The sequence below is a fragment of the Ascaphus truei genome, chromosome 2, assembly GCF_040206685.1.
Source record: "Ascaphus truei isolate aAscTru1 chromosome 2, aAscTru1.hap1, whole genome shotgun sequence".
In the NCBI taxonomy this organism is placed as follows: domain Eukaryota; kingdom Metazoa; phylum Chordata; class Amphibia; order Anura; family Ascaphidae; genus Ascaphus; species Ascaphus truei.
This window is the reverse complement of record NC_134484.1, coordinates 76,111,524-76,255,702: the sequence shown is the minus strand read 5'-3', so window position 1 is coordinate 76,255,702 and position 144,179 is coordinate 76,111,524. Positions and strand designations below refer to the sequence as shown.

The 144,179-nt window shown below is 41.6% G+C and overlaps 2 protein-coding genes across 7 annotated transcripts in view; both read left to right on the top strand.

The window, feature by feature from the left end:
• Positions 1-41,549, top strand: part of LRRC69 (leucine rich repeat containing 69) — a 50,115-nt gene extending 8,566 nt beyond the window's left edge. The window contains exons 3-9 of one of the 6 annotated variants that reach the window (XM_075582840.1): positions 2,875-2,947; positions 5,532-5,727; positions 5,950-6,021; positions 9,381-9,482; positions 18,994-19,173; positions 38,942-38,980; positions 40,859-41,549. In XM_075582840.1, the coding sequence (XP_075438955.1) occupies positions 2,875-2,947; positions 5,532-5,727; positions 5,950-6,021; positions 9,381-9,482; positions 18,994-19,173; positions 38,942-38,980; positions 40,859-40,969 (773 nt within the window). In that variant the 3' untranslated portion in view covers positions 40,970-41,549. Of the gene's footprint in view, positions 1-2,874; positions 2,948-5,531; positions 5,728-5,949; positions 6,022-9,380; positions 9,483-18,993; positions 19,174-27,821; positions 27,924-38,941; positions 38,981-40,858 lie in introns of those variants that run through there. The other 5 variants (XM_075582834.1, XM_075582831.1, XM_075582847.1 and 2 more) reach the window with 5 other exon arrangements.
• Positions 41,550-63,176: 21,627 nt separating this feature from the next.
• SLC26A7 (solute carrier family 26 member 7) lies at positions 63,177-133,953 on the top strand. The gene is made up of 18 exons (XM_075582822.1): positions 63,177-63,566; positions 70,561-70,671; positions 71,305-71,474; positions 81,578-81,742; positions 86,545-86,697; positions 90,828-90,910; positions 98,260-98,407; positions 99,194-99,307; positions 103,789-103,866; positions 108,792-108,887; positions 110,684-110,790; positions 114,474-114,540; positions 119,989-120,114; positions 122,704-122,752; positions 130,218-130,324; positions 131,562-131,616; positions 131,697-131,797; positions 133,874-133,953. Exons 1-18 carry the CDS (start codon positions 63,260-63,262, stop codon positions 133,916-133,918), a joined length of 2,082 nt encoding a protein of 693 aa, XP_075438937.1. The 5' UTR covers positions 63,177-63,259; the 3' UTR covers positions 133,919-133,953.
• The last annotated feature ends 10,226 nt before the right edge of the window (positions 133,954-144,179 follow it).

Sequence of the window (144,179 nt, the reverse complement as noted above, 5' to 3'; positions counted from 1 at the left end):
GACAGGGTGGAAATCCCCCGCTGTCATCTCCTGCCCCGCGCGAGCAGCCACAGCCACAGGGACAGGAGCGGAGATTGAGAGGATGAGGGGGGAAGCGCGAGCAGGAGACAGGGAACGAGCGCGTGAGGAGCAGCCATTACTTACCCCTGCAGAGAAGGGCTCCATTCCACGTCACGGCCAATTGGCCAATCAGCCAGGAGGATATTTTTTTGTTATTTATTTATTTTTACATTTGTGGGAGGGGGGGGAGCGGAAAGGGAGGGGGAAGCGGAGACAGCCACGGGGACCGAGGGGAACACCCCTGCTGGCATCGGGAGCAGCCACGGGCACTGGGGGAAAGCGGGGATCGTAGGGCAACCGGGATGGGAGGGGGGGGAGACATCGCCCGCTGTCATCTCCTGTCCCACGCATGCAGCCACAGGGACAGGAGCGGAACCAGAGGGCAAGCGGGACAGGGGAGGGGGGAGAAATCCCCTGCTGTCATCTCCTGCCCCGCGCATGCAGCCACAGGGACAGGAGCGGAACCGTGGGACAGGGGGGGAAATCCCTTGCTGTCATCTCCTGCCCGACAGGAGCGGAGACTGGAGGGGATGAGGGGGGAAGCGCGGGCAGGAGACAGGGAGCAGCCATTACTTACCCCTGCAGAGAAGGGCTCCATTCCGCGTCACGACCAATTGGCCAATCAGCCAGGAGGATATTTGTATTTATTTATTTATTTAAAAAAAAAAAAAAAAAATGCGCAGAGCAGGGGGAAAAAGTAGCTGGCCACCGGCCAATTTCCGTTCACGCCTGGCGAGTGGGCGACCAGGTTTGTCGAGCACTGCTTATAACTGTATAGCAATTGAGGGAATCCCTTTGATCCAGTGTATTTCGAGACTCTCCTGTCTCCCTTATATTCGTTGCCATCTATTCATTTCTCTATGTGCTTATTATCAGATTTACATCTCTCTATGGTATGCATGGTGTATATGTGTTAAGATATTGTTATTTGGATTTATATTCTCAGGTCTGTTGATTATACTGATGACCGGACAGTCTTGCATATTTGGGAAAATACTATTTTTTCCTTGGTTTGTATAATATATCGTATTGTATTGATGGTCTTTATATATCGCCAAAAGTGTACTCGACGCTTCACAAAGAATACAGTACAGGGAATTATAATAATACAATAAGTGCAGCAAGATCAGACAATAGGAAAGGAAATCCCTGCCCTGAAGAGCTTACAATCTAAGGTTTGATGGGGAACTTACAGAGACAGCAGGTGAGGGAATAAGTGCAGTAGATGGCAGTGCTTGGCCACAATGGGTGGTAGGAGTGACTGAGTGTGGGTGAATAGCCATGAGTGCAGGCTATTGGGATGCTTTGTGGGGTGAGTTTGAAGGTTAGTCAGTACTAAAATGAGAGGGTTAACACAATTTACAGGGGAAGAGATGGCAGGGAGGCATGGGTGAAATCAGGTGTGTATGTCTGGGTTCATGATTAGGGGAGATCCCCAGCAGCAGGAAGGAGAAGATAGAGGTTGTGAATAGAGGATTTTTGTGGGTGTTTTTATTGAGGGGTAAAGATGTTGATGGAAGAAAGGTGTATAAATAATGGTGCAGTGGCGAGTGGGGAAGTTGGAGAGAACAGAGCCATTCACAAAGGAGTGAGGAAACAGTAAACAGAAAAAGCAATAGGGAGGGCATAGTGAGATGCAGGAGGAGAGACTTCCCAGGTACTGGTGGATAGAAAGAGTACAAAGAATCACAGCGTATCAGAAGTAAAGTTCTCACAGTTGCAAAGTTGTTGTGCAGAGTCCCGATCTTCCTCCAATCTTCACCTCCAATTTCAACTCCAAAATTAACTCTGCCACACACTTTTGATGTTACACTTTAAGATGGGACACAACCATATGGCTTCACAGACAATATATTCTGTCTTAAGTACTCTGATCACATGCAATTGAATAGCAATTAAGGGAGGGGTCTGCCTATCAACTCACAGAAACATACCCCAATAGTTAATTAAATCGTAATTTCTCTTGATGGTAGAAATTCAGTTCAATGAAACATACTCCAATAGTTATTGCACCAACTTCTATTTAGGGTGATGATGCAGCAAATAAAAATATCCAATTTTGAGCACATTCACGTGTATCAGACAGGTCTGCAACCCTTGATTAGAAGTGTGTATATAGTGCAAACTGATTTAAAGTGAGTAACCACACAATGAATAAAGATAATATGGATACTAGCACTTATTCAAAGGTCACAGTGCTCCGTTGAACCAGACATCTTGCTTTAAATCTCCATTGTAGATATGTAGGGAAGAAACACAAATGCAGAATGGGTTGTGCATTAACGTATGTACTCCTTGCACAAACAAAGGGGAAATTTCAAACTCACAATAACCCAGATGTGGGTAAGCAGGGAGTGACTTGGGGTGCACTCCATCCATATCCCGGTATAAACAACTGCTCGTCTTACACGTCCTCCACGTGTGGTAGCCTGCGTCTGCTGCTCTCACCGGCAGATCGATCAGGGCTTCTGACGTCAGCAAGCTGGAACTCCGGTCAGTTGGTACGGTGGCCTCCAAGGTCCAAAAGGCCCAACGCGTTTCACCAGTCTGTCGGCTTCTTCTGGGGATATCTGCAACCCTGCTTTTCACTATTATCTGATAGCATTCAACACTTCCACTGCAGATAGACATGCAAATGAGCACACAGTGTCACCTTTTGCGTCAAATCAATTTTAACGTATTACACAACTTTTCAGCAAAGCCTGCGTTAAAGAAGTGCATAGCCAGTAAACTCACTCTCAGACAGTTTTGTTGTATTTGTACTTATACTTGTAAACACACCAAGCAATAAATGAAAATATTTCCTTTTTTCAGATGGGTTAGAAAATTTAATTTCTTTAAATCTGAACAACAACTTGCTCAAACAGCTTCCCTCTGAAATACGCAAGTAAGTTCACTTTGACTTTGAGAATTGTTTTCACAGTGGATATTGCATTTGAGCTACTGTATCTCCCTTCAAGAGGCGCAACTGCAAGTATTAATTAAGTTTTAGGAAGCAAGGAGTTTATAGAAAACAGGACCAGCCTTTTCAAAGGGTTTCAATAAAAAGTTAAACAATATGGACTTCTGCTATATAATGAAAAAAGATCCTTTTTCCAATATTGTTTATTGTTAGTTGAGTTAACTACTGTATGCAAACTCATGAAGCATAACGTTTATTTAGACCTCTGTTATATTCGGTACTTAGAGACCACTTCAAAAACATTATGGACAGAAAGGTAGGAACTTAGATATACTACACTGCTGGTCACCAAACGAACAATACTTTAAATAAATATTATCACACAATGCAGTAGCCTGTAGCCAACTTTTTTTATTGCCAAGAATATTTGTATGTTTTCCACGAGTCCCCAAAACCTGCTTTACCTCATTGTCAAATATTCTGAGAATCCAGGCTTGCGTTAATTACAGCAAATAAAATACGCACGTTCAAAATGGATAGGGTGTAAAAAGTACCCCCATTGTGCTCATTTGTATATCATTGCCCAAATACTTAACAAAAAGGAAGAGCTTCCTTCAGCCTGTGATAGAAAAATATATCTACCATCATGAAATTATGTATACTATACATTTATCTATTTATAAAATATTTTACCAGGAAGTAATACATTGAGTTACCTCTCGTTTTCAAGTATGTCCTGGGCATAGAGTTAAGACAAATAATACATGGTTACAAATACCGTTACATAAGTGAACAGGGTATACCTTATATACAAGACATTGCATGCACAATTAAAGAAAATATATATTATAGACGTATGTAACAGTTATAGACCAGATTAAAATGTGAGACAGCCTTAGTTTTGAAAGAACTTAAACTGGTGGTGGCTGTGAGAGTAAAAGTAAATACAGTACTTCCCTTTTTGGTTTTGAAAAGTCATATCAGGCTACCTGTGTAATATTTTATATGGCTCATTATAAAATTTCAGTTTTTAAAAACATATCTTGAAAATAATCTTAGTATTGATAACAGAAACATAACAATGAGTATCATAGGCTAAATTATTTGACATTTCAGGCATTCATTAAATCCCTGCTCTCTGATTTTGTCCAGGCATTAATTGGCACTAGTGGCTGGAATGTCTGGCAGCTTGCCAGATCAGAGAGCATGGATTTCAGTGCTCACTCTGTGCGGGAGAAAGCGGGAAGCAGGCCGATTATGCGGTATGGCTATATGGGCTAGCCAGTGAGTGAGCAGGTAGCAGGTCGGTGATTCTGTAAGGAGGGAGAGAGTTAGTGAGGAGGGAGGGGCAGACCTGACGGAGGAAATCTACCACGCTACACTTTGCAGCAGGTCAGAGGGGGCATTTAGCTTGTTTGCAAATATAAAAAGATAATTGAGTAATCTAAAAAAAATCACAATAGTCTAACGCTAATATCCTTAAACTTATGTAGCGGTGTTTCCCCCACCCTCTGGGAGATTCCCTGGCTACCAGGTGTGTAGTACTGTTTACCTGCTGGTTTACAGAAGTTCTGAGGTTCTGCCGTTGTTGTTGGGGAAGACAGGACAGGCTTTAGGTGTGATAGCTGGTTCTTTCTCACGTTGGTGTCAGCACCTCCATCTACTGCAAGCTCCAGGAGTTCTGGAAGCAGTCCCTGCAGAAGAACTCTCTCCTCCAGACAGGCTGCATGCATAGGCAGAAGTATATTTTCATAAACAGGAACACTTTATTCTCTGCAGCATACACTGGATATACCGCACACACTAGGCCTCCAGCCTCCGGGTGCTCCCTGGACTCACACCCCCAGCCATGTGCACCAAGAGCGGTCCGAACTCTTCCCTTACTCCCTGATAGAGTAAAGGGTACTGTACTCACTCCTACTCCCCAAGGCGAGAGGACAGAAGTGCCAGAGCCCTGCACACCTCTCTCATGAGACCAGTCTCTCTCAAAAGGGAGAAACAACACTGAAACAATTTGGGTGGGCAGCCCCTTAAGTACCCTGAGGGAGGGTTCAAGGTCTGATCCCCTTATTGGGTAAAACACAGATCTTAGCCCGCCTCCCCCCTTGTCACTCAAGGGAGCTGTTTGCAGGTGGGGAAAACCCTAGATTGGTCTTAACACTGCCTGCACTGTACCAGGATTTACATGTCAGGCAGGGTAGATTAGTAGCCAAGCCAGACATGGCTACACTTACAGCAGACAATTTTAATGTTAATAATTGTTTACAAAACCAGCACACTTAAACTTGCTCTATCTCTGTTCACCAATATTTTTATCTGTAAGTTTCAAATGTTAAGAAATACTGACCCTACACCTAAAATAGCTTTAAGTAGTTATGTAAGAGTTGCCATAATTGAATATTAAAAAGGCGTTGGTGACCATCACAGAAGTCTTAGATCACTGGTTATTGAGGGACCACAATTTGAGAACCACGGGTCTAAAGTTTTGAAACAGAGATACAAAATTAATTTAAACAGGAAGCAAAGACAAAACAGAATTAATTACATATTAACCTTTGTTGTTGTTTAGTTTACAACTTCTTGAAAACCTTAGTGTAAACCACAATCAACTGAAAGAAGTTCCAAAAGAACTGTGTACCCTACAACACCTTTGTGAACTGCATCTGACAAACAATCACCTGGAGACTTTACCTGAGGAGCTTGGCTACATGACTAATCTGAAGGAGCTCCTCGTTTCTAGAAACAAACTGATTGGCCTTCCAGAGGTAAGCAATACAAACTGCTACATTGGAGTATGTGAGCAACAATTATAGTTAGAGGAATATAGAAATCTAAATTAGAAGGTCAGTTCTGATGACTCCAGGACGGATTCAGTGGAACGTATTAATTTATTGCAGAGTTTAAATGTTTTAGAGAGGAATATAAAGGGATTTATGTACTTGGTCATTCAAAAACAACACGTGTTTAACCTATTTTATTTTACCTAGGGACTCGGCAAATTGAAAAAGTTAAAAATTCTCGATGTGGCAGGAAATGAAATCCGGACGTTTCCATCTACAGTGAGTATAGATCATTGAGTGTTTCTGAAACTTTGACACAAAAAATAAGCAAAAAGGTAACCTGATCCATTAGTTTGACCAGCGATACTGTAGGCGGTGTTCTGTTAATTAATATTGTAGGTTAATTTCCATTTTTTCCAGTATGCTTGAATGGTTTGCAATTAAGCATATGGTAAATCTGCTATGAATACCTCTTTTTCATTGAGTGAAAATAATAACTTAAAGTAAGGGGCATAATGATAAAAAAAACAACCTGTTTTTTCTACCGTAAGTAAGTGTGGGGGTGATTTCCTCAGGATTTTAGTATATGGCTGAAGCAGAAGCCTTTCCATTAAATGTGCAGCAACAATTAGCAACATACTCTATGTAGGGCTGCAATAAAGTCATCGAACGCAGAAATGCATCATCTGTGCCTCCTTTACAGCTGCCTTGATAATTAAATGTATTTTTTATTTATTTTTTTAAGTTTCAGTCTAATTTCAAACAGTACAGTATATACAGTGCTACTTTTGTTCTAGATAACGTGCCTTAATGAGGAAAGAATGTTACAGCTATTCCAATGTGTGAGTGATTCGCATTGCATTTTATAGGACAATTACCAAAACTTTGCTACAATTTTGGGTGGCATAACTTTAATAATTTAAGGCTTAGGAAATTTCAGCCATTCTGACATACTTCACAGAAAATACAACACATATAGTAATAATTCAATATTTTTAGGGAGTATGCAGGTAGGAAAATGATTGGTCTTATATTTATGGAAACAAATACACAATTCCTGTGCTCCTCCCAGATTAACTTGCAATTTATAGTGAAATTCTACATTTTGATCCTATGTCTAATAACAAATAAGTCATTTACGTTTCATCTTTTGATCAAAAAATGATTTAAAGTCTGCTAACCCCATCAAGGTAAAATCTATCTCAGCAGGTACCTACACTAAATACATATTATTTCTTATTGTCCTGAGGACTAAATGAGTGAAATGTGAAAGTTTCTAAAGTGTTAAATGAATGAAGCATAATGCTATCTGTGATTCAGTGCAATTAAAAACTGGAAAAGCTAGGAACAAGGTTCCCTTATCATTGTGTAGGAAAGTTGTGAGTGCACAAGTTCCTTAGTGAAAAGTAATGATATATGCGCATACACATGGTAACGTGACATCATGATGCTGGGATTCCAAAGGAGATGGAGGGCGGCTCCAAGGAGGTGGCAGGACACATGTAAGTGCATAAACATTAGGCCCGATAGGTCTGAGAGCACGGCAAATGCATATGGGGATAGACATTTTTGCCACGCCCAAATTTTGCCGCCCTAGGCCCGGGCCTAATGTTCCTAATGGGAAATCTGCTACTGAGTATTTTACTATGTATTTTCTGTCACATTCTGTCACTGTTCTACTGGATGTAGCATTGGATATTTTTGTCTTTTATTGTGTACATTTAGGTTAGAGCTTTCAGGGATTGTGCGTTCAATCCTTGGTAGAGAAGGATATAGGAGTGATTGTAGACAGCAGACTTGGCAATAGTGCGCAATGTCAGGCTGTCGCTGCAAAGGCAAATACGATCTTATCTTACAGGGTATGGATGGAAGGGAAGTAAGCATAATTATGCCACTGTATAAAGGATTAATAAGACCATACCGTGAATATTTATTACCGTTTTGTGCACCACTCCATAAAAAATACATTATAGAACTAGAAAAAGTGCAGAAAAGAGCCACCAAATTTATAAAGGGGATGGATAATCTGATTTATGAGGAGACTAGCTAAATTAGATCTGTTTACATTAGAAAAGAGGTGTCTAAGAGGGGATATGATAACAATATACAAGTATATTGAGGGTCAATACAAGAAGCTTATCTTCCCAAGGGATGTAGCATTGGATATTTTTGTCTTTTATTGTGTACATTTAGGTTAGAGCTTTCAGGGATTGTGTGTTCAATCCTTGATAGAGAAGGATATAGGAGTGATTGTAGACAGCAGACTTGGCAATAGTGCGCAATGTCAGGCTGTCGCTGCAAAGGCAAATACGATCTTATCTTACAGGGTATGGATGGAAGGGAAGTAAGCATAATTATGTCACTGTATAAAGGATTAATAAGACCATACCGTGAATATTTATTACCGTTTTGTGCACCACTCCATAAAAAATACATTATAGAACTAGAAAAAGTGCAGAAAAGAGCCACCAAATTAATAAAGGGGATGGATAATCTGATTTATGAGGAAACTAGCTAAATTAGATCTGTTTACATTAGAAAAGAGGTGTCTAAGAGGGGATATGATAACAATATACAAGTATATTGAGGGTCAATACAAGAAGCCTATCTTCCCAAGGGCAGTACAAACAACACAGGGTCAACCGTTATGGTTGGAGGAAAGGAGATTTCGCCAGCAACAAAGGAAATCGTTCACCAGTAAGACTCGCCAGAGGGTAAAGTGAGAGGGGTGAAATGGTGTGTGTGGGGGGGGGGGTGTTACAATAAGACCATTTTTATGGGGTGGGGGTGTGCCTTTTTATTTCTCAGACGAATGGCTTTTTTTCCTAATTTGTTGAGCCATGCCAATAAGTAAGCACGGAAAGGATGTTGATCCAGGGAGTAGCCTGATTTCCATTTTTAGAGTCAGGAAGGAATTTATTTTTTTCCCCTTACTGTAAATACAAATGTAGGATACTGTACGTATCTGTCATCTACATGTAACATAGGTTGAATCTGATGGCTATGTCCGTTTTTAACCACATTTATTATGTATTATGTATCTATGTACCATTCATAAAATATCCTAATATTTATAGAGTTGAAAACAATGTGACCATTAAAGTTTGTGTACAGGAAAATAAAAACAGTATCAGTGCACATTTTCAGTCAAAAGCAGCAAGCAAGCCTGCAATCTATGTATGACTCTCACTGCACATAATTCAGGGCCTTAGTAAACACGATTTAAAAAACTTGTCATGTCTCTAAGAAACGCTACCAGCCCATAGCAGATCTGTCTCCATTTTGGAGTAATTAACTGAATGAGCGTTTTCGGCAGATTATGGCTGGAACTCCTACTTCAGACTCTATAGAATAATCCCTTTAGTCTCACTGATGTGAGGTCAGTCTTTCTGCTTTGGCATTTGCTGTCTCATAGATTTCAATTGCATTTCACTCATTGAAGTATTTTTCCAATAAAATGCAACTTTTTCAGCCCTAAACCTTAAAATCCCACAGATTTGCACCCTGGGAGTTAATAACTGTGCCTTTATCAATCGATGTTTTTGTTTAGCCTGCTGACTACCCAAAAGTTCCAAGCCTAGATAACGTAAAGTGTTTTGGTTTAGCCTTTACTAAACACACCTTTTCTGTGTTCAAAGATACATGATGTCCCATTGCAAAAATTCTATTATGAAGAAAATCCATTGTTGCAGAAAAAACCTGTGTGTGCTGTTCAAGAAGAGGAAGTCTTGTCCTTAAAGGTAGGTAGCTACCAGAGGTGAAACAAAGGGGTTAACCGGCGCCAAAGAGGGTAAATACCAGTCCTGTTGTGACAGTCCAAATACAGTCCTTGGGATGATGAATGGTGATGATTCTCACCTCAGCAGTGCATATGTGAAAAAAGAGAAAGAGAAATAATAGTGCAGTAAATCAACACAGGGGGGGGGGGGGGTGATCACAGATATTGACAAAAAACAACAAACAAGACATACAAACATATAACACTAGCACGGCCTAAATATTAATAAAAAGCATATTTATTGATGTGGAAATGTGCATAAACCGCATCCGGAGGGGTAAAATTGCAACCCTACTCACAAAATGCTGGAAAGGTACAGGCAGATCTGCTGTATGCAGCTGGGCTCTCAAGATGGCGACCGGAGCACTTGTGCTGGCGTCCACACGTGACTAGGAAGCCAGGCAGATGACTCAGATGACGAGGCCTCTGGGCGGACGTGACGTCACCCCCGTTGTGTATTCTCCACCGGCTCACAGGACTCCAGTCCTCCAGTCCTCATCAGCAGCCGCATCCCTTGAAGAAGTACGCGCATGCGTACGAAACGCGTCGGGAAGTTTCAAGTTTTTAGAGTGTTCCAGTGTGGTGAAGTCTGCAGTTCCAAAGGAGAAACTCTGCAGTCTCCAACTAGTGTTTTGAACCGAGGTACGGCGATATTGCGGCTGCTGATGAGGACTGGAGGACTGGAGTCCTGTGAGCCGGTGGAGAATACACAACGGGGGTGACGTCACGTCCGCCCAGAGGCCTCGTCATCTGAGTCATCTGCCTGGCTTCCTAGTCACGTGTGGACGCCAGCACAAGTGCTCCGGTCGCCATCTTGAGAGCCCAGCTGCATACAGCAGATCTGCCTGTACCTTTCCAGCATTTTGTGAGTAGGGTTGCAATTTTACCCCTCCGGATGCGGTTTATGCACATTTCCACATCAATAAATATGCTTTTTATTAATATTTAGGCCGTGCTAGTGTTATATGTTTGTATGTCTTGTTTGTTGTTTTTTGTCAATATCTGTGATCACCCCCCCCCCCCTGTGTTGATTTACTGCACTATTATTTCTCTTTCTCTTTTTTCACATATGCACTGCTGAGGTGAGAATCATCACCATTCATCATCCCAAGGACTGTATTTGGACTGTCACAACAGGACTGGTATTTACCCTCTTTGGCGCCGGTTAACCCCTTTGTTTCATCTGTTTCCCTGACTGGTTGTACCACCAGTCATTCACCTGGCTGCCTGAACATTTATTCATCAGTATCCCTAGCGCTGTTTTGCACCTATTCCTTTTTTCAGCTACCAGAGGTGGGCGACATTTTAGACAAAATCCAAATCCAACGTGGATTGACCAGTTCCTTTCATCTGCGGAATTCTGCAGATCAGTCTTAAAAAAGGCAGATTTGTTTTTTTCCTGTTACTCAAAATCCATCTGATAGATTCTGAATCTGACTCCGTCAAACAGAATCTGACTCTGTCAAGCGGAATCTGACTCCACCCAATGGAATCTGACTCCGTCAAAGGGAATCTGACTCCGTCAAAGGGAATCTGGCTCCGTCATACGGAATCTGGCTCCGTCATACGGAATCTGGCTCCGTCAAACTGAATCGGACTCCGTCAAACGGAATCGGACTCTGTCAAACGGAATCGGTCTCCGTCAAACGGAATCGGACTCCGTCAAACGGAATCGAACTCCGTCAAACGGAATCGGACTCCGTCAAACGGAATCGGACTCCGTCAAACGGAATCGGACTCCGTCAAACGGAATCGGACTCCGTCAAACGGAATCCGAATCCAGCTTATTTTATTTTGCTAATCACTTTGCTCAGTGATTGGCTGTTTCTGTCCTTCTAGAAGGTACTGGAAAAATCAACCCTTTAGGGGAGGATTTAATTAAGTTAACCTTATCTTGTCTTGCCTAGCAACAGGTGTGGGGACAAAAGTTATCAGTGTTAGTGACCTAGATATTTTCCTCAGATCCCAGGAGGAACAAAAGGAGGGGGTCTACAGGGCACCCCTAGCCCTGTAGAAGGGTAAGCAATGATTCTTGTTTTCTGAGTTAGGGCAAGTCTCCCAGTATAGGGGCCCTAGAGAGACAGCACTAGAAAAGAATCCTGCCACAGTTGGGAGTAGGTTCCTCACCACAGGCCTTATGAAGGTGACCTGGTTGGGACTGCTAGCAATTGCAGGAAGAAGGTTCCAGTTCTGCCCCAGGCAGTAGAAAAGGGTTTTAGAGGAAGCTGATCAACCTACAAACCTCATGGTTAAGGAAACCTGAGTGTAAGTGTCATTTTTGTAACTCATGAAAACCTGTCCTGTTGCTGACCTGAAGTTACCTGTTAATAAAGTTTTAAGAAAAGTTCCTGGTGCCCTTTTGTCAATTCTGCTCACTATACGAATTTCCAGCAACCTGAGATTGAAGGTGATGCTGATAATCACTTACACACATATTTGGATAGTTTGGTGTGGCCCCTGTTATATTGGCTGGGGGTAGAGTTGTTACACTATAACGCGTAGCTCGCCACAAACGTAGCGTGAATGCGGTGCTGAGGTAGGAAATTGGTTAACGCCGACCCACAGCCACGCGGGCGCGCCTAGGATGTATAGTAGTCGTTCAAGCCTGGTCAGGATTACAGATTGGAGAATAATCAAAGTACTTGCCAGGTTCAGGAGTGGAGAGTTGCAGATCGTCAGTGTGCGTAGCCAAGTTCGGGATTGGAGAGTAGCGGATCTTCGGGGTACGGAGCCAGGTTTCAGGATAGGAGAGTATCGGATCATTGGAGTACTTAGCCAAGCTCAGGACTGGAGACAGGAGAATGGTCATTCGTAGCCGGATCAGGAGAGGAGAGGTGCGGAATCCAAGAGACATGCAAGGTCAGGCAACAAGAGGTTAATCGGCAAGGCAAGGTCACAGGAACTGGAATGCAGCAAGGCATGGCGTCTCACTAGACTATGCTCAGCAAAGAATGAGAGCAGAGGTATATAAAGGCAGATCCTCCAATAGCCAGCTGGGGCGGAACCAGGAAGTAAGCACCGATAGGCTGCTGGTGCACACAGGTGTGCCCTTTGATGCAACCTAATCGGGGATGGGGGCGGAACTGCTCGCGCGTCACGGAGCTCAGGGGGCGGAGCCTGGATCACGCGTCACTCCCACGCCGATTCTGAGTGACCTTAGGGCAAGAGGGGGCGGGATCAATCGCGCGCCGACCTGTCACAGAGGTCAGGGGGCGGAGCCAAGAGCGCGCGTCACTCCCACGCCGGTCCTGTCCATCACCAGAGCGGGGGCGGGGCTTGGGCCGCGCGTCATCAGGGAGGCTGACCGAACGCACCCGTCGTGTGTCAAAGCGGGGGGCGGAGTCCGAATCCGCGGACGGGGGATCAGGCCGCGCAAGGTCCGCGTGCGCGTGCTGGGGCCATGAGACCGCGCATCCTGAGTGTCTGATACGTAAGGCTTGTTGGGGTGAGGAGACGGTCTGCGACCATCAGATGGCGAATCCTCACATACACCTATTTAGAACTAATATACAGTAGCTACCAGAACTCTTGAATCATTTTGTATTTGACAACCTCCAATAATACATAGAATACACTGTTTAAGAATAGACTTTTTAAAATAACCCAATCCAATTCCACAACTCCGTTTTAATATTGTGGTTTAACAATAAAAAGCAAAGGGTAGCAGGTTTACAGGTATCTGATCCCTAAATATCTTGTTACCTACATACTTTAAGTAAATTTATATATTACCTGGGTTTTCATAACCTGATTGAGGGCAAACTTTAACATGATCATAGTTTATGCTCCGGATTAAAGCAGTCTATTGTTACTGTAGGTCAGACTATTGTGGCATATAAAAATATTATTTTTTTGCACAATAACTTACTGTTAATTCCCTGTTTTCACAACACATTAAAGATGTTGGTCCAAAATAGCCTAAAGACCATTTTGGTCGCAACCCTGCAAAGCGAGCCAGGCAGAATTATCTTCCTGGACTGCACAGTTTTTATATCTATATCACCCCATTTCCATTACTTTTCACTAAAATATTATGTTTTTGGTCCTGACAGCTCCTACCACATTAAATTACTTCTTGAGTTAGTGCTGGTGTTTTTCAAACAAATTAGGAATTTGAAAGCCGGAACTGTGTAAGGCTGCATCCATACAGACTTCGCCTGTGCAAATCCGTGATGTCACCCACGTGAAACGTGTGCGTTTTCTGGACATGGTAGACGCGCCGTCGAGGGGCGTTTCTGTGACGTCACGGAGCTGGTTCGCCCTCATTGGGCGAACCGCTCTCGTGACCTGCCATTGCGGCGAGAAATCAGTTTCAGCTGATTCCTCGTGCAACGTGTGCCCTCTCCTGCTGTCACGCGCGTGGACTATGGACACAATCAATGCCTTAGGGCAATGTGATCGCGCCACGCGTGGATGCCACCGCGTGGTCTTTGGCAGCATGGACGAGCCCTAAAGCTATTCCTTGAGCCTTCTCCATATTAAGGAACTGTTTCAGCCAGTTCAGTATAGGATCAAAGTGTTTGAGAGCCAGGTTGTACCTGTACTACTGTTCTGAGTCATGAGTTAAGGATAGATCATTCCTGAAATCCTGAAAGCAAAATGTGCTCCGTCTCCTGAAAAAAAGAAGTGGTTATTTATCTTCACTAAATTAGTAGGGTCCCTGGGAATTTGACAATCCAGCATTTCCACTGGTTGATTCCAGACATTGGTCCCTGTTGGTGCCACCATTTTAATTAGTTTGACACAGATCTATAAAAAGTACCATTGCTCATGATTAACATTAAAAAGTAGTATGAACCTTCATAAAATATGTGTCATATGTATGAAGGCTTCATACATGACACACAGTCAGTTGTTTAAAATTAATTGCATCATGTTGAATACCTGATTGATACAATTTAAGGCTGAACAGCCATAGGAGCAGCAGGATCCTGCGGCATGCTCACAAACAGGGTTGCAAGCGCAGCCACAGTACTTGGGCTACTTCTACACCTGGTACCAGCAGGAAAATCCACTGGTACACCTACTGCTGATGTTGCTATTCCTCACTGCCAACTGAGCCTGAGGTGGAAAAATGAGTCCTCCTCAGTCTCACAGAGGGGGCACTGGCAGAGCCATGAAGCAATCTGACGGCGTATTTCATTCCGTAGATCGGATTTGGCTGGGAAAATCAACGAAACGGATTCAGACAAGTCCGCCCATCTCTAGTAGCTACCCATTTTCTATTTTCTTCAAACAATAGTAGTTGCTATACTCCAAATGTATTGATTTCTTTTTAGTGCTAATTTTGTTTTTTGCCAGAAATATTTTTGAGGATACTGAATATTTTTTACACTTTGGTATGTAGCAATTAAGAACTGGCTTTAAATGGCAGTATGAAATGTCTTAGGCGACGCTGATAGTGCCGGCTACGGTTGCTGGAAAAATCAACTTGAGATGACTTCCAGCGATCGCGACCAAGCCGTCGTGTTACGCTTACTATAAGCGCACGCGACGGTGGCAATGCAATTGTTGTGATGTCACGTCGCCGGCGCCGGCACTATAAGCACAGCCTAACTAATTTCATCTATTCTTTGTGGTTGACATGGCAGATTTTAAATACAGTATTACTTAATTGATGTATTATGTTTACATGCATCATGTAGGAATATCTATTGTTTCTTTTTTTTATTACTAAAATACATTAAGCATATTTGGATGCTCGGCAATTTTGACTTTTAAAATGTAGCTGTTTTGCCAAAATGAATTAAATTAATTCTTTGCATTTTTTACAATTGGGATCCATTTTCTCTCAAAGCACATTGTAACTATTGTCAGATAACTATATCTCTGAAGATGTTACATCCTATATAAAACCTCTTTAGAACTAATATAGCTACTAGAACTCTGCAATAATTTTGTGCATGACACCTTCCAATAATAGAATACACTGCTTAAGAATCGACTTTTAAGATAACCCAATCCAAGTCCACAACACTAATTGTTACATAGTTACATAGTAGATGAGGTTGAAAAAAGACGTATGTCCATCAAGTTCAACCTATGCTAAATTTAGTCAACATATTCTTTATCCTATATCTATACTTATTTATTGATCCAGAGGAAGGCAACAACAAACCCCAGTGTTATTTCATCCAATGATATCTCATAAGGGGAAAAATAAATTCCTTCCTGACTCCAAGAATTGGCAATCTGATTAATCCCTGGATCAACATTCTTCCCATGTATACTTTTTTGGTATATCCCTGTACAGTATACCGTTCCTTTCTGAAATGATGTCCAACCTTTTTTTGAACAAATCTATTGTATCTGCCATCACAATCTCCATGGGTAATGAATTCCACATTTTAACTGCCCTTACTGTAAAGAACCCTTTCCTTTGTTGCTGGTGAAATCTCCTTTCCCCCAACCTAAAGGGATGCCCCCAGGTCCTTTGTACGGCCCTTGGGATGAATTGTTCATTTGAAAGCTCCTTGTACTGTCCCCGAATATATTGTTATATATATGTTATATTATTGTGGTTTGTATATATATTTACCTAGAAACACAAAAATATATATATCTATATCTATATATATGTAACGGGGATTCCCTCTAGTCTGACCCACCCAATCTCATATTGGCCCGTGTGGTCTAACCAGCCCCCATTACATGGTCGTGTCTGGTGGTGCACCTGTAGGCAACAGGACTCCTGAGTCTCCCTCATGATGGTATTCGGGGATTGTCAATCCAGACAGGCAGCTGAGGTAGTGTGTGCGAGTCCTACCTATATCACGTGCAGCGCCTCCACCTCATCAGGATCTATGCGTCCGCAGGGAGATGGTCCTGATGAGGAACTCCTTCTTGGTGGTGCCTTCCACTGGAGAGTAACTTCACACTCACACAGTGGGGGTATCTTTGAACAGGGCATCTTTATTGTTGATGTATGGGCAAGCTGCCCTTCACAGCCAGCTGTCTCAGCCGCACATATTTCTTTGCTGTCCCTTTGACAGGTATGCCCTCCCAATGGAGTGGGATCCCCTCTCCCCGTAGGGATATCACCCCTGTGCCAGGTTCCAGGACACAGTGTGGCTCTTATCAAGTTAGATGTAGAAATGGACCACTAGTTACTGCACTAGTGGATCCTTCATTCCCAACGCCCTCCAACAACTCAGCAACAACCTAACTTTGGGCAGTGCTGTGTCTTATATACTTCAGGAGCTGTCACAGCTCTGATGTCACTAACTGTGGACTCAGAGCATGTAGCCACTCCCACCCATACATAGGGCACCTCACCAGGGTGTGAGGGCAAACCTCCATGATTACTGCTGGCATCCCTGTAACTTACCAGGTTTACTGCCAGCAGGGGAGACAACTGCAGACCATTTTACATGCATGGCTACATATATATATATATATATATATATATATATATATATATATATTTAAACACGAAGTATCACGCTCAGTCCTCATTAAGGCTGGGTCCCTCGGCTCTTCAGGGCCCAACCATGGGACCCTAACAACATATACAAGAAAAAAAGAAGGAAGGAAGGCACAATTATGGTTTTAGTAAAAAAAATTATAAATATATTGTGGGCCACAAGCCCCAATTCGAACTTAGATATAAGATACGATTCAGCAACATCAGAGGGTGCAATGGGATTCTGGAAACAGCCTGTTGCGACTGTGGATATATCCTGGGGAGTCCCATTGGAGGGGCCCTGACGAAGCCTGGTTTGCTGGGCGAAACGCGTAGAGGGCAATGTTGCCTTTAGACGGAAAAGTAGCAAGGACTTTGGATGAGTGCCATTTTCTTTTGTATATGTCACAAGTGATGTTTGATGCAGTGAAGCGGCTGTGAAGGGAGAACCCGGAAGCGCGGAGGGGAGTAAGGAAGCCGAGAGCCCTGCTGGTTGCCGGCATCAACAGAGCAATACAGGCACCTTTTCCAATGGGACATCCCAGGATATATCCACAGTCTTGACTGGCTGCCTCCAGAATTCCATTGCACTCTCTAATGTTGATGAATCTCATCTTGTATGTAAGTTCGAATTCGGGCTTGTGGCCCACAATATATTTATACATTTTTTACTAAAACTGGAATTGTGCCTTTCTTCCTTCTTTTTGTTCTTGTGGATATATATTTACCTAGGTTTTTATAATCTGATTACAAGGTCATTATTTTTCCATGATCATAGTTTATGCTCAGGATAAAAACAGTCTATTGTTAAGGTAGCTCACACTATTGTGACATATCAAAATATTATTTTATGCAGAATAACTTACTGTTAGTCCAAAATAGCCTAAAGACAATTTTGGTCACAACTCTGGAAGTACAGTTTGTAGTTACAAGCCAGGCAGAATTATCTTCCTGTACTGCACAGCTTCAATATCTATATTACCCCATTTCCATTTGCTTTCACAAAATTATTATGTTTTTGTGTGTGACTGCTCCTACCACATTCTTATGACATTTCTTCTGAGCCCTAACTTTTTCTAATGTACTGCAGTAATGTTCCCATTACCCGTCTTAATTTCTTCTTACATCACAAAGAGAAAACTGGTGCTTTCAATGCAATTGTCACAAGGTTACCTATTATTTCAAAATTTTAAGGACTTCTTCAGTTAGTGCTGGTGTAAACACATGAGGAATTTGAAAGCTTGATCTGCCTAATGCTGTTCCTTGTGCCTTCTCCATATTAAGCAGCTGCCTCAGCTAGTTCAGTGTAGGGTCAAAGTGTTTGAAAGCCAGGTGGTACCTGTACTTCGGTTCAGAATCATGAGAAGAGGATGTGAGGATAGATCATTCCTGAAAGAAAAATGTGTTCCCTCTCCTGATAAAAATATATGGTTATTTATCTTCCTAAATGAATAAGGTCCCCAGGAGTTTGAAAATCCAACCATACCACTGGTAGATTCAAGATATTGGTCCCTATTGGTGCCACCATTTTAATTAATTTGACACATCTATAAAAAAATTACCATTTCTCATAATAAACATTGATAAGTAGTATGAACCTTCATAAAATGTGTGTCATATGTATAAGGCTTCATACATGAGACACAGTCCGTTGTTTGAAAAGAATTGTGTTATGTTGAATACCTGATTGATACAATTTAAATTAAAACAGAATTATGTGTATACTTTTAACTAGTGTAAGTAAATATGACATATTAGTGTTACATTGATAATAGCCACACTGCAATATTTATATATTTTATTAACCTACAGTATATATTGAAATGTACAGTGGCGAGAAAAAGTTTGTGAACCCCAATGATAATTACGAAAATGCCATAGTTTTTCCATGATATCCTTCTCGAATCAAAACCAGTCTTTTCTTAAATATCCAATAGGGTTTATAGTAACCAATTCCATGTCTTTTTAAACACAATTATGTATGAATTACACAAACAATCTGACTTCAGCAAACTGTGTATAATTTATCCTACAATGATATGAATTTTGTGTGATTTAAACTGTATTGTAGGAAATAACGGCAAGACTCATTTTAAGCCACCTAAAGAGCACAGATTCAGTTTTACGAGAAAAAATCAAAGAACATCCAAAAGTGAGAACAATCCTTTCAAATACTAATGTGTGTGCTCTGTGCGGACAAGAGTTTCTAGACATTTGGCTGGAATGTGTGAAGTTTGTGGACGTTAAAAAGGTAATAACTGTTTTGATTACATGTAATGCTCTTAACTATTGTACTAAATGTAATTATGTACATACCAGTTGACTTGTAAGATTTAGGTCATAACATATGTAAACCAAAGAGAGGAATGGTCAATCCCACAAGTAAATATTCACCCCCCTCCCTAAATTAGAGGGAAAAATAGATCACAGAAACTACCAAAGAAAGACTACCCAATGCGGTATTGCTGCACTCTTGTTGAAAACTTCATATAAACATACATCTATGAAAAGAAAACAAGTGAAAAAATATATCCACTCCTCCGTGCGTCAGAGAAAATCTTGGTAAGTATCCAGTGAATATTGAAAACCGGACAGAAAAAAGATCAAAGTAACTGCTGCTCCAAAACGGGAAAAATTGGGGAAACTCACCAGCAGAAGATGATTAAAAACAATTTATTAAACTCTATAAAAAAACATGTGCAAACAGTGAAAAACTCTCCTCCCATGCATTTCACGCCTCATGTGGCTCCTTGAAAAAGCACCACAGAGGGCGTGAAACGCATTGGAGGAGAGTTTTTCACTGTTTGCACATGTTTTTTATGTAGCTTAATAAATTGTTTTTAATCATCTTTTGCTGGTGAGTTTCCCCAATTTTTTTTTTTTCCGTTTTGGAGCAGCAGTTACTTTGATCTTTTTTCTGTCCTATTCATTGTCTGATTGAGGAAATGCTATCGGGGGTTAAACGGAGGACGCATGCAGCAAAGCAGCGTCCATGCAGCAGCACCCATTTCAAGGAGTGCAGGACAGTGATCAATTGTGAGTAGTGGCTATTCCATACCGGTTCAACCGGAGACTTATGGATTGTGCATTTGCCTATTATATTACCCTTACATGTCTCCTTCTGCCCTCATAAATATTTATATTTGATGTAGCTGCAGCAAATACCCTTTTAACCCGATCCTTATTGCTCCACTTATTATATTATTTATTTGTTTGATGAATATTGAAAACCAGACAGTAAAATTACCACCAACCAAAGTTCATATGATATAGAAATCAGTATTGACGTCTTAGCTTCCCTGTACTTTATTCTTTGTGAAGCGCTGAGTACACTTTTGGCGCTATATAAATAAAGACATACAATACAATACAACGTGGTGAGTTAGAGATTATCATAGCTTCCAATGCCCAATAATCAAGAAAATCTAACCACATGAAAGCCAATTGTACAGTTCTACTAAGGGTACAGGAACTTGACCTCCCCCACCCCTCGGCCAGCACCGAGAACTCGGTGTACCTGGGTACATATAAGTCCCCCCCCATCTCGGATAATAAGCGATAACAGAGTCAGCAAATAAGTGCAGGCAAGGGGCATAATTGCAAGGCGAATAATTGCAAGGCGAACAAACTACTCACGATTGGAAGAAAACAGGGAGCTCCATAGCATGCATCCGTGAACTGGAATCAAAAGGTGAAAATAATGTGGACCATAGCGCAAATAGACAAGGCAGCCAGACTAGACAAAAAAATAAAATGAATTCAATTTATTTAGACCAATGCCATGAGTAAAAAAAGACAATGAATCCTTGGATGCGTTTCACACCAAATACAGGCGTCCATGATAAGTGGAGAACTTAGTTTCTTTTTCCGCCTTTATGCTTTGGACGACTCTGTACCATCAGGGATCGTGGGGTTTCCTTCTTTATTTGAAACGTTAGTGATTTCACTGCATACACCATGCTTTTCTAGCAGTTGCATTAGCTGGCTGAAATATTCGGCATTCAGCTGGTCCTACTCTTGCTGCTGCCAATCATACAGCGAGAAAAAGAGATCCCTCTTGAAAGCACTCTGTGTGTCTAGTGTAAATGAGTGTATATTAAAATAATTTATTGAATCATAATTAAAAATATTGAAATTGGTAGGATAGCATCTATGGCCAATTGGTGAACAAAATACAAAAATACATAAAAAATATTATTAAATTAAGTCACACAAGGTTACCATTAATCACTTAATATTCCACATAACGGTCGCACATATAGAGCTGTGTAGTTTATTTAGCCCAACCATAGATTGTCTCCTATATTGTCAAAATGCAATGATTGTGGTACTAGGATAATCTGTGTTCATGATACCTGTGTATTGTGGAAAGCTTGTATTATCACATTTGTATACTAAAATAGTACATCACATGCTCCTATAGATAATACATACTATATATTTTGGTATTATCTCTTTATAATGTGTTCAAATGTGAGTAATGAACTACCAGCAAGGTCCTGTTGGAAATATCTCCCTAAAAAATAGGCACACAAAATGTGTATACACGCCTAGAGGCATGAATCGCGTTTGTATCCAGTTATAGCCTCCTACTAATAATTAATCTAAAGTATGATAACAAAGATACATCAAAAGTAGCTTGAATCAGTAATAACCCGTATAGGCATAGAAGTGAGCTCCATCCCATTATGTTTGTATGACAACTGAAGTGCAACGATATAGCTGAACATATATGCAAAAAAGAGAATGCTGTCTACCGTAGTACAACAGCAGCAAGGCAGCAATACAGCTTCAGATAGCAGGCATATCAGAGTGCAGCCATGTAGCTTAGCACAGCGGTGCGCAAACTTGGGGGTGCACCCCCCTGGGGGGGCGCAAGATTATTGAGGGGGGGTGCAGGCGCCGGGCAACATGGTGTGTGGGTGGCCATGCTGGTGTGCGGGCGGCCGTGCGGGTGTACGGGCGGGCAGACATGATGGCGCGGGTGAGTTTGGGCACGCGCGGACAACAAGGTCTGCGGGGGCTGCGGATGTACGGCGGCTGCTAATGGTTCCGAAGAGCCCAGGAGACGGAGCACGCCCCAGCGCTGTGTCATCACCTCCTGGTGTCTGCTAACTTGCTAAGCGCTCTGGACCTGCTCTCCTCTGCTAGCTACTACCCGATTCCTGGCACAGCTGACAGGTAGCAAACAAACAGTAAATGGCGCTCTAATACTTAAACTAATAAAGTGGATGTGTATAAAATATACAAAAGTGCAAAGTGATTAAGAATAAAAATCAACAAGTGCAAATACGGGTACAATAAATCACTCAAACCCTTAGATGGACTGTTTCAAGGTCCAGAAAACAGTATGCACAGGAGAACCAGGGGAGCGGTTGTACCTTAAAAATAAAAACAAAATCTACATAGTGTAAAAATGTTAGCACAATGAAGTGGTTTCTAAGAAACTTAGAAAACTTGGTGAGAAGGCTATATCACGTATAACCAAAAAACCGATGTGGTTAAACCACAGGAGGAGCTAAGATCTCAAGCAGAGACAAAGACAAGGATAAAATAAACACTTTTATCCACACACAGGTGAATTGGAGGCTTACAAGATCCAAAAGGATAATCAGCATAGTAGGTGTAGGTAATCTTCCGATCACTTCACATCACCGATCACTGCTGCTGCTGCACGCCACACAACTGTGTCTCGAACAGCCGTCACGTCACTTCCGGGATTCCGGCCGGTTGGAGATGACGTCACGGGCTCAATGTTCTCTCTCTCTCTCAGTCTCAGGGTCACACTCAACGCGTTTCGACGTTCTAAAATGACGTCTTCATCAGGAGTGTTTGTGACCTGCTCTAGGGGTCTTTTTATACCCACTTGAACTCATAGTAACCCCTCCTCCAAAAGGTTAACTATTAAAACACCCTAGCTTCTGGGCAGCTATAATATCTATCCCATATATCTAGGTGTGGTATTAAGAACAGAAAATTTTATACAATTCATAATAAAAAGATTCTCTCTTTAACTACATAAGAGAAGAATCATATTAGGATTATACATACAATTTTATTATTATACACAAAAATCAATAAAACGTTATAACATTAAAACTAATTCCTATCTTTAAGGAACGACGATGGATGTATCTTGAAAGACATGAAACAAAAAGTATTTAGGTGAAGAAAATTTTGGAAACAGGAATCTCATAACTCATATATCAAAATACCCAAAAAAACTGTACACATACTGTATACAGAGCAGATAATACGAAATATAAAAAATTATTTATAGAAAATATATCGATATTATCATATTTTAAAACATTTTTACAATTTATTAAAAAAGAGAGGCTTTAATTAAAAAAGAGTTATCTTATAAAAAGGCACCCAATTCAAAATCGACATTTAGGCCCTGAGGAACTAAAGTCTTCAATGAAAAAATCCAAAAGCTTTCTCTTTTTTTAAGTGCTGTGTTTCTATCACCACCTCTCCAGTGGGGTAGCACATGCTCAAGGACAGTAAACCTCAGGCCTGATGGGTCGCCATAATAAAGCAGGCTGATACAGGGGGAGGAGTTGCCATTATCAATAGAGAGGACTACATCATGGAATCTAACAGGATTTTGGGTGATGCGAATACATACACACCTCTAAAAAAAGATCCCACAGTGGAATTCCAAAAAGAAATAAAAGTGCTGTTGGATAAAGGTAAAGCTGAGGAAATAATCAATGATAGTGAATATAAGTTCCTATATAAAGAGCACCCCATCAGACCAATTTTCTACTACCTCCCCATACTTCATAAAAGCCTGATTAACCCCCCTGGGAGACCCATCATAGCTGGGATCGATTCTCTGACCTCTAATCTATCTGCTTACATAGATACTTACCTGCAGACATATGTAAAGAAACTTCCGTCGTATCTGAAAGATACAACGGATATCTTGCGTATTCTGGGAGGTCAAACATGGGAAGACGGGTGGTTTCTGACTACGTGTGATGTAACCTCTCTATACACGTGCATTAGCCACAGAGATGGGCATGAGGCTGTAGATAGAGCCCTGTCGAGAGATTCTACTATGCCCCATGAACAGGCCAATTTTATCCTGGATGGTATCAAGTTCATTCTTGAACACAACTATTTTTTATTTGAAGGAACCTACTATCTTCACAAATGTGGCACCGCCATGGGCACGAAATTTGCACCCAGCTACGCAAATCTTCTCATGGGTGCATGGGAGGAGGACTACATTTGGTCCATTGCAGAGCTGGGTGTTGACCTGTGCCTGTGGCGGCGCTACATTGACGATATTTTCTTCATATGGAGAGGAGATGAGGAAAGTCTGGTTAGATTTATCCACTATCTAAATGATAATACCCTGAACTTAAAATTCTCCTGCTAATATAGTCAGGAAAGGGTTAATTTCCTTCATATAACTGTCATCATTGATTGTGGATCGATCAGCACTCAGACTTTCTTCAAAGAGGTGGATATAAATAATTATATATCTCCCCTTAGCTGTCACCATCCCAAATGGTTAAAAAATGTGCCATATGGACAACTAAGGCGCATTAGAAGAAATTGTTCGGATGACAATACTTTCCATGAACAGTCTCTTTTCCTGCAGGATAGATTTAAAGAAAAAAACTATGAAAATAAGATCATAAAAGATGCAGTAGAAAAAGTGGAAGTTCTGGAAAGAAAAAATCTTCTGCTGGAAAATGTGAAAATGAAGCCCAAAAAGAACTTTGATTTTACGTTTATAACAAACTATAATAGACAGTCGGAGAGGATAACTAAAATAGTTTGTAAATATTGGCATATTATCAAAAATGATTCAATATTGGGTGACATAGTCCCAGACCAACCAATGGTAATTTTTAAGAAAGCCAATACCTTAAAAAATAGACTAGCACCGAGTGCATTACCTAAGATTAATAATAACAATAACAGGTGGTTGCCACAAATTAAGGGCTTCTTTGGATGCACAACATGCACTGCATGTAAATACAGAGCAGACGATAAATTTGGATTTATGTCAAATATTTCTAAGAAACAGTTTCAAATTAAGCAACATACCACATGTAAATCGGACCATGTTATTTATCTAATACAATGTCCTTGTGGGCTACAATATGTGGGTCAAACCACTCGGCCCATAAGGACACGTGTTTTAGAACATGTGGGTAACATTAGAAGGGAGGTAACGACCCATTTATTATCTCATCATTTCATTTTAAAACACAATGGCGACCCATCAGGCCTGAGGTTTACTGTCCTTGAGCATGTGCTACCCCATTGGAGAGGTGGTGATAGAAACACAGCACTTAAAAAAAGAGAAAGCTTTTGGATTTTTTCATTGAAGACTTTAGTTCCTCAGGGCCTAAATGTCGATTTTGAATTGGGTGCCTTTTTATAAGATAACTCTTTTTTAATTAAAGCCTCTCTTTTTTAATAAATTGTAAAAATGTTTTAAAATATGATAATATCGATATATTTTCTATAAATAATTTTTATATTTCGTATTATCTGCTCTGTATATGTGTACAGTTTTTTTGGGTATTTTGATATATGAGTTATGAGATTCCTGTTTCCAAAAGTTTCTTCACCTAAATACTTTTTGTTTCATGTCTTTCAAGATACATCCATCGTCGTTCCTTAAAGATAGGAATTAGTTTTAATGTTATAACGTTTTATTGATTTTTGTGTATAATAATAAAATTGTATGTATAATCCTAATATGATTCTTCTCTTATGTAGTTAAAGAGAGAATCTTTTTATTATGAATTGTATAAAATTTTCTGTTCTTAATACCACACCTAGATATATGGGATAGATATTATAGCTGCCCAGAAGCTAGGGTGTTTTAATAGTTAACCTTTTGGAGGAGGGGTTACTATGATTTCAAGTGGGTATAAAAAGACCCCTAGAGCAGGTCACAAACACTCCTGATGAAGACGTCATTTTAGAACGTCGAAACGCGTTGAGTGTGACCCTGAGACTGAGAGAGAGAGAGAACATTGAGCCCGTGACGTCATCTCCAACCGGCCGGAATCCCGGAAGTGACGTGACGGCTGTTCGAGACACAGTCGGGTGGCGTGCAGCAGCAGCAGTGATCGGTGATGTGAAGTGATCGGAAGATTACCTACTCCTACTATGCTGATTATCCTTTTGGATCTTGTAAGCCTCCAATTCACCTGTGTGTGGATAAAAGTGTTTATTTTATCCTTGTCTTTGTCTCTGCTTGAGATCTTAGCTCCTCCTGTGGTTTAACCACATCGGTTTGTTGGTTATACGTGATATAGCCTTCTCACCAAGTTTTCTAAGTTTCTTAGAAACCACTTCATTGTGCTAACATTTTTACACTATGTAGATTTTGTTTTTATTTTTAAGGTACAACCGCTCCCCTGGTTCTCCTGTGCATACAGCTGACAGGTAGGCTGCACTGTCAGTGAAACAGTAAATGTAATAAAAGAATTAACAGAAAGTGGGAGCAACGAGCAACCAGAGAGCACCAGCCCCTCCGTCCCCAGCACCACCCACAGGCAAATGGAGGCCATCCCACTAGGCCCTCCCACATGTCGCCGATCGTCGCCATGGAGACAAGGGCAGCATCAAAACAACACATAATTACCTAGATTATTAAAAAAACAACAAATTAAAAACAAAAACAAAGACAGAAGACCCGATGTAGACGGGGGGTGATGATGTTTGGTGGGGCGGGGGGGGGGCTTTGGTTGTGCGGGAGGGGGGGCATGATTGTCTGGGGGAGAGGGGAACCACATTTCTCTCCCCTCCCCCCTTTCCTCTCCCCTCGCTCCCTGCCCGGCCCTACGCCGTGATGGATCGGGAGCTGGCCCGGCGGTCTCTACGGAGTCAGACTCGGCCAAAATAGACAGAGGCTGACGGCAAGCCCAAAGATAGACATATGGGGACTGAAGCTATACGAAAAAACTCCCTCGTGTGTATCCAGTGTTAGTTAAATATTGTAAATACTTACCTGGAACCACCTCTACGCCAAGGGGTTCACCCACAACAGCTCGGTTCCTCCCGGGGTGCACCCTGTACCCCTAGCAAATGTTGGTGGGCACAGTTGGGGGGCTCACCTGGGGAGGAAACGAGAAGCCTCTGGAAGGGGGATCCCAAAAGAGGTCTTAGGCTTTCTACCATAGAGGCCAACAAGAGAAAGGGCTCCAGGAAAGGTACCCAAGGGGGTGATACTTGTATAGACCTCCCCCTCCCCCAGCGCCCCCCCTTCCCATCCCCTATACCCCTCCCCTCCTACCCTCACGTGCTCCCCCCCGGCCCAGTTTATCCCCCCCCTCCCTTCCTCCCCCCCCCATGTCATATCCCTCCCCCCCTCCACTTCTGCCCCCCCCTCCCCTAGCTGGGGAACACCCTTACCCCTAGCTGGGGAACACCCCTACCCCTATGCCAAACAGAGGTTAGCATGACATATAAGCATAAGGTTATGAAAGCAATTAGTTAAGGGTCCCACAACGTTAGACCCGGAAGTTATATGGTTGAACAAGTTTTATGTGATTTAATATGTTTAGTTGCAATGCCTTTTGAAGGAGGGCTCTCCGGCCTCCCTGATGGCTCTCAGAGAGCGGCGCTCAGGGAAGTCTCCCAGAGGCAATAGGCCTACTACCTTCATCCTTAGAGAGATGAGGGTCTCTAAAACTGGGCTCTTGGACAGCCCACTTTCTTTTCTTTTTCCACTCTTTTCTCACCCCCCTCTCTTTCCTCTCCTCCCCCATCCCCCCATGCCCTCCCAGCCATCCACGTGCCCAGAGAACACGGGGGACGATCTTGCAGAACCAGCTCTCGTCAGCACCAGGTACTCTATACAAAAGAAAAGTCACACATAAAAATGAACACAACCCTGTTTTTCTATCCACACACACCCAGCAGGGACGAGCACATACGCAGACGACCAGGGTCTCCAGAAACCAAGATTCCACAAAAAGGCCACTCAGAGGTCAAGACAAGGTATGACTGTAGAGACGCCCACCACCTTGGGAAAGTGGAGGGACAGACAGAAGCCCTGAAATACCATCCAGGTAACAATGGCCCATAACACAACATTAAACTAATATCCCTAAATGTCAGAGGACTAAACTCAGTACTTAAAAGAAGGCTCGCTCTTCAGGAGCTCAAAAAGACGAAGGGAGACATCCTGTTTTTACAGGAAACTCACTTTAACACGACAACCCCCCCCCCAATACCTTCCAGAGATATTACCCTCAGACCTACTATGCATCCTGCCCAACCAAAAAGAGAGGGGTAGCTATTTTTGTTCAAACAAAATGATAAATTTTCTTTAAAAAAAGAAACTGCAGATCCGGAAGGCAGATTTCTTATCCTCCACGGCACCTTGTCCGGGGTGGATATTACTATGGTCAATATATACGCCCCAAACGAGGCCCAGGCTGACTTCCTGAGAGAACTTTGTGACAGCCTAGCTCCCCAGCCTAGAACTACACTGTTGTTGGTCGGAGACCTAAATATGCTTGTAGACCCCGACCAGGACAGGATGAGTACATTAGATACCCCCCTCCCTCGTGCTACGGAGAAAAATGCTAGGGAATTCCGTAACATACTGAAAGAGTTCGCATTAATAGATATCTGGCGAGCACAGCACCATGGTCAGAGGGACTACTCCTACTTCTCCCCCCCCCCCCCGCACCAGACCTACTCAAGGATTGATTATTTTCTGGGTACTAAGGATATCTTCCAGGCAACCTCCCAGTCAGATATAGGATCAATATCCTGGTCGGACCACGCCCCGGTCTCACTGACGCTCTCCCTCCCCTTCTATAAAAATAGCCAATACAATTGGAAACTAAATGATTCTCTGTTAAACCAACCAGATGTAGAAATAGAAATTAAACAAAAACTCAGAGAATACTTTACACTGAACAAGGGCTCCGTAGAGTCATCAGCGATGCTATGGGAGGCCCATAAGGCTACAATCAGAGGGAATATCATTTCCATAGCCTCATACAAGAAAAAAGCACGACAGAAATTGTACAACGAATTGGCGGGAAAGGTCCAATTACTGGAACTAAAACATAAAACTAGTTGGGGGGCTCACCTGGGGAGGAAACGAGAAGCCTCTGGAAGGGGGATCCCAAAAGAGGTCTTAGGCTTTCTACCATAGAGGCCAACAAGAGAAAGGGCTCCAGGAAAGGTACCCAAGGGGGTGATACTTGTATAGACCTCCCCCTCCCCCAGCGCCCCCCCTTCCCATCCCCTATACCCCTCCCCTCCTACCCTCACGTGCTCCCCCCCGGCCCAGTTTATCCCCCCCCTCCCTTCCTCCCCCCCCCATGTCATATCCCTCCCCCCCTCCACTTCTGCCCCCCCCCTCCCCTAGCTGGGGAACACCCCTACCCCTAGCTGGGGAACACCCCTACCCCTATGCCAAACAGAGGTTAGCATGACATATAAGCATAAGGTTATGAAAGCAATTAGTTAAGGGTCCCACAACGTTAGACCCGGAAGTTATATGGTTGAACAAGTTTTATGTGATTTAATATGTTTAGTTGCAATGCCTTTTGAAGGAGGGCTCTCCGGCCTCCCTGATGGCTCTCAGAGAGCGGCGCTCAGGGAAGTCTCCCAGAGGCAATAGGCCTACTACCTTCATCCTTAGAGAGATGAGGGTCTCTAAAACTGGGCTCTTGGACAGCCCACTTTCTTTTCTTTTTCCACTCTTTTCTCACCCCCCTCTCTTTCCTCTCCTCCCCCATCCCCCCATGCCCTCCCAGCCATCCACGTGCCCAGAGAACACGGGGGACGATCTTGCAGAACCAGCTCTCGTCAGCACCAGGTACTCTATACAAAAGAAAAGTCACACATAAAAATGAACACAACCCTGTTTTTCTATCCACACACACCCAGCAGGGACGAGCACATACGCAGACGACCAGGGTCTCCAGAAACCAAGATTCCACAAAAAGGCCACTCAGAGGTCAAGACAAGGTATGACTGTAGAGACGCCCACCACCTTGGGAAAGTGGAGGGACAGACAGAAGCCCTGAAATACCATCCAGGTAACAATGGCCCATAACACAACATTAAACTAATATCCCTAAATGTCAGAGGACTAAACTCAGTACTTAAAAGAAGGCTCGCTCTTCAGGAGCTCAAAAAGACGAAGGGAGACATCCTGTTTTTACAGGAAACTCACTTTAACACGACAACCCCCCCCCCAATACCTTCCAGAGATATTACCCTCAGACCTACTATGCATCCTGCCCAACCAAAAAGAGAGGGGTAGCTATTTTTGTTCAAACAAAATGATAAATTTTCTTTAAAAAAAGAAACTGCAGATCCGGAAGGCAGATTTCTTATCCTCCACGGCACCTTGTCCGGGGTGGATATTACTATGGTCAATATATACGCCCCAAACGAGGCCCAGGCTGACTTCCTGAGAGAACTTTGTGACAGCCTAGCTCCCCAGCCTAGAACTACACTGTTGTTGGTCGGAGACCTAAATATGCTTGTAGACCCCGACCAGGACAGGATGAGTACATTAGATACCCCCCTCCCTCGTGCTACGGAGAAAAATGCTAGGGAATTCCGTAACATACTGAAAGAGTTCGCATTAATAGATATCTGGCGAGCACAGCACCATGGTCAGAGGGACTACTCCTACTTCTCCCCCCCCCCCCCGCACCAGACCTACTCAAGGATTGATTATTTTCTGGGTACTAAGGATATCTTCCAGGCAACCTCCCAGTCAGATATAGGATCAATATCCTGGTCGGACCACGCCCCGGTCTCACTGACGCTCTCCCTCCCCTTCTATAAAAATAGCCAATACAATTGGAAACTAAATGATTCTCTGTTAAACCAACCAGATGTAGAAATAGAAATTAAACAAAAACTCAGAGAATACTTTACACTGAACAAGGGCTCCGTAGAGTCATCAGCGATGCTATGGGAGGCCCATAAGGCTACAATCAGAGGGAATATCATTTCCATAGCCTCATACAAGAAAAAAGCACGACAGAAATTGTACAACGAATTGGCGGGAAAGGTCCAATTACTGGAACTAAAACATAAAACTAATCCCTCAAAAAAATTACTCAAAATATTAGATAAAGCCAGATCTGAATTCAAACAGATACAACTCGATGAAGTGGAGAGGGCGCTGCGGTGGACCAGGCAAAAATACTACGATAAAGGGAATAAGGCCGACTGGTTATTAGCATCCAAGCTAAGAGGTCTGAGAACGAAAGCCCAAGTAACAGCTTTACAAACAAAGACAGGTGCCAAAACATATTGCGAGAAACAGATAGCAGCCGAATTCTCAGACTTCTACTCTAAATTATATAATCTAAAGTTCCCAAAGAATAGATCCTCTAACGAGGAAGCTATAGCTAAATATTTAGATTCATGTAACCTTCCAAGCCTCTCAGAAGGGGATCTTGCAAAACTAAACAAATAAATCTCCCAAGAGGAGCTCTTAAATGCCATCTCCCAACTAAAACCTAGCAAAACGCCAGGCCCAGATGGGTTCTCCAATCAATATTATAAGACATTCAAACTAATTTTAGCTCCATATCTCCTTGATATGTTCAACGAGTTTCTGGAGGGAACAACCATCCCAGCATCTATGTCTAAGGCCAATCTAGCAGTTATACCAAAGGAAGGGAGAGACCCACTACAGTGCGGTAGTTATCGCCCCATAGCCCTCCTTAATTCGGACCTAAAACTTTTCAGTAAAATTTTAGCCAACAGATTAACCCCCATACTACCAAGCCTAATACACATAGATCAAGTCGGGTTTATTTCCGGCAGGCAGGCCTCAGATAATACCAGGAAAATCATTAACATAATCGACCATGTACATCTCTCATCCACGAAGTGCAAAAGTCCCACGGCCGTCGTGAAGCTCCCAGGAGGAGACGCAAACCCTATAAACATTAAGAATGGTACTCGACAAGGATGCCCCTTGTCTCCGCTTCTATTTGCCCTCTCTATCGAACCCTTGGCAGCAACAATTAGAGAGGATAAAAATATAAATGGTATTGAAATTGGGGGGACAAATTATAAGATATCCCTCTTTGCTGATGACATTATCCTGACTCTGGCCAACCCCTTGACCTCACTCCCAAATTTACACTCACAATTAGACAAATTCAGCAAAATCTCGGGATACAAAACTAATATGCATAAGCCGGAAGCATTAAATATATCCCTACCCCACCCCGAGGTCAAATTACTGCAAATAAACTTCAATTATAGGTGGAGCTCCACAAAAATCAAATACCTAGGAATACAAATAACACGGCAGTACAAAACACTATTTCAATACAATTACCCACCCCTATTTGAGAGACTAAAAAAAGACCTTCAAAGCTGGAATGGATATCAGATATCTTGGCTAGGTAGAATAGCCACGGTAAAAATGAACATCCTACCAAGAATTCTGTATTACTTACAGACTCTCCCTATTGATATCCCACTAGGTGAACTCAAAAATATGCTAAACAAAATCTTCCAATTTATTTGGCAAAATAAAAGACCAAGGGTAGCTAGAACTATCTTGCTAGCACCAAAGGAAAGCGGAGGCTTGGCAGTCCCGGATATCATGAAATATTATTTGGCGGCCCAACTCAAACAAGTTATAATGTGGAACAACGAACCAACCACAAGCTGTTGGATTGGGATTGAGTCTGCCTATGCGAGACCTCTCTCACTCCCGGCCACCCTGTGGACCGAGAGGGGTAGGGAGACCTTCTCAGAAATATTAAAGCTGGGAGCAATGAAATGTACATGGAGAATATGGACTAAAAATAAAGATAGGTTTAACCTAACGGCCTCACCCTCACAACTAACGCCCATATTTAACAACCCGGAGTTCCCCCCAGGCTTGTTCCCACAGAGACTCGGTGAATTTAAAAAGTTAAAGATAATGGTAGCAGAGCAGTTTATAGGAAACAGAAAGATCCTATCGATTCAGGAACTAGAGAAAAAACACCAAACAGTGAACTTGCCAATATTTGGCTTCCTGCAGATCAGGCATTACCTGCAAACTCTTTCCAAAGAATTAACATTTCAACCATTAACAAATTTTGAGCGCCTATGCAGGAAAGGATACTACTGTAAGGGGTTGATTTCGGAAGTGTATCTGGGCCTGGCAAGAACAGCAGGTTGTTCCCAACACAATTATATGCTCAAATGGGCGGAAGATTTGAACATAGAGATCGATAGGGAAGACTGGGAGGATATCTGGGAGGCAGCTTCCAAAACATCAATATGCACCACCACCAAAGAGAATATTTATAAAATTCTATTTCAATGGTACTTAACCCCGAGTAGGTTGAGCCAGATCTTCCCCGGGACCCCAGATTTGTGCTGGAGGGGATGCGGACAAAGAAGAGATATGGCTCACATCTGGTGGAATTGTCCAAAGATTCAGGTGTTCTGGGTCATGATCAAATCATTAATCCGAGAATACCTGGGGGTGGAGGTTGAGATGGACCCGCTGACCATGGTGCTGGCTAAACCAATTGACGAGCTAGAGACGGCAGAAAACAAAATGACAATACACGTACTCACGGCAGCTCGCTGTTGTGTGGCAGCTGCCTGGAAAAAAATAAATCCACCATCCAAACAGACAATACTACGAAGACTCCGCGAAATAAAGTCAATGGAGCTCCTTACAGCAAAACTAACCCAAAAAATGGACAAGTTCCATAAGACATGGGAAATATGGCCAGGTGTGTAACAGACTACTACGAAAGCTATCGGAAAAAACTAAGGGGCCAATTGGGCTGGTCCCCCCCCTTCCTCCCCCCCTCCTCCCCTCCCTTTCTCTCCCTCCCCAACTCTACTTTCCTCCCCCTCTCCTTTCACCCCTCTCTCTCCCCCTATCTTTTCTTTTTTCTTCCCTGACAATAAAAGATGCACACAAAGAAGCGGCCGCTTCCATTTTAATGTACCTAATGGGGGAGTATGTGAATAGGCAATACTCAACACAACTAGTCACATATTTAACTTAAACAGGAACAATGATTCCTGAATATTTACTGTGTTGTACATGACAGTTAGTACTCCTCCAATGTTTGTATAACGAAATGTATGAAATGTGTGTATTTTGTGAAAAACAATAAAAAAATTGAAATAAATAAAAATAAAAAAAAGATACGTTCTATAATCAATAAACCATCATATCATAACTAATAAAAATCATTGGTGAGAACCTGTTTACTTCCTATGATACTAGACAGTATGAAAAAACAATGTGAAAAAACAACACAACAAGGAAAGGGAAGGGGAAAGGGGGAGGAAAAAAAGGGGGGGGAAGAAGTAGAAGGGAGAGGGATGAGGGAAAGATAAACCACCTCATCAGGCAGATTGGAAATAAACAAATACAACAATAATTCTTAATCATAACATTGTAAAGAGCGAAATTATCTATTAAAAGCAAAATTGTCTATAAAAGACAACCTAAGAGTGATGGTCATAAAGTCACAAAGTTATAAAATTATTATTAGTGATGGCATCCATATCAACCATCATTTTATTGCTATCACTGTATTTTGCTATTAAGACAAGAGAAAGGAATAGAATATGCATGCAAGGAATCTCCTAATCCAAAACAAAAGGTGAAGGATATGTATATATGTATAAACCCAGTATTGATTAGTACTAATATTAATTACAACATTGGATATAATCTAACAAAAGAGGAAAATAAAAAAATGAAAAAATTCTAAATAACAATTACAATAAGAATTTGAATTAAACATTTGTCCTTCAATGTGATTCATCCCAAAGTGAATTCATCCCTTAAGGAAATGACCTAGATTCCATTCTACATTCATGCCTTTGGGAGATATAGTTTTTAAGAGGAATATCCATCTGGACTCTCTACAATCCAAAAAATTGATTAAACCCCCCCCCTCGTTCTTTTGGCATGACTGGATCAATACCTATGAAATTTAAATTATTCAGACCTCCATCTTTACATTCACAGAAATGTTTAGATACTAGGTGCTGCGTATCTCTTCTTCTAATTGCAGTAGGGACATATGCTGTTCTGTTCCCCTAAAACAAGCAAGTATATTTCACATTGTATTTTGAGTGTTAAAGCCACTGTATGAGAGAGGGGTCTAACTTTAGATCACCTAATTCGAAACTGCACCTATTGATTAAGTTCATGTGAGTAGTAGACTCACCTTGCAGGGTTCCCTATGGGCGTATACCAACAGAGGGCTATCTATATACTCTCAGCCTAACTAAAAGTATGCCTATGCTTGTCATCATTATTTGTGATATACTCATGTTTAAGCTACATTGTTGCATGATTACTGTTAGCACATATTATGTACTTGCAGTAGGGATATGCGCTACCTTGTCTATCCAAAACAAGCAAGTTTGTATAATATTGAACACTGAGTGTCAAAATTACAACTTGACAGAGAGGTCTGATTTTAGACCACTCAATTTGAAACGGCACCCGCTATTAATATTCGTGTGAGCAATCATAGAAATAAATGGCACACCACTGTTAATAAAGACATGCAGGTATAATTCTGCTTCTGGTGCTTACCTCCCAATGGTCCTGGCGTCTCTAGGCTGGACCTGATAATGGCACAAAAATGAAAGAAAGGAGGAACAGACAGGAGACTTGATTTGAGTTTTGAAAAACTTCAATAAGGTGTTCACAGCATCAGAGCTTTAGTACAGATAATGTTTCAGGACACATTAGTCCTGAAACATTATCTGTACTAAAGCTCTGATGCTGTGAACACCTTATTGAAGTTTTTCAAAACTCAAATCAAGTCTCCTGTGTGCTCCTCCTTTCCTTCATTTTTGTGTTAATATTCATGTGAGTAGGAGATTCTCCTTGCAGGGTTCTCTATCTGCGTATAGCATTAGAGGGCTTTTTACGTATCCTCAGCACTATCTGAGAAATGTTTTTGCCTGCTACTGTGAAGCTATCTCGTTACACTACAGGCTATTATACTACGGAAATCAGTGATTTACCCCTATTTGTGTTAAATATCATTATTGCGCTTCTATATGACGTTAGGCAGAGAGTTATTTGCACATGTGCTAAACTACTGTACATGGCTGCACTCCGATATGCCTGCTATATGAAGCTGTATTGCCTTGCTGCTGTTGTACTACGGTAGACAGCGCTCTCTTTTTTGCATATGTGTTCAGCTATATCGTTGCACTTCAGTTGTCATACAAACATAATGGGATTGAGCTCACTTCTATGCCTATACCGGTTATTACTGATTCAAGCTATTTTTGATGTATCTTTGTTATCATACTTTATATTAATTATTAGTAGGAGGCTATAACTGGATACACACTCGATTCATGCCTTTAGGTGTGTATACACATTTTGTGTGCCTATTTTTTAGGGAGATATTGCCAACATGACCTTGCTGGTAGTTCATTACTCACATTTGAACACATTATATAGAGATAATACATACTATATATTTTGGTATTAACTATAGGAGTGTGTGATGTACTATTTTAGTATACAAATTTGATAATACAAGCTTTCCAGAATACACAGGTACTGTATCATGAACACAGATTATCCCAGTACCACAATCATTGCATTTTGACTTCAACTATATGAGATGATCTATGGTTGGGCTAAATAAACTACCGTTATGTGGACGATTAAGGGATAAATGGTAACCTTGTGTGACTTAATTTAATAATATTTTTTATGTATTTTTGTATTTCGTTCACCAATTGGCCATAGATTATATCCTACCATTTTCAATATTTTTAATTATGATTCAATAAATTATTTTAATATACACTCATTTACACTAGACACACAGAGTGTTTTCAAGAGGGATCTCTTTTTCTCGCTGTACAATTGACCCTTTATTTCCCTATTTGCACCTGTGTCTTCACTCATATTCTTGAATTTAGCTGACGTGAGAGTGCTATCCCCATCTTCCCCTTTTTCCCTACATTTAGTGCTGACAATCATATTCACGGTCATAGAGGCCTGTCTTTTCTGTGCATACAGGGTTCAGGCAGCTCCACCATTTAAAAAAAACATGTTTTTTTTTCTCCACACACGTGAAGGGGTAGACTTTGGTCAGTATCTTGTGTGGGTCAACATCTGTCACAGTCCTCCCCCGCCCTCCCCCCCAGTCAGACTGTGGTGTTGTGGCTTTCTCCAGCGCAGTGTAGCTTTTCTACCTGGATGTGTAGTCTTTTCATTCTGGTTATTTCTGCACTTGGTTCTTTTGTTCTTGGTTTTGTTGCTCAAGCTGTTGCAGTAACTGTAGGCAAACAAAAGCACAATAATTTTCCCAGACTGTCTCTGGAGCCACTTTGAAATTCAAGGGCCACCTCATTCCAACTTCTGACACCATATTTGGGGGATGGGTGCAGAGGTACAACCAGGGAGACATAGATTAGTGAAATAAACAGTGACATTTATTTTGCCCGTATCTTACAAAAACAACACATATTTAAGGCAGCTCACAAATAAAAATTCCAGCCTATCACTTTGTAAGTTCTTACTCACACTTCCCAGTCCCTATCTGCAGGGCTGGGAGGATAGGCCTCTTACCAACCTCTAACTCAAAATCCAAAGAGGTACCTGTTATCAGGGACGCTTTCCCTCAGTTCAGGTCTGGGTTGGTGTCCACGAGGTGCACCCTCTGCAGGGTCAGGGACCACTGTGTCCTGGAATAGAGGTTCCGGTTCGTTAGGATCTCTCTGTCAGCATATATTTCCCTAGTGCTAGAGAAATCCCTTGCAGTATAAGCAGGAAGATTTTCTACCTGATTTATGAGCCAGGGGGAGACTGGCTAATTGTCGGGAGCTGCAATTGATCAGCTCCCTGCTGGACTCATCAGTCAGATCCAGGCTTTGGAGAGAAAATAAGAATAAAAAGGGAAAAGAGAAATGGTGGTGAAACACAGGAATATTATATACTGATTTTCGTGGTATATTCCTCTTGCAGTTTTCAGATGGTATGGAATTGCATCTTGGTAAAGGGGTACAGAGAAATATACTGTATGGCATAATAACGTTTTTAATGTTAAAAAGATAAAAGTCGAGATTTCCAACTCATAAAGGCTTCTTTGTTAGAGAGCAGTTGAATACAATGCTTTCCAGCACTGTGTTGTTGAGTCTTCCAGTCTTAAAGTGCATCCACAGCTTGCGACAACTGGGCTGGTGAGATCCCTCCTGAGGGGCTGTCCACTCCCCACAGGCCTTGGTTCTCCTCTCCCCTGTATGCACTGCTGTTTATCCACTCTGGCCTGCACTTTGTTCTTGGAACCCTACTACACCATCTGCACTGAACTCCGCCAAGCTCCATGTCCTGTCTGCACTTCCGGGTATGACGCAATTGTGACCTCAGAGTGAACTACGGTGGTTGAGATTTGTACACCCAATGCGTTTCGCAAACTATTGCTTTGTCAGGGATGAGGTATGCAGCACAGTGAGGTCTTTAAAAACCCACTTACTTGCATGCAATAAATTATGTGAGGAGAAAAACCTGATTGAGCAGTACTCTGCATATTGCATTACAATGCTGTTCCACATAAATGGTATACAGAGACAGTTAAAACTGTTATGCATCCCGAATTGGGCATTTCAAAATAAAATACCATAATTGAGTTTGTAATAGACACGGGGGTGAGAGGGAAAACCCACGTGTCTCAGTGGAGAGTTTTTAAACATCTTGTTTATGAATTAGACATAGGGGCAGTAACCATGAGCTCCATTATGTGTAACAATTAAATATACCAAGATTAAAGGTTAATAACATTACTTTATTTGTCTGTTAAAAGATTTGTATATTAATTAAAATGTAATCTCCTTAAATGAGTGATGTTTAAAACAGTTATTTTTAAATTGGTAATCAGAAAAAATTAGTAGTAAAACTCATATGTTGCATATATTATTAAGTAATTAATATTAGTACAAATTTGAAATCAAATAAAAAATTGAACTCCCAATGAGAAAGAGTGCTAGCCTCTCTGATCTGCGTCATTTTTCTTTTCTTTATTATACAGCTCAGCTGTGGCACTACTATTGCAATTGATTCTTCCCTGGTAAATACAGAGCAAAATAATTTGTTTAATACCTCGGCTTTTTACTTATCACCAATCATTTGCTGCCCATCTCACACTGAAAGGGTCCTACATTTTATTTTGTATTTTTTTTTCTTAAGGTACTTAAAGAACTTTTTAGGGTTGATCTTACTTTCTATTGCAATCCTTTTTTATTTATCCATTTTTGCTACTGTAATTTGATTGCCCTTTGTAACGTTGGTTACATTCCTTATAATTCTGGTATGATACCTCCGTCCCTTCTGACTTTCAGAACCAAAATGCTTGTTTCTTTTATATTTATTACTCAAGGGTATACACTGATAAGTGTGCTTTTCTAACAATGTTTAAAAGACTGCCCATTTATATTCCACATTTTCCCCTGCAAAAACATAATCTCAATTTATTCCTTGTAAATTAGTCCTCAGTTTATTAAAATCTGCCTTTCTAAAGTTTAAAGTCTTTGTTGAACCCAAGTAATATGGTTTTTGATAATGTATTTCAAATGAGACCATGTTATGATCACTGTTACCCAAATGTTCCCGGATTTTAATATTTGTTATTACTTCTACATTGTTTCATACTGTATGACCAAATCCAGTATTGCCCCTATCCTGGTTGGTTCTTCAATCCTTTTTTTTTTTTTTTTAATTTAAACTTTTGCTTCTTAAATTTGTTTAGTTAGTGGGTAAGATCAGTGTAAAGAACGTGCCCATAGAAGTTCGTTTTGATGAATTGCTCCATTTTTTGTTTGCATTTTCATCAAATATAAGAGATTTTTTCTTACATTTGACGCAAATTGTTAGCCAGAAAAGTTTGACACCTTTTGACTTGGCGGATTTTTTTCAAGCAAACACAAGATAAAAGAAGCGTTTCTTCAATACGCAGCTATACAGATACAGATATAGCAGACTTATTGTCATTGTGGCCGCTGAGAAAAATGTGTATATCCGCTGCCCCTCTGCAACCACAGAGACTGCAAGTTTTGCAGCCTGGAAGGATTGACACTGCGGGAGTAAATGCTTTTCAATGGGACCCCCGCAACGTTAATCTTTTGCTTGAATGGGAGAGAAATTACCGATACTCCCCTCCAGATGAGCTTCGCAGATCTCTGCAGCTGTGTCCCCATCTGTCAGCTTGAAATCATGTCTTTGCAGCGCTGGTAAGAAGCAGGGCTGTATTTCCTTCCCCCCTGGATGATGTCCCTAATATGGGACTCTTCATCATGAGATGAGGGGGAGCTAGATTGCCATATTTGGTCATCTACATCATCAAGGGGTCTGGACAGCACAGGTGGACACTCATGATGGAGAGCCCCATATTAGGGCTTCTACGTCATCTAAGGCGAAATAACTATAGCCTTGCATCTTACCTCTGCTGCGGAAACACGAATCCAGACAGAGTGATGAGGACATGGCTGCAGAGGTCTGCACAGCTCATCTGGTAGGTGAGTATTGGTATTCTCTCTCCTTGCAGATGGCCCAAAAGGATTAACTCTGCAGGTCCCATTCAGAAGCATTGGAACCCAGCAGAGTTAATCCTCCTGAGCCGCTCACTGTCCTCGGGGCTGTGAAAGCTGTAGCCGCATTGCAGTCACACCAGAGCTGTGGAAATCTTGGCACCAAGGACAGTAAGTCTTGTTACAGCTATACAGTACATCTCATTTTAATCTGTGCATCATATAACTCCTGCCTAACTCCTATTGACATTCTCCAAATCACAAACAGACGCACATGGTGCAAATTTTACAGCAATATCTTGATACACTGAAGCAGGTGGAAAATTATTCAACTTCACCCCCAATGTTTTCATTAACTTGAACATACACACTTAGAAGGTCAAAGTTTTTTAATTTAAAATGTATCTCTTTATTTTTTCTAGAAAATGAAGAAATCAAGCAATTTGCAACTATTACCAATCAGAGTTTTATTATGCTCATACAAATGTTTTAATCAACAACACAATGGCATTTTTGGAGTTGCAATACAGTGAGCCAAAGTAAACATTTGCACTGCTCAGTGATATAATTTGAAATAGGCTAAGTTAATGCTGTAATCATCTGGTCAATGCTGCAATATTTTCTAAACTAAACGATTACCGTGCATGTTTTTTATGCTGTTAAATAAAAAATATCTGCTCATCCAGTATATTTTACACACTGTATTTTTTATCAGATGTATTTATTACCTTTTTCACAAACTATTTATATTTATAGTTTTTTTTAATAAATATGCCTTCTAAAGTAAAATAAAAAATACTGTTCTTAACCCAATTAGTCTGGTTATGTTTTTTGTGACAGTGTTTCTAAAGCTGCATTCTCCTCTGTTCTATCAACCCAAAATCCAACAATGATTCTCTATTGTCTTATGATGATACAATGCCAGACATTCTCCATGAATACCGGTCCTGTACAAATATATGTGAGAAGGTCAGGGAAATGTGATGAACGTCTTCACATAAAGCATGGCGGATTCATGGAAAATCCTCCCAGTGGATGTTATGTCATCTGACCAGCAGTGGAACCTTCCTGGACAAACCTTATCATTCATCTGTAACCTCAAGTCTTAGTATTCATAATTTTAACATTTAGAGGCAAATCCTATTATTTATACATTTAACATTTTAAAAAATCTGAAAAAGCTTGAAGATTTTATTTTTATTAACAATTTAGAAATAAAAATAAACATATATATATATATATATATATATATATATATATATATATATATATATATATATATATATATATATATTACTGTTTTCTGAATTCACATCATATAGTTTATGCAATATTGTTTCAACCAAATGTATTATTTACTTCCTCACCTTTCCTACATTTATTTTTAAGTCTGTTTTCCGGTACAGCTGTCCCTCCTTTCCCTCCATCCCCCCGTCTCTCTTCACTTCACTCCCTTTCTCCTCTATTCCGATTTATTTGCCCATGTTTGTTTTCAATGCATATGTTGCTGTTTAATTCCTTTCGGAGACCAGCAACTTTCCATGACATACTACAAAATGACGTGTAGATATAAATTTGTCTTTCCGAAATCAAAAGTGGGGTGATGTTACATAAGTTTGAATCCTGTTGAAAATGAACATTTTCTAAATGTTAATGTGGCCAGGCACCCCCTTTAGCCCCTTGTCTCCAATTGTGTTGCGGGGGCACGCGGGTGCCGGCGGCGGGGTGCACTGAGTAGTGTCAGGGACACACAGGAACCACGCAGGGATTGCGGCCTGTGGTCTGGGCCCAGACCACCTATGTACAGAGACTCTTAAAGGTGGGACCCTCCTACTGGAGACCACCCAACGCCGAGGTGGATGCCATCGTGGACAGTTATGTCGCTGGATCAGCAGATCCCCATCGCTAAGTCGGCCAGACGAGTACTGGAGTACTCGGCAGATACCTCACAAACTGCACCATGGGGTAGCGCTACTCCTTACACTCTTGGGTGGGCCCGGACATTGAGGAAAAGGACATCAGGGTATTGGTGCCTAGCATCTAATGTACTTTGGGGACACTCATTGGTGGTACAGAGTTGGGGTTGTTATACTGAGTGGTACAGGGTACTGTTTATGGTTCATAGTAAAGGTTGTTATTATATATACAGACGTGTGTGTGTGTATTACTCATGGATGCCTTTTCCTAAATGTCACTTTTATGTCTGAAGCACTTCTTCCCATTATGTGTTATTTATATTATGTCGTGTATTACTGCAGGGAAGCGCTATGTACGTTAATGGCCCTATATAAATAAAGATATAGATACATCAAGAATAGTAAGACTAAAGACAGAAAAGGGAGGTCGTGTAGAGGGAGACAAAGGTGTAGCCTACTTCCTAGATAATTATTTTTTTTTTTGCTTTCTTCACAGTACAAAGTGGGGGGAAAAGTTAAGGGACAAAATATAAATGGGAAGGAGGTAACAAATCCAGATTGAGATTTCAAAACGTAAACTGCACAAATCAATGGGGCCAGACAGGACACACCCAATGATCTTAGCTTAAAGAGGTGCTCACAACACTACTACCAAATCTGTTCAGTCAGTCACTATTACGTCCGGTAGACTTCAGGAGGGCAAACCTACAGTTGGCCCAATTCACAAAAGTGGAAGTATTGAAGAGGCTGGTAATTGTCTGCCAGTGAGCCTGACGTCAGTAGTGGGGTAACTAATGGAAACAGAGATGGAAGAAAGTATGGGTGAATTTATAAGATTCCAGACAACATCGAATTTGATTGTTTTGAACTGAGTGACAAAGAAGTACAGTAGATGGTGAATCAGTAGATGCATATTACCTATGTAGCCAGGTCACCTGATGGCTACTGTTCTGCCCTTGTGCTGGCAGTAAACCCTGGTACAATCAGGTTGCCAGTAGTTGATATGGGGTTTTCCCACTTTGAGGAGCTGCACTTGAGTGACAGCGGGAGGCGGTGACATCAGGCCGGGGCTTGACCAATCATGAGACAGACCTGGTGCCCTCCTCCTCGCAGTACTTAAGCGCCATGCTGTAGTTGCTCCGTTCTGGAGGCTGTCCCGTGTGCTGCAGCTACTTCACTGAAGCCTTCCCTAAAGTGACCTCAACCATCTCTCCTGTGCCGCCTGCCTTGACCCCAGCCTGGACTTCGTTTACTCTGATCTCTCCAACCCCGACCTGGCTACCCACGACGACGGAATTCACAATCCGGACCCTGCTTCGCGGTCTCGGGTCGGTGTTTCTCTATCCCCACATCAGCCCTGTGGTCCGGTCCTGGTTTGTGGCAAGCACATCCGTTACAGTAGCCCATTCAGGAGCATGTTGCCCCTGCAGCGTGATTGACTGTCCCCAGTGCCACTGACTTTTGTTTGTCCTCGGCGCTGGGGACAATAAGTCTTACGACATCTGTAGATCTCGGCATGTACAGTTTGAAAGAGATAATGGAGAAAGGGCATTTTATAGAAACATTCAGATACAAAGAATTGTTAGAACAAAGGAGGATATTTATCAAAGTCGCCAGGCTGCAAATCGGAAGCAAAACTGGTACAAAATATTGCACCAGATTTATCAAACAATAAAATGTAATTACATTATAGCAGAATAATGGGGAATATAGTGTACTATAGTAAACTTTTTGTCCAAATTACCCCGGTTTAAGGCATACCCCGGTTTAAGGACACTCACTTTCAGTACACTCGTGAGTAAGGACATATCGCCCAATAGGCAAACTGCAGCTCGCGCATGCGCCTGTCAGCACATCCTGAACAGCAATACTGGCTCCCTACCTGTACCGATGCTGTGCGCAAGCGGGGAGACTATAGAGCCTGTTACAAATGCGTTATTTACATTAGTTATGCACGTATATGACGATTGCAGTACAGTACATGCATCAATAAGTGGGGGAAAAGATAGTGCTTCACTTTAAGTACATTTTCGCTTTACATACATGTTGCGTACGTTAATGCGGGGTATGCCTGTAATCCAGTTTAATTGCACAGTTACTGTACCTTCTTTTTCTCAATATGTTAAAACGTATTGCATGTGCTAGACAACAATAACTGACTGACATTCTGAAGAAAGTTAAGTACTCTATTTGTGCTGCTGGGATATTGAAAAAAGAAACAATTCACACACAAAGCCCTGATGTTAGTCGAGTGCATAACAAGCACCTCTTGAGAAGTCGGTATACAACTATGGCTACGGGTGAAAACGTACTTAAGATGGTCACTTATTAGGATGAGAGTGCTCAAGCTAGGCTTCTTGAATCCCATTGAATTGTCTCTTGTTCTTTACTGCAAAGATTTGCTGCACATTCTTTAAATGTTAAATATCGATGTCAGCTACAGCATGATTTTTTTCTCACGCATACTGGCCACCATGTAAAAGCTCCTACCAGGGAAGCTTGGGAAGAAAATGAAGGAGCTCTATTTGGCCCAGGTGCACAGAACTTTGTTATTTACTTAACAATGCGCTAACTGAAGTTAATATATATCGTTGGGTGCAAACAGGATCTTCAAGGCTCCATGGTGCAGAATTTAGTGCAGTTTCAGTGTGCTAGCTATAACAGATGTTAGTGATAATCCTATGCAAAAGAGGTGTTCCCATTAACATGGCAAAACCCCAGACTTCTGTTGCAGTTAATGCAGCTATTTAACAATGCACTTATTAGGTCACACTTCAATTTGAAGTTAATCTTATCCAGACCCTTTACGAAGCTACACGTTATGTGAAACATAAGGTTCACCTAGCATTAAAGAGAAAGATATTGGAGGCGCATGCGCGGCGGCTAGGTGTATGGATGCCTAAGTAAGAGGCTCCGTCCCTACCGGCATAATTATATAATTATATACATCAATAAAGCCAGTGAAACGCAGCGAAAAGCTGAAATTCAGTCACCGGAACCCCCAAGGATGCCAAAGAGAGCTGTATCCCGCAAGAGAACCTCGGTGGTGACCGACTACTTCCAAAAAGGCGAGCCGACGCAGGGGAGCGGAGGAGAGGACAGCAGGCAAATGGCGGGCTCTGATTCAGAGAGCGAAAGGTCCACGAGCAGACCCGCGAGCACAGCGGAGGTCTCGGACCAAGATTGGGTCACCAGAAAGGACATGAAAGTGTTCTGTACAGAGATGAAGACCTTTTTCCAGAAAGAACTTTGGGAGCTCAGAAAGGATATTGATGGCATAGGTGAAAGAACCAACACTCTCGAAAATAAAGTTGATGCACACACTAGCTCCATACAAAAAAATGAGAAATCCACATCCCAATTATATAAAATGATTGCTGACATGCAGGACAGACAGGAGGACTCTAAGAACCGTGACCGGCGTAATAACATACGCCTGCGGGGGGTCCCGGAGTCAGTGTCGGACCCAGAGGAGTTTGCCTCTGGGTGGCTCCTACATATTCTGCCGGACAAGACCGAAGCAGACCTGCAATTCGACAGATGTCACCGGGTGCTGCGTTCCAGACCGCAACAAGGTGATCCGCCGAGGGATATAATCATCAGGATGCCCTACTTTAAAATAAAGGAAAGTATTTGCCAAATCACCAGATCCACTAAATCCCTGGAATATGAGGGAGTGAGACTTCAGGTGTTTCAGGACCTTGCCCCACAAACCCTGTCAAAAAGGAGAGCCCTGTCTGCAATCACCAGAGCCCTACGGGATAATGGAGTCCGTTACAGATGGCTGTTTCCATTCAGACTAATGGTAATAAAAAATGGCGTGGCATTGACCCTAAAGCACATGGAAGGGGGAGAGGAGTTCCTAAAGAAAATTGGCCTACCTGTCTCTGCCCTGGGTCCTGAGCAGCAGCGTCCAGCAGAGGATCCAGCTCCGGAGACGTCTTGGAGGCGTGTGGGGCAGACAGGGAGCAAACACCAAGCATAAGCTTCCCTCCGTTGTCAATCATCCCCAAAGCATGGACTTAAAGGAGCCAGCCCCGGCGCTGATCTTCATCCAAAGTAGGCTGTGAGTAGCGGGTCCCTCTGGTGGCGGGAAGGGAGCGTAGTGGCCATTTTAACCTTACCCTGAGGAGTACGAGGGAGAAGAAGACCCCTGGTGGCGGGAACTAGCAGCTCAGCCATCTTGGTAGCAGCAGGAGAGCGGAGCAAGGGAGACCCCTGTTGGCGTGATGCAGCATGGCGGCGCTGACGAAGCTGAATGAAGGATCGCTGAGAGAGCCCTCTTGTGGCAGGAGTGGGCATTGGACCCGGCTGGCCTCCGGAGTTTCTCCGAGAGGGAAGCTGACAGGAACAGGAGGCCCACCGGCGGAGAGCAGGAGAGAACGGAGAGATGCGAGAGAGTTGTGGCGGCCCAATAAAATAATTAAATAAGTATACCACACGTGAGGGGGAGGGGAGGAGGGAGAGGGGGGAGGGAATGAGAGAGGAGAGGGGAGCGAGAGAGAGGGGGGTGAGTGAGGGGGGGGACAGAGTGAGGGGGGGACAGAGAGGGGGGGACAGGGAGGGAGGAGGGAATGGGAGGCGGGGCGAGGGAGAGGGAGGTCCTAAGAGCTGCTGATTAGATGAGAAGGGAAGGTGGGGATCCTTAGAGGGAGGAAGGGATAGAGGTGCTTCTTTGGTAGGATGAGAGTAGAAAGGAGAGCTACCAGTCCAGATTTATAGAGGGGGCAAGACGTTTGTTAGGGGGGTAAGAACTGAGGTGGGCATCCTTTTACACTTCGGTCGGGGTAATTAACCTTTCTCTCCACCTACCTGTAGTCGGAATCCATGAGGGAACTGATGGGGGGGACGCTAAGTTGCTCTGCTCAGAGAAAAGGAGGGTGAGAATGTTGTCACTATATGCCACTGCTGATCCAGGTCCGCAAACCCCACTCAAGCTACACCGATCCCACAAGGAGGAAAAAACCCCCATGCAGGAGTTAAGGATGCTGGGGGGGGGGGTGGAGGGAGGGTGAGGGGAGGGGGGTAAGGGGAAGGGGGGCGGGGAGTCGGACAAAATGATTAAGGAACTCACTTGGCGGGGAGGGAACACCAATGGACTGGGGCCTTGGAGGGACGTGGTTCGAAGATCAGCTAACACATTACACAACATAGTTACGAGGGCAGAAACTCCGATTAAAGGGGGCCTCGGAGGAGGGAGGGGGTTGACCGTACCGGACTCTGCCGCTGTGAGGAAGTTCGCGCCGAGCAAGAGGGGTTAGGATTATTATAAGTCCGGGGATGATTGTTTAAAAAATGTTTAGGTTCGCTGTTAATAGGTTTCGTATTGTACCCACACTGGTTATTTCAGGTATACAGTTTAAATAGATAAAGTTCATAACATTATTTGATGGAAGGTGCCGGAGTCGGGACCACCTGGGTCGGCTGCCTGCGTCTCGAGTTGTGCACTGAGGTGTGTCACCTTCTTGCACAGACAAGTCCCTCGGGCACCCAACCACCGGCGGTGGTCGAGGTTCGGGGGGTCCCTCCTGGACCTCCCGAGGATTAAGGTAGGCCCTTTGGCAAAGGGACCGTTGTTGACCATGGTCAGCCTCGGCCCCTCAATTGTTTTGTTCTTTCCCCACCTTTCTTCCCTCTCCCACCCCTCCCCTCCCCCTGTGGCGCGGGATCTGACCCTGGGTTGGGTTCATATTTCGGAGCGGCCCCGGTCGCAACAGTTCTATAATAAAGATAGAGTATTTAGTAGCAAACAAGACAAAGTACAATGTCGTTGATCATAGTCCCCCCCACAATACTAAGGGCTTGAACAGCCCGGGGAAATGTAGAGTGGCTATGGCGGATTATAAACGTAAGCAGGCAGATGTAGTGCTACTCCAGGAGACTCATTTCAGCGGTAAAAGCACCCCCAAATACTGGGATAAGAGCTTCAAGAGATTTTATCTTTCCTCCGCAAAGAATGAGAAAAAGAGAGGGGTAGCAATCCTGCTTCATAATAACCTCCCATTCATAGAAGAGGTGGTCAAGAGAGACGGGGACGGCAGGTTTCTAGTGATTGTGGGAACCATACAAGCTCAGCCAATAACGCTGGCTTCGGTCTATGCCCCGTGTGAGCAGGACCCGTCTTTCCTTAAGAAGTTCTTTCACACATTAAAGTTAGTGGCTAGAGGAGATATAATACTAGCAGGAGACTTCAATGTGGCAGTTAATCCGAAAATGGATAGATCAGGCCCATACAAACCCAACAAGAGAAGCTACATAGAAGCCTTGCAAGGAGGACTGGTTGAAAGTCAATTGGCAGACATCTGGAGGGAGATGCGTCCGTTAGAAAGGGACTATACTTTCTTCTCCCATCCCCATTCCACCTACAGCCGAATCGATTACTTCTTTGTCTCTAGCAGACTGGTCCCGAAGATCCCCCATTCAGGGATCCATGATATTTCATGGTCGGATCATGCGCCCATAGAGCTACGGTCCACCCAAAAATTCCTGGACAGACGGGGAGCAAACTGGAAACTTAACGAAGCACTTATCAAGGTTCCAGAGTTAGAACAAGTAATTGGCAAAGAAATAGATCAATTTTTCAAAATTAATACTGGTAGTGTTCAGTCCCATTCAGTTATATGGCAGGCACACAATGCAACCCTGAGAGGGACCCTAATTAAGTTAGCAGGGAAGAGAAAGAGGGAGAGAAACGAGAAAATTGCCACCCTGCAATCTAAACTAAGGGAACAGCTACTCAAACATAAACAGGGTCATAACTCGGCTCTTCTCAAAGAAATCCATAATACTAGAATTGAGCTTAATTTAGTCTTGACCTCCCAGGCGGACAACACATTGAGTTGGTCTAGGAGGCTATTTTATGAAAAATCTAACAAACCAGATACCCTGCTGGCTAACAAATTGAGGAACAGACACCCAAACTATAGCATACGGGAGCTGAGGCTAAAAACAGGAGCCACTACAGCTAACCCAAAACTTATAGTGGAGGAATTCAGGAGCTTTTATGAAGATCTGTATAACGGAGAAAAGGTGGCACATAACGGTAAAACGAAAAGGGCTCTGAGGGATTTCCTGAAGAGCTCACAACTGCCAAGATTGAAGGGTTCGGAGAGGGAAATACTAGGGGCTGACTTTACGATAGAGGAACTTACCCAGGTCATCCAGGACCTTAAACCATCAAAGGCTCCCGGGCCAGATGGGTTTTCGAACCTATATTATAAAAAATATATTAAGCTTCTGGGACCACATCTCCTCAGAATGTTTAATGCAGTGCTGGAAGGGGCTGCGTTCCCGGATGCTCCAAGCGTCTATTTCAGTAATATATAAGCCTGGGAAAGACCCATTAGATTGTTCAAGCTACAGGCCCATATCACTTATTAATACCGACATCAAAATTTACGCCAAATTATTGGCCAACAGATTAAGTCACATCCTGCCCAGACTCATACACCCAGATCAAGTCGGGTTTATTAAGGGTCGACAAGCCGCAGATAACACTCGACGGATTATTGATCTGATAGATATAGCCAATACATGTAAGATTCCAGTTATGGTGTTGAGTCTGGATGCAGAAAAAGTCTTTGACAGGATTGACTGGTCCTATCTGACAGCCACGCTTGGAGAGTTTGGGTTCGGGGACAAAGTGTGTAATGCGATCCTGCCATTGTATAGAGGTCCGGCAGCAAAAGTAATACACCAGGGCTTCCCATCAGACCTCTTCAAAATAAAAGGGGCACCAGACAGGGGTGTCCGTTATCCCCACTTTTATTCGCATTGTGCATGGAGCCTTTGGCAGCCCAAATCAGAAATAACCCTGATGTGCGGGGAATTGAGACCGGCACACAAACGCACAAAGTAGCGCTCTACGTGGATGATGTGTTGTTGACGATCTCGAGTCCTCTTACTTCTTTACCGAACCTCTTCAACTTGTTAGGGAAATTTCATAACATCTCAGGCTTTAAGATTAACCAATCCAAGTCTGAAGCGCTGAATATAAGCCTCCCGAAAGAGACAGAAAAGTTGATACAGATCAACTTCAATTTTAATTGGCCGACCCAAGGAGTGAAATATTTAGGAGTGCTTATCCCCAAAGAATTCAACGGTATCTACCAAGCAAATTATCCCAAGCTGATCCGCGATCTAAAAGATGATATTAGGAAGTGGGCGGCTTTCAAAATATCTTGGATCGGCAGGATATATAGCATAAAGATGAATCTCCTCCCATGCATCCTTTATTTGTTTCAGACACTACCGGTGCCACTTAGACTGAAGGACATACTCTCACTTCAGTCTGCTATAACCAAATTTATATGGGAGGGAAAAAAGCCGAGAGTAAAGGGTATGATTCTAAAAAAAACAACATTAGCGGGAGGGCTGGCGGTACCTTGTTTGCTATCCTACTACAAAGCAGCACAATTATGCCAAATCTCCCAAATGGCACACAAGCCCTGATTCGAAGAGATGGGTTGCATTGGAGAGTGAAGCTTGCTCCCCAATAGAGTTGAAAAGCTTGATCTGGTTACCCAAAACAGCCTTGAAGCTGATAAAAAAGCCGCTGGCCTCAATGGCTAACTCACTGGCTATCTGGGAGGCCAATAAATGTAAGAGCACACTTTCATCTAGAGGAACGCTGATGACCCCGATTTGGGGCAACCCAGATTTTGCTCCAGGCTTGTACAGAAAGGAATTTACAATTTGGAAACAATTGGGCATACATAGACTTCGAGATCTGGAGGGGAGGAAAGATATTAAGCCCTTTGAACAAATTAGAGCGGAAAAGAACCTCCCCCCTCAGAGACATTTAGATACCTCCAACTGCGAGCATTTTACAATAGTGTTACCGCCAGACTCCCATTAACCATGTTTGAAAAGCTCTGTCTAGTTGAGACTGATACCCGGGGACTCACATCGCAATTGTACAGAGAAGTGATCGGTTCAGGGGTAAAAGTCGACCACAAACTTAAATACATGGACCAGTGGGAGAAGGATTTGGGTGAAATATTAGATGAAGAGGAATGGGCTAAGATTATTACGGCGACTGCTAAGAGTTCTATCTGCACGACATTAAGGGAGAACGCATATAAAGTGTTAATGCACTGGTATCACACTCCCATTAAATTATCTAAATTTGTACCAGGGTACTCCCCACTGTGCCCTAGACAGAGCGGAGCAACAGCTGACCTGTTACATATGCTGTGGTCTTGCCCGCGGATTAGACCGCTATGGCGAGAAATTAGAGATTGGCTCGAGAGGATTCTTAACCTCAAAATCCCTTTAGACCCGTGGCGGTTCCTACTGAACAGGCCGACACTGGGATTGAACAAATCAAGTAATAAATTGGTTGCCTATTTCGCAACAGCAACTCGGTGTGAGATCGCAGCATTATGGAAACAACTCGAAATTCCACCAATTTCCAAGATTCGGAACAGAATTTGGTTTGTATGCCAGATGGAAAAATTAACGAGTTTAGTTAATGACACTGGCAAAATGTACCTAAAAACCTGGATGCCTTGGTTGGCCCAGACGGACATCCCGGGAGTAGAGAGAGATACCTTCTGCTATGATAGTTGCAGATGCGTTCTCCCTTGATAGGAGCCCGAAGTAGGTGCTACTAGTGATATTTGGCGATGTGAGCGCCCTATACGAGTGATCAGAGCTGGAGACTAGACCCCCCCATCCGACGAGAGAGCCCAAATGGGATCAGGGCTATGGCGAAGTTGGGAGTCGGAGAAAACAAGTATCAATCGACCCGGCGGGAGAGTACCCCGCGCCACACCCCTTACCCCCCCCCCCCTCCACCCTCTTCCTTCCTGTTTCTCCATTTTCCCCCACTCTTTTTGGATACGTGTTTAAGTAGAATGAAATGTTTTGGTACAATTTCTGCCGATGCTATGACTGTACATGTATGCTTTTGAAAAACACAATAAAACCAAAGTTATAAAAAAAAAAGAGAAAGATATCAATTTGTATGTATGTCTGTCTTTATATAGCGCCATTAATGTACATAGCCATTCACAGCAGTAATACACGTGACAATGATATAAATAACAAATAATACAAATAACAAATCATGGGAATAAGTGCTTCAGACATAACAGTAACATTTAGTAAAAGGTTTCCCTGCTCTGAAGAGCTTACAATCTAATTGGTAGGTAGGAGAAAATGTAGTGAACTATATAGAGAAACCTCCGCTACTGCTGTAGTTTAATGAGGAAAGGTGTGTGTGTAGGTGCTGGTGGGGCAAATTATATAGGGTGAACTAGAGAGAAGGAACTCCAATGAAGCACTCTTACACTGTGTTGAGATGATTGATTGAATTAAAACAAAGTTTTATTACTTGAACACCTAGGCACAATTAGAAACAATAAAAAGCGGGTAATCAGGCGGTGCACAGCTGCCGTCAGGATATGAATCAGGGAGTCCACACGCTATAATACTAAAAGTTTATGTTTAATGAGTGCATGACAGCACGAAACAAACTGCTACAAGGAACTTCTTGACGCGTTTCGTCTCGTTGGAGACTTTGTCAAAAGAATACCTGGCATTGCCTCCAGTGACGTTCATATAGGGGGACAAGGAACTCTATTGGTTGTAAATGATTAAATCAGATGTTCAACACACCAGATAGATAATGAGATCATAAGGGTCTAAGGTAACAACACCTCTAGTTAACCCTCTCCTATATCTCACCTATAAGACGTCACATAGAGCCAATCTGCTGCAGTAATACTTACATATAACACACACATAACCACAACATGTTTAAAACCAAAAACTAACACTGCAAAGTAGATACATAATCTATCTTGTCAGTATTGTAGCAGAAACTGCAACATATAACATATAAAATGTATATAGCACTAAATCAACAATATCACAATTAATACAATGCTGTTATAGTACACTATGGAATGGTTGTAGAACATGTAGAGTAATATCTCTAAAAAAATAATAAATTTAAATTTTAATCTAATCTTATCACACAATAGAATATATATATGTTTAATTATACTAAATCACACAATTATATAATAATCATAATAATGTTAATGTTGAAAAAATACTTTAAATCAAACACATACTATCACACAAATCCAATTCTAATTAAAAACTAATCTGTGACCATATATAATAATAATTTGTACAAAACATAAATATTTATTAAACTAGAAAGTGTTTAAGATTCCACTCTATCTTAATTCCTGTGGGATGTAATGTATTCATAGCATGTATCCAAAACATCTCCCTTGTATTAAGTTTGTTAATCCTATCTCCCCCTCTAGGGTGGATACCAACATGTTCAAGAGCTGAAAATGAAAACTTAGAAATATCTCCTTGACTACACATAGAAAAATGTTGGGATACTGGGTGCAACATATCCTTCTTTAGAATATGTCTGATGTGTTCTTGAATCCTGACTCTCACCGGTCTAATGGTACGGCCAATATAAGACATTTTGCACCCACATTGCAAATGATAGATCACATAACTAGAGTGGCAGTTCATAAATTTACCAATGCGATGGATACCCTCACATGTGGGAATGGTTTTTTTAGCCCGAGCATATTTACATACTGAGCACCGCCCGCATGGGAAAAAACCTCTTGGTATATTACTAATCTGTCATCCTTGAGGATTGGCATTAAATAAACTTGGTGAGAGGTGAGAACCTAACGTTTTTAGATTTTTTATAAATAAACCTTGGTCCTCCCTGTACCATAGGTGCTATGTCTTTGTCAAGGGTAAGTTGTCCCCCTATATGAACGTCACTGGAGGCAATGCCAGGTATTCTTTTGACAAAGTCTCCAACGAGACGAAACGCATCAAGAAGTTCCTTGTAGCAGTTTGTTTCGTGCTGTCATGCACTCATTAAACATAAACTTTTAGAATTATAGCGTGTGGACTCCCTGATTCATATCCTGACGGCAGCTGTGCACCGCCTGATTACCCGCTTTTTACTGTCTTACCTGCATGGGCTGGAGCACGCATCACAGTACCCGGATCAGAGTACCCAAATTCAACTATTGATCGGAAGGCGACGTGTCAAGATTGTGAGTACATACCCGTTTTTCTCCCCGCAGTGGAACTGCTCGTTGTGTGTGACCCTGGGACAGTGAGGGCAGTGGCGGGGGACTGCGGTGTGTGTTGCCGGTCATAGTCTCCTGGCTGGAGACACAGCACCGCCGTTTATATCTATCCCCCTTACCACTTAAATACCCCGTCCAGCAGAAGAGCTGCTATCACACAGAGCACATACAGGGCTTATTTATACTCATTATCCGTTGGACTCTGAATGGGAACTGTTTATTACATGGTTTATCCAGTGGATTTCGTCTGGATTATATGTAGTGATTATTTGTGCACAATTCTGGCAGCATCAGTCATACCCTGAAGCTATTCTGGGACACTCTACAATTAGAAACAAAATGGACACCCCGGTGGCAAGACATGTTAACGCCTGCCACAATGGTGACTCAAAATTCATGTCCTTTAGGGGCATAGACCAATTTTCCTTAGGCCAAAGGAAAGGGGATATTGACGTGATTCTTCTACGGAAAGAGTCACGATGGATTTATACCCTGCAGGCATTTTCACCCAAAGGACTAAACAAAGGTTTCATGTTCAGTCGCTTCATTTGACTATCCACCACCTGTCCCTTAAATAGAGGTCTTACCTGTCCACTCCAATTCTCTCCACATCAGTATGTATATGTGTTCATTTGCTTAAACATATCTGCAATATGTCTGTGTATATTCAGTGGTAAAACACTTTGCAAGGGCATTCACTACCTTGTAACACACAGAAAGCCTGACAAAATAACAGAAGACAATATTTGTTTATTCATTTATTAACATAATGTGGTACAAGTTGAGTTCCACAAGATACAGTATATATGATTTACATTGTACTCATACTCACACATTAGGTACAGACATTTACCCACAGTACTCCTGCTTGCAGCACCGACTCAGGCACACAATTACCAGTGTAAGTCACGATCGGAGCATTACACAGCTCCCTCTCTGACAGCCATCTGGTGCGCATGCGCGGGTCGGAAGGTTATTTTAGGTCACCACCACGAGCGCTATAAAAACCTACCAGCTCTCACAGGATCTCCCCTCCACACTGGCCATGATTAAGCACTTCTAGCGAAACGTGCACGTCGGCATTTCTCCTCATATGTGCACGCGCTGAGTCCTCTGATGCAGACGCTGACACTTTAGACTCAATGACAGAGTGAGTCAGCGTTTGCGGCTCTGCTCCTGCACCGTTTATACTCCTGAACAACCCGATGGTCTAAGGGAGCCTCCTATTAAAGGGATTATACGTTTTTATACTGACAAGTACTTTGGCATACTAGAGCATACTTAACCTTGCTGGTTTTTATATCCAATACTGCACACTGCAGAATAACCCTTACTGAGGGCTATCTAGGCATACTAATCAGCCAATACTGGTGCTCTTTCAAAGGTTACAATTACCTACCTATTGATCAGTCAGTTTATAATCTTATATTGCAAGGTACAACACCCTATTTGGTTCAGGGCAGGTTGCCAGGTAACTTGCCACTATCACATCTACATGGTGTTTTATCTAGTTGAGTATCTTTTGCATTGCTAGCAAATGTCTTAACAGTGCCCTACATGTTCCAACTATACTTTAATCGTGTGCAATTACAACAGCTAAGCTACAGGTCCTACTAACAAGACCTAGGGCTTGTCATCGTTGGTGTTACTCTACAGGACAGCATTTCTTGTGCATTTAACCCCTGAGGTACACAGTTGCATTATCTTACTAAGATTGATATGACACTTATCTGCTAGCACAAAGGCTGTATGCAATTATCAGCCTACGTACAGTGTCATCTCAATACTTTCGCACCACTTGCACCATTAGTATAATTTGGCACTACATATAAGGATTGCATTTAATCCCTCATTTAGCTTTCCCCAAGGCTTCCTCATTATAAGGACCCTTGGGGCTGGTGTATTCACGCAACACTGACAATGCGTTTTTTGGGAGAATGGAAGATATCAAAAACTATTACCTCCTTATGACCGTCGGCAAAGGTCAAAGTGAGAGGAATGGACTCCCAGATGATGAATGCTGGCTGGAGCGGGCGACCATCGATAGCCTCGAGACCAATGGGTGCTTTTCTCTTGACCAGGGGAATTTGGTTCTCGGAGGCGTAGGTATGATCCAGGAAGTTACCGCCAGATCCGGAGTCAATGAAAGCTTTTACTTCCAGTAGGAGGACAGGGCCCTCCAGTGTAGCAGGAAGCATGAACTTCTTTGGGAGATCCTCAGCGAGAGAGGGGCAAGAAGAGACAGTACCCAGTAGAAGCCTCTCTAACTTTACTGGGTGTTCCCGTTTCCCGGCTTCAGGCAACAGTTCTGGAGGCGATGTTCCGAAGAACCACAGTAGAAACATAGTCCCTTCTGACGGCGTCGCATTCTCTCCGCGGCCCAAAGTTGTTGGCTACCGATTTGCATCGGCTCTGGGGCGTCCAATGCCAGGAGAGGCGAAGAGGGCGACCTGTGAGAGACAACAGGGGAAGAAAGAGAATGGGAACAGTGTCTCTCATGCCGTCATTCCTGGGTGCGTTGGTCCATTCGTATACTGAGAGTAATCAGTTCCTCCAGGGAGGAAGGCTGGGCATGAGTTGCAAGATCATCCTTCAAGGTGTCAGAGAGACTGTGCCAGTATGTGGCGGCGAGTGCCTCATCATTCCATTGAGTCTCCGCGGCGAGGGTACGGAACTCGATCGCGTACTTCGCAGCAGATCTTCGAGCCTGTGAGATATGAAAGAGAGAGAAGGCGGCCGTCTCCCGTCGTGCGGGAGTGTCAAACACTTGCTGGAATTCACGCCTGAATTTAGGGTAATCTTTGGTTAATTCAGTCTTATGTTCCCAGAGGGGAGAAGCCCAAGCGAGGGTGTACCTTAGAGCGGCCGGTAGGAAACTGAGAGGGGGACATTTCGAATTGCACCTCGCATTGGTTTAGAAATCCGCGGCAAGCAAGGGGGTCCCCATCATACCGGTTGGGAGGTGGAATACGGGGTCCAGCATTACCATAAGTCATAGCAACAGAGGGTGACGGAGCCACTGGAGTTTCCTGGATAGAGAGGTTAGCAAGTTGCTGGTAAACAGTGGTCAACTGGTTGTAAATTTTCCAAAGAAACACCTTGACCCACCTCAGGGGGGTCTGCATTTGTTGGGCTATGCATAATGTAACGCCTGTATGCCCGCAGACCTGGCCAGTCCCCAGTACTGAGGTGGGTAGGGTTAAAACACGTACCCACAGCAGTGAGGGCGTTCCCGGAGTGTGGTAGTGCGTAGCCGGGCCTGTAGAAAGATGGTTAAAGTATACTTGCAACGCCTTGGGATATAGAGTTCGGATAGTGATATCCGTGTGCCAGAGTCTAGGGCAATAGAGAGCAGGATAGTGATGTCCGTAAGCCAGAGTCCAGGGATAACAGAAGGCAGCAAGGTCGTGTCCGTAAGCAGGGTTCAAGGGCAGGAGCGAGCAGGGTAATCCAGTACAAAGCAGAGGTCAAGCCAGGGAGATCCAAGGGTAAGCAGGAGCAGGAACAAACACTGAAAGACACAGGAGAGCCAAGCATAGGACTGCACACACAGAGGTTACAAGAAGCTATGCAGAGCAATGAGCTAGAGGACAAACAGGGGTTATAAAGGAGGGAACACCAATGGGAGAGAGAGGAGGAGCAGAGGGGGAAGAGAGAGGCAGCAGGGATAGGTGAGAAGGAGAGAGGGGGGAGACAGGTGAACCAGAGAGGGAGATAGCTTGTACAGCACGGGAGGTGGAGCCAGAGGTCTGTGAAGGCTTACAAGAGGAGCGTGTGCACGCGCCCTCTGTAAGGTTAGAGTGCGCGCGCACAGGCTGTATCAAGAGGCGTGCGGAGCGCCGCGCCGTGGGGGCACCCGCCGAGGGCGGGGAGAGAACCGGAGGTGAGTTTGCAGGAGGTAAGGGGACCGGAGCGGGAGCAGAGGGAGGCCGAGAGCGGGGAGTACTGCGGAGGGAATCGGGAGTTTGAGAAGACGCGCGCGCCCTGCGGGGGAACTCGCGCAGACACTGGGAGAGCATCAGGGGATGCCGTAGAGGGATAGATGTGGAAGGAAGAAGGGAGAACAGAATGGGGAAGCAAGGAAGTGATATCAGAGGCAGGGGGGAGCACAGCGCCAGGGACACATGGAGGGGAAGGAATCCCCTGAACCGTCACACTAGTATAGTACTCCTACCCACCACATAAAGGGGAGCTTCGTTGGAGGAGAATGTTGTTTGGACTATGTGGGAATGATTACATGTATAGTATATTATTACTAGCACTCTGTCACATTTCATGACAGTAGGCACATGAGATACTGTATTGTTCCGATTATTCTAGGTACAGTTCCTAGGGCAATAGTGCTCAGCACCTATAGGTTTTACTTCTTATTTCCTTTCAGTATACAATAAAATTTATTTATTTCTTTTTTCATTCAAGTGGAGGAAGAGTGCTCATGTGAGGACTAAGTGAGAGAATACAAAACATTCAAGGAGGTTAGAGGGAGACAGGTAGATAGTTATAAAGACAGGTAGGTGCTAAGCTTGCTGTTTTTTTAATAATGGTATGACTGTTGCATGTTTGAAGGAGTGGGGAAATGTAACAGAGTAGAGGGAGCAGTTAAAAATGTGTGTGAGCGTAGGCATTATAGTAGGAACAAGAGGTTTTAGGAGATGGGAGGGAATGGGGTCAAGAGGGCAAGTGGTAGAGGGAGAAGAGGAGATCAGCAATGACACATCCTCCTCTGTGACATTGGAAAAAGTGTCCAGGAAGGCAGGAGGAGAGTTAGGAAGCGGTGTGGGATGGGAGGAAGAAACAGAGGGGATGTCCTGACGTATGGATTCCACCTTTTCCTTGAAATAGTCAGCAAAGTCCTGTGGTGAGATGGAGGAAGAACAGGCAGCCGAGGGTTATCTGAGTAGGGAGTCAAAGACAGAGAAGAGTCGGAGTGGGTTAGACTTGTGCGTGTTGATTAGTGAAGAAAAATAGGTTTGTTTAGCCTGAGAGAGGGCAGAGTTGAAACAGGATAGCATAAATTTGTAGTGAAGAAAGTCTGTGAGAGTGTGAGATTTCCTCCAGAGGCATTCAGAGGAACGAGTGCAGGAACGCAGCATGCGTGTGTGGGAATTTAGGCAGGGTCTGGGGTTAGAAGGGCGAGTGGCAGAGAGAAAGTGGGGCATGTAGATTAAGAGAGAAGGATAGAGCAGCTTCCAGAGCAGAGACAGACTGAGTAAACCAAGTCTCAGTTATAGCAAAGAGAAGCAGAGAGTGAGAGAAAAATGTCATACACAGAAAAAACTTGTTAGAAAGGGAATGTGCAGGGAAGGTGAAGGGATGGGTATGAGGTTAGAGGGGTTGACACCAGAAGGAGAGAAAGTTGCATGTGGGAGGCAAGGACGAGAGCATGTAGAAATAAGACAGGAATAAGGATTGGGAGGGATCCCCAGAAGCAAGGAGGAGAAGCATGAAAAGAAAGAGAATGTGTGAGGATGATTTGTAGGGGTGTGTTTTGGTGCAGGGGGTATAGCTGTGTAGTGTCAGAGGGCACAGGTAGGAAAGGAGTTGATGTGAACTGAGAAGTGGCGAAGAAGGAGAGATGGAGACATATGAATAGAGTTAGAGACATAATGAGCCTGGTAGAAAAAAGTGCGTATTTTGAGAAGAAGTGAGGTCACAGCAAATATAAATAGTAGATGTGGCATGGCACCAATAGTTTAGTTCTGAGAGTGCAGTCTGGGATAGATAATGTCCTACTTTCCAGCGTAGTTCAAATCCAAGATTCAGGGCCAGTAGGTGTTGTGTTGTCCACTTCTTGTTTCACACCTGCTGAACTCCCTGTTCAACTCCAGATTGTATACTACTTAAAAAAGTGCTGCTGTAAATGTGGGCTGCTTTAAATGCAGGCTGCTACATTTGACAATTACAGCAGCCACTGCTTTCTAATTCTAATATTACTTACATCTAAAGCTGCTGGATATATGAAAATTATATACTTTCCTACACTGAATAAAACATTTTTTGGCTCACAGTAGGCATGGTCAGTAATGTGGGTGATCTGAAGACTTCTATGGCCTGCTACATGATATTAACCATCTCCATGGTTAAGTTTTGAAGGGCCTGTGTAGAGGACCTCTGGACTGCCATGGCATTGCAATGCAGTAATCCCTTATTTGGAGGTCAAGGTAGCGTACATGTTGCCGCTGGTAATAAAAAAAAATGTGATTCACCCTATTTGGCAGCAGGTAGCAGAGCCACAGCAGCAGACACCACAGGAGCAGATGGAGGGGCCAGTGGAGCAGACAAAAAGGGCCACTGAAGCAGATGGAGGGGCCAGAGGAGCAGATGGAGGGGCCATGGGAGCAGATGGACGGGCCAGAGGAGCAGATGGAGGGGCCACAGGAGCAGATGAAGGTCCAGCATCAGATGGAGGGGCCATAGCTGGATCATCCACATCTGTGAGGTTTAGTATGAAAAGGTCCTCACTTTAAGTAGCCTGTAATGTTTCCATCCCTGATCCATCATCCTCTGACACTGGTGGTTGCTTGTGAGATGGCCCTATGAAGAAAAGGGAAAATAAATGACTATGAAACACATTCTTCACAATAAAAATACTTTTTAATATTTTAAATTAGGCCCAGAGACATAAAAGTGTGCTGAGCTTTAACACGCCTTTACTCCCATTCACATTGCAGCCTTGGAGTCTTTAGTAATTAACCTCCAGTTTCTAAGATCTTTGGTGAATGTTATTTTGGCTTGTAATATTTTGATTGTATGTATCTGTATATTATGTAAAACAATATACAATTGCCCAGATCAGAGGTCAGCAACCTGCAGCTCCCAAGCCGCATACAGCTCCTACACCCACTACTGGTGGCTCAGTTCGGGGTCCCAGCAGACTGGCACTTCTGCACAGGGCGTATGTGTGCTGCTGGACCCCAGCTCTCTACTGGTGGCCATCAGTGGAAACTCCAGTCCCGCGTGTGAGCTGGTTGGTGACAGACATTGAGCCCAACCATATTGAGTATGAAATGGGGGAATTGTGTGAGTGGGGGGAGGGGGGGGCAGGGGGAGGAGAATTGAGTGAGTGGGAGGGGAAGGGAGGAATTGAATGTTGGGCAAAGAATTGAGTGTGTTGGGGGATTGAGTGAGAGAGTACGGAGAGGGGTGGGGGAAGGATGGAGTAAATTAATACGCAGGACCAAGCATATTTTTATTTATTTCGCATTTTTTGCCCAAGGGTGGAAATCACAAACTGTTTTGCACAGAATAACACTGAAAAAACAAAAAAAATTGACTTATTATTGTGAGATACATTTTGTTCCCCTGTGTATTTTTTTCCTTTCCCTAATTCTGATTGAAGTAAATTTGTGGCTTGTTAATGCTTGAATATATACCTACACATGTACGTGTTGTGGCTCTCAAGATATTTTGGCCAAATATTTTTTTTTTAAATGGCTCATCTTCCTTGAAAAGTTACAGACCCCTGGCCCAGGCCCTAGGGTCATCAAACTGTGAACCAAGCGTCAAAATGAGTCAATAATGCAAGTTTACTCATTTTATTGCTTGTTAATCAATTGGATCATTTTAATGGTATATACTAAAAAAAACTAAGAAAGTAGAAAGTGCATCAAATTCGTCCGCTAAGTTTAACTTGACTTAAACTCTGAAAAGTCTGCTGATAGGGAATTAATATAATGCTATGTATCAACCATAAATGTTTTAGACGTAGCACAGATATTTTATTATATAGGGTACCAAAATGTATTATTTACACAGTAGGGGGCCTATGCAGAGAGCAGCGCTATTTCGAAATTCGCCATTTTTTGGAGAAAATCGCGCAGAAAGCAGCAGAAAATGGCGAGTTCCGAAAAACGCGCCAATTTTTCTTTTCTATTTGTAAAACTCGCCTCGCGGCTGGCGAGAACCTCAATCTCGCCAGTTTTAAAAATATCCGTATGCAGAGAGGCGCGAACGGCATCTAGCGGCTGTTCGCGCCAATAAAATGGCGCGATTGTCTCCTTTTTACCTCGCCAGAAAAAACTGGCAAGAAGCTGCCGCTCGCGGCCATTGCAAAGGGAAAAAAAAGGCGCAAATTTGTTTTTACACGTTTCTGAAGCGCGCATCTCGCCAATTTAAACTCGCCACACGCATCCATGTTAAACATAGCAGAATTCGCACTTTTCTGCATATGGAGAATAAAACTCTCCAAAAAAGCTACTTTTTAATAAATTCGCCAATTTTAAAATTCGCTGCTCTCTGCATAGGCCCCTATATCTTTTATAAATAATATTGGTACTGTATTTACTAACACTAGTTATACATTTAAAAAAAATACATATTATTCGGTTTGAATTAAAATTGTATCAATCAGCTGTTCAACATAAAACATTGCATCAAAAATCACTTAAAATTGAACAACGCATATTTTATGAAGGCTTGTATTACTTTTTAGCGCTGAAATTTTGATGCACATTTTAAAATATACATAATCTTGGTACACAGTCCCTATACATGGTTTTTTAAAGTAATTTTAGATGTATCAGATACTCTTTCAATACATATTTTTAGCCCAGAATAAGACAGCTGTCTTAATTCATAATTTGTTGGAAATACACACAACATATTTCTGCATAAGTACTGTATGTGACACCACAGTACTCAGGTAAACCTATTACATAATTGGCCCAGCCCACTGTGGATTTACTTCATAAAGCATATAAATGAAAGGAATGCAATACATCTACGGCAGTCCTGTAGGGCAACATGTCACAGCAAATCAGGAAATGTCAGATTAGGAGATTTCTTACTTACTTTTCACAGGCGTAAATCTGTAAATAACATTATGGTAAACTTTTATGTTTATCTAGGTTGTTTTTTTTCTTTTGTACATTTAAAAGACTGCCAGGATATATATTTTTTTGTCCCTTTTGCAACTTTCTATATCAAAAACATGCCAGGGTCAAAAAGAAATACAAAAATGATATCTTTGACTTGGGTACGGATTTCCACCCTTAGCTTCTCAGATGTGAGACTGTGGTGGAAAAGAAGGATGCCCATATTAGAGTGGGCTCCCAAATACCGCCTGCAGGAGAATCTGCTTCCAGATACAGTGTCGGGGATGATGCTGACGGTTCAGCAAGTGGCACAAGGTAATGTAACTATCATATTCTCCATGTTGGAAGTACTTGTAATGTATTGTATATGCATAGACACGTGGAAGATGTTAGTATATCGTTAGTCTGTTAATGCCTTCCCTATACAAGGGTCTCTCTCTCTCTCTCATTTTTTTGGCATTAATATCTATTATGTAAACCATCTAATATTATTATTATTATTATTTATTTTAGATCATCTTGATGGTAGTCCGGTCATTAATATTGTATAATATTATGCTATTATAATTGGGTGGGGGGGTGTGTGTCATATTTTTGCAATTAGATTTACAGATATAGTAGTACTTATTGTACCTAACTCGGGTAATAGCCGCACAATTAGTGCAAACAATCAAGACAAATCACGGAAAAACTTCAACCAATTTGTGTTTTTAGCTTGTACAGTCTTTTTAATTTATACACATAAAGTAAGTTCAAATATTGAAACAGTCGCACTGACTTTGGAAAGGTCATATGTGTGAAAAACATACATCAGTATTTAAATGTAACCATGTATTGACGTCATAACTGTGCTCAGCACATACTTGAGAACGAGAGATAACTCTCAATGTATTACTTCCTGGTAAAACATTTTTATAAATAAATAAATAGCACACAAATACAGTACGTACATATTTAGTTGAGTATTTCTAATAGTATACTACTATTATATCATATTGGTATACTGGGCAAAGTAACCTACACAAAGCCTGTAATTACGTTGCATAAAGTGTCCTCCAGTTTTTCTGCCCATGCCACTTTGCAGCAGGTTTAAAAAGGCTTTTGTATACAATTCTAATCCTGACTATTTACACGCAGGTGGATTCACTCTTAACTAAAACCATCTTTAAAGAAACAAATGTCAACTCTTATTTACACCCTGAAAGCGGACATGAGAAGAAATATATCACTAATATTCCTTACAGCCAGTTTCTTCGCATTAGAAGAAACTGTGCAAACATTGATACATTTAAGGAACAGTCCAAGGTTCTCATAGAGCGCTTTAGACAAAAGGCCTATCAAGAGGAGCTTATCTCTGAATCCTACCGTAAAGCTTTGAACAAAAATAGAGAATCTCTATTAAAAAAAGAATAAGAAAAAACAAGAGATCATGAAAAAGAAACAAAATATCCTTATCGGTCAACCAAATTGTCAGTGGAATGTCCTGAACTCCTCAAGGGATCCGCACACTTGCTCGACAGACCATGCAAAGAAAAAAACACAAACAAACAAAAATCATTGCGCAACACTGTAGGGTGAGCAGTACTGCACTAATGTACACAGACAATTAAGAATCCTAGCGACAATTAAAACAACTATTTATTAAAAAGAACTATGCCAAGACAGGCAATGGCAAATACAAAGAACCGCAGGTCATCTGGGACACAAAAATTGGAGCCCTACTTACAGACAGCAAGGCTTAAACTCGCATTGGTAGGAACAAGTCCTAGATAGAGATGGTCTCCCTGCCGGGTGATGTCTCTGCTCCGTTGCGGCTCAAACTCCAGTCAGTCCCTGCGATGGTAGCCGGAACAGCTCCGGCCGTGGAGGCTGATGTGCGGGGTCCACAGCTCTGCACCGCGTGTAGACACACGCCTCACTTCCTCCTCCGGAGCAACGGGAAGTCTCTGCGCGCCCGCGTGCGATATTACCCGTGGCCTTAAAGGGACAGCTGGCAGGCTGAAGGGAAAGCAGGGCTCCAATGCCAAATGACCATGAACGTCCAAAGCCAGTCAAACAGTGGCAGTGCCACTAGCCCTACGCGTTTCGTAGATGTCACTCTACTTCCTCAGGGGCTGAAAACAATGATACTTAGTGACACATTAATAAACCCTAGCCAATTAAAATTAATTGATCGTTTATAATTAAAACAGCGTGTATGTCATTAGTACCAAATCACTACATCACCTGTCTTGGCATAGTTCTTTTTAATAAATAGTTGTTTTAATTGTCGCTAGGATTCTTAATTGTCTGTGTACATTAGTGCAGTACTGCTCACCCTACAGTGTTGCGCTATGATTTTTGTTTGTTTGTGTTTTTTTCTTTGCATGGTCTGTCGAGCAAGTATGCGGATCCCTTGAGGAGTTCAGGACATGCCACTGACAATTTGGCGCCAGGTTTTTCTCTATTTTTTGTTATTCTGTTAGTACTGGCAGTATCACCGAGCAGCCATCCTTTATTAGAAGTTATTTTTAAATATCACACTGTGATTTACACTTTAGCGCTAGTTCACATTTTTTTCACCTTATCGGTCAACCAGCTATTGATGTAAATACCACAGAGTCCAATACTGTGGAATACATCAAAGCCAAACAAGAAACACCTTTTTTTGTCATCAAATTTAATCAATCACACAAATCTATAAAAGGGATTTTGTCAAAACATTGGCATATCCTACTTATGGATCCCATTTTAAAAGAATTTCTTACCAAAAAACCACCCATTGTTTTTAAAAGGGCACAAACGCTCAAAACTATCCTTGCCCCTAGTTTATTAAAGGGCACTGATAAATCTAGGAAAAAGGATTTGAGGGACACATTGGGAGTGGTTGGTAATTATAGATGCACTAAATGCAAGATTTGCCCAAAAATGTTAACTAACAAATCTTTTCAATCATTTGTCACAGGGCTTGAATACAAAATCTCCAACTACATTGATTGTCTGTCCACGTATGTAGTGTACATTCTGCAATGCAGCTGTGGACTGCAATACGTGGGCAGAACCAAGCGTAATTTAAAAATACGCATTATGGAGCACTTACGCAACATTTCCAATATCCCTAAATTAGAAGCAACCTCCAAACCCCTTACTCACTTATTAGATCATTTTAAAGATGTACACAATTGTAGTACAGTGGGTGTACAATATATGGGGATTGAGAGGATTATAGGTGACGTGAGGGCAGGAGATAGGGACCTACAAATTGCCAAAAGAGAGCAGTTTTGGATCTTTACACTACAGTCGAAACACCCAGGGGGGCTTAATGACTATGTTGAACTGACACCTTTTTTAAGATAATTGGGATTTTGGTTGCGTCATTCTTTGTATTATTTACCTCAAGGTTCTTCCCTCCCCTAATAAAGGTTTCTTCCCCACCCCCCCACTCTCCCTCCCCTCCTCCCCCTCCTCATCCCCCCCCCCTTTTCCCTCTCACTTCTGGGTTTTCCTTTCTGTTTCTTCTTATCCCTCCCCCCCCCTTCCTCTATTCTCTCCCCCCCCTCTTCCTTTCTTCTTTTCTTTCCCCTCTCCTCCCCCTCCCTTTCCCCCCCCCTCTCTCTCTTTCTTCCCCCCCCTATCTCTCCATCCCCCCCTTCTCTTTCCCCCCCTCCCCCCCTCCCTTCTCCCCCCATTTTATTTCCCTTACCCCTCCTCCTTTCTCCTATCCCTTTCTGTTTCCCCCCTCCCCCCCCCCTGTTTCCCCCCCCCATTTCCCCCCTTTTCCCTTCTTCCCTGGGATTTCACCACCCCACTTATTCTTCGTTTCCCTATATTCAATCCCTTATTTTTTATTTTTTACCTTTTATGTTAACTATGGTATTAATTGTGGCTTAGTGATACTATTTATGTATGATTAAGCATGTTTTTAACACCTACAGGGAAAGCCTTCAGCAGTATGGGACTTTAACACTCCTCTCAATTGATTTATATATGGTACCTTTGTGTTGTGGATTTATACACACACTAGTAATCATCCCATTTCCTTAGGTAAGTGTTTACATACACTTCCAGCTTGCTTACATCTAGTTATTTTATTTAATTTATTAAGTGGGTAATTGGATCGGAGTGTCTGCATAAAAGGCCCCCCCATAGGTGTCTCTATATGCCTGATGAAGCACTGAATAGTGTGAAATGCGTTGCGGAGTTTATACAGTACTTGTTGGTGTCCAGACGTTTGGTTGTACCAGTCCCAGCTTCTTATGAAGCTTTGAGCTGGTTTTACCTGCTCGAGTGGGACGTGAAGTATACAGGCGATCGGAGGGCAGCTCCATACGGGTCCTGCGACAGCCGCAACCCGGAAGAAAGATCTGAGCCTTTCCGGGCAAGCCAGCCCCAGCGCGTGGGACTGAACTGCAAACATCAGGCAATACCTCCTGCGCCTACCCATCCCCCTGGATCCACCATTCATGCACTGACCGCTACTGGACATTTTTATTATGATGTGTAAGTTTCTACTTTTTATTATACCAATTGTTTAATACATCTTCCTTAACCCTTGGTGCGCTTCTGTGTCTTTTTCAATACAATTCTAATCCTACCTGTTCCAGCTCACCAAGGCACATTCTGAGTATTCAGTATTCTGCGGTGTGAGTGCAGATGCAGCAGCCATTATTCGATCATTTACCTGGGTAAATCCTGCATTGTGCCGCGTGGTGGTCCGAGATCGTGCTGTGTTAATCCTACCGGGGTTTACCGGTACGTAAAAGACGCGCAGTAAGAGAGAGGCTGAATCAGTCACTCTAACTGCGTGCCTCTCACAGGCGATCAGGGTTTTTTTATTTAATTTAAAATATTACAGTAATGTAGCAGGGGGTCTCCGGAGCTGTACCACATTGATTTCAGGTCCGGGGACACCCTACTTCCCGAAATATAGGCCCCGTTATGGGGTACCGGTATCACCGCCATGTTAACATTTTGTGGGTCACGTGACCGTGGGATCTAAACAAAGCAGAGGGATACCGGCACCCCATAACAAGGCCTGTATCTCGGGAAGTAGGGGGTCACCGAGGCTGAAATCAACATTGTTCAGTTTAGGAGACCGCTTGTCACGCACACTAGTATCAAACACCCCCACCCCCCAATAAAAATTCATTACCTTAGCGGATTGCTGCTAAGGTAATGTAGCTGCTTACTTTTTCTTTTTATTCATAGTGTGCGTGAGCAGGGGGTCTCCTGAGCTGAACAAAGTTGATTTCAGCCTCGGGGACCCCCTACTTCCTGGGACACAGGCCCGGAATGGGGTGCCGCTATCCCCGCCATGTTAAAATCCACGTGGTATCTAAACAGAGCAGTGGGATACCGGCACCCCAGACCGGGGCCTGTATCTGGGGAAGTAGGGGGTCCCTGAGGCTGAAATCAATCAATTGTTCAGCCCAGGAGATCCCCTGCTCACGCACACTATAAATAAAAATAAAATATAAGCAGCTTCATTACCTTAGCGGCTAACAGCTAAGGCAATGAAGGGGTTAAGGCAGACTACCTGGTTTATTGGGGGCAGAGGGGGTGAGTGAAGGGGGTAATATCCCCAGGATGGTTGGTTAGGCCTCTCGGGTGGGCATTGGAAGGGGTTAACCCTTCATTACCTTAGCGGTAGTAGCCGCTATGGTAATGAAAGGGTTAACCCCTCCCACTACACACCGAGGCCTGACCACCCACCCTGTGGTAACTACCCCCTTCACTCAATCCCTCTACCCACAATAGACATTTAAAACACCTACTACCCAATGTACCAATGCACAACACACCCCCTGTACCTTCAACAACCCCCCTAACACTTACAGTACAGTAATGGGCAAAAGTACTATTATCCAGATATGGATAATAGTGCATTTGCCCATTTAAAATAAAACATAAATCGGCAGCATAAAGTAAGTTAAACTGGCACTTACCCCTGCCAGGATGAAGGCTGTCCTCATCCTTATGACCGTCCTTGTCCTCTGTGAGCACAATAAAAAAAAATTGACTGGCATGGTGGCACTCCCATGCCCAGTAGGAGTAATAAAGCTGCTTACATTTTATTTTAATTTATAGTGTGCGTGAGCAGGGGGTCTCCTGAGCTGAACAAAGTTGATTTCAGCCTGGGGACCCCCTACTTCCCGAAATACAGACCCCGTTATGGGGTGCCGGTATCCCTCTGCTTTTAGATCCCATGGTCACGTGACCCACAGGATTTTAACATGGCAGAGATACCGGCAGCCCATAGCAAGGCCTGTATCTCGGGAAGTATGGGGTCCCCGGACCTGAAATCAATGCGGTTCAGCTGTGGAGACCCCCTGCTACATTATTGTAATGTTTAAAATAAAATAAAACCCCCGTGATCGCCTGTGAGAGGCGCGCTGTTAGAGTAACTGATTCAGCCTATCACTTATTGTCTCTTACAGACAGGCAGACCCCGGTAGGATTTACACAGCAGGAACCCCTGCTGTGTTAATCCGATGGGCCGTTAGTTTGCCGCGGAACATTTTGAAAGAATCTCGGGAAAATCTCGAAATCCATTTCGAGAAATGATCGGATAACGGCCGCTGCATCTGTATGCTCGTCTGGTATTTGCCATCAACAGTAAATCTTAAAATGTTGTGTATACATTTAGAATATGCAGAACAGCCTTAGGAATACTGAATATCGCTTTTGAAATGTGCAGAACAGGCACAAGAGAAACATTACCCAAAGGTTGCAACTCCCAATAATTCACAATCAAAAGGCAAGGTAATAGAATATTTGAGGGTCTGGATGGGAGAAATGCCCCCTTTAGGTATTGACGCAAGTCATGTTACTGTATGTCAAGCTAACGTGAGGCAATGCTAACTTAAAATGGTATTAAGGCTGTTAAGCCTATGCTAATTAATGATTTTGATTATGTCCCGAGTAAACAGACCGCTGTGGATCTGGGCCTAAATGTTTGTTTTTCTTTACAGTATTGCACACATTTCATGTAGAGTTTGCTATAATGCATCTTTTTTCGTTTCTGTATATTTTGGCATAAACTGTGCTGCTACTTCATTTTAACAACATAAAGCAACTAACATTATTTTTCAAAGCACATTGATATAGTGAAACAGTGAGTCCTTTTTATACATTCTCATGTGCCACGAATGTTTGTACTCTTTCTATTCTATGTTACCAGCACACAACAATGGTACCACTGAGCTGGTCAACATTTGCATGTTGTATATTCAAGCACACTGAGAATTAAATAACTTCAAATTACATAAATACAATTACAGTCATAGTAGTTAATATACTACTTGTTACAAAGCATGCTCTCTAATTGCAGGCCTGGCATTTGCTCTTATGTCATCGGTCCACCCAGTGTTTGGATTATATGGTTCCCTGTTTCCTCCATTAATATATGCAATATTTGGAATGGGCCGCCATGTTTCTACAGGTAAATCTTAACAACAGCTAAGTAAATAGGTGTCGCTCAATTGGGTGGATTGATTCGAATATTACTTCAGTTTGAACATATATTATATAATTGCCCAGTTCATCTATTAAAATAACTTAATGGAAAAAATCCCACTGAAGTACTTTTATAACCTGAGAAACAGTAAAGAGTTTATATAAACAATACCTCATGGAACATTTTCCTACTTAAAGAGCCTGCAATTCAGCATCTCAGCAGTGTAAAAGTTAAGGTGACCACATTTATATTATGATTGGCAACTCTCTTCAAATGTTTGCATTTTGGGTTCCCGATAGTAGGACGTCTTATCTCCCCATATCTCTCCTATTTCAATTCACAGGGGATTTTATGTGCAGAAAAGTCAATGGTAACACACATGCTCACATACCAAGTGTTTGGTGGCTTCCCACTCATGACTTCAAGGGCATATTTTCTTTGTTCATCTTACAGTTCATGTATAATGTATTCTCTTATGTCTTTATACATTAAAAAAAATATGCAGGCATCCTCGGCTTGCCATGTGTTACACTTTAATGTTACAGTTTGCACATTATTGAAATACCCATGAACTAACTGTTATCTGGCACTAATTGCTTGTTTTTGTGTGCATTGCAGGAACATTTGCTATCACATCCATGATATCTGCAGGTGCAGTTGAACGGCTTGTTTCTCCAAATAATGGCAATGTCACCAATAGCTCTCTGGGTGTTCTGGGTATATCTGATTTTGAAATGCAAAGAATAGAAGTTGCTGCAGCTGTTACATTTTTAGGAGGAATTATTCAAGTAGGTACCTTTTTAAGGTGGCTGAATGTATAATAATTAATAGAGTACGTCTCTCTTATGTAATAACATGATACAAGAGTAGCTTGAATATACAATAGGAGAGAAGTGAGGCCAAGTAGTTTCAAATTGTAGGTATAGAAGTAGTGATGCAACCTCTTACTTACATCTCCTGCATAACAGTTAGTTGACACAAATCCCATTAACGTATGTAGCGCACTTTCCCCCACCCTATGGGAGATATGGTGGCTACTGTGTGTGAGGTGCGTTACTTGTAGCTCACAGGAGGCCTGAACCTCCGCTGCTGGGAGCCTGGGGTATGCCTGATTTGTCTGGTGACAGCGCCTCCACTTGTGGGGGATCCTAACTATGTTGGATAACCTGACACAGGACCCAATGCAATAATACACACTGATAAAGATAACCGTTTACTGCATGCATATGAAAAGTAATAACAATATAACACCCACACCAAATAGGCCACACACGGCCATAACCCTACAGTGCCCTCCAACACAGTTTCCACACCCTCATGGGATATACCCCAAGGTACTGAGGTGCCCCTGGGCACCCAACCACCCTGGTGTCCATAAAAGTCAACCCACCCAATGTGTGCGACAGTGCTGCCCACAACTAAAGTGTGATTTGTTGGTGCCCTTGGTGATATGATGATACCTGCCGGGGCTCCAGCACCTGGTAGCGCCAACTAAAGACAAGGGGAAGCCGCCTGGTCCCACGCCTTCGTCGTCAGCGATGAGTCCGCATCCACGTGGGGTGGTGTCCAGCTGGAGTGTCCCACCATGAAGAGAGTCTCTTATCTGTGGGGTGATCTGGTCCCAGACCATCAGATTGCCAGTTCGTCGCCGCATCCTGGCTGTATCTCTCACACTTGCACTACAGGGGCAGTGTCCCTATCTAATGGGCCTGTCCCTGCAGCAACCAAAAGCTTAGGGGAATCGGGACCTAAGGGCGTCCCTGGCCTAGTGCAGGGGCCATAGACACCCTGCACACGCACCCTACCCTTTTCTTGTCCCAGCTCCGACTGGCGCGGTTTCTGGCGTGCCAAATGTATCTACTAATTTGAAGGGGAATCCGGACGCGCGATTGGCTGCAGCAAAAACTGGGGATTGTAGTTTCCCTGCGGAGTTACAATTAACATGTCCTCCGCTGTCTGACTCTACTTCGTATATGCGCATGTGTAATGGCCCCACAATCTCTTTCCGCATGCACAAACCGTCTGCGCATGCACGCACATTAGAAACATGGCGCCCTGCAAAGGGAGCCTCCGGAAACTTGGTCACCTATCTAACTGCCGCAATGCCTACAACTACTCCCCGCAACTATCAGCACCTGTCCCTGTCTCCCCTGCAACCACCGGATGCACCCGCGCCCTTCCGCAGCAGATTGGGAGGTAAGTAAGGGGGACATGGGGAACCCAGAGGGGGAACTGGCCACATTCTCCCCCTGGTGAAAAGACCAACGACCCCACTTGGGAATAATGTATCACATAACTCTACATCAAGTTATACATTTACGTGAACATTACAATGACAGATTTGATTTAACTACGAGACCACTGCTGAGTCAAAATACTGCATGATCTGTGAAACTGGCAAAGTACTGTAGAGTAAAAAATGCCCAATAACAGCTTCAGCTGTGTGATCTCTGACATAGATCTATTCTTCACTTTTCTATGACCCCGATATTTGTCGGCATCAAAGTTTTCACTATCAGCCCCACTCCCAACACTGTCCCAATTTTCTTGATGACCCGAGTCAGGTTGTCCATGCCTAATGTTTGTAATAAAGGTGTACATGTCCCTTGAATGTCTGAGTCTTTGGGTGTTGAATGCTGAACAGTTGCACAGGGTAAAGAAGGAGCAGAGGGTGTAAGAGGGCTAGGGTCAGAAGGTATGAGAGAGGTCTCAAATTGGATCCTAACCTGTCTCTCTGTCTTTTCTGTAAGTTGCATGTTTAGGGTAGAAACTATTCACTCTCTTAAATCACACTTAGGGCCTCATGCAGTAAGCCCCGATACAAAATTTTCGGCACGAATTGCGAAAATGTTTTTTTTGGGCGATTTGCCCTCGCAGTATTCAGTAAGGGCCGAATTCTTCCGATCCCTGCTGAAGCACTGCGAAAGCAAAGCTGCCGATGAGCTGTGGCGATACAGCCTGGCTCCCGATAAGGCTCCCGATAAGCCTTTGGTGCCGATAGATGTTTGCAGCTGAGAGAGACAAGCCGCTCTCTCAGCGCAAACTTCGGCACCAAAAAAAGTATTTAAAAACAACTTTTATTCATAGTGTACATGTGCAGGGGGTCTTCGGAGCTGAACCGCGTTGGTTTGAGGTCCGGGGACCCCCTGCCCCCCGAGATACAGGCTCCTTTATGGATACCGGCACCCCATAAAGGGGCCTGTATCTCGGGGGGCAGGGGGTCCCCGGACCTCAAACCAACGCTGTTCTGCTCCGGAGACCCTCTGCACATGTACAGTATAAATAAAACACACACACATCAATAAAGACTCGTTCCTTACCTTGGCGGCTATGTGCAACGGTAATGAAGCAGCATGAATGTCTTTTTAATTATACTGTACAGTGAGCAGGGGGTCCCCTGAGCTGAACCGCATTGCTTTGTGGAGCAGGGACCCCCTGCTTCCCGAGTTACAGGCCCTGGTATGTGTCATCGGGTGGCAGTGTCGCCGCCATGTTTATAGCGTCCCCGCAATAAACATGGCGTCCACACTGTAACCGATGGCCCAAACCGGGGCCTGTAACTCGGGAGGCAGGGGGTCTCTGAGCCACAAATAAATGCGCTTCAGCTCAGGGGGCCTCCTGCTTCCGCACAATATTATTAAAATACATTAATGCTGCTTCATTACCATAGCGGATAGCCGCTAAGGCAATGAAGGGGTTAACGCATAGTAGCATGTTTATTGGGGACAAATGCCCCCAATAAACATAGCATCAATACACAACATACAGTATAGTAATGGGCAGAATGACTATTATCCACAAATGGATAATAGTGCAGTTGTCCATTTACAATACATACACAACAATAAAGACTTTAAATACATATAGCACTCACCCATGTCCCACTGCCACGATGAAGGCCATCCTCATCTTCATCCTGCCCATGCCCCATCCGCTTCTGCAAAACAAACACAAGAATTACAACATCCAAATTAATGTCCCCTAACCCCTTAATCACCATAGCGGTTATTAACCGCTACAGTTATTATTGGGGTTAAGACACCATCACCCACATACCCTCCCCCACAAAGCCCCCCAACCACCCTCACCCAATACCCACAGGGGAGTCCTACCAAATACCCTTGGGCCTAATACCCCCTCCCCCAGCACATACAGTACAATAATGTGCCAAATAACTATTATCCACATAGGGATAATACATTATTTGGCCATTATTAAACACATTCAATAACGTTAAAATGTAAAGAAACTTGTACTAACCTCATCAATAAGAAGTCTCCGTCGCCAGCATCATCCTTGGGGTCCGTTGCCAACATTAGAAATAGCCACAACATTTCAATATCATTAACATAACACTGAACCCCTTAATCACCTTATCGGGTACTAACCTGAAAGGTAATTAAGGGGTGAAGCCATCCTGCAATGCCTACAACAGTTATGCATAACATCCTCAGTGAAATAAAAACCAATTGCCTAACCAAATTCCATTTAATCATTCAATCTGTAGGCTCACATGCCTCATAAAACATTGCATTTACAGTGTATACATGTAGCATAACATGTAAACTGCATGTACACGCTGCAAATCAATGTTAACAATACAATAATGCCACTCAAATCGCCATACATCACAAGAAGTATATTATTTAATACAATAAACTCACCATCAATGAATTACCACACATCAATTACATCCCTAAACAATTAAAATACCATCCATACCAATTACACAATGAACTAAAGCTATCCTAACAGAGAACAACTTCAAAACATAGTCAAAAGTACACCAACAATTACAATATAATAAAGCAAGGCTTTCCATATCCTACTGTACGGCCTGGAAGCCCAAAACTTACATCTGTCTAAAAATAAAATACATTTAGCACACATCAATGCATAGCCACAATGATTAACAATACAGAATTAGAAGCTTTAACAACACTATCATTTCTTACCCTGTATATATATCTGTACACATACATACAGACATACATACAGTGGGAAGAAATGATATGCATTGTAAAAAATGAAAACATGAAAAAGCAACACAAAAAACAGTTACATTAAGTACATTTCTTTATTTAACTTACCATTACTTGCCCCCACCGACTCCCGTTGATCAGCTTACTCACGAACCAATCCACGACACCATCCACGACACCATCCAGGAACAAATCCACGACACAATCCAGGAACAAATCCACGAACCAAACCAGGAACCAATCCAAGAACAAGTGCAGGAACCAATCCAGGAAGCAAGCCACGAAGAAATCCAAGAAACAATCCACGACACGATCCAGGAACAGGAACCCATAAAAGAAAAAAAACATAACAAATTAAACATTAAAATAATAAAACATGACAATCAAGGGTTGTACTAGTTTTATTCTTAGTGAATCTGTATTACAATACCTTGTTCCGGGGTCTTCTTGACGTCCGGTGCCACGCCCTGGTCTTCAATCTTCAGGAGGAGGTCCGTCCTCAACCGGCATCTGCCTTCAAAATGAGACGACATAGGCTTTTATAGGCCTATGACGTCACATTTGTCGTCATATGGTTCCCACGGCCCTGATTGGGCCGTGAAAACCATGTGTTTTGGCCGATGTAAAAAAATTGATGACGTCACTTAAAGGCAATGCCAGCACAGCCAATCAGAATGGCTTTGCTGCTATTGCCTTTAAGAAAACGTCATGAAATGACACATGGCCGGACTCACATGGTAAGCCAGCCAATCAGAGCGTGGGAACTCCATCCCTACTCTGATTGGTTCAAGTACCATGTGAGTCCGGCCATGTGTCATTTCATGACGTTTTCTTAAAGGCAATAGCAGCAAAGCCATTCTGATTGGCTGTGCTGGCATTGCCTTTAAGTGACGTCATCAATTTTTTTACATCGGCCAAAACACATGGTTTTCACGGCCCAATCAGGGCCGTGGGAACCATATGACGACAAATGTGACGTCATAGGCCTATAAAAGCCTATGTCGTCTCATTTTGAAGGCAGATGCCGAGGAGGACGGACCTCCTCCTGAAGATTGAAGACCAGGGCGTGGCACCGGACGTCAAGAAGACCCCGGAACAAGGTATTGTAATACAGATTCACTAAGAATAAAACTAGTACAACCCTTGATTGTCATGTTTTATTATTTTAATGTTTAATTTGTTATGTTTTTTTTCTTTTATGGGTTCCTGTTCCTGGATCGTGTCGTGGATTGTTTCTTGGATTTCTTCGTGGCTTGCTTCCTGGATTGGTTCCTGCACTTGTTCTTGGATTGGTTCCTGGTTTGGTTCGTGGATTTGTTCCTGGATTGTGTCGTGGATTTGTTCCTGGATGGTGTCGTGGATGGTGTCGTGGATTGGTTCGTGAGTAAGCTGATCAACGGGAGTCGGTGGGGGCAAGTAATGGTAAGTTAAATAAAGAAATGTACTTAATGTAACTGTTTTTTGTGTTGCTTTTTCATGTTTTCATTTTTTACAATGCATATCATTTCTTCCCACTGTATGTATGTCTGTATGTATGTGTACAGATATATATACAGGGTAAGAAATGATAGTGTTGTTAAAGCTTCTAATTCTGTATTGTTAATCATTGTGGCTATGCATTGATGTGTGCTAAATGTATTTTATTTTTAGACAGATGTAAGTTTTGGGCTTCCAGGCCGTACAGTAGGATATGGAAAGCCTTGCTTTATTATATTGTAATTGTTGGTGTACTTTTGACTATGTTTTGAAGTTGTTCTCTGTTAGGATAGCTTTAGTTCATTGTGTAATTGGTATGGATGGTATTTTAATTGTTTAGGGATGTAATTGATGTGTGGTAATTCATTGATGGTGAGTTTATTGTATTAAATAATATACTTCTTGTGATGTATGGCGATTTGAGTGGCATTATTGTATTGTTAACATTGATTTGCAGCGTGTACATGCAGTTTACATGTTATGCTACATGTATACACTGTAAATGCAATGTTTTATGAGGCATGTGAGCCTACAGATTGAATGATTAAATGGAATTTGGTTAGGCAATTGGTTTTTATTTCACTGAGGATGTTATGCATAACTGTTGTAGGCATTGCAGGATGGCTTCACCCCTTAATTACCTTTCAGGTTAGTACCCGATAAGGTGATTAAGGGGTTCAGTGTTATGTTAATGATATTGAAATGTTGTGGCTATTTCTAATGTTGGCAACGGACCCCAAGGATGATGCTGGCGACGGAGACTTCTTATTGATGAGGTTAGTACAAGTTTCTTTACATTTTAACGTTATTGAATGTGTTTAATAATGGCCAAATAATGTATTATCCCTATGTGGATAATAGTTATTTGGCACATTATTGTACTGTATGTGCTGGGGGAGGGGGTATTAGGCCCAAGGGTATTTGGTAGGACTCCCCTGTGGGTATTGGGTGAGGGTGGTTGGGGGGCTTTGTGGGGGAGGGTATGTGGGTGATGGTGTCTTAACCCCAATAATAACTGTAGCGGTTAATAACCGCTATGGTGATTAAGGGGTTAGGGGACATTAATTTGGATGTTGTAATTCTTGTGTTTGTTTTGCAGAAGCGGATGGGGCATGGGCAGGATGAAGATGAGGATGGCCTTCATCGTGGCAGTGGGACATGGGTGAGTGCTATATGTATTTAAAGTCTTTATTGTTGTGTATGTATTGTAAATGGACAACTGCACTATTATCCATTTGTGGATAATAGTCATTCTGCCCATTACTATACTGTATGTTAGGGGGGTATAGGTGTTGTTGGGTATATATATATATATATATATATATATATATATATATATATATATAATTATTTAATTAATTATTTAATTCGTTATTGTGGGGCTGGGGTGTGTTTTTTTTTATTATTGTGGGTAGTGGGGGTGTGTGAAGGGGGCATTAGCCCCAACGGTGGTTGTTTAGGGCTTGCGGGTGGGTAGCGGGAGGCCTTAATCCCTTCAGGACCGTAGCGGTATTAACCGCTACGGTCGTGAAGGGGTTAAGTGCCCCCGCATCCCCCCCGCAAGTCCTAAACTCACACCCAGGGCCAAATACCCCCCTCACCCATCCCCGCTACCCACAATAACGCTGGCACGGTGGGTTAACCCCTTCATTGCCTTAGCGGTTAGCCGCTAAGGTAATGAAGTGGCTTTTAAATGCCTTTTTCCTGCCTCGGATGCATGCTGGGGGGCTCCGGTGCGGGTATCAGCTCCGGAGACCCCCGGCATCAATCACAGGCAGGAAAAAGGGCTGATTTTTCCTAAGTGTCGCCCTTGCCGATGCTTCTCCTTCAGCAAGTTGCCAACTTTAGTTGGCGGGCTGGATTGGCCATAAAATCTCCAATCTGGCCTGCCGATCAGCACCAAAAAGCTGATCGGGGCTTACTGAATTCAGGCGGGAAAAAAAAGTCCCGATAAGTGGCTTATCGGCAGCCGGGTGGCGAAATTTTTTTTTTCGGAAGAAAAGTTGCCGATAATTCCCACTTATCGGGGCTTACTGAATCAGGAGGGCAAAAAACGGCTATAAAATGCCGAAAAAGCCTTATCGGGGCTTACTGCATGAGGCCCTTAGTCTGGCAAGAGTCCAAAGCTTCCTGCAGCTCCTGTTTTTCCTCATAGAATATCTCAATTGTACACAGCATCTCTTCACAATTAGTTAGAATTCTGTGTTTGGTCATTCTCTGCGAGTACTTTTACTAGTAATTTTTCTTCAGCAAGTTCCTTTTGGAGTGCTAGTAGCTCTTTAGCCAATTTTTTACTTTCCTCTTCAGCTATGTATTTACTTTCTGCAAGCACCTTTAATTCTGATCTTTCTTTATCAAGTTCTTTTTAGTTGTTGTTCAGCCCACTTTAGGTTAGCCTAGTTGGCTATGGAATACATCATAGCAAACATTGACAGAATGTTTCCTAATTTTACCTTATCATCCTTTTTATTACACTGTTAACATTGCTCTTGCAAGAATAAAAACTGACCAATCACAGGAGGTGCAAATCAATTGTGAATTGACTTGCACTGTACTTTTGAACATATTTCCCAAAATATCCATGTGTTTGATTTCTGGGGGTGATCAGTTCCCAAGAATGCAAATACCACGTAGGTCCAGTCACACACCCAAATCCTACGTCGCTATTATCCAGTCTGAAATCTAACTGTTAGTTCTGTCCAGAAGTTCCACACCAGAGAGACTGTATTCTGACTCAAAAATCTGATTCTTTTAATTTAGAAATCCGTATTTATTTTGAGATTTGATTGGCAAGCTGTTTTATATTACCTTTCTGACTTTTTGAGACTTGATAATTGGATTTCCCAAAACAAACTTTCTAAATACCGACAAGACTGTAACAATGGTATTTGGGACCAAGGCTAAATTTGTAAAGCTTCCAATGACTGAGCTCCAGATCAGAACCAACGCTAACACCACCCTAACTCCTGTTAGTAGTTTTAAATACTTGGGCATATGGTTTGACTCCCATTTAACATTTGTGATGCACAGGGATACCCTGACATCCAAAACCTATGCCAAACTAGGTGTAATTTACAGGAACAAATCCTCCCTAAGTATGCTGGTCAGAAAGCGTATTGCACAGCAGATGCTAATGCCATTTATCAACTATGGGGACATAGTATACAGTTCGGCACCCCAAACCCACCTTAGCAAACTTGACACCCTCTACAATTCTATATGCCGTTTTGTTCTCCAATGCAACTACAACACACATCACTGCGAAATGCTCAAAGAACTAGATTGATCATCACTTGAGACTAGGCGCAAAGTTAATCTTTCCTGTCTTGCCTTCAAATATTTCCTGGGCAAGCTACCCATCTATCTGAACAAGCTCCTCACCCCTACCACATGCAGCACTTATCATCTGAGATCTGACTCCAAAAGACTGTTCATGGTCCCAAGATTCAGAAAAGTATCCGGCCGCTCCTCCTTCTCTTACCGTGCACCCCAAAACTGAAACAATGTACCGGAGACTCTCACAGCCACCACCAGTCTAAGTTCTTTCAAAAATAAAGCTCTCACATTTTAATCTGGTCTGTAACTGTTACATACGCCTATGATATATATTATCTCTAACTGTGCATGCTATGTCTTGTATATAATGTATACCCTGTTCACTTATGTAACTGTATTTGAACCATGTATAGTATTATTTGTCTTAACTCTGTGCCCCGGACATACTTGAAGATGAGAGGTAACTCTCAATGTATTACTTCCTGGTAAAACATTTTATAAAGAATTATATTGTATTGAATATTTGTATTTACTGTATATATGTTACGTCCAAACTTTGATACAACACTTTAGGGCTGATTCTATATGTGCCGACATTGCCGATTGGGCCATTTATGGTACATATTGAATCATCCCCATTTATAAGGCCATTATAAAACAAAACACAACACAGCAGAGAATAGTACAAACCTTGATAAGTGCATAAAACATAAAAGTGAACACTGGGAGAAATTGGTGCAGTTGAGGAATAAGGATAAGTGTTGTGGATTGTTTAATTGTGTTATGGAGTATGCTTCATTATAAAAGGTGAGTTTTTAGATATGTCTGGAAGGTGAGGACAGAACGATCTTGGTGGATAGTAAACAAAATACAGCCCAACAGGTGTAGCAGGTGTTATTGCCAGCAAGTTCAATAACATATTAGCCTCGCCCCTTCACGAGCACCTAATTCAAAGACAATGGTTACTAGTCAGTGAACTTGGGTTTAGATCAAAAATCATCTGCTTCATAGGAGATAGTTAGAGGGAGAGATCTTTTTTTATGTGGACGGAAACCTCTATCTGGATATCCATACCGTGGCCGTGAATTATATTGATCTCATACTTGGTACTGTTCAAGTTTATTTAAATGGATCTAACATATGTATATTTGTTTTAGGTATCAATGTTTGTGTTGCATTTGGGTAGTGCAACTTTGATCTTGTCAGAACCTGTGGTAAGCTCAATGACAACAGGAGCAGCTACGCACGTGGTGACATCCCAAGTGAAGTATCTATTAGGAATAAAAGTGCCTTATATGTCAAGGCCATTGGGAATGTTCTATGTAAGTTTTATGCATATTGTATTGTATGTTTTTGACATGATGTTCAGAGTGCAGCAAAAGTTTGCATTATCTTAGTTTATTAAATAGGGCCCTCAGCCTTTCATAATTTAATAATATAGTTCTGGCACCTAATGCTGTTATTAAAAGATGAATTTGCAGAGTTATCTGGCTGAAGCCTGTGAATGGGGTGATGTACTGTATGTATTACTGTGCTCTTCCCCTTTAAAATCTAGACATTTCTTCTCCCACTGTCCTTCAACACTATGGGACCTAGTAGCTTTGATAACTAACTCGTCAAGCTCCAGAGAGATGGAGTGGCTCAGTGAGTAAAGATACTGGCACTGTGTTTGTTTGAAGCAGGGGAACCTGATTCAATTCCTAGTGTTGGCTCCTTGTGACCTTGGGCAAGTCACTTTATCTCCCTGTGCCTCAGACATAAAAAACATAGATTGTCTGCAAAAAGTCTCTGTAAAGAGCTACATTAAAAACAGTAGCTCTATACAAGCACAAACTGTTATTATTATTTTTGCGCACTTCCCGTACGATTTGGCAAGTTTGCTATTAAGAAAGCTCTGATGACCTGCCAAACTTGTACCGGAAGTGCATCTCGCTGAGCGGTCTTGCTCCTGCTCAAATACATCGAGCAGGAGCTCGAAAAGAGCTCCAACTCGTGTTTTTTGAGAAATCACCCTATTCTAGTAGCTCTGATGAGAACCTCGAGGCTCTCACCTAGCGAGCTCCTCACAAATGTAATCTCGGCACCCCAAGGGTGGCGAGATGGGATATGTGAGTAGGATTTAGGGGAATTTTTTTTATTTTTTCCTGCATCAGATTGAAGCCAGGAGTCTCTGAAGCTGATATGTATTAATACCAGCTCCGGAGACCCCCGGCTTCAATCCAATGCAAATAAATTTACAGGCAGCTTTATAACCTTAGCGGCTATCCGCTAAGGCAGTGAAGGGGTTAAATACTAGTGCCCAGGTTATTGTGGGTAGTGGGGGTGGGTGAAAGTCATATTTGTCCAATGGTGGGTATTTAGGCCTTGCGGGAGGAGTTAACCCCTTAATTACCATAGCGGTTACTACCGCTGAGGTAATGAAGGGGTTAACCCCTCCTGCTACCCACCCGGTAGGCATAAACACCCACCATGGGCCAAATACTACCTTCACCCACACACGCTACCCACAATAAACATTAAAACACAATACTAGCCAATACACCCATTGAGTGCCAGTGTGGTTACCTATGCCCTATGGGAGCAAAGTTAATCCCAATAGCAATGAATGGGCACCACTTCTACCCCCAACAACTCCCTCACCACCCTAGCATATACAGTACAATAATGTATCCAGATCTGGATAATAGCTAATTTCCTCATTAAATAAAACATTATCCAGCCAGCATATAGTAAATAAAAGTTCTACTTACCCCTGCCAGGATGAAGGCCGTCCTCATCACCGTCGTTTGCGTCCTTGTCCTCTGTAGGCAGCAACATTACAATCAAAAAACAAACTAATGGCCACTAACCCCTTAATCACCTTAGCGTTTAGTAACCACTATAGTAATTGAGGGTTAACCCCCTGCCGCCACTACCCACCCGGGACACCTAACCATCCTCACCAGGGCAACTACCTCCATGTCTCGGTACCCAGAGGACGTGGGTGGTAGGGTTGTTGTATTTTACAATGTTTCTTAGGGGTAGAGGGATTGGGTTAAGTGGGCAGTTGCCCCAAGAGTGGGTGATTAGGCCTTTCGGGTGGGTAGCAGGAGTGGTTAACCCCTTCATTACCATAGCGGTTACCACTGCTATGTTAGTGAAGGGGTTAACTCCCCCCGCAACCTTCCTGGCAGGCCTAATCACCCACCATGGGGAAACTACCCCCTTCACCCACCCCCTGTACCCCAAAAAAACAGGTACTCAGGTTTAACCCCTTCATAGCCTTAGTGGCTAGCTGCCAAGATAATGAAGCTGTTTTTATTTACATTTGAATACTTGTGTGCGGGAGCAGGGGGTCTTCCAGAGCAGAATCGCATTAATTTCAGCCCCGGAGACCCCCTGCTTTCTGAGATACAGGTCCTGCTATGGAGTGCCGGTATCCTCCTGCAATGTTTAAATCTTCTGCGTCGTGTGACCGGGACATTTAAACGCATAGGAGATACCAGCACCCTATACTAGGGCCTGTAACTCGGGAAGCAGGGGGTCCCCGGACCTGAAATCAATGCTGCTCTGCTCCAGAGACCCCCTGCTACCGTACACTGTTATTAAAATGTAAATAATAAAAACACTGCGATCGCCTGTAAGTCTGCTCGGTGACAGCGCCGCCGCGCGAAAAACAAATACATTGAATCAGTTGCATGCGCTTATAGAAAGCGTGACGGAGCGACCAAAAATTGTGATGCCACGAAAATTTGATTTTGGGACAGTCACCACATGTGACTGTCTCTACACCAATCACAGAGCGCCTACTGCACTCTGCCCTGCCCCCTTCGTGGTGTCACTGGCCTTGTCGCCAGCGACGTCGCTAAAAAGTAAAGTTTAACTTTTGCCAGTGGCGACGGCAACGTCATCGGTCGAGTCGCCGGCACTATAAATGTGGCCTAAGAGTTACATAGTTACATAGTTACATAGTTACTGTTATATAGTTACATAGTTACAGATGAGGTTGAAAAAAGACATAGGTCCATCAAGTTCAACCTATGCTAAATTTAGACAACAGATACTTTATCCTATATCTATACTTACTTATTGATCCATAGGAAGGCAAACAAAAAACCACATTAAGGGGAAAAATTAATTCCTTCCTGACTCCAAGAATTGGCAATCGGATTAATCCCTGAATCAACATCCTTCCCATGTATAGTTATTTGGTATATCCCTGTATACCTTTCCCATCTAAAAAGATGTCCAACCTTTTTTTGAACAAATCTATTGTATCGGCCATCACAGTCTCCATGGGTAATGAATTCCACATTTTAACTGCCCTTACTGTAAAGAACCCTTTCCTTTGTTGCTGGTGAAATTTCCTTTCCTCCAACCTTAAGGGATGGCCCGAGTCCTTAGTACTGCCCGTGGGATGAATAGCTCTTTTGAAAGCTCCTTGTATTGTCCCCGAATATATTTGTATATAGTTATCATATCCCCTTTAGGTGCCTCTTTTCTATTGTAAATAAATCTAATTTAGCTAGCCTTTCCTCATAAGTTAGATTGTCCATCCCCTTTATTAATTTGGTGGCTCTTCTCTGCACTCTCTCTAGTTCCATAATGTCTTTTCTTAGGATTGGTGCCCAAAATTGTACTCCATATTCAAGGTGTGGTCTTACTAGTGCTTTGTAAAGGGGCATAATTTTGTTTACTTCCCTTCCATCCATTGCCCGTTTGATGGAAGATAAGATCTTGTTTGCCTTTGCAGCTATTGCATGATATTGGGCACTATTGCTAAGCCTGCCGTCTACAAGCACTCCTAAATCCTTCTCCATCAAGGATTCCCCAATATATCTCCATTTAATTTGTAAGTCGCCTTTTTATTCTTGCATCCCAAATGCATAACCTTACATTTATCTGTATTAAAACTAATTTTCCATTTACCTGCCCACGTTTACAGTCTCTCCAAGTCCTTCTGAAGAGAAATTACATCCTGCTCTGATTCTAGGACCTTACACAATTTAGTATCATCAGCAAAGATGGAGACTTTGCTCTCGATCCCAACCTCAAGGTCATTAATAAACAAGTTAAAAAGCAGGGGTCCCAGTACCGATCCTTGAGGTACTCCACTCACGACTTTAGCCCAACCTGAAAAAGTTCCATTTATGACAACCCTCTGTTGTCTGTCCTTTAACCAGTTTTCAATCCAGGTGCATATATTATTACTGAGTCCAATTTTCTTTATTTTGTACACCAACCTCTTGTGTGAAACCGTATCAAAAGCCTTTGCAAAATCTAAGTAGACCACATCAACTGCATTACCCTGGTCTAAATTCCTACTTACCTCCTCAAAGAAACAAATAAGGTTAGTTTGGCAAGATCTATCCTTCATAAATCCATGCTGACTATTACTAATAATTTTGTTTTCCATTAGGTATTCCTGAATATTATCCCGTATTAAACCTTAAAGTAGTTTCCCTACTATTGAAGTCAGGCTTACAGGTCTGTAATTTCTCGGTGTTGATCTGTCTCTGTGCAGGGAGATGCGGCTCTCTGTGCAGCTTTCTATTCAGCTCTTATAGACTGCGGCCAGATCGCACAGGGAAGAACTTAGAGAGCAGCTGAGATACCATAGCTGCTCTCCCGTATAGTATTGGCATTTTCCTACCTCACGGTTTCAGACTTGTGGAAATGTTTTCTGATTCTTTCTGGATACCGCGATAACACAAATGACAAACCGTTCGGTGGCAGCAAAGTTATCGTAGCTACTAGAATAAGCCCTTTATTTGTCTTGAATCTTCATCGCCTACTTCTTCTCTGATACTTTTTCTTGAATGGACATCTTTACCATGGCCCTGACTAGGGAATAGTCATGTAAAATAATGTAATTATCTTCAGTCTCAGTGCAGTTACACCTTCTTCAATCACTCAGTGAGTTAAATTGTCGAAATAAACGCTGCTATCTTAGTAAATGTACAGCAGCAACAGTCATTGCATTAATATCTCTCTTCCTATTCCTCTACACTGTAGCTTTGTATACCCATTCCATTTATGACTAATACCTTTAATTACAATAGCTATATATATATATGTACTTTTTGTCCATTTAGCATATGTTTCCCTTGTGACTCACAGTGCTTCTCGTGTTTGTGTATTGCAGACATATACCTACATATTTAACAACATCAGAATGATTCAAATAGAAGTGATGCTTTTATCCATACTCTGCATTGTGGTGCTTCTTCTGGTAAAACAGCTGAATCAAAAATTCAAAAGTATAATTAAAATAGTAATTCCAATTGATCTGATTTTGGTGAGTACTGCATATGCGCTCTTGAATGGGAACATAGTGTGTATGTGTATTGGGAGTGAGGGGGATTAATAGGGTAAACTTGAACTTTTTCTATTAGAACAGAAAATAAACCTTTCTTTCTAAATTATGTAAATGTTTCTCAAAACAAATTGAAGTTTGGTACTACAGAGAACCATCACATTTTGGCCAGTGTCCTTTTTCACTCTCATAACGCACATTATTTAGTATTTATATCTTTTACATACAGTATGTGTATAAAATAGGTACTTCAGTATTAGGTGATACCTTTTTTATTTGGACTAACAATTGATATTTTAGGGCAAGCTTCCAAGAGTTCTTTCTCTTCCTCAGGTCAGCAATACTGATTTACTGTACATAAGATTCCATGAGTATAACACAGATGTAAAATCCAAGATAACAATCTAAGGCAGATGAGGTAGAGAAGGAAAGTAAGAGAAAATAGTAAATAAAATATATTCCTCCGCAATATCACAAAGATACACCCGTTCCTCTGTTGCTCGACTGCTAAAACTCTGACTCAGGCCCTCTTTCTTTCCCGTCTTGATTACTGTAACCTCCTGCTGTCCAGCCTTCCTGCCTCTCATCTGTCTCCTCTACAATCTATCCTAAACGCTGCTGCCAGAATCGCTCTACTTTTTCCTAACTCTGTCTCCGCGTCTCCCCTCCTGAAATCCTTCTCCTGGCTTCCAATCAAATACTGCATCTCACACTCAAGTCTCCTCCTCACTTTTAAAGCTTTACACTATTCTGCCCCTCCTTACATCTCAGCCCTAATTTCTTGCTATGCACCATCCCGACTCTTGCGTTCTTCTCAAGGATGTCTTCTTTCTACCCCCTCTGTATCTAAAGCCCTCTCCCACCTTAAACCTTTCTCACTGACTGCCCCACACCTCTGGAATGCCCTTCCCCTCAATACCCGACTAGCACCCTCTCTATCCACCTTTAAGACCCACCTTAAGACACACTTGCTTAAAGAGGCATATGAATACCACCGTGGATAATACTGGACACATGATACATAAAGCTTGGCCCCCTGCAGACGCACTTACCAGAATTCCCTCCTACTGTCTCTGTACGTTCTCTCTACCTACCAAGTAGACTGTAAGCTCCTCAGAGCAGGGACTCCTCTTCCTTATTGTTACTTCTATGTCTGAAGCACTTATTCTCATGACCTGTTATTTATATTATTTGTTATTTATATGATTACCATGTGTATTACTACTGTGAAGCGCTATGTACATTAATGGCGCTATATAAATAAAGACATACTATACAATACAACAATCATGGCAATAAATGGATGAAATGGTGTAAGGTTCTTGCTAATTATAATGGGCCGGGGACATCTCGATCAGCCTGCCATGGTGACTGGAAACACTGTTGCTCGACCCGGGGAGACTTAACCACACCCTGGGCTGTTGGATCTCGATCTGATGCCGTACGAGCGCTCGGGAAATGAAGGAACAGGCACAAAGAGTATTTCTGATCCCTCATCTCAACTTTATTACGGAAAAGCAATACTATTTATACAGGAAAATAAGGTGTTAATTAGAGGCGCAACAATATTAGCATATTACTAAAATGACAGCCTAGCTGGGGATTTTCCCCTCGTACACATTATCTTTAGCCTTGGCTATGTTCTACTTTAACTGAAAACAATTAGCATATCTGGAGGTCGTTTATTGAACATTTAATTCAGGGAAAAGTTCAAGCATAATGGTAAAGACAAAATGGAGGTCTGGCTTTTACTTTTAACCCTTTCAAATGGATAGTGAGAAATAGGACCGAGCATCTATCAGCAGTGTGAAGGGATGGAGGCACAGGGTGGAAGAAGGGGATACATTTAAAATTAACACAGAGGCAGTGAGAAACATTACAAAAACTCTGATAGTTTTTTTAATGAATTAATTAGGAAAAGCCGTGTTAGTCCAGTTATGATAGTGCAGACTAAATGAGTACTTCAGTATTAGGTGATACCTTTTTTATTTGGACTAACAATTGATATTATGAGAAACGTTTTCCAGAGTTTTCTCTCTTCTTTGTGTCAGCAATACTGATTTACAAAGATTCCATGAGCTTAAAACACAGATGTAAAAACAAAAAAACAAGATAGCCATCTAAAGCAGATAATGTAGGAAAGGAATGGTAGAGAGAATGGTAACTAAACATACAGGGCAGTAAATGGAAGACAGGGACAGTGAGAAATAGGACCATACATCCATCAGCAGTGTGCAGGGGGGTTGGGCTGAGAAGGTTAATTGTACAATTTACAGAGAAGCATGGATAAGCATTAAAAAAAATTATGACAGTGTGTAAGAACCCCCATATCAGCATTAAGTCCTCTTTATTTTGTGTCAAAGTTCATTAGTATTTTGAGTTCAAATGTTTTCCATTCTTGAGTACTTTTAAACATTATTTTGAGGACTTGTATTTTTAAATCATTTATGGAAAGATCTGGCTGTGACAAGTGGTGTCCCACTGGAGTGCAATATCTTCCTTCTGTATGGTGTGTTATTGTGTGTCTGTGTAGGTTGTTTTGGTTTTAATTTTTTGGCTGGTTTCACCAATGTAGCATCCTAAGGCTGCGTCCATAGAACGTGGAGCAGCGCTGAGCTGCGCTGATGCTCACCTGATTAAGCATGAGTGATTTCATGCCCATGCAGGCGAGCCAGCGTCCGCGATCGGGAGGCGGGGGGAGGCAGGGCAGTGACGTCGCTGGGCCAATCGCCCGCGATGCACCGACGTCAACGTCACGGCGGCGACGTCACGGCGCCGTGACGTTGGCGCTGCTTCGTGCTGATTGGATGTTTTCAGCCGACAGCGTGCTGAAAAACAGCTTGGCTGTCGGCTGAAAAATCCAACTACTCAGCACGCCTGCGGACGCTCGCGTGAGCCCCCTCTAAAGACATCCTCATTGAGGATGCCGGGGCTCAGCGCGGAGCATCCGCACGGCTCAGCGCGGCTTCCCCTGCTATGGACATGGCCTAAGTCACATTTGCTGCATTCAATCATTTACAGTATACCACATTCCTGGATGTGCATCAGTATGATACTTTAACATTGAATGTTCTATGTTTGTTACTGGCTGTGGGATCTTGGCATATGTTTGCAAAGCTTGTAGCATGTGATGTTGCATGGTTATGTGCCATTCACAGAGTCGTTTGGACGTTTTCTGTTGTCTAACTTCTGTTAGTCAGGTTTAGCAGTAGCCAGAATGCAAGGTTAAGAGGTTTGGGGAAGATGTATTTTAATGTGTCATCCTCTCTCAGCATGCTGTTGGTTGTAGACCTTTCATTATTGTTTTCATTTCCTCTAAGGCAGGGCTGTATGTGGCCACTAGTGGTATGCTTGTGGTTGTTTTTTTCTTTTTGTACTGGAGCAGGTGTTCTCATGGGGCTTTGTCAAGGTCAAGGTTCCTTCTCTATGAATGATTCAGTCACGGTTGTGAGGTGTCTGTTCCCGTCTAGGTGTCAGAACATATATGCGGTGATATCTCATAGCATGGCTGTGTATGATGAGTGGGATGGGAGCTGTTATTGTATATTGTATAAAATAATGAATTGCGATGACAATGCTGAACTTGTAGTTCATACTGGTGTTATTATATTATATTTCCCTGGTTCAAACTGGTGCAAAATGTATGTAAAAACTTCATCAGGTTTATAAAAGCAACCTGATTTAAAGGAATACATTTTTTGTGATAAAACTGGTGCTATTTTTCTGCACTAGAATTGTATCAGGGATATTTGAATACATGATTCTGAAAATATCTAGTCTGTACTATATAATATTTTTATCAGTAGCCTTCAGCACTCAATCTATGTTCATTTCCACTTCCAGGAATCTATTCCTAAGCATTTCCATTCATAGGAAGGCACTGCCTTGTCATCTACCTCTCACACCTTTTGTACTGTCACCTCAGTTCTTTCAGAATAGCCTATTTAAATGTCAGGCTTCCTATTCCAACATAGCATAGCATATTGGTACTTATAACAAGTAAATTATAATGGTAAAATGAACTTGGTAGTTAAGATCAGATTTGGAACATGTTTGAATTTATGGTAAACAAACCACGTTATTGTTACTAACTTATTTTCTTTTTTGCACAGATAATTACAGCATCTCTAGCATGTTATTATGGTGATATGGAGTCTGCTTATAGCATGCACGTTGTGGGACATATTCCAAAAGGGTAAATACTTTTAATATTTCCAAGTAAATTAAATCATTGTATAAACACCATCATAAACACAGGTATCAATGCCAAACTATGCCATTTAGACGGCTAGAAGTATAATAAAAGAAAAAAATGCTTTTACTTATGTCTGAATCAAATATAAGAATCTTGTTAATGAGGATTTCTCCACATGACACAGATTATTAGCCAGGTTTAATCATTTTACTACAGAAAGACGAGTGTCTGCTCCCTCTGTGTGTTTCCTGCCACAACGCACCAGCTGGAGCAATAACGGCTGCATCTGTACATAGTCTAGATGGCCATACACAAACTGGAATATGTGATTAAATAAATAAACATAACATATAGTTAGGTCCGGAAATAATTGGACACTGATACAAGTTTTGTTATTTTGGCTGTGTACCAAAATAAATTCAAGTTACAGTTAAATAATGAATATGGGCTTAAAGTGCAGTATATCAGCTTTAATTTGAGGGTATTCACATCCAAATTGGAGGAAGGGTTCAGGAATTACATCTCTTTAATATGTAGCTCCCTCTTTTTCAAGGGATCAAAAATAATTGGACAATTGACTCAAAAGCTGTTTCATGGACAGGTGTGGGCTATTCCTTCGTTATTTCATCATCAATTAAGCAGGTAAAAGTTGATTCCAGGTGTGGCATTCGCATTTGGAAGCTGTTGCTCTGAACCCACAACATGCGGTCAAAGGAGCTCTCAATGCAAGTGAAAGAGGACATCCTTAGGCTGCAAAAAAAAAAAGAAAATCCATCAGAGAGATAGCAGGAACATTAGGAGTGGCCAAATCAACAGTTTGATATATTCTGAGGAAAAAAAGAACGCACTGGTGAGTTCTGCAACACAAAAAGGACTGGACGTCCACGGAAGACAACAGTGGTGGATGATCGTAGGAGCTTTTCCATGGTAAAGAAAAACCCCTTCACAACATCCAGCCAAGTGGAGAACACTCTCCAGGAGGTAGGCATATCATTATCCAAGTCTACCATAAAGAGAAGACTTCACGATTCTGGAACAGCATTCTTTGGGCAGATGAAACTACGATCAACCTGTACCAGAGTGATGAGAAGAGAAGGCTTGGAACGGCTCATGATCCAAAGCATACCACATCACCTGTAAAACACAGTGGAGGCAGTGTGATGGCATGGGCATGCATGGCTTCAAATGGCACTGGGTTACTAGTGTTTATTGATGATGTGGCAGAAGACAGAAGCAGCCGGATGAATTCTGAAGTGTATAGGGATATATTGTCTGCTCAGATTCAGCAAAGTTGATTGGACAATGACCCAAAACATACTGCGGAAGCAACCCATGAGTTTTTTAAGGCAAAGAAGTGGAATATTCTGCAATGGCCGAGTCAATCACCTGATCTCAACCCGATCGAGCATGCATTTCTCTTGCTGAAGACAAAACTTAAGGCAGAAGACCCACGAACAAACAACAATTGAAGATAGCTGCAGTAAAGGCCTGGCAAAGCATCACAAAGGAGGAAACCCAGCTTTGGTGATGTCCATGCATTCCAGACTTCAAGCAGTCATTGCCTGCAAAGGATTCTCGACAAAGCATTAAAAATGAACATTTTATTTATGATTTTGTTAATTTGTCCAATTACATTTGAGCCCCTGAAATAAAGGGACTGTGTATGAAAATGGTTGCAATTCCTAAACGTTTCATACGATATTTTTGTTCAACCCCTTGAATTAAAGCTGAAAGTCTGCACTTCTATTGCATCTTGGTTGTTTCATTTCAAATCCATTGTGGTGGCGTATAGAGCCAAAATGATGAAAATTGTGTCAGTGTCCAATTATTTCCGGACCTAATTGTATGTAGCCCTCTTTCCCCGCCCCCCCCTCCCACAAATCACAGATCTGGGGGTAGGCTGTGAGTACACTACTGGTGCTGCCCTTTACCTGTTGCTCCGCCGTGGGGAGCCTACGGTGAATTACTCTTACCATATGGTGCAGCGCCTCCACCTGAGAGGGATCCCATCAGTGTTACTTATTAGTGAGCTCATTATCCAGGATTTGCAACCCCGTACCTGTCTTCTATCAAGTTTATATTTAGGGGTCCCCCCACGATTATCTGGTTATTTATTCATTTACCCATCTCACTGTTGTGGTCTTTAGCATTACGCATTCATATGGTCTACCCAGTAGCCCAAGCATGATGCCTGGGGGTCACACTCGACTCCTCTCTCACATTCTCCTCTCACATTCAAAACGTTTCTAAAACCTGTTGCTTTTTGCTCCGCAATATAACAAAGATACGTCCTTTCCTCTGTTGTTCGACTGCTAAAACTCTGACCGTATACCCGAGTACCACCCTCTCTATTCACCTTTAAGACCCACCTTAAGACACACTTGCTTAAAGAAGCATATGAGTAGCACCGTGGATTATACTAGACACATGATACATAAAGCTTGGCCCCCTACAGACGCACCTACCAGAATGCCCTCCTACTGTCTCTGTACAATCTTCCTATCTACCAATTAGATTGTAAGCTCCTCGGAGCAGGGACTTCTCTTCCTAAATATTACTTTTATGTCTGAAGCACTTATTCCCATGACCTATTATTTGTATTGATTGTTATTTATATGATTGTCACGTGTATTACTACTGTGAAGCGCTATGTACATTAATGGCGCTATATAAATAAAGACATACACAACAAACAAAATCAGAAAATCCCGGCCACTGAGAGTTTATAATCTAAGTGGTATGATAGAAGATTTACAGATGTCGTCATTTTGGTTCATGCCAATTACTGAGTGTTACACTCTAATAGAGGTGGAGACTGTGATATGTTGTCACTACGGAGGAAAGCTACAAAGAGATTTGATCAAAGACAACCAAAAAAAGTATCCCCAAAAATTGCACTCAACCAAATTGATGAAGAAATTCTTTGGACCAACAAATTGATGCAATGTATTATGATTTATTCCTATTCATCATGAGGGCAAAGGGATAATGTATACTGTATATCCATGAGAGACTGGTCAAAAACCTCCTCAGAAATGACAAAATAATAACATTTTATTCAATCAAAAAATGTGTGTTTCTTATATACAAAGTGAATGTTAAAATCATGTGTGGTGGGATTCTAAACTACAGCTGGTAAAGTAAATTGGTAGCAGATAACAATCAATTAATGCTCTGCCGTATAATATTACTTACAGTAAAACATCCATATCGGTTACAAAAAATCCTATTGTTATGATTCATACCAACATGTCATCATTCACATGATGTTCTGTGATAGTGCATATCGTTTTGTTGATATTTGATTGGGTTTAACCCTTAGCAGTCAGTCCTGACCCCTGCCATTATAAAGTGTGGGTTGCGTATATTACATATAAAAATTGACATCCTGGCGATTGGCAATCCCAGCTTGATCCCCACTATCTATCACTAGGCATTTTCAGGGCACACATATATTGTTTGACTGCTATCTAAATATATCGCCTGCACTTATCTTGCGCTTATCCAGTTCTGTATTAGTAACATTGGAAGTGCACTATATGCTATACACAACCAACGAGCTATACACAGTATATCATAATTAAGACTGTTTGGCATCACATATACCTACTAGTACTGTGAATACTACTACACTCTGGCACACAATAACTGGATATACATGGTCAATAGTACTGTAGTGTTTTCTATAAGTCTCTATTAGCCTGGGAAATGCATTTATTACAGTCAGAGCTTCTTTGATGATTCCTTTATGATATGTTCCAACCCTTATGATATGTTGCATTGATTAATGTGGGAGCATGTCCACTTCTGCTGCCTTGATGTTTCCTACTTAGCTCTGTTGTTTCTGTTTTGATGTTGTGAGCGGCCATTTTTTATGTCCACACATATTAACAGACTAACTATTTAGTTTATCTATCTTTATTTTGAGAAGTCATTGATCCTATTGTAGCGGACTCCCAACTTTAACATTGTATGCTTAGGATGTTATGTATTTGTCCATTTCTATATGCTACATCAGCCTTTGCTCAGTCCTCTGCCTATAACTGTTTTACCCTTACTTTGTGTACGTACATAGCCACTCCCTTGTTGTTGCTTAGCAACACTTTCCTCACCCCTTTCCTGGTCACTGTGAATTCCTACTTCCTTTTGGGTATTTAAGTGTGTGGCTCCCAGCAGGCCAGTTACCCCTGAAGCAGGTCCCCATGGGGACCGAAACGTTGGGCATATGTTAGCATTTCCAATAAACCACTTTTATGTGATTATCTCTTGTGCTGTGCCGGGATATTGGATCTTTCGGGATCTTCAGACTATATATAGTGCAATAAATGTAATTAATTAGTAAAATATGAAAGGGTGTCCAATGCTCACTCACAAGAAGTCAGGTAATAAAGCGTAGTTTAGCAAAACAGTGGAGTGACAAGAAACAGATACCGAACTAAATAGAATAGATGGGGATGGAGATATAGCAAAGGGTCATGGAGGTAGATTGCGGGATTATTGGGAGTTTGGCTTGCAGGGAAACACCCATATTACATACAGATAATACTAGAAAACTTCTAATGACTAAACCCAATTGGCGTAGAAAGGCAGGAGCAGATAAGATAACTGGTTGAAGAATAGTCAAGAGAGAGTTTAATAAATGGAACTTTTTCAGGTTGGGCTAAAGTTGTGAGTGGAGTACCTCAGGGATCGGTACTGGGACCCCTGCTTTTTAACTTGTTTATTAATGACCTTGAGGTTGGCATAGAGAGCAAAGTCACCATCTTTGCTGATGACACTAAATTGTGTAAGGTAGTAGAATCAGAGCAGGGTGTAATTTCTGTCCAGAAGGACTTCGATAGACCAGAAACTTTGGCAGGTAAATGGCAGATGAGGTTTAATACAGATAAATGTAAGGTTATACATTTGGGAAACACAAATTAACAAGCAACTTACAAATTAAATTGGGATAAATTAGGAGAATCCTTGATGGAGAAGGATTTAAGTGTGCTTGTAGACAGCAGGCTTAGTAATATTGCCCAAAGTCATGCAGTAGCTGCAAAGGCAAACAAGATCTTATCTTGCATTAAACGGTAATGGATGAAAGGGAAGTAAACATAATTATACCCCTTTATAAAGCATTAGTTAGACTACACCTTGAATATGGAGTACAATTTTGGGCACCAATCCTTAGAAATAGATTATGTAACTAGATAGAGTGCAGAGAAGAGCCACCAAATTAATAAAGGGGATGGATAATCTGATTTATGAGGAGAGGCTAGCTAAATTAGTTTTGATTAAATTAGAAAAGGTGTCTAAGATGGGATATGATAACTATATACAAATATATACGGGGCCAATACAAGGAGTTTTCAAAAGAACTATTTATTTCAAGGGCAGTACAAATGACACAGGGTCATCCCTTAAGGTTGGAGGAAAGGGTTATTTACAGTTGGGGTCGTTAAAATGTGGAATTCATTACCAATCGAGACTGTGATGGCAGCTACAATAGATATTTAAAAAAAAAGTTGGACATCTTTTTAGAAAGGAAAGGTATACAGGGAAGGATATAAGTATACATGGGAATAAGTATACATGGGAAGGATATTGATCCAGGGAGTAATCTGATTGCCAATTTTTGGTTGTAGTTGCAGCGAAAAATCAAGAGCGCAAATCAGTGCAGGTGTATATAAAAAATAAATTACAAATATAGTGCAACACAGTATAAAATATACGTGCAGTGGTAAATAAACTATAAGAAAAGCACTCAAATGGTACATGAGTGTTTAAAGTGGTGTGTTTGTTAGGAATAACCAATTCAATATAGAATCCGGACACCCTTGCAATGACATTCGTCAAGGTCAGATGAGTGGAATGAAGGGACAAAGAGGACAGGAATCCCACATGCAGAAACAGAGAAGACACAAAATGGTGCAGATTGCTTTTATATGAAAGTAAGGTACGGGATATTAAACTCACAAGCAATATGCATAAACAGGCGCTGGGACCACCCAGGGTCAGAATCTGGAAGGGGAAACAGCATTCCTTCCTCCACTGGTGGTTCTGCTGCGATCGCAGTGCACAGTGAACAGATGATGATACCAGGGAAGGTTGGGCCCAATCTAGGCTCGAATCTCTCCATAAAGGTCCTCCAGCCACTGGATAGTCCTCCTAGCATCTAGGGTTAATTAATTAACCCCTGAGGAAGATCGATGGAGCAAAACATGTAGGGTGGAGCTATATATACGCTATGCCTTTTAGAGAATGATCCCAGGAATCCCGCAGGTAAAAGGAACTGGCGAATCCAGAGCGGATTCAGATTTCTACAAAAATGTTACCCATTTCTAGTTGGGAACTTTCTTGCAAATGCTTGAAAATTTCCTATAATCACAATTCTTTTAAGAAGATTAACTTAATACATTGAAAGTCCAAAATACTTTGTATGAGAAACAATATGATATAACCGTCTAAAACCAAACGAAAACAACTACAAATACACAAGCAAAAGTCCCTTAAAATGTGAAGTTTCATTTCTATTTAGATTGACATTTCCAGGTAGTTTAGGAAGAATTCTCAGTATTTTAATGAGTTAAGACTAAGACGTCTTGCAGTGTTAGGCTGATGTAAACGTACAGGCAGTCCTCGTTTTACAACGCTTCGTTTTACAACGAATGGCTTATCCAACGCTATGCAATACATACCTATGTTCATTTTTACAACGCCAAAACGGCTTATCCAACGCTCTTACGACGCTTTGCAACGTTGTTTATGTGTATGTATGTGTATATATATATATACACATATACACATAAACAACGTTGCAGAGTCGTAAGAGCGTATATTTATATATATATATAATATTATATTATACTATATAATATTATACTATATATTATTTATTCTGTTATATTATATATATAATACAGTATATACACTATATAATTTATGTGTGTGCTGCATATCTTATTGCCTGCGTAAAATATTTGGTGTATTTTAGTGTTAAAAATGCCTTCGGGTACGGAACCTTTCATTTAAACAGTGTTCCTATGGGAAAACGTGTTTCACTTTACAACGTTTTGCTATCCAACGCCATTTTGAGTAACGCATTGTGTTGGATAACCGAGGACTGCCTGTATTAGAATGCTTGATGCACGTTTCTTAAACTGCTTCAGGTATAGACGGTATGAGGAAAAATGGATGTGTTACAGGTAATTCCAAAGCTGATAGGATAGCATCAAAAGGGTAAAATGTACGTACATGACGTATTTGTATTTTTTAAATACGACATTCATTATTCTGTTTGCAACTGGTTAGTTCACGCCGAATAACAGTCTCACTGGCACTATACTGTATTGCTTTATGTGTTTCAGAATACCACTTCCTCAAGTTCCACCAATGGACATTCTATCTGAAGTCATCTTTGAAGCATTTGGAGTGGCATTGGTTGGATATACCGTTTCAATATTTCTGGCTTATAATTCAGCAAATAAATTTAAATACTCTGTTGATGAAAATCAGGTAACGTGCTAATTCCTTCTTTGGGAGGATACATTGGGGTTTTATATATCAGGGCTAAAGTGGTACAATCCCGGGGCCCAAAAATTGCTTCAGTTATTTCAAAGACTTTTGATAGGACTTTTGACACACACAATACAGATTATTTGCCCCTGAATTGCACCCTGTAACAGGCACCAATTACTCTTCTATAAGTCTCTAATGAGCCAGCTGAGGAGGCCGATTCAGCATACCTGCTTTGGAATTAACCTCCTCTCTGCTGGCTCAAGCTCTATATACCTGTTTCTCCTGCACCATTATCTGACAGGGGATCCACCTTGTTACACTCCCCTTTTGGATTGATGCCCATGCATTGAGGCCTGGGGTAAAAACAGAGCCAGATGCATCAAAGAAAAACATCTTGTTGCTTTCAATGGGAATTGTTTTCCTCACTACATCTGGTACTCATTTTGCACTCAGAAATGTAGATGTAGTCTGACTAACTTTCCCCGCGACCAGAGATTGCTGGATGAAAACGGCTGTGGCAATCCCTGGTTGCATGTAAAGTGACCATGATTTGAAAATTCAGCTGCTCCCCGGAGAGCCACTAGAAACAGCATTTTCCCCACAGCTCTGGGCAATGTAAGACGAACTACATCTGTACAGCGCCCTCAATATACATTTTATTAAAACAAAAGTCGTCGGCCATATCCTTTTGAATAATTTAAGTATAACCTTCACTTATCTTAAAGTAGTTAAGGGATAACATGTTGAAATGTAATTTGCAAGGTGTTTTTTTCCATTTTGCAGGAGCTTCTTGCACACGGACTCAGCAATCTTATTCCTTCATTTTTTTTTTGCATACCGAATGCCGGAGCTCCAGCACGTTCATTTCTTTTATGTAACAATGGGGCAAAGACACAGGTAACAAGCGCCTCACTTCTAAGTACATATTTCTGTATACCTGGCACTCAGCAAAGCGAAACGAGTCGGATTTCACAAAAAGTTATTTATTTAGCCATAAAGAACAAACATTTCGGCTGACACAGCAGCCTATCTCAAGGACATAGCCATGGCTGTGTCAGCCAAAACATTGGCTCTTTGTGGCTAAAGTGCCCTCCCTGTGCTTCTCTTTGGATGTCTTGGACAGCGGCAGGTCTGACCTAGGGTTGGAAGCACCGGTATTTGTATTCTAGCTTTCTGTAATGTTATGGAGTGGGGTGCTACAACAACTTTGTTATTTCTTACTTGGCACTCACCACCATAAATATCTGCTTTTCAACCACGATTGGTTTTTAAATTTACACTCAAATTTACACAAAATTTACATTTTAAAGAACAATGTGTTATCTTTCTATTAATGAATGACTTTGGGTGTGGTATTTAAAAGTGGTGCTTTAAACATCACACAACAACAACTAGTCTGTCAGGCTGCACCCCTCAAAAATTGCACTATAGTTTTTTTTTTTTTTTTTTACAACAGTAGACTAATTATTTATTTATATTTAAAGCATGTTGAACTTCTAAGTTTTTTTAATTTTTTTAATTTTAACGGTGGAAAAACTGGAACTGCCACCGTGGCAATTTAAAGATGTCACTACTATTTAGCAGTGTACATGTGTTTAACACAGGTGATACATCGTTGCTAAAGAAACTCTGTCTTAAATAAAAATGTTATATTAAAATCACACCATTTTAAACACCCCCTTGTGCTCTTACTTTACAGTATGGTCCCTCTCAAAGGGAGAGTCACAATTGCATCACAAATGTGCTAGTTGGACAGCAGAGATGTAGAATAGAATGTACTGAACTTGCCATCACATAGGAAAACCAAAAAGTCCATTACTTAATATAATGTACCTTTACTTTCTATTGATATAGTATTTAGACTTTTCTTGATAAGTAAAGCACACACACACAGTTATCATCTTGCATAAAAATATTCAGACGATATTCCTTATTTGGGGTGTAGTCTGCCTTTAAAGAGGCAATTCAAGCAGCTTAAAAAAAAGATTGTTTTTAAATTTGCAGCATTTGATTACCTTTATTGAAAACTAATTACCTAAGCTGCCGATTGATTCGTTCTCCTGTGATCGATCAGCAAAATCCGGTTTCTCAGGGTTCACTAAATGGCTTCCTTTCATTTCCAAATCAATCCTTCAGTCAGTGTAACTCAGCAGCTACCATGTATTCTTATATTACTAAGGTAACATTATTTATTGTTACAGTTTGCAGCTCAAACTGCTGGGAATATTGGCAACAAATGATCACAAACAGGAAAGTGGTACAAATATCCTGCACAGTTGGGGAGGTGGGCTAAAGCCTGCTATAGAAATCAAAGGATACTCAGTATATTAAAACTCATTAACAATGGCATTAAGAGTCAAATTTTAAAATAGAAAAAGGTAGTAAGTATTATCTAATACTACAGAACTGATTTATTTAAAAAAAAAAAAAAACTCTCCTCCCCCTGTGAGTTTTATGTTGTGAGTAATATGTTGTTAATGCAAAAAGTGTTGGGATAACCACAAAATGGAGGAAGTTTAATGCAAAAGAATTTATTGTAATACCATGTACTGCAAACAAAAAACAATAAACCTCAAGTTATAAAAAAAACAAAAACAAAAAAACACACATGTAGAATATTGCTTGGATTGTCAACTGCCAGCTGCCCTCAAGTCCTTCTGCTCCGTAACTATCCCCGTTCTGTCCCTCTGGCAGTAACATGAACGGAAAAGAAAAACTATCGGGTAACAAAATGCACACAGACAAAATAAATGTACAAAAAAAAAATATTGCAAACAGAGAAAACATACCTTACAGATCTACTGTATAAGGAAGTAGTAAAAATTCAGAAAGATGATGAAAGAGGCCCCACAAGATTTTGGTTATAAAGCCTTTATCAGGGAGCTGTTTGGCTGTCTGCTACTTTCTTATGGATTTGTAAGTTTTGTTATTCTTGTTTTTTCTATTTATAATGTTTTTCTTTTGGGTACATGCCTTCTTATTCGGGGAAACAATGTTGGGGTTCTCATTCACCTATACTTTTAAAGTATGCGATTTGATATTGTTTCTACAGACTGAGCGCTCCACCATGCAAACATTGTTTAACTTGAAGGTAATCATACTGATTAAGATCGGCAAATTCACATAATTATGCTATAGTGGAAATTCAATATCCTATCCAAATAGGGGAAAAAAAGACTACAATGGTTCATAATATATGTAACATGCTCATAGTATCCATATATTTGTACTCATCCCCTGGCTTAGCTAAGACCATATACACTAACCTCCAATAAGTGCTTTAGTGAACAAGATCAACTGGTATTAATTGTTAACCACATAGCTATATTAACTAAAACTGTTTTCATTTTAGTTTATATCATCAAAATGCCACTGTTATTTAATTGTGCATATAAATGAGCATGCAAATGAGTATAGCCTTGATAGTTGATGGAAGTAGAGAATCAAATAAAACGAGATATGTATGTGCTGAAGGTATTGAAGAGGTACTGGAGTACTTGCAGGTGCTTGTACTCTGGTTCTTCGTCAAGATGCACAGCAAATAGAAGAGCAGTATTCCAACTGCAGTTTGCAAATGGTTATTTACTGTTTCACGGGTATTTAGCCAACTTTTTGATTCTTGCATTGGACATTTTTAAGGGGAAAGTTGCAGCAATCCAAGTGTATAATTTATACCTAGAGGCCTCCCACACCCGGAAGTGGCATCACAAGGGCAAATGTAGCAATATGAAGGCTTTAAAAAATGTCCCTTAATGATAAAAAAAAAGTAATTTAGAACACGCACTCACAATTATGTATTTGTTGTGCTCAGATCCTGCACCCCCACCGCAGGGTTCAAACAATGTAAAATATCTGCTGGACCAGCAGTCAAAACAAAATATCACAGGTCCAAAAAGTTTGCTGACTGAGGATAGGACGATTTGAAGCCTGAATAATAAAGATGTTATATTGTATATATACATATATACAGCATTTAACTAGTTAAAATAAGGAATATTGTATTACAGTTAGAAATGATATTGGGTTAGTTAGAAATAGTTAATAAAACAATACAATCAAAATCAGTCTTAAAAGTTTAGGAACACCGTTAATCCTATAGTTACTTAGTGACAGAACAATGGAGTTCGTAATAGAGGAAAAACATAAGGATGTGAAGGAATATTAGTTTAAACATTAATGATTGACTGAAGACATACGCATGTAGCCTAAAGCCAGTACAATTGTATATAAGCCAGCATCAGAAATGTATATGCAGAATCATTATCACCAAGCTGAATCCTGAATCATTTAACATCAACTAAGCTGAGGATTCTTCACTCTATAACCAAATTCTATATGCCTGAAAACCTGACGTAACTGACTGAAATGATGCGGTAAAAGATGTGTTCTGTTTGTCTGAATACATTGAGAAAAGAACTGGACTGTGGACTTTTTGATAATCACTGAAAGGTGGGGCATTTATTTGAACCCATCTACTGTAATGAAGAAGCAAATCTTAACTGGCTCATGATATTTGCAAACACAGTCTCCTGTTTAATTTATATATAAATAAATTGCACATTTTATCATTTAAAACAGAATAGTGGCTTGCATGAAGATAAAAAAAGCTCCCTAAATATAGCGAGTCAGCGGGCTTTTTTGACCTGTGATATTTTGTTTTGAGTTCTGGTCCAACAGATATTTTACTTAATGAATATATAAAAATAAATGGTACTTTTAATTAGAAATGGAGATCTGTTCCTGCGGATTAAGTGATAGCTATGCAAACCTTATCTCAGAACGCAGTGCTTTCTAGCTATCGCTTAATATATGGGAACAGACATCCATTGCAATTAAAAGTAAGATTTAATTTTATTTAATCCTTCAATTATCTTTTCAAATCCCTTGTACTGCAACATTTATTTATTTTGTATATAATCATATATGCTGGAAGTAGGTAATGTCAGCGACAGAGGAGGGCAAGACAGGAAAAAAAGAACGATGATATAGTGTAGACACTATATCCACTGACGAGAATAAAAGAAGGGAACCAAAGTCAAACTATATACTGTCCATTCTGCAGAATTCAATGACAAATTCGTTACACTTTCACAGGGTTCTATGCAGTCTCGGAAAACATATACAAAAACATATGTTATGTTTATATAATAGAAGATTATCACAGTATGGACAATGTAATGTTCTCAGATACTAATGAGCAGGCCGAGTATCATTATTTTATAGATAAACTAAGAATACCGCTCAGTAGTTGTAAGTAGGTAAATATAATAAATACAATATTATACTATAATCCTTACAGTTTCTCAATTGTAATCATCTTCAAGGTGACGTGAACCATTTATTATTTAAATAATACTTATTTATTTTTAATGGTTTAGGTAGCCTGCCTTATATCCTGCCTTTTGATACTGCTGGTGATTTATTTTATTGTGCCATTCTTGTACTGGCTGCCAATGGTAAGTACAATAGTTTTTTTCAATGGTTAAGGTGTACTACATATAACCTTTAAGTAATACTGCCTCACCTGACTTTAGCAAACCAATTGGATATACACTGCAGTGCATCTGCCCTAACGTGGCCCAGTTGTGCATTCATTTTGAATAACCAAAACAAGAGAGCATTTTACTCGGAGGCAAGGAAATGTTATGCATGCACTCCTGAGAAATCCAATTTTACATACACGCACATGAGTATACAGATTCCAAATGACCTGCTATAAAACCATCCATTTAAAAACAAAATGACAGTAAGTGAGCACTAATTAAAAAAAAAGAACAATGTACCAAGTTGAATAGGAGAAGCAAACATTTTAGAGCCCAATCAAACTGCATATGATAAACCAGCGGTGCGCAAACTGGGGGGCGCTCCCCCTAGGAGGGGCGGGAGACTTTCTAGGGGGGGCACGGGCGGTTACAGAGGCCCTGTGCTCTTGCCCACGGCATTTAAATTAAATGCCGGGGTAGGTGTGAGGCCTCTGTAACTCACTTACCTGCTCTATTCCGGGGCTTCGGCGACGCAGCGTTTCGCCATGGCAACGCGGCGTCAAATGACGCAGCAGGGTCACGTGATTTGACGTCACATGACCCGTGACATAATTTGACGCTGAGTCATTGTAGAGGGGGGAGGGGGGCGCTAATGCTTCAGCTCCCGGGCGGGGGGCGCAACTCAAAAAGTTTGCGCACCCCTGGGATAAACTGCCATATAAAACTTAATACTGTATGTCCACCAACAGTAGATGATTCATTTTTACTTGGACTGCAAGATGTAGCCAGTTATTGCACTTCTAAGGCTACGCTTATAGTGCCGGCGACAGTGACATCAGGCTGTAGTCGCTGGAAAAATCATATTGAGATGACTTCCAGAGATCGCGACCAAGCCGTCGCTCCGTCGCGCCGCACTTACTATAAGCGTACGCGATGGCGACAATGCATTTGTTTTGACGCAACGTCGCATTGCTGTTGCCGTCGCCGGCACTATAAGCGCAGCCTTAATCAGAATATTGTGTTACAATGCAGAATATCACTGCTTTTCCATAGGACTCAATTGCTGTGATAATGCAGATTATCATAGAATATCCCACCATATATGTAAAAGTACATATATATATGAAATGTCAAACGTCATCATTAATGCAGAGATAATTCTTAATGATTAGGGCAAAAGCGCCCAATATTTATCTTGTCAAATTGCATACTGATTTTGCACTATTTTGCAATGGCAATATTGGAGCTGAACAAATAAACCCCATTTCACGTTACACCTGGATAGAAGCTTTTACTTATGTGTTACCAATGTGTCAACATTAAGGCCTGGATACATCAAAACATCAAGCCGGTAAGATACAATGTGTGGAATTATCGGCCAAAACCATGCGTTATTTTTATTGTTCAATACATTGATATTGTACCGCTACAAGATAAAAATATCGGGACCGGCATCAAAATGACAAAATATCACAGTTTTAGTCATGTTGATGCCATACATAAAATCCCGATATGTATCGTAACCGCAGTAGTGCCAATAAATACCACATTTTTTATCACCTACCCCAGGCTGGTGTTAGCCCCATCTTGCCTATGTATATAATGGCCAATACATACATAGGCAAGATAACCTAAACAAGCATAGAATAGTTGATAAAATATGTAATAATACATATTACAGTACATACAGTATTAGCCCCATAGTAGCCCAAATGGTAAGATAGTCATAGGTTTCCAAGAGTAGAAGTAGAGAGAAAAGCAAGGAGCACTGCAGCAAAGAGAACTGGAGGCAGATCGAGGGTTAAAAAACAAAAAAGTTTTATTCAATAGATCATGCCATTGAGAAAGCTAAAAAACACTCTGACGCGTTTCCAGCACGGCGGGAAACGCGTCAGAGTGTTTTTTTAGCTCTCTCATAGGCATGATCTATTGAATAAAACTTTTTGGTTTTTTAACCCTTGATCTGCCTCCAGTTCTCTTTGCTGCAGTGCTCCTTGCTTTTCTCTCTACTTCTACTTTGGACTTCAATAACGGGATGCACGCCAGGATGAACACACTAACAGCTGTCTGTGAGTACTAATGGTTTTTTCCTGCTGTTGGCTAAATGCCTATGGAAGATACACAGAACTGACCTAGAGTAGCTGGTTGCTATTTGACTCCATGGGTTTCCCCTTTATTGTGAGATACCCTTTGGCTTCTATTCCAGCGCTTTAATTATTTGGTCATTATACAGCTTATGTTTACATTGCATCCTACAAATTATTATTACAAAAGGATTCAGAAGATGTTTATTTGGTGTTCTGGACTTTGATTGGTTCCTGTTGCACCACAGGTGGATTCATTTCTCCATTATATATTGGTTTCCATGGGTAGCTGACCACTAAGAGCTACAAAGGGGTTAATATGGTATGTACTGTATTATGTAGTATTTCATATTTTAGCACCTATTCCTTGACGGAATGGGATGAGTGGAAGGTGCCGTTTTGCCATAGACTTTGAACCGTCATCATTCAGCCACCGACCCAGCCTTTTCACAACTGGCCATTTCGGCCCCAAGGTAGGTAATTAGCATTAGAGGTTTTAGGGTAAGAGGATCGGGTAAGGTTTGTAGGCTAAGGGGTTTTATAGTTAAGGGGACAAGAGTAAGGGGTTTTTATTGTAAGGGGACTGGGGTAAATGGTGTCTAGACTAAAGGCTAAAGTTAGGGTCTTGCCATGGCAGCGAGATGTCCCTGTGACAAGGTGAGTGGCGGCTAAACATCAGCTGTGATTTGGTTACGGTGAAACGTCCGCGACCAAACATCCTAAACCGTGTAAACCTATGATGGTTTAGGTTATCTTTCCTATATATATATTAGTCAGGAAGGAATTTATTTTTGCACTTATCATTGGACAATCTTTCACTGGGGTTTTGTGTTTGTCTTATATAGTTACATAGTTACATAGTAGATGTGGTTGAAAAAAGACGTACGTCCATCAAGTTCAACCTATGCTAAATTTAGACAACAGATACTTTATCCTATATCTATACTTACTTATTGATCCAGAGGAAGGCAAACAAAAAACCCCATAGTCATATCATCCAATGATATGTCATAAGGGGAAAAATAAATTCCTTCCTGACTCCAAGAATTGGCAATCGGGTTAATCCCTGAATCAACAACCTTCCCATGTATACTTATTTGGTATATCCCTGTATACCTTTCCTAACTAAAAAGATGTCCAACCTTTTTTTGAACAAATCTATTGTATCTGCCATCACAGTCTCCATGGGTAATGAATTCCACATTTTAACTGCCCTAACTGTAAGGAACCCTTTCCTTTGTTGCCGGTGAAATCTCCTTTCCTCCAACCTTAAGGGATGGCCCGAATCCTTTGTACTGCCCGTGGGATGAATAGTTCTTTTGAAAGCTCCTTGTATTGTCCCCGAATATATTTGTATATAGTTATCATATCCCCTCTTAGACGCCTCTTTTCTAATGTAAATAAATCTAATTTAGCTAGCCTCTCCTCATAAATTAGATTATCCATCCCCTTTATTAATTTGGTGGCTCTTCTCTGCACTCTCTCTAGTTCCCTGTCTTTTTTTAGGATTCGTGCCCAAAATTGTACTCCATATTCAATGTGTGGTCTTACTAATGCTTTGTAAAGGGGCATAATTATGTTTACGTCCCTTCCATCCATTGCCCGTTTGATGCAAGATAAGATCTTGTTTGCCTTTGCAGCTCCTGCATGACTTTGGGCACTATTGCTAAGCCTGTTCTCTACAAGCACTCCTAAATCCTTCTCCATCAAGGATTCCCCCAATGTATCCCCATTTAATTTGTAATTCACCTTTTTCTTCTTGCATCCCAAATGCATAACCTTACATTTATCTATAGTAAACCTCATCTGCCATTTACCTGCCCACGTTTCCAGTCTATCCAAGTCCTTCTGAAGAGAAATTACATCCTGCTCTGATTCTATTACCTTACCTTACATCTTCCTCTGGATCAATATACTGTAAATACAAATATATGATAATATCTGTTGTCTAAATTTAATATGGACTTTATCTTTTTTCAACCTCATCTACTATGTGACTATGTAATATTAACATTAAAATACACTACCTACCCCCCTTGGCTACCTCAATTCTATGCAATGCTTTACTAATCGCTAAAGCAAATAACCCCGTTGCTCTATGTTTTGTTTGCATTTGTGCCAAATATAAGAAAGTGTTTTATGCCTTTGATGTGAAATGTAAGCCATAAAAGTTTATGCCACGGTAGAATCTGGTAGATTTCTTTGATGTAAATACAATATACAAATACACACAGGGACGCAGAGTCTGATATATCTAATTCTAATCTTTGAGTCATATAAATTCTCCCTAACTTCTGTCGATACTCCCCAAATTGCAAAGCTGACCCACACAGCACAAACCTTGGAGCAACAATCATAATACATTGTAAAAGGACACAACATAAAAATGACACAATTTGTGTGAATTTTGTTCTAAATCTCCCTTGATATTGTACATCACCCCCATGTCCAATAAATCTTAATTCAGACACATACTAACCTTTCTTTCCACTTCTCTTTTTTGATTATAACATACTGTACATCCTGTGAAAAGATAGATAAGGACACAGATGCACACACCGTAGAATAAAAATGCTGCTGTTTTTTCATAGTTTCAATTTTCTTCATCAAAAATACGTCTGGAAAATCCGATGAAACATTTATGGACCTTCAAGAAGTTTGAACAGAAGTTTGAATTTTTTACAACAGATTTTTTTTTACCATACAAATAATAAAAAAATGAAATTAGTTGTTTACAATATTATGTTTTTCAGTTTTTGAGCATCTGAAATCGAATGTTTAATTTAGAAATCATGTGTCCCCTTTTAATTTAAGTGTGTATTGGCAAGTATCGTCATTGTGTCCTTAAAGGGGATGCTCATGCAGTTCCGAGACTTGAAGAAATATTGGAATGTTGATAAAGTTGATTGCGTAAGTAAAGTATTTGCTTTTCAGACAATATGTTTTAGAATAAATCCATAAAGTCTTGGTAATATCACAGCAATATTGTTTCCCTTAAACCTCAAGGTCAATTTACTTATTTATCAAATGTTTTACCAGGAAGTAATACATTGAGCGTTACCGCTCGTTTTCCAGTATGTCCTGGGCATAGAGTTATGATAATATTACATGGTTACATTAAATGAACAGAGACTATACATTCAATTTAGAGACATTTCATGGACAGTTAGAGATAATATATGATTATGAGCATATACAGACGAGCCAACGAGTATTCTAAAAATTGCCTTAAACTTGCCTTAAACTAGCCAGGTACATGCTGGGTACATGCTGGGTACATTTCAGTGACATTTCTGCAGAGGCTAATGGCCCATCAGATTAACACAGCAGGGGTTCCTGGCAGTCCCATTCAGTTTGAATGGGACTGCCAGGGACCCCCGCTGTTAATCCGATGGTCCATTAGTCTGTCTGCAGAAATGTGTGAAATGTTGCAGCATGTACCCAGCACGTACTCAGCATGTACCTGGGTCTTTTTGGAGATTGCCCCAGGTTTGTTTTAGAATAATCATCGGCACTACAGTAGCAGCAATATCAGCAATAGTACAACTCCTGGGTACATTCAACATTTCACGGATTTGAAAGGAAGGAGGGGATAAAGGAACATTGAAAAGAAGCAGGTGGAAAGGGAAAAGAAAGAGTAGACGGCAAACATACTGTATTATAAGGGAAGTGGGAAGGAGGTCCCTTTTGGGCTTTCAGTAGCCGAAGAATAGGATTGCATTATCTCAGCACTGAGCACGAGTAAGGTCCCCGGGGAATCTACAGTAATACATTTCTTCTACTTCTCCTTTCTAAAATCGTAAGGAATTGAGCCCGTCTCCTGATGGTTCATTCCCATTTGAACTGGGTCTACACTGAAGGAATTAGTACTGTAGGAACTCTGATTGCACCCCACCTTATCACACAAGTTGCAGGAACACACCAGCTTTACTAGTCAATGAGTATAGTGAACACACATTTTGATACAAGATGAAAGATATTCATCTGGAGTAAGAACACAAATCGATGCGTTAGCCCTATAGACTTGTTTATTTATATATTTATCAAAAAGTATTTTACAGGCCAAATTGTTTCTGCTTAACAAAGACAACATTTCACGTACCTCCTGCTAGTTTTGTAAGGGGCCTATGCACTAAGAAAAGTGTGGCTCGATACCCGGTCATTTATTGTGTATTCTTTTTGCTTGCGTCTATTTAAACATTAAAAGACGAGTAAGTTTCCTTTGATACAGATTTCTTAGCTAAAAAGATTTTGCCACCTCAGACTTTGTAGATTTTTTGATACAGAAAAATCTCAAAGAAACCCCTCCCTAGCATTTTTAATAGCAAACGTGGCAAGAAAAACATGACTGAAATACAGATGTTTAACATGTCTTCTGTAAAGATGTGTGAACTTTACAACCAGGTTCGTGAACAATGTGTAATTTGTTTATTTTTTTGTAGCAAAATGTGCCTACTTTTCCTTATAATAATGATTTAATGATAAAACATACCTTTTTAAACACAATAGAAAAATTATACAGTTTTGCCACGTTACTTTACACTGGACAGTTTGCTTCATATTCATATTTACTTCCACTCTATGACTGTTAATATGGACTGCATAAAACATATATACAATGTATAAATTTACTAGCTGACTTCATTTGAAAATGAGATGTTGTTTTTTAATTTAACTTAGTCTATATTTCTATCTTTACTAAAAAGGTGATATGGGTGTGCACCTATCTGGTTACTATATGCTTTGCAGCAAATGTAGGACTGTTCTTTGGAGTTGTCTTCAGTGTGGCTGTGGGGATTTTCAGATTAACCAGGTAAGATGAAATTTCATTTGTTTAAATTTAATATGTACTTATAACATATTTTAGTGTGTGTATATGTATATATATATATATATATATATATATATATATATATATATATATATATATATATGTATGTATATATATATAGTGCAGAATAAATGAGTTCTTCAGTATTAGGTGATACCTTTTTTATTGGACTAACAATTTATGTCATAGTCAAGCAATACTGGGGTTATACTTTGGGGGTATACTTTGTATATCAGTATTGCCTGACCTGAAGAAGAGAGGAGAACTCTCGAAAGCTTGTCCTATCAAATAAATTGTTAGTCCAATAAAAAAGGTATCACCTAATACTGAAGAACTCATTTATTCTGCACTATCGCAACTGGACTAACACGGCTATTTTCTGCTTTTTATATATATATATATATATATATATATATATATATATATATATATATATTGCGCTGTTTCCCCCACCCTATGGGAGACGTGGCGACTACTGACTGTATGAGGTGCTTTACCTGCGGCTCATAGGAGGCCTCAACCTCCGCTGCTGGGAGCCTGGGGTGTACCTGGATCGTCCGGTGACAGCGCCTCCACCTGTGAGGGATCCTGACAGCGCCGGATAACCCCTTCACAGGATTCAATACAATAATTACGCACATACGTATATAATAACAGGTTTACTGCAGGTAACTTAGATTTCTATAACGCATATAACACAGGCCTCGCATGGCCTTAGCCCCACACTGTACCCCACTGTTCAACCTCCTTGTCCACATCCTAGTAGGGTCTTACCCAATGTACTGAGGTGTCCTGGGCACCTAACCACCCTGGTGTCCACAGAAGCCAACCCACCTCAAAGTGTGTGAGACAGCGCTGCCCACCGTGAGAGTGTAGAGTTGGTGCACTTGATGACTTTGCTGATACTGCCAGGTGCTCCAGCACCTGGTACCGCTGACTAAAGAGAGGGCCCTTCTGTCCCACGTTGTCGCCATCAGTGAAGGTGTTCATCTCCATGTGTTGTGGTATCCAGCTGGAGAGTCCCACAATGAAGAGAGTTTCTATCTGTGGGGTGGTCTGGTCCCAGACCACAGGCCGCTGATACTGCGCTGCATCTTCTTGCTGTGTCCCGGACACTGTTCACAATACAGGGCAATGTCCCTATCTAGAAGGGCTGTCCCTGTAGTACCCACAAACTAGTGGGAGTTGGGGCCTAGCTGGGGCCTATAAGGGGGTCTCTGATCTAGTGCAGGGGCCACCGACACCCTGCACACACACCCTCACCTCTCTGTGTCCCAGCTCCAACTGGCATGGCTCTCGAAGAGCACCAAATTTATTTCTTATTTGGCAGGAGAATCCGTGCTCCCTATTGGCTGGTTTTGTACCATGTGTCCATACTCTCAGAGGCTCATGGGACTTGTAGTTCCCCTGCGGAGCTATGTGTGTGATAGCCGCCGCTATACTGGTTCTACTGCGCATACGCGCATCTATAATGGCCGCCGCACTTTCCTATTGTGCAGCGCATGCGTGAACCGTGCATGCTCAACCCACAAAATGGCAGCGCCCTGGGTGTTCGGGCCGCTGCGGAGCCACCGGAGAGCTCCCTACCCTGCTGGCCGCAATTCTCCCTGCCTACCTGACTGATGGCGAGTCCCCCTCTTCCTCCGCCGGCACAGCTCCTCGCTGCCAGTTACTGATCCCCGCGCCACAGCGGAGGTATATGGGGCAATCAAGGGGGAATCCCAAAGGGAGGCCTGGCCATATGTGTGTATATATATATATATATATATATATATATATATATATATATATATATATATATATATATATATATATATATATATATATATATATATATATATATATATATATATATATATTGTGACATAGTCCCAGGATAGTGGGCAGCTTTCTGTCTGATTTATAGAAGAAAGTGCAGACATAGTGTGGATGTGATCCGCCCCACAGATTCACAGTCACTAAGGCTGCTGGATAGGAAATTCATACCAGACTGTACAATGGTTCTGGTTTCCCACACCTGCTCTCCTAATTGAGTAACAGGAAATATATTGCAGTTAGGTTTGCTGCTTCACTCTCTCTCTCTCTCTCTTGGAGCCTGGAAGGAAACTGCTGTTCCCCAGGATCCAGTTCGGGGTAGACGGCCCCCTCACGTATTGCAGCACCTTAGGATCTATTGGGACGCTGTCCCCATCTGACAGTTAAGGACTCAATGTTATCTCTGTGTGTTATTTAAAGTTGGTAACTGGCTTAACCAGCCAACATTGCAGATAGGGATATGCATGTGCGTTAGACTCCTGACAGGAGTATATGTTTCTGTTTATGATTTCTTCTGTTTCTTAAAGTGACGGTGTAAAATGTTTAGTGTCACTAATGGAAAAATAAACCCCTGAAGGTTGAGGGCTGAGTGCCCCTTGTGTGTATACACGTGTTTGTCCCTCTTTTATACAAATTAAACCCTAGAAGACTGTGTTGGGAAGAGCCTGGGCAAACAGCAGCGCTACATAAAGGGATCCGTACGTCTCCTATATCTATCTATATATAGATAGAGATAGATAGATAAAGACAGCAGGCACACTTAATAAAGAAAAATATAATTTTAATGATTCAATATTTCATTCCAAGTGAAATTATCCTATATTAACCTGCCCCACGCCCCCCCCCCCCCAAATAACAGAAATAGTGCAAAAAACACCAGTATGCAGTGTACAGAGGCTGTGGCAAGTCAGCAATGATCATTGCAGAGATGTCAGCAGTGGTCCCTGAAACGGCTGATACCGTGATAAAAAAATAATAGTAAACCGTAATTAAAAATCAGAAAAATGCTAAAACATATTCCAGGGTAGTCAAGAATAAAAAAAAATGACAAAAACATAATAATGACAACATTAAATTTACTACCAAACTGTAGGCTAAGGGTAGTAGAGACCATAACGGGAAACAACTGCAGCTCATCTCGTCCAGAGGTGGAACTCATGTGTTGCAGTAACGTCCATGGTATAAAAGTCCAGGGTATCGATATCACACTTGGTCATTATTTTCTTTAAAGTCCAGGACATAAATGCTCACAATCATATGAGGCTGACGCGACACATCTCCCCTTCACAGATAGGAGATCCCTAGTGTTTAGGTAACTCACATGACAGCAATTCAAAATGTCATAGTATATCACATCTAGCGACTGGCGCCCAAGGTCTAGAAACACCAATAAGCCCCGACTGCATGGTGAGCATGGGAGTTCATGATGAGTCAAAGTCCAGGGCATACAGTAAGTGTTCATAATCATACCCACATTTTTATGGATAGTTGCTTTATACAGTGCATCTTCAATACTGTTGTAACTTGTATTTCTTCCTCCAATGGCTCTTACATTTGTCCTCAATGAATCAGGCCAGGTTTTAGTGCAGGTAATCAATATTCTGTTTCCATGCAAAATGCAGTACTGTAGGTGTTTTCAAATGCGTTGGGTATTCTTATAACACGAAGTGGCTGGTGGACCCTGACAAGAGGCGTCAGAACCTCGTCCTAATACCATATTGTTATTTATTCTGATTTATATTCTTTCCTTCTTATCTTTATGTATCATAAACAAAACGTGGAAAATATATTAAAGAGTTTACATAAAAGGCAATAAAAAGATGGCAGCTGTTTTCTCTCACTTAATACAGAGTGAAGGTACTACATTTGACAGATTTGGATGAAGCAGGCAGCAAAATGATTGAAGACACACACTGTGTAAGATTAACGTATTTTTTCAGTTCTAGTTTTATAAAATGTCCCACATTGTGGCTTCAGATAAACTTAAAATGTCATTTTAATGTGAAATCACATTAATTCTGGTCTTATTTAAATCTACATTTGTTTTTTTATTGTTTTTATGAACTTGAACTTTGCTTTTTTTGAAGCAGTTTTTAACACTAGTAAGCATCACTATTTATCATTCCATTACAAGTATTTTTCTTAGTCTTGTCTTATACCTTATTTTAGTGATGATGCATGGCCTATATACAGAGGGTGATAAAGGATAATAACATGCAGGGCTCGAGTGAAGCAGCAACGCACCGGAACACCATTCTGGCCATTATTTTAACAGCCGGAACAGCTTTACGGCAGTTCTGCAGCCACTCTACTGTACCTCCTTCCTCAAGCCCAACCTGGGCAACATGGGTGTGAACTCGCAGAACTGGTCAGTGACCTCCACAGTAGCAAAGAGGTCCGCCGTGGCAGAATGCAGCCGCAACGTTGGTCCTATGTACTAAGTGTTACAAACAGCTTATTTTGGTCAAAATTGGCACATGGAAACCTGATTCTAAAAAGCACTTGTATGTGCCAAGATTATTTTTTTTGGGCGCACAGAAATGAACAGCGTTAGGCAGGTAGATGGTATGTAATAAAAAATAATGTTTTTGTGCAGCCAAACAAAAAGAAAAAAGGTGTCAAAATCATCTTACAAGTTCAACTTGTTAGGGCAGAATTAAATTATTAAATTGCTATCTATCAACCAAAAATCAATTTGATGCCTCTCAGATTTTTCATTATAACACAATTTATTATTTTCAAAGTATAGATATAAATAATATTAGCCTAAGAATTTATATTTGTTAACAGTGGTTATAAATAAAAATATTCTGTTTTAATTAAAATTGTATCAATCATGTATTCAGCATGGCACAATCAGTCAAAATTCATTTTAAACGACGAACTATGGAGTTGATCCTCAGAAATGCGCTAAATATGGGAAAATAACTACTTTGTATGTATATCTTTATTTATATTGCACCATGCATGTACATAGCGCTTCACAGCAGTGATATACAACATAATAATGTAGCACATAGTGGGAATAAGCGCTTGAGACATAAAAGTAATATTAGGAAAAGGAGTCTCTGTCCTGAAGAGCTTACAATCTAAGTGGTTAGTGGAAGAACGTATGGACACAGTAGGAGCGTGCTCTGGTAAGTGCATCTGTAAGAGGTCAAGGTCAATTTATGAGGTTTATAGTATCAGCCACGGAGCTTCCCATATGCTTTGTTAAGGAAGTGTGTTTTATAATGGGTCTTAAAGGTGGATAGAGAGGGTGCTAGTCGGGTATTGAGGGGAAGGGTATTCCAGAGGTGTGGGGCAGCGAGTGAGAAAGATTTTAGGCAGGAGAAGGCTAGAGATACAAAAAGTGTAGACGGAAGACATCCTTGAGCAGAATGCAGCGTTGGGCAGGGGTATAGCGAGAAATTAGGGCTTAGATGTACGCAGGGCCGACCTTACCTTTGGTGGGGCCCCTCCTCCAGCATCATGACATCACAGCATAATGAGACGTCGTGTCAATGCATCGCTGCAAAAGGAAGGCCACTATCTCCCTCTCTCCCCCATACCTACCTTGGGGTGAGCTGCGGTGCGGTCCTGGGTTTAGAAGGGTGAGAATGGCAAATAAAAAGAGGAGCATGTAGATCAAGAGAGGAGGATAGGGCAGAGTGGTATTTCATGAGCAGGTTGTCAGAGTCTGGAGCAGAGAGGGGAGAGGGAGGAGCACACAGTGGAATCAAGAGCTGGTAGGTTAATAGAGCGCAGGTCTTTGCAGAAACACGGAGTAGATGGAGGGGAAGAAGGCAGAAGTGAAAGAGATAATGAGATGAGATGATGGTCAGAGAGAGGAAAGGGAGAAATGGAGAAATCAAAGAGAAATGTTTTTTGCGAGAACCAGGTCTATGTACTGTAGTGGCCTTGCTTGTGGGTGCTGGCTGCAGTCCAATGGTGGAGGCCAAAAGAAGAGGTTAGAGAGGGGAAAGCGGTAAGCCCAAGGGAGAGAGGGGTCATCAATATGGCACTTGAAGTCCCCAATGACAAAAACAGGGGAGTCTGAGGAGAGAAAGGACAGGCAGTATTCAAAGTGTGGGGCAAATACAGAAGGGGGATGAGTAGGTTGGTGAAAGATGACTGTAGAAGGAGAGGAGAAAATAAGCGAACACCATAAGAGGTTCCATCCTTCATTTATTTTAATTGTACATTAATATATATTAAATATTAATTAATATTGTTGCAGTATGTATGGATATATATTGTTGTACACCTATACTTTATACACTTTATATTACGTTATATACCATATTAGTTCACATAAACAACTTTAATCACTAAAAAAAATATTATAGTTTATAATGTGTTTCAGACATTTATATGATCCATAACATATATTGTATTGTATTGTATGTCTTTATTTATATAGCACCATAAATATACATAGCGTTTCACAGTAATAATACATGTTGTAATCATATAAATAACAAATAATATAAATAACAGGTCATGGGAATAAGTGCTTCAGACATAAGAGTGACATTAAGGAAAAGGAGTCCCTGCTCCAAGGAGCTTACACTCTAATTGGTAGGTAGGATAATGTATAGAGACAGTAGTAGGGAATTCTAGTAAGTGCGTCTTCCGGGGGCCAAGCTTTATGTATCATGTGTCCAGGATTATCCACAGTGCTATTCATATGCTTCTTTAAGCAAATGTGTCTTAAGGTGGGTCTTAAAGGTGGATAGAGAGGGTGCTAGTCGGGTATTGAGGGGAAGGGCATTCCAGAGGTCAGTAAGAAAGGTTTAAGGCGGGAGAGGGCTTTAGATACAAAGGGGGTAGAAAGAAGACATCCTTGAGAAGACCGCAAGAGTCGGGATGGTACATAGCGAGAAATTAGGGCTGAGATATAAGGAGGGGCAGAAGAGTGTAAAGCTTTAAAAGTGAGGAGGAGAATTGAGTGTGAGATGCGGGATTTGATCGGAAGCCAGGAGAGGGATTTCAGGAGGGGAGACACGGAGACAGATTTAGGAAAGAGTAGAGTGATTTTGGCAGCAGCGTTTCGTATAGATTGTAGGGGAGACAGGTGAGAGGCAGGGAGGCCGGACAGCAGGATGTTGCAGTAATCGAGACGGGAGAGAATGAGGGCCTGTGTCAGAGTTTTAGCAGGCGAGTAACAGAAGAAACGGCGTATATTTGTGATATTGCGGAGGAAAAAGCGACAAGTTTTAGAAACGTTTTGAATGTGAGAGGAGAATGTGAGAGAGGAATCGAGTGTGACTCCTAGGCAGCGTGCTTGGGCTACTGGGTGAATGATCGTATTTCCAACAGTAATGTAGAAGGAGGTAGTAGGGCCAGGTTTGGGAGGAAGTATAAGGAGCTCTGTTTTTGCCATGTTAAGTTTCAGTCGGCGGATGGCCATCCAGGATGATATTCCAGATAGACATTCAGAAACTTTGGTCTGTATAGCAGGTGTAAGATCAGGGGTTGAAAGGTAAATTTGTTTGTCGTCAGCATAGAGGTGATATTTAAACCCAAAAGATGTGATTAGGTCACCTAGAGAGAGTGTGTAAAGAGAAAAGAGAAGGGGTCCCAGGACAGAGCCCTGGGGTACCCCCACAGAGAGATCAATGGAGGAGGAGGAGGTGTTAGCAAAAGAGGCACTGAAAGTACGATGGGAGAGGTAAGAGGAGATCCAGAATAGAGCTTTGTTCCGAATACCAAGAGTATGGAGAATGTGGAGGAGAAGAGGGTGGTCCACGGTGTCAAATGCTGCAGAGAGGTCGAGTAATATGAGCAGAGTGTAATGACATCTGTCTTTGGCAGCATGGAGGTCGTCGGTTATTTTAGTGAGGGCTGTTTCAGTAGAGTGAGCAGTGCGGAAGCCAGATTGTAGAGGGTCTAGAAGAGAATAGGTGTTGAGAAAGTGTAGCAATCGAGAGAATACAAGACGTTCAAGGAGTTTGGAGGCAAAAGGCAGGAGGGAGTCAGGTCGATAGTTAGAAGGACAAGTAGGGTCAAGCTTTCTGTTTTTGAGCAATGGTATCACGGTTGCATGTTTGAAGGAGGATGGAAAAGTACCAGAATAGAGGGAAGAGTTAAAGATCTGTGTGAGCATAGGGATTATAGAAAGAGCAAGAGGTTTTAGGAGGTGGGAAGGAATGGTATCAAGAGGGCAGGTGGTAGAGGGAGAAGAGGAGATCAGCAGTGACAAATCCTCCTCCGAGATAGCAGAAAAAGAGTCCAAAAATGGCAGGAGGAGAGTTAGGAAGCGATGTGGGATGGGAGGAGGCAACAGATGGGATGTTCTGATGTATGGATTCCACCTTTTCCTTAAAAAAGTCAGCAAAGTCCTGAGGTGAGATGGAGGAAGAAGAGGAGGCAGCCGAGGGTGGTCTGAGTAGAGAGTCAAAGACAGAAAAGAGTCTGCTTGGGTTATACTTGTGTGTGTTGATTAGTGATGAAAAGTAGGGTTGTTTAGCCTGAGAGAGGGCAGAGTTGAAACAGGACAGCATAAATTTGTAGTGAAGGAAGTCTGCGAGCGTATGAGATTTCCTCCAGAGGCGTTCAGAGGAACGAGTGGAGGAATGCAGCATATCTTTCTTTCTTTTTGTTATGAAAGGGCTAAGTCCAATACTAATTACATTGCTTTTAGGCTATTCCAAGAAATAACTCAACGATAATCAGGGTCTGCATGTGAGTAAGGGCAGCTTTTGGAAGGTGCCAAATATCGTAGAGCTATTCCCATGCGCTAACATTAACGGAGGTCTGAGGATCTTCGGTGTTAGGTTTACTGCTCATTACCATATGATTTGCATATTAGTAAGCATAACGTCTGATACAATTTTAGGATCTGTTATTTTTAAGGAAATTACCAGTTCATCATTTCACTAAGCACCTTTGGGGATATGCGTTATGGATATGTATACGTTAAATTGAGAAAATGGAAAGTTACAAAATTAGCGACCTTCTGAGTCTCTATCCCCTATGTATCATACTGTATCTATGAAGACTTCATACACATTTTATGAAGGGTTGTACTACTTTTTTGTAGTAAAATTTTGATGCACAATAAAAAGAAAAATAAGATCTTAGTACCTTGGTTACTATTTGTGATATGTACTGTATCACAAGACTGCAAAATTAGGGCAAAATGACAAGAAGCAGAATTCAGATTGAAGGCAATTGAATAGTTTGAATTGATAACTCTGGTGAATTTTGTTACTTTACTTTTGCCCTGGATTTGCATCTGAGAGACCTTCATACATACTGTCCAGCATTCTCCGCCCAACCCCTACTTCTTTCATACACTTTAAACGCTAAATTATTTAAAGGCACTTTGTATTCTGTAGTAATGATTAAAATAATGTGTGATATTTTTTTTTTCTATCACAGGAATTGTCCCAGAAAGTGAAAATAATTTATGTTGCTACACCGGTATTTTTTCTCAATGCCAAAAAGTTATATGCTGCTTTCATGAAAATAAATAAGCAACTATTCACAGACCATGATTTGAATAAGGTGAGATAAAACTAATGTCTTTTCCCCCAAAAATAAAAACTATTTAATTGAACACTGAAACCTTTGAAAAGTAAAGTAAATAAAATGGACTGAAATATTTACAGGAGCCATACAGATCTGTTTTTGATCTCCTTGGTTTGTAAAAAGAAACTTACATAAATATTCTGGCAGCGTTCTCATTAAGACTGAGGGCGGGGGGAGAGGGGCATAGTTACTTTCGAGCATTTAATTGGTCCAACCTTTAATATCTCTGCACAGTCCTGGTCTATCATCAGATAGAACCATCTAATAGCCAGCCTCAAACTCACACCAAAGGAGAATGCATCTAGCACTATCATAGCAGGATTGTGGCCATACTCATCCATGGAATATTTGATTGAGCTAACCGTGGCTGCCAAACATTCTGGAATTTAGTGCCGGTATCATTAACCAAACTTGTTAGTTTCTCCATTTGACAAACAAACCAAATTCTATTTTGGATTTTGGATATTTGTGGAGTATCTTTTTGCTTCCATAATGCTGCAATCTCGCATCTCGTTGCAGTTGCGAAGTGGTGGAATTTAGTTTCTTTTTATTGCCAACTCTGAAAGATGGGTACTTATCACTCAACATGCTCCAGTAAAATGACCAATAAGTAAAAGTGGGAAAGTACGGGTGCATTGCCTCTTCAAGGTCATGCTCAAGGCATGTATTATGGTAAGCGCGTGCACGCATGCGTGACGTTGCGCGTGCATGTGGTGCGCGCATTTCCTGTTTACAGGCAAAACTATGTCGCGCGCGCCTAGGAGGCGTGGCCATGACGTCACAAGGGTAGGCCTTCCTGTGATTGGCTCGCAGTGTCCCGTGACATGGCAGCCGCTCCAAAATACAAATTTCTTTGTATTTCCACCAAGCTGGCGCGCCAACGCTGTCTGCCGTGCACGTTGGCAGTGGATACACTGTCATAGGGAGACAGTTATCTTTCATTGCCACGCCCGCGCTTTGTATAATACAAGCCTAACACACAGTAATGCCACACCAGTCTCTTGACTAAATTAAACCCATCCTGTGTTTCAGATTACTAGGCTTATAAACTACTAAATATTTTACAAAATACAAATACAGATGCAGCGGCCGTTATTCGAACAAATCACGGAGCAGTTTTTGCGTGCTGTGCTGTATTCCACGCGGCATTAATGCAGACAATCACCCCAGGCACACGTGTTTATCGCGGTTGCTTTGTTTGAATTTCATGGATTCTGTTTCTTTGTGTGCAATGAAATGCAATGAAATGAAGGAATTGCAATGTGTGCAGTACTGTGCTACTGTGTCAATTTCAGGTGTTTAAAAACCAGAACAATAAAATGCCATTTTCTGCACTCGCCTGCACTCGCGTCTTAAGGCGGTTGGAAGTAATCCCGCGCCATCACATGGGTATTCCGAGGTATGCAACGCGTGAAGTGTTCGAATAACGGCCGCTGCATCTGTATACTGTAGGTAGGTATGGATTTTAATTTTTTTAAAGTGACCAATTACCCATTTTTTACATGTCACTACCACTGGTTCATTTTGGTCCATAGAAAAGAGTGTACCTATACCTTTGCCCTAAATACATAGTTCCCCAAACATGCTATCAATCCACAGTCCAGTTTATGTTAGCGCTGCCATTCAGCATTGGGAAGTCATCTAATGTTTATGTTGCCCCAAGGGTGATCTTATACATTTTATATTTAGATAGTACCCCTGGGATCTTTCCTCTAATGGGTTGTCTATCAACTAGTAAATTAACACTCAATAAAGAAAACAGCGTATATAATTTTGCAGTAAATAGTGACCCTGCCTATGTAATTGAGATCAAAGGCTTCTGCTGTTAGGTTTACATGCAGATATCTGCACTGTAACCATGCTATAGGTGTAATCCAGTGGTGGCCATATCCTGTCCTCAAAGGCCACCAACAGGTCAGGTTTTAAGGATATCCCTGCTTCAGCACAGTTGGCTCAATCAGTGGCTTAGTCACCTGTGCCGAAGCAGGGATATCCTTACAACATGACCTGTTGGTGGCCCTTGAGGACTGGAGTTGCCCTCCCCCCCCCCCCTGGTGTAATGGGTACTCCCTTTTGTGTTTATCTGTAAATTATTTCCGTTTGCATAATACAAACAGATATATAAAGATAAACTCTGACCTTTGCTATCCACATTAATATCATGGAATGAGCAATAGTGCTTTAGTTGTTTGAATTATAGAAGAAATTACAGTCTAGTTTTTCAAAATGTGGTCAAAAAGATTACATTTTAGGAAGAAATGATATTGTGACTAATTTGTATCCATTGTGTAAATGTATGTGTTTTTCTTCAGCCCCAAACATACAGTATGCACATTTCTTTCCAGAAATAGTATTAGCAAGCCCAAAATATACGGTACATTAGATACAAATATTAAACATTTGGAGAAATTAGCTCTTCACATAAAAAGCTTTTTACAATGCATTAGTTAGCCACAAATCTAGAATCTTTACTCAAATAAATGTTTCCTCTGGGTAACAAAGCACCTTCTTCTGCCTATTAGATCAATTTCATTAGATTGTTAATCAAAGTAATTTTTGTTTCAGTGTAAGACAAATGTTTTACTCAGCCCAGTCTCCAATGAAGCCAATAATGGTAAGTTTTCATCTAATTAGTTTAAAGCTGTGGAATAATATTTAATGGCAACAAAGCTATATGATGTCCAAAAGATATGTCATATTTATTTATGAAGGGTATTTTTCATCATTAATTCCTAAGATCACCTTGTCGTTATGTTATAGTCTTCTGCATCATAGAGATCTGTATGTATAGACGGTAGCACAGTTTGAAATCAATTGTGTATGCCAAAGGATCTCTAGCCACACCTGATGCTTATTAACCCTACTGCACAAATAAACTGACACAGTGATATTCATACGGATACACTGCCCCCATAGTCTGGACACAGACACTGTGACATGTGCAGTACAATGACATTCACATATTTGCACATCACATTCAGCACCTATAAGGTACTGTACTGTACAAAAATAACAAATATGCAAACAAATGTCTTTTATTGATCCAACATTTCGGCTACCCACTAGAGCCTTGACCAAGAGCATATATATATATATATATATATATATATATATATATATATATATATATATATGAAGTGCATATCACCAATAGCGTGTAGTACTCTTTAGTTAATATCAGCAATAAGATAGCCAATAATGTGCACTCACAGACAACAGATACAGTACATAGCAAACATCTCTTTCCAGAGTTCCCTGTCGTCTCTGTATATGTAGCATCTGTATCTGACGCCCCGTCACCAGGCCGGTGTGCTGGCTCTGTATGTCACTCTGCTATAATCCCCCATCTGGTTAGGAGCAAACATGGAACAGGTTTTTAGTTTTCTTTATCCAATAATTTCATATATTGTATTGTATGTCTTTATTTATATAGCGCCATAAATGTACATAGCTCTTCACAGTAGTAATACATGTTGAAATCATATGAATAACAAATAATATATATACAGGTCATGGGAATAAGTGCTTCAGACATAAAAGTAACATAAAAGTAACATTAAGGAAATGGAGTCCCTGCTCCGAGGAGCTTACAATCTAATTGGTAGGTAGGGGAACATATAGAGACAGTAGGAGGGAATTCTAGTAAGTGTGTCTGCAGGGGGCCAAGCTTTATGTATCATGTGTCCAGGATAATCCAGTGCTATTCATATGGTTCTTTAAGCAAATGTGTCTTAAGGTTGGTCTTAAAGGTGGATAGAGAGGGTGCTAGTCGGGTATTGAGGGGAAGGGCATTCCAGAGGTGCAGGGCAGAAAGTGAGAAAGGTTTAAGGCGGGAGAGAGATTTTGATACAAAGGGGGTAGAAAGAAGACATCCTTGAGAAGAACGCAAGAGTCGGGATGGTGCATAGCGAGAAATTAGGGCTGAGATGTAAGGAGGGGCAGAAGAGTGTAAAGCTTTAAAAGTGAGGAGGAGACTTAAGTGTGAGATACGGGATTTGATAGGAAGCCAGGAGAGGGATTTCAGGAGGGGAGATGCGGAGACAGATTTAGGAAAGAGTAGAGTGATTCTGGCAGCAGCGTTTAGGATAGATTGTAGGGGAGGCAGGAAGGCCAGACAGCAGGAGGTTGCAGTAATCGAGACGGGAGAGAATGAAGGCCCAAGTCAGAGTTTTCGCAGTCGAGTAACAGAGTAAAGGGCGTATCTTTGTGATATTGTGGAGGAAAAAGCGATAAGTTTTAGAAACGTTTTGAATGTGAGAGGAGAATGAGAGAGAGGAATCGAGTGTGACCCCTAGGCAGCATGCGTGGGCTACTGGGTGAATGATCGTATTTCCAACAGTAATGTGGAAGGAGGTAGCAGGGCCAGGCTTGGGAGGAGGTATGAGGAGCTCTGTTTTTGCCATGTTAAGTTTCAGTCGGCGGATGGCCATCCAGGATGATATTCCAGAGAGGCATTCAGAAACTTTGGTCTGTATAGCAGGTGTAAGGTCAGGGGTTGAAAGGTATATTTGTGTGTCGTCAGCATAGAGTTGATATTTAAACCCAAAAGTTGTGATTAGGTCACCTAGAGAGAGTGTGTAAAGAGAAAAGAGAAGGGGTCCCAGGACAGAGCCCTGGGGGTACCCCCCCAGAGAGATCAATAGAGGAGGAGGTGTTAGCAAAAGAGACCTGATAGTACGATGGGAGAGGTACGAGGAGATCCAGGATAGAGCTTTGTTCCGAATACCAAGAGTATGGAGAATGTGAAGGAGAAGAGGGTGGTCCACGGTGTAAAATGCTGCAGAGAGGTTGAGTAATATGAGCAGAGTGTAATGACCTCTGTTTTTGGCAGCATGGAGGTCATTAGTTATTTTAGTGAGGGCTGTTTCAGTCGAGTGAGCAGTGCGGAAGCCAGATTGTAGCAGGTCTAGGAGAGAATAGGTGTTGAGAAAATTAAGCAAGCGAGAGAATACAAGACGTTCAACGAGTTTGGAGGCAAAAGGCAGGAGGGAGACAGGTCGATAGTTAGAAGGACAGGTAGGGTCAAGCTTTCTGTTTTTGAGCAATGGTATAACGGTTGCATGCTTGAAGGAGGATGGAAAGGTACCAGAGTAGAGGGAAGAGTTAAAAATCTGTGTGAGCATAGGGATTATAGAAGAGCAAGAGGTTTTAGGAGATGGGAGGGAATGGTATCAAGAGGGCAAGTGGTAGAGGGAGAAGAGGAGATCAGCAGTGACACATCCTCCTCCGAGATAGCGGAAAAAGAGCCAAGAAAGGCAGGAGGAGAGTTGGGAAGCGGTGTGGGATGGGAGGAGGCAACAGATGGGATGTTCTGATGTATGGATTCCACCTTTTCCTTAAAATAGTCAGCAAAGTCCTGAGGTGAGATGGAGGAAGAAGAGGAGGCAGCCGAGGGTGGTCTGAGTAGAGAGTCAAAGACAGAAAAGAGTCGGCTTGGGTTATACTTGTGTGTGTTGATTAGTGATGAAAAGTAGGGTTGTTTAGCCTGAGAGAGGGCAGAGTTGAAACAGGACAGCATAAATTTGTAGTGAATGAAGTCTGCGAGCGTATGAGATTTCCTCCAGAGGCGTTCATAGGAACGAGTGGAGGAACCCAGCATGCGTGCGTGGGAGTTTAGCCAGGGTCTGGGGTTAGGAGGGCGAGGACGACAGAGAGAAAGCGGGGCATGAAGATCAAGAGAGGAAGATAAGGCAGAGTTGTAGTTCCTGACCAGGTTGTCAGGGTCTGAAGCAGAACTGAGAGAGGAGAGGGAGGAGCGTAAAGTGGAATCAAAAGCTGGTAGGTTAATAGAGCACAGGTTTCTGCAAAAACGAGGGCTAGATGGAGATGGAGATGGAGAGAAGCGAGAGAGAGATAATGAGATGAGATGATGGTCAGAGAGAAGAAAAGGGGAAATGGAGAAATCGGAGAGAGAGAAGTTTTTAGTGAAAACCAGGTCTAGGTAGGGACCATCCCTGTGGGTTCTGGCTTCAGTCCACTGTTGAAGGCCAAAAGAAGAGGTTAGAGAAAGAAAGCGGGAAGCCCAAGGGAGAGAGGCGTCATCAATGTGGCAATTGAAGTCCCCAAGGAGAAGAACAGGGAAGTCTGTGGAGATAAAGAAAGAGAGCCAGGATTCAAAATGAGAGAGAAAGGCAGAAGGGGGATGAGTAGCGGTAGGTGGGCGATAGATGATTGCCACGTGGAAAGGGAGAGGAGAGAAGATCTGGACTGTGTGAACCTCAAAGGAGGGAAAAGCAAGAGAGGGAGGAATAGGAAGGGTTCGGTAACGGCAGAGAGAGGAGAGCAGGAGCCCCACGCCTCCACCCCTGCAATCAGTGCGCGGAGTGTGGGAGAAGGAAAGGCCACCATAGGAGAGGGTAGCTTCCAGAGCAGAGTCAGACTGAGTGAGCCAGGTCTCAGTTATAGCAAATAGGAACAGAGAGTGAAAGAAAAAGAAGTCATGCACAGAGAGGAACTTGTTGGAGAGGGAGCGAGCATTTCAAAGGGCACAGGAGAAAGGGAGAGGGGAGGGAGGGTGGCAGGGGATGGGTATGAGGTTGGAGGGGTTGACACCAGAAGGAGTAGAAGTTGCATGTGGGAGGCGAGGACATGAGCAAGTAGAAATAAGGAAGGGACCAGGATTGGGAGAGATATCCCCAGAAGCGAGGAGGAGAAGCATGGATAGAAAGAGAATGTGTGAGGAGGATTTGTAGGGGTGTGTTTTAGTGCAGGGGGTATAGCTGTGGGTTGTCAGAGGGCGCAAGTAAGAAAGGAGTTCATGTGAACTGAGAAGTGGGGAAGGAAGGAGAGATGAAGATACAGTATATGAATAGAGTTAGAGACATAGGGAGGCTGGTGGAAGGAAGTGCATAATTTGAAAAGAAGTGAGGTCACAGCAAATATAAAAGTAAAGGTGGCATCACTGCAAGCATTAAGTGCGGAGATGTGTATTATGGGATGATATCCTCCTTTCCAGCGTAGATCAAATGCAGGAATCAGAAGCAGTAGGTGTTGTCCACTTTTCCACGTCTTTTTGAACTTCCTTTTTAAACTTCATCCCTACTTAAAAGCATTTCTGCTTAAGAGCATGGCTGCAGGCAGCTATGGCTGCTGTGAGTTTACTTATATACTTTTACAAAGTCACCTGGCTGGCCCAACCAACTTAATTAGCACATGTGAGGGACGTTAAAGCAAATGGTTTTCTAAGATTGGGTGTTGTCTTGCCCATGTGTGAAAGCTGAATTAAATTATGACACAGCAGGGGATGCTTTGTAGACAGACAGACAATATTTGAAATATGTTTTGACCTAAAAAGAACTTAATAGAACTATATATATAAGTATACATTGCTATAGGATTGTACAGTTGCTGACCCCTGATGAAGTGACATATCCATGAAAAGTGTTGGGGCTGTTGGAAATTGTTCCAAGCTATAGCATGTTGTAGCATAACACAGAGAGTGCTGGGTCATGTCTACTCCTGTCCAGAAGGTGATTAGCACATATGCGCTAAACAACACTTCCATTTGAGAAGCAGTCAGACTTCACTATTGCCCTGTATCTGAAGAATTTAGATTTGGACAATATTTGTTTACTTTGTACCCCTCATAGTGGAGTTATTGTTTTATTATCACAGCTTTTCTGCCCGCTTTTTGCACTTTTTATATATTATTATGTTTGTACAGATTTATATTTATTCATCCGATTGAACATTTGTATTACTTATGTGCATTTTTTTCTTAAATACGATTTTTAGGTGCTTTACCCATATTTTACTATTTTTTCACTTGTTTGCTGATACATTCATTTTTTTGGCCTATTTGACGCACGTCTCTTTTATTCTTCAAACATACATATAGTAGGCGTACAAACTGCTATATGCTGCTAAAATGCTCATGTACATTATGTGCTACTTATTTATCTGACTTTATCTTACTACCATCCAGAATATCACTGACATTTGTGTACCAAATACCAAATATGTTTGGCACTAATATTTTGGCATATAAATGGCAAAGAAAAAAATGTCTTCCAGAACATGAAGGAAAAAGATGGCACACAAAATTATACTTCCAAATATAATTTTTTATGGCTTGCTCCATTTTCACAACACCTATTCTCTCCTAGACCCTCTACAATCTGGCTTCCGCACTGCTCACTCCACGGAAACAGCCCTCACTAAAATAACTGACGACCTCCATGCTGCCAAAGACAGAGGTCATTACACTCTGCTCATATTACTCGACCTCTCTGCAGCATTTGACACCGTGGACCACCCTCTTCTCCTTCACATTCTCCATACTCTTGGCATTCGGAAGAAAGATCTATCCTGGATCTCATCCTACCTCTCCCATCGTACTTTCAGTGTCTCTTCTGCTAACACCTCCTCCTCCTCTATTGATCTCTCTGTGGGGGTACCCCAGGGCTCTGTCCTGGGACCTCTTCTCTTTTCTCTGTATACACTCTCTCTAGGTGACCTAATAACATCTTTTGGGTTTAATTATCACCTCTATGCTGACGACACACAAATATACATTTCAACACCCGACCTTACACCTGCTGTACAAACAAAAGTTTCTGAATGTCTCTCTGCTATATCATCCTGGATGCCCCTCCGCCGCCTTAAACTCAACATGGCTAAAACAGAGCTCCTCATACTTCCTCCCAAACCTGGCCCTACTACCTCCTTCCACATTACTGTTGGAACTACGATCATTCACCCAGTAGCCCAAGCACGCTGCCTTGGGGTCACACTCGACTCCTCTCTCACATTTGCCCCTCACATTCAAAACATTTCTAAAACCTGTCGCTTTTTCCTCCGCAATATAACAAAGATACGCCCTTTCCTCTGTTGCTCGACTGCTAAAACTCTGACTCAGGCCCTAATTCTCTCCCGTCTTGATTACTGTAACCTCCTGCTGTCCGGCCTTCCTGCCTCTCACCTGTCTCCCCTACAATCTATCCTTAACGCTGCTGCCAGAATCACTCTACTCTTTCCTAGATCTGTCTCAGCATCTCCCCTCATGAAATCCCTCTCCTGGCTTCAGATCAAATCCCGCATCTCACACTCCATTCTTCTCCTCACTTTTAAAGCTTTACACTCTTCTGCCCCTCCTTACATCTCAGCCCTAATTTCTCGTTATGCACCATCCAGACTCTTGCGTTCTTCTCAAGGATGTCTTCTTTCTTCCCCCTTTGTATCTAAAGCCCTCTCCCGCCTTAAACCTTTTTCATTGACTGCCCCTCACCTCTGGAATGCCCTTCCCCTCAGTACCTGACTAGCACCCTCTCTATCCACCTTTAAGACCCACCTTAAGACACACTTGCTTAAAGAAGCATATGAATAGCACTGTGGCTATTCTGAACACATGATACATAAAGCTTGTCCCCCTGCAGACGCACTTACCAGAACTCCCTCCTACTGTCTCTGTACGTTCTCCCTACCTACCAATTAGACTGTAAGCTCCTCGGAGCAGGTACTCCTCTTCCTTAATGTCTAAAGCACTTAATCCCATGATCTGTTATTTATATTATCTGTTATTTATTTGATTACCACATGTATTACTGCTGTGAAGCGCTATGTACATTAATGGCGCTATATAAATAAAGACATACAATGTAATACAATACTAATATTTAAGTATCAACACACTATTTGGTCAGCTTATAAAATGTGGGTTGGGGGTGGGGGGTGGGGTGGAGGGGGGGAGTGCCTGTTAGAGGAGTTCTCGTAAAAGATGTCTCTGAAATACCCAGCAGTTTAACTAACGGGGTTCCCTCATGAACATGTAAATAACTGTCAAATAGAAAACCACAACGTCATCCACGTTACTATTGGCCTGTGGGACCTGCGAGGTTTAGTGCCTATTAATATTGCCCTAAAAGGGAGGAAAACACTGACAACTAAACCTGTAAGAGTTTGTGAAACCGGGGATCCCCTGAGCTAAAGATAACGGGGTTCAGCTGCAGCGTAGGCCCGATCAAATTCTTTAAAAAAATAATAATAGTTAAAAATAAAGAAATGGGTAGACAGGATTGCTGCTTTAAACCCTTAATGCACCATGGTATATCATTAAAACTACATATTATTGCAATCCTCAGGTGAGGACTCAATTTCTCAGTCTCGCAGCATTGAAAGCAACACCGTGATTTTAGACTGCAGTGGAATTACTTTTAGTGACTTTACAGGAGTCACTATGCTCGCAAAGGTATTTAAATCAATCAAGTAAGTAATCTTATACTATTGCCAGGTTCTAGAGATGGGTGATATTTTTTTGAGGATTTGGATCCGCCTTTGGATCGTCCGGTTCCTTTGGTCCATGGATTTCCATGGATCAGTCTCAAAAAGGTGTGTGTGTGTGTGTGTTAGGGGGGGGGTGGGTGGGTTATCTCTTTATCTCTTCGCAGATGAATCCTTGTGTGGATTTTTAACAATCCGGTAACAGATTGTGGAATCCGCAGATCGGATTCTTAAGAATCCTTCCATATTCTATCCAATGGCGGATTTTGAATGATGTGCACGGATTTTTTGTACCCAATCTGCAGAAGGATTTGGTCTAAAAAAAAATCTGGGAAATTCTGGTAAACAGATTTGGACTCATTTTCCCATTTCTTCCAATTTCCTCTCTAATTAACATCTATGCAAACTGAAGATTCACTTCAGTTTGATCTATTACCAGATATTGTACGTACTGTAAAATGGACTCAGATCCACAAAGGTCTTTTAAAACCCTTAATGTGATGTTAAAGCTGCATTCCATTCACGGGTCTCAAGTGTTTTTAATGATTATATAGGGTCCCCTAACACCTTGGAGTGCTAATTTAACCTGATGTTAAACGATGGCCGTTGTTTTTTGCATATATACCTTTGCGCTAAATAGATATGCGCTAAACTAAGAGAAAATAACTTACGTTACTAATTTAGGTAACCTGACATTATTTGCCGTGATTTAATAGAACTTGGTGCATCTGGGCCTGAGAGAGAGGAACGAGAGAGTGGGAGTGGAAGTGGCTGTTGCTTGGGTCTGTTGGTGTTTCTGAAGATATGCGAGTTGGTATTTGTGGGGTGTGGCAGTGGGAGCGACTGGGGGTGTGAGAGTAGGTGTTGGAGATAGAGAGGAGAGTTTTTAAGTCTAGGCAAACCCTGGTGGGCCTTGGAGAGGGGCAGGTGTTAGGACGCTTCATTTGAACAAATCTTCAATTATTGTACGGCTCTTTACACAAGATCAAGACCAGATTTGGAGCCATGCATTAGCTGAAGTCATGCTGATAACAAAAAAGTGCACGCATGTAGCATTAGCACCATTAGTGCCACCCTAGACTGAAAAAGTTGGAACATATTTCTTAAAAATATTAGACAATTAAAACTCAGGGTTTTTTTTTCTTTCCTTTGGTTAAACAGAGGTTTTCATATTGAAAATAAGCCATTTGTATTTCCTTCTGCAGATTTACTTCGAATTAAAAAACAGTGGTGCTGTTGTTCTATTAACATGCTGTAATGGTAGGTTAAAGCCATTATATAAAATTATATATTTTACTATTGTCTCTATATAATGGTAACTGTTTTTTTTTTTTTTTTAGTTTCCTTAGTACAAGGTCTTCAGTACAGTGGAATCAGACCTAAATATCAAACTTTTTTTGATACAGTCAACACCGCTCTTAGAACCATGCAATTAAAAAAGGTGAGTGTCTATCTTGTTCCCTGCTTCAGGGACCAGAGTATTGCAGTTTCAGAAGAATGCTACATAATAAATTACGTTTTAAACACTTTAGTACCATGTGGTTCTACTAGAACCCTACAAGGAGGGCCCAGTTGGCCCCAATGTTGCTGGAAGTAAATAAAAGTTCAAATTGACCACACTCTCCATATTCAGAGTCTCCATGAACCCCCTGGAACTAAACTAGAAAAAAATGATAAATCTTCTGGGCCACAATTGGTCCTAAATTCATGGGGTTAAAAAAAAAAAAAAAAAAAAACACCCAACAGAAATAATAAATAAAATAAAAACTTCAGCAGAACAATATGCCAATCCGTGACATCTTTACCTTATGCAATAAAGGCACACAGGCATATGTCCATGCAAAGCATACTGTTTATTTATTTTTATTTATTTATAAAATATTTTACCAGGAAGTAATACATTGAGAGTTACCTCTCGTTTTCAAGTATGTCCTGGGCACAGAGTAATATAAATACATGGTTACAAATACAGTTACATAAATGAACAGGGTATACATTATATACAAGACATTGCGTGCACAGTTAAAGAAAATATATATTATGGGCGTATGTAACAGTAACAGACCAGATTAAAATGTGAGACAGCCTTAGATTTGGCATCATGGGCAAACTTGAAAAGGCACTGCTTAGTAAATATGGTCCATTGTCCCCATATACTTGCTCATAGGGACAGGAAAAATAGTTTGGTGCTTATCGTCACGTTTACTTACTCAAAGCAGTTGATTATTATCTGGCATTGTCACTTCGCAAACACAAATTGATAGGGAACTTTACAAATTGTGGCCATTCCCACTTATTGCTAGGCACTCATTTACTAAATAATAATTAGGGGAACAGACTAATTTTTGGTCACGTTAACTTATTGGTAGATCTCTACCTCATGTGCTCTCAAACTGTGATCACTGATCCATTTGTACAGTAGTCCCCAAAGACTTTAGATGTGGTCTTCAGGCAACTTAATCCTACTGTCCATCAAGAGGCAAAATTGGTGCAAGTCTGACCTAAAAACTGCATTAGATGTAAGAATGAAAGAAAATCATTAATACATCTGAAGCCATGTTTATGTCCATGAATTGCACTGGCATTACCCTGATACACAAGCACCTATGACTTTACATTCACTGTTTTTAAGACCTGATTTTGTATTTTTACATAAGTAACTACATCCATATAAATAAAGCTTATTAATTAATTTGGCCTTCAACACATTTATTATGATTGAAGTGGTCCATCATACGGAGAAGTTTTAGAACCCGGCTCTAACATGTTGTTTACTATTGAGGGCACTCTCGGTTATTGTACTATGTATAATTTGAAGCAGGAGCCAAAGGGAACAAATACCAGAAAGTTCCTGCCCTTCTTCTATATCCTGAACCATGTCAGACACTACAGGGCTGCTTCCATTCAGTTTGTGGCTGGTCTAAAAATGTGTTGGGCCCATGAAGATCCATAGTGGAGAGGTATGACAGATGTCAGTCAGGACCATTGCAGTTGAATTATGCTACAGTACATTATGCAATGTTTGTTCTGTTTGTTCACTTGGCATTGTATGTGACTGTTTGTTCACTTGGCATTGTGGAATGTACCATGTTTAAATTGGACACCTGAAGCGTCTGCCAGATAAAATTGCAATGCAAGTGATAGATCAAAATTGTCACTAAAAATGGAAAAACTTTTACAATTTCAAAAACAGTTACAATATTTAAGAAAATATTATTTTAAATAGAATGTTGACAGTTCTGAAAATGCTATACTCATATTATTTATACTTAAAAAACATCTGTAACCACAAAATGAGGAATCAAACTACATTGTAGAAGGAGTGTAAATAAATCAATATATAATTTCCTTGGGCTAATTGAATTTTTTTTTATTATTAATGTTGCTTAAACAAAGTTAACTCCAAGAAGTTTCAGTGTAACAATTAAAAAAAAAACATTTATTCTTTACATTTTTGTATTTAATACATAACATATTACTTTTTTGTTTTGTTTATATATTTTTATTTATCTTTTAGAACCGCGGATTAAGCCTCGAGTCACTTGACTCAACACATGTCTAGAAGCATTGGATACTATCATGAGATTGAGAAAAAAATTGTATTTTGGTCTGATATTGGTTATTCTATCGTTCTAAAAAAGCAGTTTCCCTGCTGCCCACCATATAAAAATAAATAAAAAATGTGTGTTAAGATTGAAGGGAAGCAGGGGCTCCCCAGAGCTGAACAGTGTTCATTTCTGCTCCTGGGACCCCTTACGAGATACATACCAGAGAAAGTGCCACAGGTGCTTCCTAGTTATTTAAATCCCTCATGTCACGTGGGCCAATAGGAAGCCATGACAGATAATGCAGCGGCTTCCTATTGGCCATTTTGTTTCCCATGGAGGGGACACCCCTGTTCTACCTTTAGTGGTAAGTACCTCAGGAACCAGGTGGGCGCCGGAGCTGAAAAGAGTGCAATTCAGCTTTGGGGACCCCCTGCTTCCAATATATGTCAACCAAAAAGTGGGGGGTAGGGGAACTGCACCTTTAATATACTGATCATTAAAGACTTCTCTGCTACCCGATGATGAAGTGTCAAGAAGATGCATTCTGCTGAAGGTCGTTTCGCTTTCATAAACTTGTTCTGCAGGGATTAGCACCCTTCCTAATCTATGTTCCTAAAGGTTGGGACACCTGGCATCACCAAGTTATTTGAAGAAGGATCAAGGACCAGAAACATTATGGACTTTATGGACTGTATGTATAACAGTACCTTAATAGACCTTTGGATTTTATTTTGGGGTTCTATACCCTGGATAAGAGTGCTTATCTCTCTTAACATACTGCTTGTAAAACTGCATGAATAAGATTATCTTGCAAGGAAAGATTGTATATTGTCGTTGTTTAAGTAAACATCATTAAGTGCATTTACTGTATGTGAAAAACTCACTAAATGCTCTTCCTGACTTGGAATTTCTTTATTTCTGTTGCAAAACTCTTTAAGTGCCTATTTAGTCATGCTGTTGTTAAGAGTTACCAAAACATAAAACTCATTAAGTATGATTTTGTAATAATGTCAAAAAGAACATTTAATCGCATTTTCCTCAGTAATCAAAGAACGTAGTTAACAACTTTTACCTCTACAACGATGATATTTTCCTTTTAGCTATTTACTTTATGGGAAGTACAAGAATCAATATATCTGCTTTGTAAATGCATCATAAGGTGTGCTTACACTTTCTGTTTTTATATATTTAGACTTTGGAGGGGGATGGAACCTCTGTGTCTATGAGTACCCTTTAAACCTTCTCCTTTCCTTTATTTTGTTGTCGACAACTTTTTTTGTTTTGCTTTTGCTGTGCAGCACTCCTGTAAGAAATGAAAGTTTGGGGTTAGAACAGTGGTCTAGTGGAGGATTCATGACTGGATCAAAAAAGTTCATGTGCATAAACTTCTTTTTAGTTTTTAGTTTTCTATTTCAAACTCCCCCCCTAGCAAAGATCTAACCGTCTCCGCATGAGAAAACATATTCACACAGTACTCATAACACAACACTTATATAATGGAAAATATACAGTTGCATGAACAATATAACTCAACTTTTATACAGCATAAGTTAAAAGTCAAAGTGGTTGTACTGCCATGTTATACAATGGGTAGCATTGGTGGCCTTAAAGGCATGCATACTGTATGCCTTAATGGCCACTATGGCTTTCAAGGGGTCAAGTTATTTTTTAACATGTGGAAACCTAATAACAAAAAAAGACCAATACGCTAATTTTTTAAAGTTTTCATGTGGTTAATGGAAAAGGGGAAATAGGGGAATCTCGCGCCTCCCTTGTCATGACAAGCAAAGACCAAACAGGATGGGTGGCGGTTTATAGACAACCTAGGATAGCAGCTGGCATCATTAACTATTCTAGTTCTGACTGGCCACAGGCAGAACCTAACTCCTATTTGTGCCCCTACAGGTCAATGAGGAGTACTGTGGGAGGGAATCATGACACTCTCCCCATAAGCAACACCAGCAGACCTGGTCTGCCTCTTAGGAGCCATCCTTTCTGTTCCTGGCCATGATGTAACCATTGCAAGAGGATAAGCCTTCCTAAGCCTCCCCTTCAGTATGCTCCGAAACAAGCCCACTCATCCTGACTTGCCCTTCTTCAACACTTAACCCTTCACTAACACTAGCTTCCTGTACAAGGGCTTTTTTTTCGCCTCTTGTCATGTCACCCTTCATCTACAGTTTTAAGTGCTTTGCTTTCTTGAATTGTACCCAAAATGCAAAAATGCCACCATAAAAATGAAACACCTTAATACCGTATATGGCAAATAAACAGCTGTCAATACTTGCCTGGAGGTCAGATGACTAAAACACCACCGAGTTAAAATTAATTTTGCTACATGTGTTTTACACACTGCTATTTGTAAGTGTCCTATATTTTAAGAGGCTACCATTTTATGATGGTATTTTTGCTTTTTCTAACATTTTAGGTAACTTCAAAGATATACAGTATGGGGACAGGCCATATAAATGTAGCCATGTATAAAAATGGTATACAGCTCCTTCTCATGCTGGCAGTAAACCTGGTAAGTATGCAGGGTTGTGTGGAGAAACTTGTGGGGAGCGCAGGTATCACCATAAACATGTAAGGGAAAGAATATCAAAATAGTGCAATATGTCTAAATGAATACAGCAATCTGAGCAGGAATCATGAATGGGAACTCACATTATCCCAGTGGTATTACAGCCTGTATTTGGCAATGGATGTGGTGGGTAGATTCAGCAATGTGCAGGGGGGTCTTGCTTGTACACACTCCCAGATGATAGCAGGATGAACCCTCAATGGAAATGGAAATAAAGACAATTCTAGTGCAACACTGTATGTTCACTATGGATATATTGAAAAGGCAATAAGTATTGTGTTGCGTTACCTCAGGAGGGGGGTGGATGGAGTACACCTATGCTGCGCATCAATTGTTATGTGTCTAAGCACATGTTGATCATGTAAGTGCAATACTTATTGCCTTTTCAATATATCCATAGTGAACATACAGTGTTGCACTAGAATTGTCTTTATTTCCATTTCCATTGAGGGTTCGTCCTGCTATCATCTGGGAGTGTGTACAAGCAAGACCCCCCTGCACATTGCTGAATCTACCCACCACATCCATTGCCAAATACAGGCTGTAATACCACTGGGATAATGTGAGTTCCCATTCATGATTCCTGCTCAGATTGCTGTATTCATTTAGACATATTGCACTATTTTGATATTCTTTCCCTTACATGTTTATGGTGATACCTGCGCTCCCCACAAGTTTCTCCACACCATTCTAAATAGGAGAAAACTGGATCTTCTCCTAAGAGGGTTGAGCAGCAAAGTTTGCCATTTTTCTTAATATTTGAGCACTCTATTAAATTATCACAATATTTGAGATTCATATATATATTTTCACCTTCACAAGTAGCGCCTCACAATTTTTGTTTATCAAGTATGCAGGGTTGCCAGCAACAATCATGGAGGTTTGCCCTCATACCCTGGTGAGGTGTCATATGTACACAAGGGGAGTGGTAACATGCTCTGTGTCCACTGTTAGTGACACAAGAGGTGTGGCTGTTTTCTGAGTCTATATAAGACACAGCACTGCCAAAAGTTAGTGGTTGAGTTATGACTGAGTGAACAGTCTGGGTTTCAAGTTCAAGGCTGTCGGATTCAAGTACCCAAGTGCTTCCACACTGTGATCAGGGACCTGACACAGATGGTGATATCCCTTAGGGGAGAGGTGATCCCACTCTATTAGGAGAGAAGGAACTTTCCGAGAGAGAAGCACTTCACCAAAATGAGCGGCTAGAACGACAACCATGAGGGGCAGTCTCCCTGAACGTGCAATAAAGATGCCCAGTTTCACAAGATCCTTGCTGTGTGAGAGTGAAGTTATTACACAGAAGGAGGCACCCAGACGGAGGTCCCCATCAGACACTTCTCCCTGCAGCCGCAGAGATCCTGATGGGGTGGAGGCGCTCCATCGTATGTGAGTAAGGCTCAGAACACACTACCTCAGATGCCTGTCATGCTGATATCCCCATACCAACCCAGTGGGAGACTCAGGAGTCCTGTAAGCCAGCAGGTGCACCACACGACATACAGACATATAATGGGGCCAGTAGACCACAGGGGCCAATGTGAGATTGGGTGGGGGGTCAATAACCGTTACATATATTTCTATGTATTTCTTTGTGTCACAGCAGTCTGCATGTGTGTTGTTTATGGATGTGGACACCAGTGCATCTGATTCTTTATTATTATTATTAAGGTTTCTGTGAATCTAGCTGGTCTGATTGGTTGTACACTTTTGGCATGGTGATAACTTCTGACATGTACTGTACAGTATCTATGTATGTATATCTTTATTTATATAGCACCTACAGTTGTACTTAGTGTTTTGCAGGAGAGACAATACAGTACAGGGAATTATAATACAAGTTCCACAAATAAGATCAGACAATAGGCAAGGAAATCCCTGCTCCGGAGAGCTTACAATCTAAGACATCATTACATTCAGCACATGGTGTACTCAGGGCACCCTTTTATTGTAGAACTATTATAAGAAAGTTTGTTTTATGTTTTGTGTTGAGGATTTCTTGATAAAGGCCATTATATGTAAAATATTGGACAATTAAACAATATTTCAATGAGTGCCGTTTTTAACTCTGGTAGTTATTTTGCTCTTATTCTACTGTAGTTGAATTTCAGGCAACACCTTATTGCCATTACTGACTCTCGTCTTGCACTTTTACAGCATTACATATCCTCAGCTGTGTTAAAAATTCACATTTGTACAGCAAATAAAAAATACCACTTGTGAGCACATTCACATGTCTCACACCGGTCTGCAACCCTGCCTTTCCCCATTATCTCTTAGCATACAGTGCTTTCACTACAACATGGATTATGGTTAATGACATACAAATGAGCAGACTGGGTATCACTTTTTGCTTCTCGTACATTTTAATATGACCCCTGTAATCATATGCCTGCTGTATGGCTGTGGCCATGCTGCCAATGAGCGCGCTCATGCTTGAGAGCGGTGACTATGCTGTCCTGCATAATTTTGCAAGCGTATGCGGGGGCGTGGATCGGGGCTATTTCTGTGCGTAATTAGGGTGACCAGTCGTCCCGGTTTAGCCGGGACAGTACCGTTTTTTCATGTGCTGTCCCGGTTTTTTATGTGCTGTCCCAGTTTTCAATTGATTCTCAAAATGTCCCGATTTTTACTTGGGGTCCTGGCTTTTGGGGCTGCGGGGAGCGGAGGATGCTGGCTGCCCTCCCAAGTGGGTGGGCGGAGGGGGGGGGGGGGGTTGGGAGAAAGCAGGAGAATGCCGGCTGTGATTGTTGGAGAATGCCGGGAGGGGGGCGGAGTTTTGACGATGTGCTGCAAGCCGGGCCCTTCCCTCAGCACTGCCCACCTCCCTTCTCTCCTCCAGTAATGCCGGGTCCTCCCCTTCCTTAGGTTCCGCCCCTCTGTCCCTCCCTTTAGGCTCCGCGGGCCTGCCAGACTCATCTACACACTGGCTACCTATGCTGCTCCAGCAGCCCATCCACGGGCCCCAGGTAACCAACATGCTCCCTTATACCCCCCTCCCAGGCACCTTACCCACCCCAAGGGGGGGAGAGGCCTTATTTTTGTGTGTGTTTGCAGAGGTGGGCTGATTGTCACTGCGTGTGTCACTGTGTGTGTGTTACTATGTGTGTGGGTGGGTGTCACTGTTTGTGTGTGTGTCACTGTGTGTGTGTGTGTGTCACTGTGTGTGTGTGTGTGTGTGTCACTGTCTGTTGGTGTGTGTGTCACTGCCTGTCTGTGTGTGTGTCACTGTCTGTCTGTGTGTGTGTCACTGTGTGTGTGTGTGTCACTGTCTGTGTGTGTGTGTGTGTGTGTCACTGTCTGTCTGTCTGTGTGTGTCACTGTCTGTCTGTCTGTGTGAGTCACTGTCTGTGTGTGTGTCACTGTGTGTGTGTGTCACTGTGTCTGTGTGTGTGTGTGTGTGTGTGTCACTGTGTCTGTGTGTGTGTGTCACTGTCTGTGTGTGTGTATCACTGTCTGTCTGTGTGTGTGTATCACTGTCTGTCTGTGTGTGTGTGTGTGTGTCACTGTCTGTGTGTCACTGTGTGTGTGTCACTGTCTGTGTGTGTGTCACTGTCTGTTGTCTGTTTGTCACTGTCTGTGTGTGTGTGTCACTGTCTGTGTGTGTCTGTGTTACTGTCTGTCTGTGTGTGTGTCACTGTCTGTGTGTCACTGTGTGTGTGTCTCTGTGTCACTGTCACTGTGTTTGTGTGTCACTGTCTCTGTGTGTGTGTGGCTGTATCCTCCCCTCCAAATTCCATCAACATGGCTGCGCGACGTCACATAATGCACATTGCCATAACAACGAGACACTCCATGACGTCACGCAGCATCCAGTTGACATGACAATGGGACGTATTATGGCGCCGAGGCATCACATGATGCCACATTGTCATGGCAACATGTCACCGCCTGACGTCAGTGTCTTGTTGTCATGGCAACGGGGTGCGTCACGTGATGTAATTTGTTTTATAAATAATTTTTTCATGTGTCCCGGTTTTTCATTTTGAAAATCTGGTCACCCTTTGTGTAATGTGTGTTTGTGTGTGTATGGCTGTGTGTGTGCGTGGTTGTGTGCATTGACTGCTGCTGAGCGCATTCAAAATCAATTTTCTTTGTCTCCCTAAGCGCCGAGCTTGGGAGAGCATACTTGCCTGTGCACGAGCGTGCCCGTGCAGATTCACATTCACTGAAGTAAACACTCCAAGTGCGCTCAGCAGCAGCAGCGTGGCCGCACCCTTTTTACATAAGTTTCTCAGCACAGCCTGGGTTAAAGAAGTGCATAGCTAGTAAACATTCTCACAGACAGCTGTTTCAACCTTTTGTGGCTGATCAGTGTGAGGTTTGTTACTGGCTTTGAAATGTGAAGCTGGAAGAAGTACAACCAGACACACAAAAAAATCTATGTGTAATTGTACAGAAAGGTTAAGAGGTGCATCACAAATACTGCAAATCCATTTTTTAAGGCACAGGAGTTCCACCTAGTGGTATCATTAAACAATTGCATATAAAGTCTAGGGGGCTATTTACTATATAGCCTCCCAGCTTCAAAACGGGAGCAAAGAATATTATATTATTTTTTTCCCGATTTGTCCCATTCCTTTGGTTTCCTCAGTTTTTTTTTTACTGTTTGTGCTTCTGGGGTATTTAAAATTCATTGTCATGATAGCAAGTAACTGTACATAATACTGCTCTCCTCCCTATAGAAGTTTGCTGTTGGTAAAAAGATAGGCCTTACATATAGAAAAACAAAAAGAATGATTCCTGCGCTCCTACCAATTAGGCTAAAATAAAATAATGCACATTGCTTAGTGCGAGGCAATTTATTACCCAACTACCAAGTAAGTGAGGGCACTTTCACTGCTGTTTTGGTTCTAAAAGAAATGTAATGTTATAGTTTTGGTTGTAGTTTCGATACAAAAAAAAAAATGTGTTTTAGATTTTGTTTTTCACCAAAACGTGAATCATTTGGTTTTGGATTTCTAAAAGAAATATGGGGAAAAAAGTAAAGTAGGCAGGAAAATGCTAAAATGACATCATACAGCATTAAACATAAAATTAGAAGGAAAAAAAAAATAGGAACCTAAATAATATAACTGAAAAGCTTAAAGAATGAAAAAATATAATATTTTAGAAGTTTCCATGTGTTAGAAAAAAAGAGTCAGGTCAGATGGTGGTATCTCTATGTCAAACTATATACACACACCACATGTAATCCAATGGTGGTAACCCAACTATAATGTATTGAATGGTATAGTGGTCAGATGATGATATCTCTATGCCAACCTAGTATACAATATACCCAACACACACAGGTAACCTAAAGGTTTTTAACTGAGCTGGAAATAAATTGACCTGTACACTGGTAAAGCTCAGATGGTGGTATGCCACTCTAATTTACTACAGTATATACCCAACCCACAAAGGTTACCTAACAGAGCAGAGACAGCTCATGATATATATTTAGAAAAAAATGAGAAACGCACACTGCAGGGTAAAAATAATAACAAAAAACTGTTCGAATGTAAATGCTCACTGACAGAAAAAAACTTTAATGCTGTTATTGCAAGTAATAGTCACAGGTACCATGTATTATGATTTTAACTGTGGAGGTGTCCAGTTATCACGCAAATCCTAGGTGGAGGTCTTCAGCTACTTAGGGAACATTACACAAAGCAGATAATATTTTATTTTATTTATAAAAATGTTTTACCAGGAAGTAATACATTGAGAGTTACCTCTCGTTTTCAAGTTTGTCCTGGGCACAGAGTTATAAAAAAATACATGGTTACATTAAAAGAACATGGTTATACAGTGAATTCACAGACATTTCATGGACAGATAGAGTTGGAAAATTGGGTACAGGGGATAAAGGGCTTATGAGTTTCAGATAGAAATAGAGCAGCTTTAACATCAACCAACATCAGCGAACGGCAGAAAACGGCTCTCACCCTTTGGCTGCCCATCGGCTGCGCCAAAGGTTGTGCGCCTTTGGGGCAATGCAGATGTAGGCTGTGGTGGGTGAGATTGAGTCTGATGCATCTGTGAACAAAAAGATCTTTTCTTTGTCCCCTTGGCTCATTAACATTCCAGTGGGTGGGGTTGCCGATTCAACAAAGAACAAGCACATGTTAACCCTTAGCACGCTGGTCCTGTGCAGAGGGGAGCAGTTCTTTGGGGGGCCTCATCAGGCTAAGCGCCTTTGGGGCAACGCAGATGTAGGCTGTGGTGGGTGAGATTGAGTCTGATGCATCTGTGAACAAAGAGATCTGTTGGTAAATAAAGTCCCCACATGAAAAGTCCTCATGTTTACCTGTATAACAGCTGATGGAATTGCTGCTGGTGAGGAATTAGATAGTGTAATAGTTAGTAATACATCACTGCAGTGACAAACTATAGTTGGTTCCCGGGCCGCCGGCGCCAGCCTTAGGCTTTGCGGGACCAAGGCGGCCTGCTGGCAGAGGGGCCCACCCTGTTGCAAAACAAAAAGGGGGACTTACCTTGACCAGCAGCCCTCTTCCGGCAGCGTTGTGGTGTTATGTGACATCACATTGCATGTCAAAGCGACACAGCAGGAGGCAGCCCATTGAGAATGTAAGACCACAAATGCACACACCAAACCCCCCCACAACTCCCCCCCCACACCTCCCCCCCACACCTACCTCTCTAACGGTCCTGGGCCCCCGTACTCCCTCCTGCCAGTGCCAGGATCCAACTTTCGACCAGTGGGGAGAGCTCATTCCTCCAGTTCCCCCCTCTGATCGGGTGAAATTTGGATCCCGGCGCCTGAAGGCGCAGACCAAAATGTCAATCATCAATATTTAAACCAATGTTCCTTCATTTAGCTATATTTACTGTGCTTTAAAAGAACCTCTTTTGTCTATCACTAAGTAACTATAGTTAATCCAATGTTACTTATCTTTTAAGACCTTTTTCTAATTGTATTATCTTTTACTACTAACAAACTATTTAACTAATCTTGAATCCAAACTATTGATCATATACTATTCAACTCAGCAGACATTAAACATACTAAGTTGCTAAACCACACAAAACATGTCTACATCTGCCTGTCTTCAGACTGATTTAACTTTTTAGGGAGAAGGCATGGCTCAGTGAGTAAAGACACTGACTGACACTGAGTTGGGCAAGTCACTTTATCTCCCTGTTCCTCAGGCACCAAAAACATAGTTTGTAAGCTCCATGGGGCCGGGACCTGTGCCTGAACTGTAAAGCGCTACGTAAAACTAGCAGCGCTATACAAGAACATGCTATTATTATTATTATCTTTGTAGAGGCATCTTATCATTTTAAATATAATTTCTCACTTAATACTAAATTACCTATTTTAACTACTAACATTCTGAATATATATGAATATAGAGAATATAGCTTAATTAATTTTTGGGCTTGAAATATCCTCTCCACTCGCCTTGCCCTAAGGCCAGCCATTCACAAAAAGACAGTCCAATGAATTAGCTGAAAATCCTATCTCATCAGGCAGTAAGCCAGCTGATTAGTCCCATGGGAAGGGTGCTATCAGATGCTGGCAAGCAGAATAGTAAATTAAATACCTCTTTCACAGACCTTTAGAGAACCAGCCCTGGACTCCGGAACACACTCTGGTTTCTTATTCCTACAGACTTTTCCTAATTTTAAGCAACATTTCCAACTTTGCTACCTTTGATTTACATAATTTAATTTTTACTGTATAC

What these genes read in the sequence shown, in the direction of transcription:
- SLC26A7 (XM_075582822.1), top strand. Translation starts at nt 63,260, where the DNA reads ATGGTAAACTTTTATGTTTATCTAGGTTGTTTTTTTTCTTTTGTACAT. An exon ending in ATGTTGATAAAGTTGATTGC is followed by an intron (nt 108,888 to 110,683) that starts GTAAGTAAAGTA and finishes TTTACTAAAAAG; the next exon opens with GTGATATGGGTGTGCACCTA. An exon ending in CTCCAATGAAGCCAATAATG is followed by an intron (nt 122,753 to 130,217) that starts GTAAGTTTTCAT and finishes TGCAATCCTCAG; the next exon opens with GTGAGGACTCAATTTCTCAG.